Source organism: Meles meles, chromosome 14 (genome assembly GCF_922984935.1).
Source record: "Meles meles chromosome 14, mMelMel3.1 paternal haplotype, whole genome shotgun sequence".
NCBI classification, from domain to species: Eukaryota; Metazoa; Chordata; class Mammalia; order Carnivora; family Mustelidae; genus Meles; species Meles meles.
Genome location: NC_060079.1, coordinates 4,270,108 through 4,392,003, shown reverse-complemented (window position 1 = coordinate 4,392,003; position 121,896 = coordinate 4,270,108). Strand labels below are relative to the sequence as shown.

The 121,896-nt window shown below is 38.0% G+C and overlaps 3 protein-coding genes, 2 non-coding genes and 1 pseudogene across 8 annotated transcripts in view; 2 read left to right on the top strand and 4 right to left on the bottom strand.

Moving 5' to 3' along the window:
• The first annotated feature begins 8,144 nt into the window (after positions 1-8,144).
• Positions 8,145-79,528, top strand: ZDHHC20 (zinc finger DHHC-type palmitoyltransferase 20). 3 transcript variants are annotated; one of them, XM_045978568.1, is made up of 13 exons: positions 8,145-8,451; positions 35,308-35,334; positions 39,716-39,819; positions 46,913-47,033; positions 56,894-56,963; positions 58,967-58,999; positions 59,611-59,731; positions 68,809-68,941; positions 70,743-70,869; positions 73,915-74,004; positions 75,981-76,096; positions 77,393-77,470; positions 78,839-79,528. In XM_045978568.1, the coding sequence occupies exons 1-12, from the start codon at positions 8,334-8,336 to the stop codon at positions 77,428-77,430; spliced, it is 1,098 nt and encodes a 365-aa protein (XP_045834524.1). In that variant the 5' UTR covers positions 8,145-8,333; the 3' UTR covers positions 77,431-77,470; positions 78,839-79,528. The 3 variants fall into 3 exon arrangements, with proteins under 3 accessions (XP_045834524.1, XP_045834525.1, XP_045834526.1); XM_045978569.1 differs by lacking the exon at positions 77,393-77,470; XM_045978570.1 differs by lacking the exons at positions 77,393-77,470; positions 78,839-79,528 and adding an exon at positions 75,589-75,633.
• LOC123925348 lies at positions 39,255-39,361 on the bottom strand. Its single transcript, XR_006814955.1, has one exon. It is a non-coding gene; the product is annotated as a U6 spliceosomal RNA (small nuclear RNA).
• On the bottom strand, positions 50,735-50,841 carry LOC123925375. Its single transcript, XR_006814977.1, has one exon. It is a non-coding gene; the product is annotated as a U6 spliceosomal RNA (small nuclear RNA).
• A 21,011-nt stretch (positions 79,529-100,539) lies between the features above and the next one.
• LOC123925307 lies at positions 100,540-101,530 on the bottom strand (annotated as a pseudogene).
• A 7,209-nt stretch (positions 101,531-108,739) lies between these two features.
• On the bottom strand, positions 108,740-109,527 carry MRPL57 (mitochondrial ribosomal protein L57). Of its 2 annotated transcripts, none has more exons than XM_045978571.1 (2): positions 109,418-109,527; positions 108,740-109,218 (listed from the first exon to the last, which is right to left on the bottom strand). In XM_045978571.1, the coding sequence occupies exon 2, from the start codon at positions 109,208-109,210 to the stop codon at positions 108,902-108,904; it is 309 nt and encodes a 102-aa protein (XP_045834527.1). In that variant the 5' UTR covers positions 109,211-109,218; positions 109,418-109,527; the 3' UTR covers positions 108,740-108,901. The 2 variants fall into 2 exon arrangements, with proteins under 2 accessions (XP_045834527.1, XP_045834528.1); XM_045978572.1 differs by having other exon boundaries at positions 108,740-109,215; positions 109,418-109,525.
• A 108-nt stretch (positions 109,528-109,635) lies between these two features.
• SKA3 (spindle and kinetochore associated complex subunit 3) overlaps positions 109,636-121,896 on the top strand; it is a 22,300-nt gene continuing 10,039 nt past the window's right edge. Inside the window, exons 1-5 of the mRNA XM_045978566.1 lie at positions 109,636-109,774; positions 113,266-113,327; positions 113,436-113,601; positions 117,603-118,014; positions 121,862-121,896. The exon at positions 121,862-121,896 is cut by the window's right edge and continues 45 nt beyond it. Coding sequence (XP_045834522.1) covers positions 109,672-109,774; positions 113,266-113,327; positions 113,436-113,601; positions 117,603-118,014; positions 121,862-121,896 — 778 coding nt within the window. The 5' untranslated portion in view covers positions 109,636-109,671. The remainder of the gene's footprint in view (positions 109,775-113,265; positions 113,328-113,435; positions 113,602-117,602; positions 118,015-121,861) is intronic.

Sequence of the window (121,896 nt, the reverse complement as noted above, 5' to 3'; positions counted from 1 at the left end):
AATGAGGATTTTTAAATTTCCCCAACTCATTTGCTCCTAAAGCAAGACACAGTCATTCTGAAGTCCTCAAAGAATATATTTTTATTCTCAGTAGAAATAGGGAAACAAGGCTTTGTTTTTTCATGTGTTTCAGCCTATCCCCTACACTTTGATGGCCTGACATATTCAAAAGACTGTGGTAGGATTCATTCCCACTACAGTAAGAAAGCCAAGACAAAGGCCTGAGTGGGGGTCCAGGAGCCTGCCCCAAGGGCAGCCTGGGCTACTTTGGCATGATGATTATTTTGGGTTAAAAGCAATCCAAACCCAGCAGATTCAGGGGAAGTTATTTAACCTCCTCCTCAGCTGCCCGCCATCTGTACCACAAGAGAGCTATTGACATATTCCTTTTTACCTAAGAAACGTATCTGCCTAACAGAGCAAAGTTTGTTTTCCAAACATCTCCTCTCACCTCCTTAAAGGTCTTCCTTCCCTTTGTATCCTCAAACCCCTACCCTTCTCCTTAGCTCCCATAAACTTCATGTTTCCTCACTGCCTTTGGAATTTCCATGCCTGTGTGGATTCCCCTTTGTATGCTATTAAATTTTATTTTCTCCTGTTAATCTGTCTTGCGTCAATTTGATTCGCAGTCTAGCTAGGAGGACCCTCAGGGGAGGAGGAAATTATTCCTCCCCAACACCTGTCTTGACGTTTTTAATGATTATTAATTACTACTCACTCCTGTATGCCAGGGATTTTCCTCTTTTTAAAAATGATCACATATAAAAGTATGTTTTTGTAGAACTGTGAAAAATACCAAAGCAACTGCTGCTGCTAACATTTTGCTTCCAATTTTTTCCCAAGCACTTTAATGCTAAAAAAATTTAGTGTTTACTCTGTTTATATTAATTGTAGTTACTTATCTAGTTGATTTTAGCTTTCTCATTTCATATAAGCTTTCTGTTTCTAACCCTCTTTTGTCGATTTTTTCCCTCTCTTTTCCTATCTTCTTTCGGACTGAAGAACTTTTCTCTAGTTTCTCAACTGCTATTCTAATAGTTTATAAGTTAGAAATTGTATTTCTACTCTTTCAGTGAATACCCTTGTTTGAGCATACATATTTAAATTTTTTTCTAACCAAATTACTCACTATTTATCTCCAGTCTGTGACTAAAAGAAGCTTTTCCACACAAAATGAACAGGCTTTTTTGAATCTCTAAAAGTCAGAGAGAGAGTTTTATTTGATCCCAAGTTAGGCAGCTGCCAGGAAAACGTATTCTTCACAGGGAAGAACGTGCTCTGGAGAATGAACAGTTTTACAGGACTATATATTTTTTCGATCTTGTAAAAGCTCAAAAGATTATAGATTAGCATAGAGGCAGAAATCACAAGTGTAACCTCAAGAAAGGCAGAGAGTGGGAGCATTGAACAGTATCTTAAGGATAAGATGGTTTACCTTTAGGCTACTCATTTACAAAGTAGGTACACCATATATGTATGCTTGGTGGACCATAAATCAGACTATACAAAGTTTATGTACCATCATGCTGGCTTAAAAAGAAATCTAAAATGGCTTTCCTTGTATCTCACAGGCCTTTAGGGTTTTGGGGGTTTTTTGTTTTTTTTTTTTTCCCCTCTCACCAAGCTTAACATCTAATTACCTCTATGTACCATCCGCTCCCTCATCTGGTTACCACTCGCCAGAGCTTTCCTTTTACTCTTTTTTAAACACAAAAGAAGGTTGTTTTAAGCTTTTGCATTAGTTACAATTAAATTCACAAACATACTTTATTCACCACTGTTTCTTGTTTCGAATACCTTCCTTCTTTCTGATCACTATTTTATGTGCTCAAATACGTCACCTAATAGCTCTTTCAGTGAGAGTCTATAGGTGGTAAGTTTTCTTAGTTTTCATGTCTGAAAATGTCTTTCCTTTGCCTCCACTCTTTTTATTGTGACAAAATATAATACACAACACAAAATTTACCTTTTTAAGGTGCAGGTCAGGGCCACGAAGTATGTTCACTAATGTCACCACTACCCATTTCCAGAACTTTTCATCTTCTGCAGCTGAAACTCCATACCCATTAAACAATAATTCCTATTTTCCCTCCCCCGAGACCCTGGTAATCACCATTTTTCTTCTTGTCTCTATGAATTTGACCCTTCTAGATACCTTACATAAGTGGAATCACACGTTATTTGTCATTTTGTGACTGGTTTATTTCACTTAAGCATAATGTCCTTAAGATTCATTTATGTTGTAGCATGTGGCAGAATTTCCTTTCTTCTTATGGCTGGATGCTATTCCACTGTATGTATGTATACATTTGGTTTATCCATTCTTCTGACAATGGATACTTGGGTTGCTATTGCAGCCAAACTCAAGGGTCTCACTCCTTGGGGTCCATTAAATTGAACACAACCCGAGGAAGTGTTGAAAGCAAAGGACTTTGATTACTTATTACAAGTTAGGAGACAGGGAAATAGCTTTCAAGGTACTGTTTCACCATAGGGTTAGTACAGGAAGTTTCATTCAGTGTATTAGGTGGTGGGGGAAGGGAGCTTGTCCATACATTAAGGAACCTATACATATTCTATTATTTAGGCACTTTGGTTCACTTGTACATGTCTAGCATGCCGACATACATTGGATATTCAAAAAACGGTGGAAAACCCAGTCCATATGAGGAGATCTTAGTATTATAATGAGCTACAGGTAATTTTGGGACAACTCAGGGGGGCTTCTGGGTAGGTCCTCAGCTCCAAATCACCTCACACTCACTCACATAAGGGGCTATCAGGCAAAACACCTAGCTAAGCAGCTCCTTAGTGGGAACTGCAAAACAAAACACATTCCTTCCCTGTTTTTGTCCTTTCCCCTTCCTCCCTTCTGCTGATAGATTTCGGCCCCTGATCTAAATAACTCCCTCCTATCCGCCCGGCTAGCTCAGTCAGTAGAGCATGAGACTCTTAAATAACTCCCTCCTGCATCCTAACTGACAGGGGCAAGAGTCTCCTGGGAAGGTGAGTGCAGTTGATTGGAGGCCCATGAGGTCACGGGAGCAGGCATTCAGGTGCCACCTCATCAGGGTGCCTGGAGGTCTTTACCATCTCAAGAGACTTGGAATCTAAAAAATAACTTTATTCTTCATGTTAGAGATTTCATTAGGTACAGTTGGTGATGATATCTCTAATAACTACTTGTCCTACAGGTTCCTTTGAATGATAGGCAAGTTTCCTCATCCCTTGAGCCTGGGTTGTTGTGTTCCTTGGTTTGTCCAGCCATGCCTGCAGATGATAGGACCTCTAAAGTTCAGAAGTGATAAGATGAATGTTTAGATAGTGTCTTCATTGTCACCTTTCGACAACTGTGAATAATGCTGCTATGAAAATGGATATACAGGGGCACCTGGGTGGCACAGTGGGTTAAAGCCTCTGCCTTTGGCTCAGATCATGATCCCAGGGTCTTGGGATAGAGTCCCACATCAGGCTCTCTGCTCAGCAGGGAGCCTACTTCCTCCTCTCTCTCTGCCTGCCTCTCTGCCTACTTGTGATCTCTGTCAAATAAATTAATAAAATCTTTGAAAATGGGTGTACAAATATCTGCGTGAGTCACTATTTTCATTTCTGTGGACATATACCAGAAGTAGATCGTATGATAATCCTGTGGTTAATTTTTGGGGGATTGCCATATGTTTTCCACAATAGCTAAACAATTTTATATTCCCAACAGCAACACACAAGGGTTCCAAATTTCCTCATAACCTCAGAATTTGTTATTTTCTGCTTTTGTTGTTGTTGTTTGTTTTATAATAGCCATCCTAATTGGTGTAAAGTGGTATCTCATTTTTGTTTAGTTTTGCATTTTCCTAATGATTAGTTCTGTTGAGTGTCTTATCAGTTGTTTGGATGTATCTGTCTGGAAAAATAGCTGTTCAAATCCTTTGCCCACTTTTTAATGGAAATGTTTTGTTTTGCTGTTGTTGAGTTGTAGGGGTTCTTTATATATTCTTTATATCAATCTCTTATCAGATATATGATTTGCAAATATTTGCTCCTATTCCATTAATTGTTTTTTCAGTTTGTCTTTTACTTTTTTTTTAAAGATTTTATTTATTTAACAGACACAGAGCAAGCAAAAGCAGGGGGAATGGCAGGTAGAAGGAGACAGAGAAGCAGGCTCCTCACAGAGTAGGGAGCCAGATGCAGGATTCGATCCCAGGACCTTGGGATCTTGACCTGAGCCCAAGGCAGACACTTAACTGACTAAGTCATCCAGGTGCCCCAATTTGTCTTTACTCTTAAGTGATGGTATCTCTGGCTATACAATTTAAGGATATTAATTATTTTCCCTCAGCACTTTGAAAATATTATTTCATTGTCTTCTGGCATCTGTTACCACTGGTGAGAAGTCAGCTGTCTGTCTAATTAGTGTTCCTTTGGTACTTTGACTTTATTCTTGGAATTCTGTAAGAGTTTTCTCTTTATCCTAAATGTTCAACAGTTTCACCACTCTGTGTCTCGGGGGAGATTTATCATTATTTAATCTGGTTGATATTCAAGTGACCCTTTGCCATAAGGACTTAAGTCTTTCTTCAATTCTGAAATTAATTTTTTCAAAACTTGTTTCTTTAATATTCTTCTCAGTCTCTTCTGGAACTTTTAATAGAAATTTATGTTGAAGCCTGTGAATATATGTGTTTTTCCACGTGCTTTTCATATTAAAACTGTGTTGTGTTTTGCAGGAGGCACTGTCTTCCAACTTGCTAAATCCCCCTTCTCTGGTATCCAGATTGCATTATGTTATCTACTGAGTTTTTGAGAAGAATATTTTATTATTTTGAAGATTTCTAAGTGGTTATTTTTCAAATCCACCTGCTCTTTTTCCATTTTTTTAAATTATTTTGTGTATTTCACAATTTCTTGTTTTATTTAGATAGAAGTTTTTTCTTTTTTTACCTCTCTGGGCATGCCATATATTGTTTAAGAAGTCTTTTTAAGACTGCTTCATAAAATTAATTTTATTTTGAGTGAATTCAAGTTCTGATTGTTTTTGCTCTTGTTCTCTCTTATTATTAGATTTCTTTGTGTGATTTTGCATTGTTATTTGATTCTGACTTTGTGAGTTTGTGTTTTTTTCTTCTTCACTCTTTCCATATCTTTATCTACCTGGTTTCCCTAAACTCTGTTGGGTGGTTTCATAGATACTTCAAACTATCCTTATTCTTCTCCAGCTTTTAGTTCAAAACTAAAACTTAAAATGGCATTTTGAGGTTCCTGGCTGGTGGTAATAACAGAGACACCATATAGTGAGTCACAAGGGCAGCTGGCTGTTCGGTCTCCTTCCAGGTCAGGGAGCTACAGTGTGGCCTCCAGTCTCTTTTAAAAGCCTTTCCTAGCTAGGGGTTGAGCACTTTTTTCTGCCTCCTTTGTTGAGGGGTAGGAGGATAGAAGTCAGTTTGAGTCTCAGTTTGTCTGATCGATTTTCTATTTTTAGATTTATAGCTATTATTTACTATGTTTTTGGAGCGGAGTTGGGTATGTCAAAGTTGATCAGAAGTTCTAAATAGCTTTCTTATCACTTTCTTCACTGCCACACCCAATTCCATTCACATCACTACCCTGCTTAAAGTCTTTAAATGATGCTTCATTGTCAGGATCGGTAGCAGAGATGGTATAAAATCACCAGCCTAATATGGACAAGGAAAGAAGAAATTTAAGTTGCTGGCTCTTATTGATTACAGGCAAAGGAACATTAACTCATGTCTAGTCATTTAAGACAGAATCATTTTCATAAATAAAAATAAAAAAGGACTATTTTTTTAAAAGATGGAAACATTCTCAAAAGAATGAAAATGTTACTACCTTCCTAAAAATGTGCATCCTCACTGGATTGGTCTCAGGACAAGGAAATTGATCAGAAATATTCTCTAGATCCCATAAAGAATCATTATCTTCTTAGAACACATGACAATCATTTAGAAATCAGAAACTAATGTGATCTGGTTGGTGACTTTAAGAGTTAGGAAGGTTAGCTGGAACACAGCAGAAGCCTTCAAATGTCCATTCAAGATACAGTTATTGAATAGTTCTGATTTGCAAGGCACTGTAGAGAAAACAGGATATGTAAAAGACCTTCTACTTTCAAGGATCTCACAAGGTAGTAGGCAAGGTGACATTTACAATTACCATAAAAAATATGTGTGTTGGGGTGCCTGGGTGGCTCTGTTAAGTGTCTTCTTTTGGCTCAGGTCATGATTCCAGGGTCCTGGGATTGAGCCCCGCATCAGGCTCCCCACCCAACAGAAAGCCTGCTTCTCTCTCTCCCTCTGTCTGCTGCTCTGCTTACTTGTGTTCTGTCAAATAAATAAATGAAATCTTTTAAAAAAAATGTGTGTGTTGTTGTGGGTTGAATTGTGTTCCCAAAAGACATGTTGAAGTCTTAGCCTCCAGTGCTTTAGAATGGGACCTTATTTGCAAATAGGATCTTTACAGATGTAATTAGTTAAGATGAGGTAATACTGGAGCAGGGTGGACCCTTAATCCAATAGAGAAAAGACATAGAGATACAGACACAGCAAGGGAAAACATCCCGTGACAGTAGAGGCAGTGATTGGAGTGATCTAGCTGCAAGCCAAGGAAGGCTGAGGACTGGTAGCTACTACCCGAAGCTAGGAGATGGGCAAGGATTAACCCCTATAGTTTTCAGAAGGAGGATAGCCCTGCTCTCCTCTTAGGACTTCGAACCTTCAAAACTGTGAGACAATCATTTTCTGTTGTGTTAAGCCATCAGTGTGCGGTACTTCGTTATGGCAGCTCTAGGAATCGTGTACGTGTAGTATAAGCAAAATGGCACAACAGAAATGAATCATTTCCAGATTAAGAATGGCTGTTGGAAGACATGGCACTTGTGCTGACCTCTAGAAGGATGATTTCTCTACACGTAGATGGCAGGGAAGGAAAAGGCTTTACCTTAGGGTCTCCGCGTCTATCCAAATTCTAGCCTGAAGCCTAACCCTCTCAAGCATCCTCTCTGGAAAACAATCAGAATTTGATCAATCCACCGTAATGCCTTTAACCTACTGACAATTTCGCCACTAACATGACTTTGAAGACACAAAATCTGGAAGGACAAAATATTTCTTACAACTTTATTATTCCTAACACTGGTGTGTTGTGGTTAAATATTATTTGCTTTCACTACCTTTACATCACACTATAAAAGAGGGAAATCCCCTTCATGGAGGCGCGAGCAGTAGCTAATTAAAATCTCAGTCTAACTGGAAGAGACATGAGACTGGAAATGCAGCTTGGAATTACTTGTAATGCTTCTGACCTTGTATTATGATGTCTTCACAGTGATGCTTCTAGGCTGTTATGACTACAGGCATTATTTAGCAAGATTCTCCAGTTGTAAATAAACTCGAAATTTCAGTAGTCGGGGGACAGGGAGAGGGTCGTTGCTCCCCTTCTGGGTTTCAAATCAAACTGACAGACACTGCGCTCGCTTCGGCAGCACATACGCAAACTGACAGAACCCACATGGCTTTCATCCTAAATCACGAACGTCTACCATTTCCATCTTTGAAAAGTGATAGCCTCCTGGGGGTCCCCCGGGCGCCTCCTTGGCCTGGGGAGGAATGAATGCTCAGAAAGGGGTTTTCATCTGTCAGTTCCGCCTGAAACACGGAGCAAATTACTTCAAAGAATAGGGGTTCTTAACCTGAGATGCACATTCGGAATCACTCGAGGAGCTTATAACAATATACATTCCTGGCCAGCACGGATGGGGCACGGTCTGGCCCGGTTTGAAAACGGGTCCCCACTGGTCAGAGGCCGAAGGACCCCAGGAGCACAAGTTCTGTACGGAGAGGCCAAGGCCCACGAATCAGACAAGGAGACGCGATCCACAAAAGCCACTTCCTCTCCCTGTCAGCCATCGAGGACGTGTCTTTCGTGTCGTGGACCACTCCATACTCGGTTCCTCCTCTCCACCCCCATTCCGCCACGCCCCAAGAGCCGTTCCCAACGGAAGCCCCGCCCCCACGCCCGGGCCCCGCCCCCGGAGGCGCGGCGCGGGCTGCGCCGGGCGGAGGCGGGGAGGGCGTGGGCGGGGGTGGGGGAGGGTGGGGGGCGGTGGGATGCAGGGCCGGGGCGGGACCTGGCCCGGCGCGGCGAGGGGAGGAGTCGTGAGGGGGACTCCGGTCTTCTCTTCCGCGGGCTCCGTCTTGGAGGCGGGGCACCTGGGTGAGGAGCGGCCCCGAGTGCCGGAGTCGCCGCCGCCGCCGCCGCCGGGGGCCTGGCGCTCCCCTCTTCAGTGGGGCGCTGGGTGCAGCAGCCGCCAGCGGAACATGGCGCCGTGGACGTTCTGGCGCTGCTGCCAGCGCAGCGTGGGCTGGGTGCCGGTGCTCTTCATCACCTTCGTGGTCGTCTGGTCCTACTATGCGTACGTGGTGGAGCTGTGCGTGTGTGAGTACCAGGCGGGGGCCGGGGCCGGGCGGAAGGCCGGGCCTCTGCGCCTCGCGCCCCGCCGGCCTGCGCCTGCCCTTGCCGGGCCACGGGGGTCCGGCCCAGGCCCGGGGGGGAGCAGGCCGCCGCGCTCGTGGCTTTGTCACGATGGTGCGGTGCGGTGCGGCGCGGCGCGGCCTTTGGGCGTACGCGACACCCCGCGCAGAGCCGCGCTGCTCGGGCCGAGGTCCGAGCAGAGCAAGGCGGTGATAGCGTCCTGGGGTCTGCGGTCCCCCGCGGGCGTCTCGTTGTCCTGAGGTGGAATGCTTTGAGACGGGTTGTCCTCGAACGGAGGAGACAAACCTCGTAGAAGTTGTGTGTGTGTGTGTTGCATTCTTCGCTTTGTTAATGTTTTAAAATAAAGAAATCTGTTCCTCCTGGATTGCCTCAACAGCGTGAGAAGAAAAGCGTGTTACCTGAAGAGCCGGCTGGTGGGTGGGGGGAGGCAGGTGGTCTTTTCGTAGGAGCGCCCGCTTCTGAGGTTTGGTGGCACTGACCCATTTTCAAGTTCATTTCTTTCAAATCGGAATCCAGTTACTTATACAAAATGTTATGTTAACACCGAAAGAATGAGTGAGATGATCTATAGGCCGATTCTCTTTTTATCTTGGCTATTTATTATGGAGGTTTATATTTCTTTCATCCTCAGATTTTAAGGTTTTGTTTTATTTTCGTGACTGCCAGTTCAGGTTCTCACCAGGTTCTCTGGAGTAAGAAAGGAGTAACACCACAGCACACTTCAAAGATTTAAGATACTGGTTTGAATACGTAGCCGTTGAGATTGAAGGAGATTGGTTGTCCTCTAAACATTGTTTGAGGGCTCCTACTTTGTTTGTGATAGCGATCGGTTGCTCTGCCTTAAGTTAATTGTTCATAGGCTTTGAGTGTGCAGCTCTTTGAGGGTTATTCTAGCCTTCCACTTCTGTGTAGATCTGCTCTTTATACCGATTCTTCCTGTCAGTTGAGGACCAAATGGTAAGTGGTGTTTGTAAAAGCAGTCCCTTGGTATCCCAGAATGATCTAGTTTTAGTCTCCAGGCCACTGTTCTCTAAAGGACCCTTGTTATATACACTTAAAAAAAAAAGAGCCACCAGAGGTATATGGATACTGATAGTATGAAATGAAAAGTGGTTTAACACCCACTCCACTTGCAAGTGGCAGAATCTGGACTTCTCCAGTTGTGGGTGGCTCTGGATTTGTACAACTGTCAAAGACTTGGTTAAAACTGAGTTCTGCACATGAAAGAGAATGCTTTGGCTCAGAAGGTTTGAGGAGAGGTTTTCAAGTGAAAATAATCACCTTCAAGAAAATTATATGGTACCTATAGGATATTTAATTTTAAGGAAAACTATCCCAGCAAATAGGCCCAGAATAAATTAGTTGTGGAATACATTGCCACATAATAGTGGAGTGAATCTGTTGAATGTTATTGAATAGTGTTTGAATCAATGAAAATTGACTAGATTTAGGTATTTCTTGAAGCTACTTCCAAAAAATGATAGTGATCATAGGATTCTCATCAATTTATGATGGTACTTGATTTTATTTACTCTGAAGTGGGTATTTTTTCCAAAAGTTGTATCAGTCTTATTTAATTCTTACTTAAATTGGAAGACTGTTCCTATCCTATCTTAATTACACAGTGGTTTTGAAATAAAGCTTCTGAAGAAACACTAAAAATGTGTGTTTATGTTGAAATTGCACAGCCTAACCTATAGAAGGTTTTTGTCAAAAAAAAATCAAAAGTTGAGGTTAAATCTAAGGGAAATGAATATGAATACGGAAGTGCTGTGTGCTAGTGGGGATGGAGGGGACATTTTATTCATTCTTTAATCCTCATATCTCGGAGCATCGGTATCTTCTATAGATGTAGGAAATGAGACTCTGAGCAAATAGGTCCTTGTTAGGTCACACAATTATTGAGTGGCTATTGCACTGTTATCCACATCTTTACACTATATATGTAACTTGTAATGAGTCACTGGAATTGTAATTGTTTGTTTCATGATTGGAGGTGGGTAGTGGGAGGGGTTAAGTGGTTCCCCTTTTTGGAGATCAGTTAGGCGTTAGGCCCATCCTTTAGAGATCATACCCCAGGATTTCATTAAATTAAAACATTCTGCAACAAGGCCCAATGCTTGACAGAATTTTAAAATATTCAGTAGTAAAAAGTCTTATATAGGGCCTTCACTTAATACTTCTAAGTTATCTGAGGTTAACTAGGGAAAATTTGGAAGTCTGCAGTATTACTGGACTGTATGAATCAGCATAAAGGCTCATTCACTTTCTTTTCTTTTTTTTTTTTTTTAAGGTTTTATTTATTTATTTGACAGAGATGACAAGTAGTCAGAGAGGCGGTCAAACAGGGGGAAGCAGGCTCCCCGCTGAGCAGAGAGCTCAGTGCGGGTGTCAGATCCCAGGACCTTGGGATCGTGACCCAAGCCAAAGGCAGAGGCTTTAACCCACTGAGCCACCCAGGCATCCCAAGGCTCATTCACTTTCATAATAAAAATATCCTTTAAGCTACTTTTATATGGTTAGCTTTTCATAACACAGACCCTCCCACTGTGAATATATAACTTTGCTGTAAATTGAGTGAAGTGTGAGTTTAACTTAAAGTGCTGTTTTAGCATTATTTACAATAGCCAAACTGTGGAAGCAGCCCAAGTGCCTGTTGATTGACGAATGGGTAAAGAAGAGGTAGTATAGGGTGCCTGGGTGGCTCAGTTGGTTAAGCACCTGCCTTTGGCTCAGGTCATGATCCTAGGGTTCTGGGATTGAGCCCCTGGTGGGCCTCCCTTCTGGGCAGGAAGTCCACTTCTCCCTCAGTGCACATACCCTCCATATGTGTGTTCAACCATTAAAAGATGAAATCTTGCCATTTGCAACAACTTTGAGCCAGAGAGTATAAGAGTATAATCCTAAATGAAATAAGTCAGAGGAAGACAAATACCATATGATTTCACTCATATGGAATTTAAGAAATAAAACAAATGAACAAAGTGAGGGGGGGAAATGAAACACTAAAAAACTGACTCTTAATTACAGAGAACAGATAGTTCTCAGAGGGGAGGTGGGTAGGAGGATGGGTGAAATAGGTGAAGGCAATTAAAAGTACACTTGTTGGGTGATGGGTATTAAGGAGGGTGCGTATTGTGAAGAGCGCAGGGTGTTATACGCAACTAATGAATCGTTGAACACTAAATCAAAAACTAATGACGTGCTATATGTTGGCTAACTGAACATAATAAAAAAATTTTAAATGATTAAGGAAAGTTAAAAATAAATGTACTTTCAATTTTTAAAAAGTGTGCACTTGTCTTGATGAGCAATTGTTGAATCACTGTATTTTATACCCAAAATTAATATAACACTATATGTTAACTACACAAGTTGAAATAAAAAAAAGTAAAGTGCTGTTTTAATAATTTTCATAGAATTTTCTTAGCTTCTGGTTTTTTTTAATCAAACTTGATAGAAGAGGATGATTATAATTACATCTTTATTATGTGAATTTATTTAATGCACATATAATGTTCAAAAAGTTAATTTGTCCAAGGTAATACAAGTAGTAAATGCTGTGATCATCATTAGAAATCAAGTGGTTTGGCTCTAGCTATGCTTTTAAAATAAACTATTATGCAAGACTAGTGTACTTGGTTATCCAGGTCTGTGCAGTCATGGCAGATTTCAGTCTTATCTATGATCTATTTATATAAGATAATTTTCTCTTAAAAGGTAGCAGCAGAGGGTTTCTAAATAACTCAGGCAATAAAAATGCTGGTCCACAGTAGGACATTTGAAGAAATAGTTTTTAAGGGGCCCTCATTCCTTTTTCAGCCTCTATAACTTATATATAACTTATAAGTTATATATTATATATATACACATATGTACACATACATATTTATATATATATGCCATATATAACTTACAAGTATGGCATATATATAACTTAAAAGTTATAGTATATATGTTATATAAGTTATACATTATAACTATAACCATAACACATATAAAATGTATACTTCTATTACTAAAAGGAATAATAGTGAAGACAAAAATTGAGTAAGAAGTAATTACATCTCACAGGCGAGAAGTAGTGATAAAGAACTAGTAATATTGGTGCTTAACACTAAATTAAACTGAAATCCTCTTCTGATTTTCCCCCGAGATTGCTATTGAAACATACAGGTTTATGGGTGGATTGACCAACTTTTACACTTTGGTCAAGATGGTTATTTTGGAGGAAAGTGCTAAATTCAGGGGGTTTTTTGGTTTTGTTTTGTTTTGTTTTAAAGAATTTATTTAGGGGCACCTGGGTGGCTCAGTGGGTTAAGCCTCTGCCTTCGGCCCAGGTACCCTGCTTGCCTACTTCTCTGACTGCTTGTGATCTCTCTCTGTTGGATAAATAAAATCTTTATATTAAAAAATATAAAGACTTTATTTATATATTTGACAGACGGAGATCACAGGAAGGCAGAAAAACAGGCAGAGAGAGAAGAGGAAGCAGGCTCCTTACCGAGCAGAGAGCCTGATGCGGGGCTCGATCCCAGGACCTGGGCCGAAGGCAGAGGCTTAACCCACTGAGCCACCCAGGCACCCCTCAGGTTTTTATCAGGACATCTTGTTCAGGTTATTTAGAGTTGTCAGTAGTAGGTATGTACCTCTTATTTGACATGTAGAGGATCTTAGAGCCCAAAAGATTTTAGAGATGACCTAATCCATTTCTTTTACTTTTGAGAAAACTGTTGTGTGAAGGAGTTACGTGGTTTGCCTATGGATGGATATGCCTCATCTTTTCAGAGAGACGTATGTAGAGTAGAAGTATGACCACTGAGGCCATATAGCTAATATTCCTGTGTCTCCTTCATAATTTCTTCAAATTTAGAATGAGACAGGATAAATAGCTTAAATATCAACATTGAGCACAGTGTCTTGCCAGAGTTGATTCCAGTGTTTTTTATTGGTTCAAAACAACCAGCTTTTGATTTCATTGATTTTTCTTTTTCTTTTTCTTTTTTTTTTTTTAAGATTTTAAGATTTTATTTATTTGACAGAGAGAGAGAGCGAGGGAGGGAACACAAGCAGAGGGAGTGGAAGAGGGAGATGCAGGCTTTCTGCTGAGCAGGGAGCCCAATATGGGGCTGGTATTACAACTGGAGCCTAAGGCAGATGCTTAACAACTGAGCCACCCAGGTGTCCCTCATTGATTCTTCTCTATTATTTGGTTTTCCTTTGCACTGATTTCTTGTCTGATAATTATTGTTTCTTTCCTTCTTTTACTTTGGGTTTAATTTACTCTTTTTCTAGTTTCTTTTTTTTTTTAAGATTTTATTTATTTATTTGACAGATAGAGAGAGATCACAAGTAGGCAGAGAGGCAGGCAGAGTGAGAGAGGGAAGCAGGCTCCCTGCCGAGCAGAGAGCCCGATGCGGGACTCGATCCTAGGACCCTGAGATCATGACCTGAGCCGAAGGCAGCGGCTTAAACCACTGAGCCACCCAGGCGCCCCCTTTTTCTAGTTTCTTAATGTGGAAACTGAAGTCACAGATTTGAGTCCTTTCTTATGTTTAGTCCTACAAATTTACTCGTAAATACAGCTTTATTCACATCCCATCAATATTTACATGTTTTTCAGTTTCATTCAATTAAAATTATTTTCTAAATTCATTTTGGATTTCATCTTTAACCCGTGGGTTATTTTAGTAGTATGCTAATTTGCAGTTATCTGAGGATTTTCCAGATACCATTTTGGTACTGATTTTGGATTTAATTCTATGTGGTCAGATACGTGGCATGACTTGAGTCCTTTAAATGAGTAAATTTTTTGTTAAAGATTTTATTTGACAGAGACACAGCAAGAGAGAGAACACAAGTAGGGAGAGGAGGAGAGGGAGAACCAGGCCTCCTGCCAAGCATGGAGCCCAATCATGACCTGAGGCAAAGGCAGACACTTAACAACTGAGCCACCCAGGCACCCCTAAATTTTAAATGAGTACATTTGAAAGGACTTGTTTGACGGCCTGAAATGTGGTCTGTAGTAGAAGCATTTCATGTGTATTTGAGAAAAATGTATTCTGTTGTATTCAGTAGTGTATTATGCTGTTTGTTGTTGGGTAGAGTTTCTGTTATGTCATAATGTGCCATAGATGTCAAGGCAAGTTGGATGACAGTGTTGTTCAAGTTTCCTATGTTCTTGACGATTTTCTTTTCTTTTTTAGGATTTTATTTATTTATTTATTTATTTATTTATTTGGGAGAGCATGAGCAGGAGGTGGAGTGGCAGGGGGGAAGGGGCAGAGAGAGAAGGAGAAGCAGTCTCCCCCAGAGCAGGGAGCATGATGCAGGGCTCAGTCCCAGGACCCCGGGATCATGACCTGAGCCAAAGGCAGATGCTTAACTAACTTGAGCCACCCAGGCACCTTGCTGATTTTCTGTTTGTTCTATCGATCAATTTTTGAGAGAGGTATGATTATAATTTTGGAGTTGTGTCTTTCTCTTTGTAGTTCTGTCAGTTTTTGCTTCATGCATTTTGTAGCTCTGTAATTAAGTACTTATAGTGTTTAGGATTAATAGTGTTCTCTTGGTGAATTGACCCTTTGTCATTATGAAATGATTTTCTTATCCCTTGTGATATTATTTGCTTTGAAATCTAGTTTGGCAGATATTAACATGTCCACTAATCTTCCTTTTGATTACTGTTAGCATGGAAGGTCTTTCTCTGTCCTTTTATTTTAACTTGTTTATATCTTTATATCATAAAATGCATTTCTTGAGGCGCCTGGGTGGCTCAGTCAATTAAGCATCCAAATGTTGGTCTCAGCTCAGGTCTTGATCTCAGGGTTGTGAGTTCAGCCCCATATTAAGCTCAAGCTGGGCATGGAGCCTACTAAAAACAAAAGCAAAAAACAACATAAAAATTATAAAATGTTAATAACTCTATACTTAATAAAGAAATTCAGTTGGTGATTCAAAAAACATTTTTTTTGTTGTTGTCCAGGACAACAGCAGGCCCTAGTAGCTTCACAGACAGATTTTTCAAACATTTAATAGGAAAAACTCATAAGCAGTCTATAGTTAGGTCTTGCTTTTTAAATTCAATCTGAAAATCTGTGGCTTTTTTTTTCCTTTTTTTTTTTTGTTTATTGAGTTATAATTGACATATATTAGTTTCAAGTGTACAACACAGTAGTTTAATTCATAAATATACTTGGCATAATTAAATAAAATAATCACCACAATAAGTCTGGTTAACATCCATCAACCACACAGTTTCATGGTTTTTTTCCTTGTGTTGAAAACTTTGAAGATTTACTCTCAGCAACTTTCAAATATACAGCAGTATTATCAATTATAGTATAATCTCTTTTAATTGAGGTGTTTTGACCATTTACATTTAATGCAATTATTGATAAAGTTAAGTTTTATGATTCTGTTTTCTCATCTTTATTGGCTTATTAGTTGTAACTCTATTATTTTAGTGATTTACTTTAGAGTTTTTAGATTACATCTTTAATTTATCATAATCTACCTTCAAGTGAGATACTACTTCACATATAGTATCTTATAAATTCCAATTCTTCCCTCCAAGTCTTATATGCTAATTATTATGCATTTTTAATATAATAAAGCTCACTGTATTGCTATTTGTTTAAACCATTTGTTATCTTTTTAAAAGATTTAAATAATATGAAAACAAATCTTATATATTTACTTATGTTGTTACCATTTCTGGTACTTTTCTTTTTTTATAGATCCAGATGTCCTCCTCATGTCATTTCCCTCTGCCTGAGGGCTTTCTTTAACATTTATTATAAGGCATGTCAGTTGGTGATGAATTATTTCAGCTTTTGTATGTTTATAAACATTTTTATTTTACCTTTTTAAAAAAAACTTTATAATGTATAATTCGCATACCATAAAATTCTCTCATTTGAGATATATAGTGCAGTAGTTTCCAGTGAACTTACAAAGTTGTGCTGTTACAATACCATTCATTTTTAGAACATTTCAGTCACCTTTATCAGATCCCTCATGCCTAATAATGATTAATTCGTATTCCCAGCCGCAGGCAACGTCTAATCTGTGTTCTGTATCTGTATGCCTTTCTTGGACATCTCATGTAAATGGAGTCATACAGTAAATGGTCTTTCGTGTTTGGTGTCTTTTACATGTTTTTGAGGTTCTCTGTGTTGTAGCATGCATTGGTATTTCTCCCCTTATTCTCTACTTCACATCTATTTTATATTTTTATGTTTGTAAAATATATTTATAGCTTTACTTAAGGATCTTATTTCTAGGGGCTCCTGGGTAGCTAGTTATTAGGCTTCTGCCTTCAGCTCAGGTCATGATCCCAGGGTCCTGGGATCCAGCCCCACGTTGAGCTCTCTGCTCAGCAAGAAGCCTGCCTCTCCCTCTCCCACTTGTATTCCCTCTCTCACTGTCTCTCTCTGTCAAATAAATAAATAAAATCTTTTTTAAAAATCTATTATTTTTAGTAAGCCTCCACAAACCCTTTGTGCACTGAATTAGAATGTAAATAATAATTATGTACTATTTTGTTATATCACATTTAAGTATTTGAAAAATCCTGCTTCTAAGATTTCAGTATGTTTGGGTCTTGCTCATCTTTGCATCTACTAGAGAGTCTAATTCCTAAAAACATTCAATTAATATGTGTTGAATTGGATAGAATCATACAGTCATAAACTCACTTGTGAGTTTGAATATGTTAGAACAAACATCCACAATAAAAGTATTAAATTATGATTACCAGACATATATATTTCAAATGTCTTCAGGGTTAAAGACTAGATGATCTTGCTTATTGGTTATGGAGTCTTTGTTTTGGATAACGAAACAATGATTCTTTGAAATTGTACTGATACTATTTAGAAAAGAAAAATCTGGTTCCCTATATCTCATCCCCAGTGGTTGACATAATTATAGGAAAAATTAAGATGTGAATTAGGATATTGTTAAAAAACCTTATTTTGTTATTTCCTATCTGTTTTCAGATGCTGGAGTATTGTAATTTTCTATATAACTTGCCTTTGAAAGCTATAGTGCCCTGTAAACCCTTTAATTGCATTCTATAATTATCCCAGCCTTCTTTCCTTTTTTTTTTTCCCTAAAGAACAGATATTTTTTTCTTTCGACTGCTGGTGAATTAACCTGTTCTTATATTATTTCCTTTTGATACCAGAAAGCAAACTGGTCTGAGAGAGCTCTATAAATACATATCCAAAAAACCCAACCCAAGTGAACAAAAAGAGCTTTTATATTTTCTTCCATATAAATTGAACCCTCTTTGGGTCTTCACTGTTTCTTATAAGACAAAAATATATGAAGGAAAGAGGGCTGGACAAGTTAGAAACCATGGCAGACTATTTGGAAGAAGACCATTTTGTCCTAGTGATACAAATAAAGGTTTCCTTCTCCTCTGGCCTCTTCTAGTTTGTGGTGAAGATATAGCATGCTAAACTCCAGATTAAGCCTCTATTTGATATCTCTACTTCGATTTCTAATAGGCATCTCAGACTTACCTGTCCAAAATAAAAACTCCTGAATTATTTTTCTCTTTGCCCACCCCCACCACTACCTCCTACTCTAGCTCAGTAAATGAGTTTTATCCTCCTAGTTTCTTGGTTGAAAAATCTTCCCATTACCAATTAATCAAGAAATCCTGGCATTAAATCCAGCTGCTCACCACCACCACGGCAACTATATTCACTCAAGCCACTATATCTCTTTCTTGTGGCGCAGACTGAGAAACATGACCACAATAGTTTGTACTTCCTCCCATCAAGACAGGAAGTCTTTTTGCCCACCCAGTGAATCTGGGTTGGCCTTGTACTTGCTTTCATCACTGGAATGTGGTGGAAGTGATGGGCGAGATCTGGGGCCTAGGCCTTAAGATATAGCATGGAGCTTTGGTCTTAACTCTTTTGAAACCGGTTGCTGTGTAAGGGAGTCCAGATAGACATACAGAGAGAGACGCCCAGCTAAGACGAGCTAAGTGCCAAAGTCCCGTATATGTGAATGAGGCCACTTAGAGTCTCCTGCCCCAGTTGTGCTGCCAGTTGACTACAGCTAGTAGAAAACCAGTCCAGCTTATCATAGCCTGAACTGCTGACCCAGACAATTACAGGAAATAATACTTGATGGTTGTTTAAAGTCACTGAGTTGTGGGTGGTTATCACATTATATCATTGTAGTGCTATAGTCTTATATTTTGTTTCTCCTTCCTCACTCCATCCCCATCCTCACCTTGTACCCTTTCCATTCTCCATAGAGCAGCCAGAATAGTTCCCTTTAAAATCAGTACCAGATTGGTCATTCCTCTTCTGAAAACCTTGGCTGGCTTCCTCTCTTGTTCAGTGGAACACCTAAAGTGCTTACCATGGCCGCCTCCCCTCATTACTTCTCTGACATAATTTCCTCTCCAGTCTTCCTTTGTTTCTACAGTTGTCACAGTGGCCTCTTGGCTATATTTTAATACTTGTTGAATGATCTTCATAAATTATTTAACCTCTCTGAACTTGTTCCCATGCTATAAACTGAAAATAATACCTGTCTTACAAAATAAAGGTTTTAGCAGAGTAGGCTTTCAAATATTTCTGGAGATGGGAAGAAGATTTAAATGGCCACTAGCATATTTTTTCTTGCTGCCTTCTTTTTTTGTCCTTTTTTGGTAGGAGTTTTCTTTGTTTGTTTCTTTATTTTTAATTCCTAGTTTGTTTTTAAACCTCCCCTCCCCGTCTTTAGTGAGTGAAAGCACATTCTCATGCAGTCTTTTTTTTTTTAAAGTATATTCTTAATTGGCTGTATTTGGAGATCATATTGCAAAAGCATGTGCCTATTTTGCATGAGCTCTGATTCATGAGTTCAGATTATGTGTGTGGGAGAGTATGTTGTTTGAGGGAGGGAGGGCTTCACATGATGTGGGACTTTAAGAAGATTAACACCTGACACTATTCTTATAAGCGTATAAGCTACACAGATTTAGGTATTGCTGAAATATGCAGCACATCATCTTAAGCAGATGGGCACCTACACTTAACTGAAACAGTAGATCACAAATAATGGTGATTATAATTTTATGGAGAATAGATTTCTCTAAAATAGAGATCCGTATTCCTTGATGCTAAAGATTGTTTAAAATTGTTTTTATTTTTGTTTTTTATTTTTTAAAAGATATTATTTGCTTGAGAGAGAGAGTGAATGAGAGAGAGTGTGAGTGGGGGCGTGGGGAAGGTGGGTTGGGCAAAGGGAGAGGGAGAAGCAGACTCCCTGCTGTGCAGGGAGCCCCATATGGGGCTTGAGCCCAGGACCCTGAGACTATGACCCGACTGAAGGCAGATGCCTAACCAACTGAGCCACCCAGGTAGCCCTAAAATTGTTTTTAAAACATTTCTGTTTTCTGTGTTTTCTCACTCTTTCCCATGCTTCGTTATACTTATTAATGTGGACTTAGGCTCACCCAATTGGAATCATAGGAGGAGTAATTTTTATTAACATACTAATTGAACAACATGTAAAAATAAATATGAGCTTATTAACTGTGAAGTCTTCAGGGAAGCTTTTGAAACATTATTGTTTAAATTACGTGAAAAGGATGTCATCAGCACCTGATGGAAATAACAACACCAAAATGTTATTGAATTTGTTGTTTGGATATGTCACTAGTATGAATTTATACTGTTTTTTTTTCTTCTTCTTCTTCTTGTGTGGTTCTTATTTTTCTGTGGATAACTCATATACTTTTTACAAGTATTTGAAAAGGAGAAGTGGGGGTCATGGCTATGACAAATACCATGTGCACATATGCAGTAGCTTCCTAACAGTATATTGTGTCCCTCCCAAAAATGCAGCAAGAATCTTTTAAAATCCAAGACAAGATTATTACTCCTCCTACAGCACCCTCCAGTGGCTTTCCTCTTTGCTGGTAATGAAATCCATAGTTCTTTCTGCAGTCTCCAAAGCCCTAAATGCTCTGATCTGCCACTAATTTTGATTCATCTCTTCCTTTGCCAACTATGCTTCAGCCAAAAGGCCCCCTTGCTTTTCCTCTATCAGGCCATGCATGGTCCCACTCAAGGACCTCTGTACTTCCTTGTCTTTCTGCTAGGGATGGTTACTTCTCAGATTCCACATGGCTTGTTCTCTCCACCTAGATTTCTTTTAAAATGCTCAACTGTCAGAGAGGCTTTTCCAAGTATGCCATGTAAATAAAAATAAGTACTTCCTCTTTCACTTTTCTCCCTACCCTGTGTTGTGCTTTTGGTGTTCTGGGTGCTGTATTTGACACTAGGAATACAAAGTTGTATAAATGTGCATGGTCAAATGCATTTAGACTTCATATAGTAGTCCCTATTTTTAATATTATAGTGTTCATTTGCATAATACATTTTATTTTTAAGTTCCAGTGTAATTAACATATAGTGTTATATTAGTTTCAGGTGTACAATATAGTGATTCGACAGTTCCATGTATTACATCATCAAGATGAGTGTACTCTTAATCCTCTTTGCTGATTTCACCCATCCGCCCCACCCACCTCACCTCTAGTAACTATCAGTTTGTTCTCTGTAGTTAAGAGCCAGATTTTCGGTTTGTCTCCCTGCCCCGCTTTGTTCATTTGTTTTGTTTCTTAAATTCCACATACGAGTAAAACCATATGGTTGTCTTTCTCTGGCTGGCTTATTTCACTTAGCACTATAATTTGTCGATCTATTCTTGTTGTTGCAAATGGCGAGATTTCATTCTTCTTTATGCCTGAATAATATTCTGTTGTAAATATATATCACATCTTCTTTATCCATTCATCTGTTGACACTTGGGCTGCTTCTATACTTTGGCTATTGTAAATAATGCTGCAATAAACAAGAGTGCATATATCCCTTCAAATCAGTGTTCTCATGTTCTTTCAGTAAATACCCTGCAGTGTGATTCCTGGATTATAGAGTAGTTCTATTTTTAATTTTTTGAGGAACCTCCATACTGTCTTCCCTGGGGGCTGCACCAGTTTGCATTCCCACCAGCAGTGTACAAAGGTTCCTTTTCTCTGCATCCTCACCAACACTTGTTGTTTCTTGAGTTTTTTGTTTTAGCCACTCTGAAGGTGCAAGGTGATATCTCATTGTGGTTTTGATTTGCATTTCCCTGATGATGAATGATGTTAAGCATATTTTTATGTGTCTGTTGGTCTGTTCATATCTTCTTCCCATTTTTAATTGCACTATGTGTTTTTTTTGGTGTCGAGTTATAGAAGTTCTTTATATATTTTGGATACTAACTTGTTATTGGATATGTCATGCGCAAACATCTCTCATTCAGTAGGTTGTCTTTTAGTTTTGTTGGTTGTTTCCTTTGCTGTGCAGAAGCTTTTTATTTTGATGAAGTACTATTAGTTAATAGTTTATTTTTGCTTTTGTTTCCCTTGCCTCGGGAGACCTATCTCGTAAGAAGTTGCTATGGCCAATGTCAAAGAGGTTTACTGCCTGTGCTCTCTTCTAGGATTTTTACAGTTTCAGGTCTCAGCATTTAAGTCTTTAATTCAGTTCGAGTTTATTTCTGTTTATGATGAAATAAAGTGGTCCGGTTTCATTCTTTTGCATGTGGCCATCCAGTTTTTCCAATACCATTTGCTGGATGGACTATTTCCCATTGGATATTCTTCTCTGCTTTGTTAAAGATTAATTGGGCATATAATAATGAGTTTATTTCTGGACTCTGTATCTTTTTCCATTGATTGATGTGTTTGTTTTTAGGCCAGTACTATACGGTTTTGATCACTACAGCTTTGTAATGTAACTTGAAATCTGGAATTGTGATGCCTCTAGTTTTGCTTTGCTTTTTCAAGATTATTTTGGCTATTTGGGATCTTTTGTAGTTCCTTCCATACAAATTTTAGGATTGTTTGTTCTAGCTCTGTGAAAAATGCCCTTGATATTTTGATAGGGGTTGCATTAAATGTGTGGATTGCTTTGGGTAATATAGACATTTTTTAAAAGATTTTTTATTTATTTTTTCACAGAGGGAGACACATCGAGAGAGGGAACACAAGCAGGGGGAGAGGGAGAGGGAGAAGCAGGCTTCCCGATGAGCAGGGAGCCCAACAGAGAGCAGGGAGCCGGACAGGGAGCAAGGATTCCGATGCGGGGCTCAATCCCAGGACCTGGGATCATGACCTGAGCTGAAGGCAGACACTTAATGACTGAGCCACCCAGGAGTCCCTGATATAGACATTTAACAATATTTGTTCTTTTGACCCATGAGCATAGAATGTCTTCCCATTTCTCTTTGTGTCATCTTCCATTTCTTTCTTCAGTGTTTAATATGTTTAATAGTTTTCAGAGTGCAAGTCTTTAGTTAAGTGTATTCCTAAGTATTTAACACATATTACAAGTTTTAAGAAGCCCTGCTGTAAACCAAGTATCTAAATCTGCTTAACCTAGTACTTTTCTAAACTTTTTTTTTGCCATGATATTCTTTTTTTCATGAAATACCTATTTAAATCCTTTTAGATTTAGACAGTTATTGATCTTTGGGAACAAAGCTCCCAATAGTGGTGTTGGGGAGGAATGGGGAGCAGATCAGTTCTGAAGGGACTGTGCCTCTGAAAAAAAGTGATGTTACCAGTAGATATGAGGGGTAATCTGATTTCTTCTACTTACTTCTACTAACAAAATAACCTTTTGTTACTAAATTCATCATTATTTCTATAGACAGAAGAAAAATCATTATTTCTGTAGATGACAAAAAGGTACTTGAAAAATCCCAACATCTATTCCTAATTTTAAGAGTCTTAATAAAATAGGAATAAGTGGTTTTTGAACAAAATTGCACACACACAAAATACTTGATCAGTTTCCACTAAAACCAGAAACGAAAGATGCTTATTACCATGGCCATTGCTGTATTTGTACTGTATTAACAAAATCAATCACCATATTCAATCAAGAGAAAATAATTAGAAGCCTAGGAAGGAAAGGGAGGAGGAAAGCCATTTCTGTGTATAGATCATGTGATAGTATATCTCGAAAGCCAAGATGATCAATAATAAACAATATCTAAACAAAAAGGGCTGAGTAAAATTGACAGACAAAAACCAGGATACAAAATTAGCAAACAAAAACCAGTACTTTCTATATATACATAATAAAATGTTTGAAACATGGTGGAAGAAAAGTCTCTATTTCCAGTAATATCAAAAAGATAAAAATACTTAAAAATAAACTTAAGAAATATGCTATATCTGTAAGAGGAAAACATTCTTGAAAAACACAATTGTAGAGGGGCGCCTGGGTGGCTCAGTGGGTTAAGCCTCTGCCTTCGGCTCCCGTCATGATCCCAGGGTCCTGGGATCGAGCCCTGCATCAGGCTCTCTGCTCGGCAGGGAGCCTGCTTCCTCCTCTCTCTCTGCCTGCTTCTGCTTCTCTGCTTACTTGTGATCTCTGCCTGTCAAATAAATAAATAAAATCTTTAAAAAAAAAAAACAAAACACAATTGTAGACTTGAACAAGTGGAAAGACCTTGCGTATTTCATGTTCATGGATAGAATAACTCAACATTACAAAGATTTCTCTTCTCCCCAAGTATAAAGTATAAATGAATTCTATTCCCAATAAGTTTTCTTTTTTCTGGCACAAGAATTTGATGCTAAAAGTCATAGGGAAAAATAAACAGGAAAGGATCAGGAAACCTCTGAAAAAGAAGAGTCAGAAAGGGGGCAAACGTTACCCTACGACATTTTAAACCACAAAACCTGTGTAATTAAAACTGTTGGGGGCGTATGAGAACTCTCTACTTTCTGTTCAGTTTTGCTCCAAACCTAAAACTTCTCTGAAAGATAAAGTCTGTTACAAAAACAATTGTATGTTATGGTGTGTGGACAGACATATGGCCAATGGAACAGAACACAATGTCCAGAATTAGTAATTATAGAAATTTAAAACTTGGTAAAAGTAGCATCTCAGATCATAGAGGAGCAGATGGAAAAACTGAATAGATATTTGGTGAGAGATAAAATCAGGTCCATACCTCATATGATATTCTAAGAATAAACTACAAATTGATAAAATCTTATTTTTTCTTCTTTTCTTTTAAACTTTTAAAATAATTTCTGGGGCACCTGGGTGGCTCAGTGGGTTAAGCCTCCACCTTCGGCTCAGGTCATGATCTCAGGGTCCTGGGATGGAGCCCTACATCAGGCTCTCTGCTGAGCAGGGAGCCTGCTTCTCCCTCTCCCTCTGCTGCTCTGCCTGCTTGTGCTCTCTGCAGGGAGCCTGCTTCTCCCTCTCATTCTGCCTGCTTTTCTGCCTACTTGTGATCTCTCTGTCAGATAAATAAATAAAATCTTAAAAAAATAAAATAAAATAGGGGCGCCTGGGTGGCTCAGTTGGTTAAGCAGCTGCCTTCAGCTCAGGTCATGATCCCAGCGTCCTGGGATCGAGTCCCACATGGGGCTCCTTGCTTGGCAGGGAGCCTGCTTCTCCCTCTGCCTCTGCCTGCCACTCTGTCTGCCTGTGCTCACTCTCTCTCTCTCTGACAAATAAATAAATAAAATCTTTAAAAAAAAATAATTTCATACTTTTGAAAAATAGTACGAAGACTTTTCATATATCCTTCACCCTGACTCCCTAATATTATTTGTATACGTTCTTTGTCATTCATTCTCTCTCTGAAACAGTTTGAGAATAGATTGCAGATATAATGTCCCTTTACCAATAAATACCTCCGTGGTATTTCCTAAGAACAAGAATGTCTGTCAGTTCAAGCTTCTGTAAAAGAATACCACAGACCAGGTAGAAATTTATTTCTCACAGTCCTGGAATCTGGGAAGTCCCACATTAGGGCACCAGCAGATTTGTTGTCTGGTGAGGGCCCGCTTCCTGGTTCTTAGATGGCCATCTTTTCACTGTACCATCACATGGCAGAAGGGACTGGGGATCTCTCTGAGGTCTCTTAAAAGGGCACTAGTCCCATTCATGAAGGCTTCACCTTCATGATCTCATCACCTCCCAAAGGCCCCATCTTCAATACTATCACATTGGGCATTAGGATTTCACATATGAATTTTGGAAGGGGGCGTAAACATTCAGTCTATAACAAAGAACATTTTTTTATATGATCAAAGTACAATTATCACAATCAAGAAATTAGCATTGGGGGGCGCCTGGGTGGCTCAGTGGGTTAAAGCCTCTGCCTTCGGCTCAGGTCATGGTCTCAGGGTCCTGGGATCGAGCCCCGGATTGGGCTCTCTGCTCAGCGGGGAGCCTGCTTCCTCCTCTCTCTCTCTGCCTGCCTCTCCGCCTACTTGTGATCTCTCTCTGTCAAATAAAAAATTTTTTTAAAATTAAAAAAAAAAAGAAATTAGCATTGGTAAAATACTGCTCTAATCTGTAAGCCTTATTCAGACTTCACCAGTTGCCCCACTAATCCCTTCTGCTCCACAGTCCAGTCTGTGATCACACACTGCAGTTAGTTATCGTGCCTCGTTAGTGTCCTTTAATCTGAAAGAGTTCCTCATTGTTGCCTTCTCTCTTGTGACCATAACAATTTTGAAGAGTACAGGCTTCTTCTGTAAAATGTCGCTCAAATTAGTTTTGTCTGATGTTTCCTCGTGATTAGATTCAAAGTATACATTTTTAGCAAAAATACCACAAAGGTAATTCTCCATCATTGAATGTACCATTTCTAGGACTGTTAACTTTAGTCACCACTTCAGGTGGTATCCGCCAAGTTTCTCCATTCTGCAAAGGTATGATTTTTTCTTTGTAATTGTTAGGTATTTTGGTAGACTCAGATGTACCACACAGATCCTTCGAGGAAGGACTTGCTGCTCAGTTGTGGCAAGTACGGTCAGTGGACAGCTTCTAGCTGTTAGCTCTTTCAACATGACTAACTTTCCCCCAAGGTCCCACCTTCCTGTGCCAGCCTGCATTCAGTGCCTGAGTGAGAAGGGGCCTGGCTGCTTTAGAGCCCTCTGCAAGTTGGCCAAGATTTTGATAAGCCTGCACTGCAGTTAGATTTCCCCTTAGTACTAACTCATACCCCAAACTCTCTCAGCATCTGATTCCAGAGAACCCAACCTGAGACAAGTGTCTTTGTGGGGAAATACTTTGAGACTCCGTAAATCTGTTCCTGATTACTGGAACTTACTCTTTTTAGCATCTGTTGAGGATTCTTGCTTGAAACAGTTATCATTGTTTGGTTGTCAAATGGTAATTTTTCTAATTCTTTGATTTTGTCTACATTTTATAGTTAGAATTCCACTGTAAGGAAGAGCTTTCCCTCCTCTTCAGTCATTCATTTACATCTGCATGCTGTTGTGGATTCTATTTTTTAATGGATTATGATCTATCATTTATTGCTCAAATTGTCCCAGATTTGGCCAGTAGGAGCCCCTTCAGTTTGGTTTCTCTATCCTTTTGACATGTTCCTATCATTTATTGCTTCCTTACTTTCTGGTACCACCAGATTTTTCAGGCTTATCTGATACTTATCCCACACTGCAATCTGCAGTTTCAAAATGGACCACATATGCATGTAAAAAATAAAATCATTCAAATACTACGAAGAAACATGGGTGGATGATCTTATAACCAGGGAGTGAGGAAAGCTCAACAGAAAAAAAGGAAAAGTGACATAAACAATTCACAAAAACAACAAGAAAGAATGTCTCATAAAACACATGAAAAGATGCTTACTCTCATGTAGAACATGCAGAGTAAAATTACCCCAAATTTGGAATTACATTCCAAACAAAATGTTTGGAAGCACTTTATTGGATAGACGATGGAGAAACAGGCAGTCTGATGCATTGCTGTAGGAGCATAAAATGATACACCTTCTATATAGAACAGGGATTTGGAAAACCAGGCAGATTAACTTTTGGTCCAATAATTTCACATTAGGAATCTACACTGAGAATAAACTCCCACAATAAACAACACATGCATAAGGTTATTCATTGCCACATTGTTTGTAGCAGTAGAGATTGGAGACGACCCAAATGTCTATTAATAGAGGCCTGATTATATAACTGGAACACCCACACAATGGAGTACTGTGCAGTGCTTTAAAACACAGTGATTGTCTCTATGTACTAATGTGCAGTAATGTCTAAGGTATGGTGATAAAAGCAAGGTGTGGAATAGGTATATAAAGGAAGAAATTAGAAATATTTTATTTAATACATTTATTTACTTTGCAGAAAGAAATAGGATAAAGCAAACTAATAAAAATGATTACCTGGGGTGAGAAGGTAAGAAAGGAAAGCTAGGCCTTTTGAGTACCTTTTTATATAGTTTTGACTTTTAAACCATTTATACTTTTTACATATTCAAAAAATATATAAAACAGGAGGGAAAGCAAACTAAAATTTGGAATCATGAAACAAATGAACTTAATTTTATGTGAAGTTGGTACTATACACAGAGGAAAGAATTATTTCAAGTGACTTTTGAATATTGTACTCCTTAGTGGGATACAGTTTAAAGCCAAAACAAAACAGAATTTTAAAACTGCAAAGAAAACTTAAACTGGTATGCAGTGTTTAAACTATTATAGGTATACTTTAGGATAACTAAATAAGTAAATTAATTAGGAACTAAAGTTTTCATTGTATGTAAATGCAAAAAGATACAAATATAATGCCTAAGAAAGAGAAACTTTATAATGTTCTATTTGAATTGGAAGTATCAATGTGAGTATAAATAGGTATATAATACTACTTCTGTCATCCCAAAGGCCTTAAAAGCAGTGAAACTCCAGTAGCTATGAGCACCCCTGGTATTCAGTGGTTGGTTTCTAAATATCATTAAGAGGAAGCAGATGCAGGGCACCTGTTTGGCTAAGCCCGTAGAACACATGACCTTGATATTGGAGTCATGAGTTCAAGCCCCACGCTGAAGGTAGAGCCTACTTTAAAAAAAAAAAAAAAAAAAAACAATCAATGCCCCTTGCAGAAATGGCTAATTTCAGGTCTGGAAGTGGGGAAAAATATAAAGTGAGCCTGGGATATCTTGTGCTAGACAGCAGGGAAGTGCTCCAAGACTTAATGGAGTTGATTCAGGAGGATACAGGAGTCAGTTGAAAGAGCAATGACCAAAGATGAGACATTAGAAAGAATGAGCGTAGGGTGCCTGGGTGGCTCAGTCATTTAAGCATCTGCCTTCGGCTCATGTCATGATCCCAGAGTCCTGGGATCAAGTCCTACATTGGGTTCCCTGTTCATCAGGGAGTCTGCTTCTCCCTCTGACCCTCACCGCCTCATGCTCGCTCGCTCTCTGTAATAAATAAAATCTTTATTAAAAAAAAAAAAGAATGAGTGTAGTTGATAATGCACATTAGATAAATAAAAATCCATAAGTTTCCCTATTGATATTCAAAAACAAACATTTAAATTTATTTGCTAAGAGTGGAGTTGAATGTTATACCAGCATCCCATTCTGAAAATGGGTAATTAGAGGGAAATAATTAAGTTTTTGTGCCGCCTTTTTAGGGAGTAGTTGAGAGCTCTTTACAGAAGAATGCCAGCTTGAAAATGTAGAAATAAATAATAGAGGGTGTTTCATGGTGATTTTCAAATTATACAAAATAATTTATTCAGGCCGATTATCGGTGGATGCTAAAACTGTTGGGTGAAAAGTTTTGGGGGAAGAAGATATTCATATACTGCTGACATTTTACCCCACAAAAAACTTTGATTTTTTTTTTTATGATTGTTAAAGTGGAAAATGTACTTTTACAAAGGAGAGACCTGGTGGTCACCACTTTAAGTGACCCAAATGTAGCATCGCTGATAGTGACAAACCTAAATAATGTATCTCCTCATATGCTGAACAGTGCCCAGAATACTTTATACCTGAGTATTCTTATCCATTCTCTCCCTCCAACCCTCTAATTACATTCAAGCCTTTAGACTTGGAGTGGAATAATAGGAAAAGGAGTTTGGGGTAGGGGTCAGAGGATGGTCAAGGACACCAAAAAGAAACAGACATCTGGGGGCGCCTGGGTGGCTCAGGTCATGATCTCAGGGTCCTGGGATCAAGCTCCTCATCGGGCTCTCTGCTCAGTGGGGAGCCTGCATCCTCCTCTCTCCCTGCCTGCCTCTCTGACTACTTGTAATCTCTATCAAATAAATAAAGAAAATCTTTAAAAAAAAAAAAAGAAAGAAAGGAAACAGACAACTGGCCTGTTCTTTTTAAAAAGGAACTGTCCTGTAAGATTAAATATTTTTTTTTTAATTTATTTTTTTTTTTTTAAAGATTTTATTTATTTATTTGACACAGAGAGAGAGCACAAGTAGGCAGGCAGAGGGAGAGGAGGAAGCAGGCTCCCTGCGGAGAAGAGAGCCCGATGTGGGGCTCGATCCCAGAACCCTGAGATCATGACCCGAGCCGAAGGCAGCGGCTTAATCCACTGAGCCACCCAGGTGCCCCATGATTAAGAAGGAGATGGTAATGTGCATTATTTTTGAGTCTCCCCAAATCACTGCATAAAAACATTCAACAACTTGAGTATCTACAACAAAACTAGTTTGCTAGAGAATGGGAATGAGTTTTAGACAACCAGAGTGACTACAGAGATATCAACTTAACTCTGATATGAACATTAAATATGTATGTTCTTGTAGACCTTAGGCCTATGAGTAATAGTAATAAGGAAGAGAGGCTATAGTTGGTAATGGATATATGATCTAACAAAGTAGCTATACTATAGCTGTTACAAAATAGACAAAATGTAAAAAATTATTTAATCATATTTTCAGTAATCATATTGGTCTCATTATCGAGGCTGTTGGGTGGGCAATATGGGATAGAGAAAGTGAATAAAATCTGTTATTATTATTGAATCTGTTATTATATTATTGAAGCAGTAAAAACAAAAAGAAAAAAATGAATGTGATATTCTAATTCTTCATCCTTTCTGTCCTTGAGAACAGGATTCTCAATGGTAAGAAAAACAAACAAAGAAAACCATACAATTAAAAGATGAATGATATAAACTTCGCAAACTTAAATTTGAATTAATAGTATGAACTCATAAGGTGTTTTATCTTAAAAAAAAGTATGTGTTATGCACATACATAGATAGTAAAGGGATTAAAACTGTTAATTAACAGATAAATCATTTATGTAGAAAATTCCAGAGAATACACAAAAATACTACTAAAAACTAATAAGTGAATTTACTAGCAAGTTCACAGGACACAAGATCAATAAAGCTCAGTTATATTTCTAATAAGAATTAGAAACTGAAATTTTTTAAACACAATAATCATCAGAAACAACTACTTTAGGGATAAACCTAACAAAATACATACACGGTTTTGTGTATTAATGAGATAAAATCTAAAATGAAGAGATACACTGTGTTTATGGAATGGAAGACTGATTATTGTAAAGATGTCAGTTCTTTCTGAATTGATCTAGGGAGTCAACACAATTCCAGATAAAATCCCAGCAGGCATTTTTTTTTAAAGGAAATCAGTAAGATAAGCTTAGAATTTATATGGAAATATAAAAGACCTAAAATAGCCAAAACACTTTGAAAAAGAGCAAATTGGAGTACTCATGCTATCTGATTTCAAGATTTACTAAGAGCTACATGTAATCAAATCCTGTAGTATTGGGATAAGAATGGACGGAAACATCAATCAATAGGACAGAATAGAGTTCAGAAATAAACCCTTTCACATATTAGTGTAATTTTAAATTAATTTTTGTCAAAAGTCCCAAGGCAATTCAGTAGAGAAAGGAGTTTCAGCTAACAATATTGGAACTATTGGCCATCTATGTACAATAAAATTAATCTCAACCCTTTATACCATATTTTCAAAAATCAGCTTTTAAAATAGATCACATACCTAAATGTAAAACCTCTAAAACTTCTAAAAGGAAACCTGAGCAATTCTTTGTGTCTTTTGGTTGGCAAAGATTTCCCAAAAAGGACACAAAATGTGAACCATAAAAGAAAAAATTGATAAATTTGGACCTCATTAAAATTAAATTTTCTGGGCGCCTGGGTGGCTCAGTGGGTTAAGCCGCTGCCTTCGGCTCAGGTCATGATCTCAGGGTCCTGGGATCGAGTCCCGCATCGGGCTCTCTGCTCGGCAGCGAGCCTGCTTCCCTCCCTCTCTCTCTGTCTGCCTCTCTGTCTACTTGTGATCTCTCTCTGTCAAATAAATAAGTAAAATCTTTAAAAAAAAAAATTAAATTTTCTGTTCCTCAAAACTCAGTGCTAAATAAATGAAAAAACAAAATATGGACTAGAAGGAAATAGTTGCAGAATATATTTGTTAAATATATTTAGAGTGTATAAAGAGCCCACAATTCAATGATAAGGAGATAATGATTAAAAAGTAGCCAAGAATTTCAACACACAACTTCACGAAAAATTTCAACACACAACATCACGTAGGGATGGCCAATAAAGCATGTGAAACGATACTCAACATCATTGGTCATTAAGGAAACACAAAATCACAGTGAGATATCACTGTATATTTTTTAGAATAGCTAAAAATTTAAAGATCGACAGTTCCAAGTGTTGATAAGGGTGTGAAGCAACCTGTAACTCATACATTTTTGGTGGGAATGTAAAACAATACAACAACTTGTGAAAAAAGTTTGACTGTTTCTGATTAAGTTAAACATAGATACAGCAATGTTATATCTATATATTTACCCTAATAATGAAAATATATGTCCACCCAACGGCTTGTGCAGGACTATTTATAATTGGCAAAAAATGAAAGCAAATGCCTTATCAGTTGGTAGATGGCTAAACAAGTTGTGGTATAGTAGAATACTACTCAGCAGTAAAAGAACAATTTGTTAATTAGAATTTCCAGTTCCAGGACAAGTGAATACACACTCTTCCTATTTTTTCTGCTAAGTATAACTAAAACCCTTGGATATTATGCATAAAGCAAGCATAAGACAATTTTGACACATGGAGAGAGAAAGGCAGATCATCTGGGGACCTTGGTACCTGAGAAATGGTAGTGGTGGTGAATTCCCTGGGTTTTCTTTTTTGCCTCATATATCCTATCCTACGTGCTAGAGAAGCTGGCAACCTGGAAACATCAAAGAGCACAGATGAAAAGCCCCAAGAAAGGCTGGTTCTTTAGTCAAACAGGAAAGAAGCAACCTATAGCAAGACCAAACTAGACAGTGACTGCCCTACTTCAGCCAAAAACATTGGAAAAATGGCACTCTGTCCCCACTTTCTCCAGCAGAGGCTGAGTATGAGCTTAGACTTGCCCCTTGCTCAGCTGTAACAAGGCACACCTCTTGTATCTCCCCACTTTCCTACTGGAGTGAAGGCCTAGGCAGTGGGGCAGTGGGTAGACTTCCATTACCCTCCCCCCGGGCAATGATAATGCACCCTTCCCCATGTGGTATCAGTGAAGGCCTTGTGCAGAGCACTTGTGTAGATCTTGCTCAATTCTTAAGTCTGTCTCTGGAATTTTATCTTTTTAGGTGGCTTTAGAAATAAAACTTCAGCTATGATTTCTATATAGTGATTGCATGTTTACTGGAAAGCTCCTGATTTCAGTACACCACTACCACCTCTTTTTTATAATAGTTATTCTGTTGGTTTTCTTTGACGATAAAGGCATATAGTCTTATAATCTGCAAACAGTGATACATTTGTTTCTTTTCCATTTTTATACCACTAATATATTCCTCAGAATTGTGTGCCTTATATAGTGCTTCCCAATCATTTTAGAGCATGGCAATATTGAAAATTATATTTTTAGTGTATATTAGCATAAATGGGAAATGCTTTGGTAGGACCAGCCCAGGATCTAACTACTTGTGTTCTGCCACTGACCTGAGATAGATTGAGAAGAGGCCCTATGCCTCTCTAAAACAATGCTTTAAAAAAAAAAATCGTAAACTTGCTTATTTTATTTCTTAACCATTAGTGGGACTACTTCTGAGTGTTTCTCATTAAATTTTGCTGGTTTGGGGATAGAAGTAGATATATTTTAGTTTATTAAGGAAGTGTCAGGGTACTCCTCTGTTTTATCAACTGATTTTAGTCAAAAACGGTTATCAAATTAACGAACATTTCTGAAGCATTGCTACTGTATGCCAGGCTTTAGATCTAAAACAATGAATAAGGTGAGAGACACCATAGGAAAGAACACAAGTCCAGGTAGATTTGAGCTCAGATATCTGTCTGCACTGCATGTACTAGTTCTGTGACCTTAGCTAAGTCATTTAATTATTTTGAGCCTTAGCTTATCTGTCAAATAGAGGTAATAATAACTGTTCGAGTTGTTATTATTCTTTTTTAAAAATTTTTAGAAGATATTTATTTATTTATCTATTTATTTATTTGACAGAGAGATCACAGGAGGCAGAGAGAGAGGGGAAGCAGGCTCCCTGCTGAGCAGAGAGCCCAATGCGGGGCTCCATCCCAGGACCCTGAGATCATGACCTGAGCGGAAGGCAGAGGCTTAACCCACTGAGCCACCCAGGCATCCCAGAGTTGTTATTATTCTGATTCAGGATTCCACACTTGTGTAGTCCAGTAGGGTGAGACAGACATATTACCAAGTAATTGCACCAAAAAAAAAAAAAAAGAAAGAAAGCAAAAAAGAGGTGGCATGGTAGAGATGGAAGAATGAACAGTGGCGATATAAATGAGTACTTTGCCTAAAGAGAGACTCAGGACAGTTTTACAGAGGTGACTGTTTAAACTGGGCCTTGGAGGATGAGTAGGGGAGGCATAGCACCTATGAAACTGCTTGTTGCATTAAGGAAACTGCCATTTGTTCAGGATAATTAGACCACAGGTATAGGCAAATGACAGATTGGAGAAGTAGACAGATTGTGGATCATAGAGGGACTATAGTTGCTACCCTGAAGATTTTGAACTTTATTCTGTAAGCAACTGGGAGGTGTTGAACTGTATTTAGCCATCATATTTGCTATAATAAGGTGTATTAGGCTTATAGTTGAAAGTCTCCTTAAAGACCCTTAATCTCACAAAACAAACAGGGTTGCTGGGGGGTGGGGGGGGTGGGGAGAGGGTGGTTGGGTTATGGACATTGGGGAGGGTGTGTGCTATGGTGAGTGCTGTGAAGTGTGTAAGCCTGATGATTCACAGACCTATACCCCTGGGGTAAATAATACACTATATGTTAATAAAAATAAAAAAAAAAAAGAAGTCTCTTTAAGCTATTATGTTTGAGGAGAACCTGAAATAAGGCAGTGAGAAAAATTGAGAGTAGATGACAGATTTGAAGAGCATAGGTAGAATTAACCGGACCTAGAGGCCATTAGGACTATCTGGAGAGAAAGGATAAATAGCAATTCCCAGGGTCTTGGGCTAGGAATAAAAAACACTCTAAAAATTACATGGATAAGTTCTGTACTTTTTTCTATAGAAAAACACAAGTTGTCTTGAGTATAAGATTTTACAAAGTTTGGTGAGGCACATCACAGACTGATGACATGAGCACCATAGATGAAAGTCCTATTCATTCTGTAGGGCAATAAGGAAGGAGCTAAAGGAGACCTAACTATAACCATATTGATAGACTTAAAATTAACAAGGGTCTGAAAAATTTTAATGTGATTGCAATGTTGATAAAAATTATATGTTTGGCATTTTAGTGTTTTTAGGGCTTTTTAAGTGCAATCCTGGATTTGCATTGGTGTTTACATTTTATAACGAAATTTTATTTTTGTGAAAATGATATTAAGAAGAGTAGTCAATCTGAAATAAAATGTATGTACAAAATGTTCTAAAATATATTATTTATTCACTATTTTTCTTCTATTCTAGTTACCCTCACTGGAAATGGAGAAAATGGTAAGACACTTTAAGTCTCAATTTAAATAGAATACTTATGATATCCTAATTCTGACCCACATGCTTTTTATTTAGTGATGACTGTATGTGTTTTTATTTTCAGAAAGAAAATATGTTATTAAAGTTTAATTAAAAGGAGACCTAGTATTGTGTTTATTCCTATTCAATATATTTTCATTTGTGTTATTTATATAAATTAAAATAGCTGTTATTTTGTAAGGCATCTAGCATCCAAACTTCTCTAATATATTTATGTACATATGTATGCCTTGTATATTCTTCAGAATGCTTGATAGTAGTGATTCAAAGGTTTTTAATACCAGTTCTAGCTAGGGTTGAGGAGCAGATTTTGTTTCATGATGCCTAAATTTTATCGATGGTTCTCTTATTTATATATTTGTTAAAAATAGTACATTACTACTCACAGACATTTAACAAAATAACCAGACTGTAAATTTGTAAATTGTATTACTAGTTCATTTTGAAAGGGAATTCTACTTTTTATAAGGACTAGGTAATGAGATAATGCCTAGAGGGAAAAATTCATTACTCAGAATTTCACCAAGCTAAAAGAAAGTATTAAGTCTGTTGAGATCAAATTTCAAAAGTGAAATTTGACTTGAGATATGAAAATCCAGGGGATTTCTAAAACAGTTGAATAGTTAGAAATTATTAATTAATATTTATTCTTATTGGAAATAATTAGGCATTACGCATGTAAATCTCAAGTTGCCTTTGAAATCTGATTTCTCAATTCTAGCCAGGGTTGAGGAGGAATAAATATAGACTCAGTCTTGGTAGGATTGATTTTCTCCCTTTAAATCAAAACTGTTTTCTGCATGTGAAAACACATATACGGAAAGCAGAGAATTTCTGAAGTATTTATGAAGGAACATCTAGCTTGTCTCATTATTTCTTAGAGCTGTTTTCCCCATGTCTTTCAAAGAGTCTTTTGACGAGGTTGTTTGCTTTTTTGTTTGTTTTTTTAAATTCATTCACAGGTGGTTTTTTAATCAGATTTTTTGATTTGTAGATTCAGATTTTTTTTGCTTTGATTTAATTTGCTTCGTTAACTAAGCTTTTACCACTTCTTTTTTGTTGTTGTTGTTCATAGTATTTTTATTTTGTAATCTATGCTGCACTTTTAGCTATATCCACTTTATTGCTTCCTTTTTTTAAGATTTATTTACTTATTTTAGAGAGAGAGAGAGAACGCACGAGTAGGAGAGGCAGAGGGAGAGGGAGAACCTCAAGTAGATTCCGTGTTCAGCACAGAACCTGACATGGGCCTTGATCCCAGGACTGAGATAACAACCCATGCTGAAACCAAGAGTCGTCCTCCCAGCTGACTGTGCCAGGCAGGCACCCCTTTATCTATTACTTTTAACCGGTGGTTTATAGCATATATATGTGATCAGAAGTTTTCTTTTTAACATTATTTCAAATTCATGTAAAAGCAGTATTTCCTGTTATTCTTTACATTATAATTTTATATTTTCCATTGGTTAAGTACTTATTACATTCCAGACATGATGCTAAGAGATTTATCAGTTGTTTTTTTTAACTGAGGATTAAGGTTTTTTTAAAGCAGACAACCATTTGTGTTTGGACCTGTGGAGAGCAGAAATACTCTAAAAATATTTTAAATGTCTTTAAAAATATTTTTTAAGTATATTGTTTAATATGCTGGCCTTAGTTGTAAATAACTAAATGATTAAGAAGTTTAAAGTACCTCAAGGTTACCATTTATCTTGAAGCTATGCAATAAAGTACAGATGAGGATTGACGAGCTTGACTGAATATGGGGGCCAGGCAAAAATTTTAAAAAGTGAAGTGAGCTAGGTGAAGATAGTATTGCAAGCTCAGTAAATGACCTGTGTTCATGTAACAGTAGGAGACTGAGCTCCAGTATACTTTTCCAAAGGAAGACCAAATGAAGGAATGATACTGAATCCATTAAGTAGACCGTGAGGTTCAACCTGGAGGGAATGGAGACAGTAGAGAATGCAGATTTTGAGAAGCCAAACTTTTCAATGAGGGTGATAATCAGCTTTAGTGGACATGAAAAGAAAGCAAATTTGAAGATAGAAGGAAGTTTTGGTAAGGATTTTGTCTTGGTATCAGATATTGGCTCTGAAATAGGATGTGACGACTAAGATGATGAGTAAAATGGAGGAAAAGATACTTCTAGGTATGACATAATGAAAAGAACCTTGGGTTTTTATCAAGCAGATATGGGTTTGAATCCTGGCTTTATCATTTACTAAGTGACATTGGGCAGGATATTAAATTCTCTGCACCTCAGTTTTCACATTTGTAAACTGAAAGAATACCTTACAGGACTACAGTGAGGGTTAGAAATAAGGTACACATCATTATATACCTTCTAATAGGCCTTCAGTAGGTGGAAGTAGTGATTTGATTAGTTGTGGTCAAATATGGTACCAGGAAGTCAGTGTTTTATAATGTATTCATCAGTCATGAGTCATACACATGGAGTTATTTCCCAGGAATATCACAGCCAAGGTGGAGTAGAAACTATGAACAACACACTTATACTGGCCATCGAGATGGGCTGGAGGGAAGAAGACCAGTTGCCTTTGCAGTGATCAAATGAGTTAAGCAACAGTTTATGAGCTGTTAGACTCGCAGTGAAAATAATGAGAGAGGAACTAGAATTTGAGGAGTTTTGTGATGATTAGCTGTGCGATGTGAACAGTTATTGGGCCCTGGCTTCCTGTGGGACTTGTGGTTCTGTTCTCTTAGACCATATGTGCCCCAGTGTAATTGTAAAAGAAAAGGCTGGGTCCAACAAGTTGTTGATTTTTTTATCATTATTTTATTTAAAAAGAACATTTTTTAAAACCAAAAGTGAAAGGAGAAATAACCTCAGATGAAAAGAAGGATAGTACTTTGAATTGAATACATCTTAGCTTTATAAAAACTTCACTACCTTGTTCTTAGTGTCTCTCATTTCACTGTGGACCAGTCAAAACTTTTATGGTTCCTTAAACTTGGGAAACATGGTAATACGGAACATGCAAAAAGAACCAGATTTTGAGAGGAAAGGTTCTTGGATAGTTTTGAGAGGAAAGGTTCTTGGATAGTAATAATAATAGTAGCCAGTATTGAGGTGCCTGGCTGGCTCAGTCAATAGAGCGTGTGACTCTTGACCTCAGCGTTGTGAGTTTGAACCCCAGTTGTGTGTAGAGATTACTTTTTTAAAATGGCCAGTATTTATTAAGGATTAATTATGTGCCAGGCACTGTTTTAAATGTTTTGCATGTATTAGATCATCAGTATTAAACAACTAACTTTAATAAAATGAATTAAGTGCTTTAATTGAAGTCTGAGCATATTGGGGGGCAGTATAGTATAAAGAGGTAATGAATTCTAAAAGTAATGGAGAAAGGTTATGTGCAAGAAGTAATATTTGATTTGAACTTAAAAAATGAGTAGAATTTCAAACTTTGAAGCTTGTGTCTGCTTTGTTTTCTTCAGTGGATTTGTAGGTGCCTCATTCCAAACAAAAAATTTAAGTACCTGGTAGATAGCTCTTGCTTCCTATAGAAACCAGTCTTGCTTCTTTCAAAAGGAAAACTATAGAACACAACAAAAAGCTCTAAGTTGTATCAGTAATGAGTTAATATTTGGAGTTAAAGGTGTTATAATGTTTACACTAATCCACTTGTGAAACAGTTATTGCAGAAATTTTAAATGGCTAAAAATTTTTCATTAGCCTATGTTGAAAGGAGAATGAAATCTAGCATAATGTTTCTGGTTAATCCAGGAACTGAGTTTTTTAGATTACTCATTATTCACGGTGGTGGGAACTTCCTTTATTACTTTCAGTTTGTAGTTCCTTGAATTTAATGTTCATGGTGATGGAATCTGTCTTAAGTAAATTTTTTTGGTGTTGGAAAAAATAGGGAAGCCTCGTGAATTTACGTGTCATCCTTGCGCAGGGGCCATGCTGATCTTCTCTGTATCATTCCAGTTTTAGTACATATGCTGCTGAAGTGAGCACTGTCTTAAATAATTTTTAAGTCATTTAAAATACTGGTAGGAAGAGCTTGAAATTTAGTGAGTGAAGGAGGTGTTTCAACTTAAATGTTCAGCAGTTCAATTATATCAAATCCAGATTATAGTCTTTACTTATAAACCAGACTGATAACCCTTAAGTACAGGAACTGAATGTTTCTTCATATCTGTAATGGTAGGTCATTCAGATAAAGAAGTTTATAAATTTGATGTCTTCGGTAGGTTTTAATTTAGGTATTTATTGGATTAAGCCTCCTACCCTAAATATTGTGTTTTAATGTAATGCTTTTTCCTGTTTTCACCCGGATTCAATGAAATGTTATTTGTTTTTATTTACCAGGAAAGGCCGTTGTTTACCTTGTGGCTTTCCATCTGTTCTTTGTTATGTTTGTATGGTCCTATTGGATGACAATTTTCACATCTCCCGCTTCCCCCTCCAAAGAGGTAAATTTAATGTTGGTAAATTACCAAATGCTGTAGCTAATTATGGAATTATTTGCCCTGTGTTACCTTTGTTAAAACTTTACTACATAATGCATTTGTTCTGTTTCCGTTCATGACTTGAATGGTGACTCTACATTGTGAATGTGAGTCATCAGCCTGGTCTCAGATACAGTCCACTGACTTAGCACACTAAAAGACTGATCATACTTTACTTAGTACTGGTATTTTTCTGCCATGCTATATAGTTTTAAAGACATCCTTTTTTTACTTGACTAAAAAATCTTAAGGGATAGAATTGAGTTAGAAAAGTAGAGTGTATGTTTGGACACCTTAAGATATTTTCTCAGGCCTAAAGAAATATGCTGCAACTAGAGAAAGTTTTAATTGTGGGAAAAAAATTGTCTAGGCTATTGTTTGTTATACTTTCATATGACTAGTGTTTATTCTAATTTGAGGTTCTATTGGGAAAATAATGTAAATATTTATGTAGAGTAAGTTTTAAGATCAGGATGTTTCTCTTGCTTTCACATAACTGATGAAATCTGGTATAATTAGATGGCTAAGAATGTACCCTCTGGTGTTAGGGTTATCTGAGTTTGATTTTCTGCTCTAACATATTACTTAATGTCTCTGAGCTTCCATTTTCTTATTGGAAACTGGAGCTAACAGTAGTGGCTGTTTCTGTAAGATGTTTGTGAGGATTAAGTGATAATCGTTCACATAAAGCTTTTAACACAGTACCTGTCACATGGTTAGCAATCACATATTAGATGATGATAATTATTTCTACTCATACAAAATTCATCAAAATTTGTTAAAAATTATAGAACATGTTTAAAAAACATCAACTTCCATTTAACTTCTTATGAAACATATATACAGAAAAGTATATGTAAGTGTACACCTGATGGATTTTCACAAACCTAACACCCTTGAGCAACCACCACCAAGCTGAAGAAACAGAACATTACCAGCATCTCATAAGCCTCCTCATTCTCCCTTTCAGCCACACAAACCCACTTTCCTGCCTCATAATAGCATCAGTTTGTTTTGCCTGGTTTTACCCTTTACATAAATGGAATCATATACTCTGTGTGTTTGTGTCTCTGGCTTCTTTCATTAACACTCTGTTTGCATGTTCATCCATGTTGTTGCATGTGCTCGTGGAGCACTCATTCTCTTTATTGTTTGGTATTCAGTTGTAGTGAACATTAGTTTATTTAACTGGTCTGCTGTTGATGGGCAGGGGCATTTGGGTGGCTTCTAGTGTAAGGCTGTTACAAAGAGGGCTGCTATAAACATTCTGTTGCATATACCTATGTATATACTTATATATATACATCCATACATAGGTGTGTATATATATGTATATATAACTATATACACACACATATATATGTATATGTAGCTATATATATAACTATATATATACATACATAGCTATATTAACTATATATAGTTATTAATATAATTAATATAGCTATATATAGTTATTAATATAGTTAATATAGCTATATGTATTAACTATGTATATATATTAACTATATATGTACATATAGTTAATATAGCTATATATGTGTGTATGTATAGTTATATATATAGCTACATATACATATATATGTGTGTATATATAGTTATATATACACATTTATGTATGGATGTGTATATATACATCCATACATATATATGTGAGTATATATGTAACTATATATGTAATTGTATATGGCTATATATAATATATATATTATATATATATTTTATATATATATAGCTACATATACGTATATGTGTGTGTATATATAGTTATATATAATATATAATATATATATTATATATATAATATATATATAGCTACGTATACGTATATGTGTGTGTATATATAGTTATATATGCATATATACGCATTTATGTATGGATGTATATGTGTAAGTATATATGTAACTATATATATATGGCTATATATGGCCATATATATATATATATATATATATATGGCTATATATAACTATATATAGCTACATATACATATATATGTGTATAGTAGGTACCTCAGATTGGAATGCCGGATCATATGTTGTGTGTACATTCAGCATTAAGTAGAAAATGCCAAAGAGTCTTTTGCCCATTTTTTTTCTATTGGGTGCTTTTGTTTTAAGGGGTAGTGAAATTATCAATCAGACTTCGTGTTTCTTAAAATATATTCATCAGACATTTGGTAATAATTAGTCAACTCTTAAAGTTATGTTACAAACTGCCTTCCCTATCTTTTTTTATTTTTAAGATTGATTTATGTTTAGAGAGAGCACATGCATGCTAGCAGGAGAGGGCAGAGGGAGAGGGAGAGAAGCAGACTCCTCACCAAACACTGAGCTCAGCACAGGGCTCAGTCTCATGACCATGAGATCATGACCTGAGCTGAAACCAAAAAGTCGGTCGTTTAACTGACTAAGCCACCCAGGCACCCCTCAAACTGCAATCTATGTCTTAAGGTCCTAGTTGAAAAGGAACTAATTTTATTTAATTACTTACTACTAGTGATGGCTATTGAAAACATAGCATGAACAGAAGTAAATACTTCTTGTTATAGGAAATAAAAAATAGAAAAAGAGGGGTGCCTTGGTAGCTCAGTCATAAGAGAATACAGTTCTTGATCTTGGGGTCATGGATTTGAGCCCCACGTTGGGTGTAGAGGTTACTTAAATAAATAAACTTTAAAAAAGTATAATAAAAACAACTGGTAATACTTCTGAGAAGCAGTATAATATAGAGGTGAAGAACTCAGACTCTGGCGTCAGACTGCCCAGGTTCAACTCCTGCCTCTGCTACTTACTAGCCATGTGGCCTTGGAGACTTGCCTTAAATGTCTGTTCCTCAGCTCTCTCCTGTAGAATGAGGATGATAGTAATACATACCTGACGGGATTGTTGGAGGTATTGACTAAGTTAATAATATATATGGTTAAAAAATAATAATAATATATGTGGCTAGTAATATTTATAATAATGATATACACTTAATAGTATATGTATGTAAAGTGCCCAGAAGAATACATTGCACTTAGTAAGTGCCGTTTAAATGTTATTTATTTATTTTGATTGTTGTTTGTCATATTGCATCCATTCAGCATTCAGCCGAGGGCTTAAGCCTTTATATCCACTTCATCCTTCATGCTCCCCTATTCCTAGTTCAGCTGATTCCCCAGGCCTGTGTCCAGTGGCCCTGCTGTGGCATGCTCTTGCCTTCCCCATCATAGAACCTACCATCTAGTTTCTTAATTGCCTCTTGACTTGTATGCACCATCTTATTGTCAGTTTTTTTGTGGGCAGGGATCATTTTTATGGTATCCTGCACTACATCCCTCTCCCCGCTATTTAGCACATAGTGGATGTTCACTATTGAATGAGTTAATTATCAAGTCATCAAGGGCCAGCTGAGTTAAGCTGCACTGACAAGAAAGAGCAGGATTTTATGGTTCCAGTGTGCTGAGATAGCTCCTTGCAGTAATTACAAAGCTGTGAGGTAGTTCCTAAAGTAACTGTATTAAAAGGACTCTGTGAGCTGGGAGGTTAGAGCAACACCTGGGAATCAGACCTAGGGAAACTGGTTGAGTCTGAATAGCAAAAACTCTACATTTTTAGGGAAGTTAAGTTATAAATATGGGTATATTTTTCATCTTTTATCAGCAAGTACTTGGCACCTGCTGTTTGTCAGATTGTGCTAGGCTCTGGGAATAAAAAGAACAAAAAAGAATGGTCCTAAACATTTTCAAAGGAGAGACAGATGGTAATAAGTAAACAAAGTAATTATAAATTGTGATAAGTTTAGGTACTTTTAGAATAAGAACATGATGATGTCGTAAAGTATAACAATAAAAGCTATTAGGGGAAAAAACTACTTTGGTAGTATGGTCAAAGACATCTCTGAGGAAGTGGCATTATTAAACCAAGACTTTTTAAAGTATCTCTTTCACTGAAGTATTAGCTTTTTGAAGGAAGCATCTTTGTTGTTTATTGCTGTATCCGCATTGCCTAGATCCCAACTTTGTATGTAAGAGGCAATATGTGAATGAGTGAATGGTGAGAGGGAGGCAGTATGTGAAGAGCTGGCAGGCATCTTCCGTCACTAAGTATCACCTGTAAAAAGAAATTATGGCCCCATCACTTCTCTGGTAATCCTACAGAGGTTGCCAGTCAGCTCTAAGATAAAGGTCATGCTCACAAGACCCTTCATGAACTAAAATCTTACTAACTTCATTTCCACTGCTTCTTCCTGGAACTCGATAGTCAAGTAGTATTTTGCCCTGACTATACCATTATATTCACATCTTTGTGCTTTTTGTGTGCTGCTCCTTTTACCAAGATTCTTTTTCCCTCCTTGTTTTCCTGGAAGATTCCTGTTTACCTCTCAAAACCTAGCATAGGTACCACTTTCTCTAAGAGACTTTCATTGATAGTCCCTATACCCTCCTAAGGGAGCTTTTATCATACCTGGTAACACATTGTACTATGCTTATTTGTAAGTTGTATTTCTTTATTGACATAGCCAGTATTCCTACTGGACTGTAAGAAATGTGCTTTTGAAGGCAGGGCTGTATTGATTCTTCTATGGATTCCTGTCACCCAGAGCAGTGCCAAGTTCTTAATTGGTATCTAATATATATTTGAATTGAACCATCTGAACACTGAATTTAAGATGATGGCATTTCATAGTTTGAATTCTGTTTTGTAGGTTTTTAAAAGATTTTTATTTATTTATTTGACAGACAGAGATCACAAGTAGGCAGAGAGGCAGGCAGAGAGAGAGAGGAGGAAGCAGGCTGTCCGCAGAGCAGAGAGCCCGATGCGGGGCTCTATCCCAGAACCCTGGGATCATGACCCGAGCCGAAGGCAGAGGCTTTAACCCACTGAGCCACCCAGGCGCCCCATCTGTTTTGTAGTTTTTAATGAAAACTAGATGTAGAGTAATGATTTTCTAAGTCTAATCCATTTTAAATTTTGTTCCATTCCTCATCTAAAATTCTGGTGGCTCTTAAGATTTTCATTTTAAGTTTTTCATAATTTACAACATTGGTCCTTAAGGAAAAGTAATGATGTGGAGGCTGGGATACTACCACAGGCTAGAAATAGATCAGCCCTATGTGAAATCTGTTCAGATTTGACAAGGAAACTGTAAAATTTGATTGGAACATCTCCTATCCGTATATGTATTTATCATCATACCAAATGATTCTTACACTCTACTGTGAATGCTTCAGAGACACATCATGTCAGGGAAGAACTTTTAATTCAAACAAGTTAAAGTTACAATTCTCTTAAAAGAGAATAGGCCATTTTGCTAAGTAGGGAAGTGTTTCAGTCCTTGGAAGTATTCACGAGGGAGTGGATCTCAGAAACGTCTGAAGGTTCCTACCTTCCTGGGAAGTTACGTAAGTGATGTCCAAGATCTCAACTTAAGATTATGGGAAACTTTTCTGACCTCTTTCTGTTTTGTTTACCTGTGTTACTTCTCATGCCTTAGAAGTAATTTGGGGGTTTCTTTTTTTTTTTTTAAGATTTTATTTATTTATTTGACAGATAGAGATCACAAGTAGGGAGAGAGGCAGGCAGAGAGAGAGAGAGGAGGAAGCAGGCTCCCTGCCGAGCAGAGAGCCCGATGCGGGGCTCGATCCCAGGACCCTGGGATCATGACCCGAGCGAAAGGCAGAGGCTTTAACCCACTGAGCCACCCAGGCGCCCCAATTTGGGGGTTTCTTATGCCATCAAGATTTGATTGTGGGAAACAGACAAGGTAACCTAAATAGACTCTTTTACATCCGAACATCCTGTGGTGTTTGGTCAGGTTAGAATAACAGTCTGTAAAAAGCCAGAACAGTTATTTTACATTAGCAATATGGAGGGAGGCATGCTAGAGTAAAACTCACAACACTTGCATTTTAATATCAGCTCTGCCAATAATTGTGCAATCTTAGAAAATTCCCTGAGCCTCTTGGTATCACAGTTTCCTCAGCCCAGAGCTCTTTCTACTATGCCAAACTGTTGCCTTGTTTGGAATAGGATAGGTTGCACTGATAAACTAATACTGTTATTACTGATGATGAGGCATCAAGAGTATGGAAAGCTTTGGTAGTGAGTTAGCAGGCAGGACGAAATACTTGAATATAAAAACTCCATTCATGACTCTTTAGTCCTTTTCAAGCAAAACCTTGCTTTTAATTGAAAAAAATTGAGAAACAGTACAGTTAAAATATAGGACATGATCAAGAAAAATCTCAAGCCATTTTTAGTTTAAAAGGAAATTCTGTGAAGTAAAGACAAAGAAACTGAAAGCTTCTGTTTACATGAAATTAGAGACATAAAACTGAGGGTCCTTGAGATGCTAGGATGACGACAAGAGGAGCAACTGTAAACAAGTTCTTTGTAAGGAAAATGCTATTTAAGAAATGAACCGGAGGCTGGCCACACTATGGGAATAAAAACTTAAGAAATGGAAACAAGAAATAACTCCATAAAGGAATTACTCTTTGAAAAAAGGAGACTCTGCTTGCCTTGACTGTCCTTTATAATTTTACAGAAAGTACTCCTATTAGCTGGCTTTTTAAAAGCTAAAACAGAGTAGTAAAAGAATGACTTGTTGAGCTCATTGATATATTTGAGTAGAAGATAGCTGGACCCTGTGCCTATGATTTAACATCTTACTCAAACCAAGTGAATCTTGGACATCCTTCCAAAAATTAAAAATTTCTTGACACTAATGTTCAGACATCAAAATTTTTACTAATAGAAAATATATGTATTAAGAAGCCCTTTTTGGTTGGGGGGTATTTAATTTTTCTGTAAAATACAAAGGTGCAAAATTTTCTTGTGCATATTTTTTCCCATCATTAATACAGAGGGCAGATATTTTTTAATCTGTCAAAGAAAGGTATGAAGTTTTAAAATATACTCAATTTCGGCTTCTTTAATGTGAAAATAAGTTTTACCTTCATAGAAGAAAATGTTTTTGTTTTTTTTTTTCTGTTCAGGATGAAACTGTGTTTTTCTGAACATGGTAGTTTATGAGATTGAAAAGAATTAATAGTTTTCTCCTTTTATAGTTCTACTTGTCCAATTCTGAAAAGGAACGTTATGAAAAGGAATTCAGCCAAGAAAGACAACAAGAAATTTTGAGAAGAGCAGCAAGGGACTTACCTATCTACACCACATCAGCTTCAAGGAGTAAGAAAAATCAGTCTTAAGCTTTCCTTTCCAAGGAATTTTTAAAATATGGTTAATCCTTCCAAGACACATCTGCATGATTTGACAGTTAAATGGATATTGTGATTGCTACAGATAACATCTGCAAGAACAAGATTTTCCTGTGTTCTGTATCTTCTGTGGTATTTCAGATGTACACACATGTACATTTATTGATACAGATTTTTTTAAGAGGCTCACTGTGAGCCTCTTTTCTCTGCATTTTTTTCCCCAATTGAACCTCATTGTTAAAAATGTCACTTGTTATTCTTAGCAAACCATCATTTAGAAATTCTGGTCTGTGTGTCATCACAGAGTCATTTTTAAAAAAACAAGAATGTGCTAACTTAGAATGGAGAGGAGTAAAAGACACAAGGGAGAAGAATCCTGTCAAGTTTTAAGACCAGTACTCAGAGAGCCAAAATCTGAACTCAGGTTTATCTGGTTCCAAAGATGTTGGTATTTCCAGTCACCCACTGCCTACATGGACATAGGTGACTCCTGCAGCACTTGCCGTTTCTCAGGGTGACAGTCTTACAATAGGAATGAGTTTATGAGTGGCCATTGTGGTCACTTAAGTATAGGAAATTGTTTTAAGTTATATACTATGTATCTCATGAGTTTTGTTCAAATATGGGATAATATAATAGCTAATAATTATTCTGTTCTGAATGTTTTACACACACTCATTTATTTATTTGTCAGAGAGGGAGCAAGAGAGAGCACAAGCAGGCAGAGGGAGAGGCAGGGAGCCTGATGTGGGACTCGATCCCTGGACCCTGGGATCATGACCTGAGCCAAAGGCAGAAGCTTAACCCACTAAGCCACCTAGGTGTTCCATACATACTCATTTAAATTTCATAACAACCCTGTGAAGTAAATACTACTGTCTTCATTTTACAGTTGAGGAAACTGAGACACAGAGAGGTTATAACTTGTTCAAAGTCATATGTAGAAAAATGGATTTAAATCTAGGTGCTATGGAACTAGAACCCACTATGCTGCTGAACCCAAAGGGGAAATAAGAGGAGTTTTACCTTTATGTGCAAGTTGTAGCTAAGGAATGTGACTAAGTTTGTACAAGATTTTAGGAGGTGGGTATTTGACTAACTTTTATTTTCTTCATGCACTTAATACTATTCTTTTTGCATGACTAGTACATTGGTGTACATAACAAAAACATGAATTTCAAGCCAGACCCTAGCTTTTCCATTACTAGCGTAGTGAGAGTCACTAACTTTCTAAGTTCTTGTTTCCTTATTTTGTTGGTTTTGCGGGGGGGGGGGGGGGGGGGACGGCTTTTTTTGAGAAAGTGCAAGTGGTAGAGGGCAGAGGGAGAGTAAGAGAGAGAATCTTTTTTTTTTTTTTTTTAAAGATCTTATTTATTTATTCATGGAAGACACAGAGAGAGAGGCAGAGGGAAGAGCAGTCTCCCCACTGAGCAGGGAACCCAATGTGATACTCGATCCCAAGACTCCAGGATCATGACCTGAGCCAAAGGCAGACCTGAGCCAACCAGGCACCCACAGGAGAGAGAATCTTAAGCAGTCTCCATGCCTGGCATAGAACCCAATGTGGGCTTAATCTCACAACCCTGAGATCATTACCTGAGCCAAAATCAAGAGTCAGATGCCTAACTGACTGAGGTTCCTTTGTTTCCTTATTTTGAAATGGAGATAAGAATATCTGCATCTTTGGGTTAGTAGAAATATCTAATTAAACGAGATATATGCATTTAGTGTAGATCTTGATATATAATAATAAATTTTCAGTAAATGATAGCTAATATAAAAAAATCCTTTTTTATATTCAACAATGAAAAGTCTGAATTATAAGAATTATTTCTACTTACAGTTATTTAGATTAGATGTTCTTAACCCAAAATCCAAGACTGCAGAGAATTTATGAATTCGGAGATAATATGCAAAGTTGTGGGTACATGTAGTTTTTAAAATAGCCCATTCATACCAAGATAATCTGATTTTCAGAACAGTATGTGTGCCCCAAAGAGTTAATAGCCACTGATGTAAAATCTTTACTCTTAAGGCTTTATTATTTTTCATTAATTATACTGGCTTTCCTCTAATCTGAATAATACCCTACATCTATTCAGTATTATACCAGAATTATGCTGAACACTTTACTGGTGATTATTTAATCCTCAGAAAAACTCTTGAGAGAGGTGCTACATTTGTCTTCATTTTAGAGATGAAGAAATGAGGCACAAATTAAGTGTCCGAAGTCCCCAAGTGATAAGATCTGAGATTTATAGCTTACCTTTTTTTTTTAAATTTTCATTATTTATTTAAAATACAGTGTTACTAACTGTAGTCACCATGCTATATGTGGCATTCCTAGAACATCTTTTTTGGGGTTTGTTTTTTTAAGATTTTATTAAATCTTAATTTTTAATTTTTTATTGAGAGGGAGGGAGAGGGAGAAGCAGGCTTCCTGCTAAGCAAGAAGGCTGATACAGAGCCGGATCCCAAGACCCTGAGATCATAACCTAAGCCGAAGGCATATGCTTAACCAACTGAGCCACCCAGGTGCCTTCTGACTATAGGCAGAGTCCCTGCTCTTGAGCACCATTTTGTACTGCATTTCTATTGCTTAGAATTCCAAACTTTGGGAGTTTTATCTTTTTTCTTATTATAGAAATAATATCAATTCACTCTTTTAAAAAAGTTTACAGAAATACATATTATAGAAAGTAGACCTTTCATAGACCAGAGACAAATGAAAATGATGGAGCTGTCTTCACAGGGAGGAATTGGGGGCTGAGAAACAGGGATGGGGAGGCTTTTCACCTGGTTCCTTTTTGGGCTTTTTTGAACCATATGGACTAATTATTATCTATTCAGGAAACAAAATGAGTCTTTCTAGACCTTCTCCCTTTATAGTGTGGATCCAACCCATACCTCTTTCGAGCTTTGTCCCACACTGTTTCCTTCCATCAGTTCTGTGCTAAAGCACTCTTATCTTTTCCCATCTTTTTTATTATCTTTTTCTCTGTCTACAACAATTATTTTTTCCTCTCTAAATCCAGCTTAAAGTTCTAATTCAGTGTCTGCTTCTTGAGCAAAAAATGATTTTTTTTACATTTTTTAAAGAGTTTATTATTTATTTGACAGAGAGAAAGACAGCGAGAGTAAGAACACAAGCAGCAGGAGTGGGAGAGGGAAAGCAGGCTTCCCATTGAGCAGGGAGCCCAATGTGGGGCTCAATCCCTGGACCCTGGGACCATGACCTGAGCTGAAGGCAGACACTTAATGACTGAGCCACCCAGGCGACCCTGATTTTTTTTTTTTTTGAAGATTTATTTATTTTAAGGAGAGAGCTCAAGTGCTCATGTGTGTGGGAGGGTGGGGTTGGGGGTGGGCGAGGTGCAGAGGGAGGAAGGCAAGCAGATGTGCCACTGAGCAGGGAGCCCAACGCCAAAATCAAGTCAGTCACTAACTGACTGAGCCACCCAGGTGCCCCAAGAAGTGATTTTTTTTTTAAAGTCTGCTGTGACCTACAAGGTCACAAATCACTGCCTCGTAGTTATTTCTGTTTATCTCCCCTCCTCGACCTTATTCTAAGACTCTGGCAGTCAGGAATTTTTCCCATGGCCTCTAACAAAGTGTCTCATTAAATAGGCCCTCAGTAGGTGTTTGTTGAATGAATCTCTTCCTGGGTTTTCTCCATAATGGCTGTTTATACGCTTTTTGCGTGTCATTCTCAAGCAGAGGCAGTGCTAATCTTATCTGTATTGTGCTAATTTTAGTATAAGTGCTGTCAAAGCAAGCACTGTTTATGCACTTTTAAGTCTAGTTTTCTCTCCTTTACTGGTTTTCCCCATCATAGTCTGAATTTATATTTTATCAGAAATAATAACTATTATTATTATTATTATCCTAGTAACACCTGCTTTGTTCAGAATCTGGTATGTTCCAGGAGTTTTATATTTAATCTGCACAATAGTCCTTTACACTTGGTATTATGTGCACTTACCGAAGAGAAAATTGAGGCTCATGGAAAGTAAGTTACTGCCCCAAGGTCGCAAGCTAGTAAGTGGGAGGACTAGCATCCAACCTAACTGGTGACAGAGTCCCTGCTGATTCCAGGACCGTGTTGTGCCGCTGCACCTTTATAGACTGGCTCTTCCAAAGCATATCGGTTTCCTCTTGCTATCTGTGTTCTCGTCCTTTCTTTTTCGTTTCTTTTCTTTCTTTCTTTCTTTTTTTTTTTTTTTAAGATCTATTTATTTATTTGAGAGGGAAAGTGCAGTGCTCACGGGGAGAGGGAAAGAGAGAGATCAAGCACAGGGCTCCATCCCACAATCCTGAGGTCACGATCTTAGCTGAAGCCAAAATAGGTGGCTGCACCACCCAGACACCCCTGGTCCTTTCTTATATTTACATAAAGATTACTGACCTTTTTCTTCTCTTCTCCCCAGTTTTCTCCTATAACGCTTGCTTCTCCACTTAATAAATCACAACCAGTTTCTTCCCTTCGTTCTCAGATATACATCAAAGTATATGTCTCTTAAAAACAGCAGTTTGGTTCAGACTTGGTTCTAACCGCCATTATATTTTCTCTTCCCATTGAGTTAGATCCTCTTATAAGATGTCTGCACCCAAGTCCTCTTTTTCCTTCCCAACTAAATACCAGGCAACTGGTTTCTATTCTCCCTACCCAAAGTTCAGTGGCTCTTGTCTTTCTGGCTTCTTGAAAAGCTTTCTTTGTTGTGCTTTACTATTCTAGTTCTATTTCTGCATCCTTGAATGATAATTCTTCCTACTAAATTTTTTTTAATTTTTCTTTTTTTCAAGTTTTTTTAAACTATTTTTTTAAAACATTTTATTTATTTGTTTGACAGAGAGAGATACTGCAAGAGAGGCAACACAAACGGGGGGTGGGTGGTGGGAGAGAGTAAAACAAGCATCCTCCCAAGCAGGGAGCCCAATGCGGGACCTGATCCCAGGACGCTGGGATCATGACCTGAGCCGAAGGCAGACGCCTAACGACTGAGCCACCCATGTGCCCCCTTTTTAAAGATTTTTTTATTTATTTGACAGAAAGTGATATAGCTAGAGAAAGAAAACAAGCAGGGGGTGTGGGAGAGGGATAAGCAGGTTCCCCACCAAGCAAGGAGCCCAATGCAGGGCCCAGTCCCAGGACCCCAGGATCATGACCTGAGCAGAAGGCAGATACCTAATGACTGAGCCGCCTAGGCACCCCTTTTTAATTTTTCTATTTCTTTTTTTAAAGATTTTATTTATTTATTTGACAGAGAGAGATCACAAGTAGATAGAGAGGCAGGCAGAGAGAGAGGGAAGCAGGCTCCCTGCTGAGCAGAGAGCCCGATGCGGGACTCGATCCCAGGACCCTGAGATCATGACCCGAGCCGAAGGCAGCGGCTTAACCCATTGAGCCCAGGCGCCCCAATTTTTCTATTTCTTAACCTCACAAGGTTGCCTTGCCTTCATTCTTTTCATACCATTATTTCGGCTTTTGTTTTCACCTCTGGAACTCTAACACTAGGATTTTGTGATCATTAGTTTATTGTGTCTCAGTTTGTTTTCTTTGATAGTTTTTAGGAATGAGTTTCACTTTTTTGAATATGAATTAAAACAGATTCCAGGACATTGTCACACTAGCAGTTACTTGCATCCCAAACCCTTTCTTGTATGTGAGACAAAGGAGTGGAGTTGCAGCTGCACGCAGGGATCACTTGCCCACCTAGAAGCCTGCAGTCTAGCGGCAGGAGGGCCGCAGCACTCTTCCTGATGTTTCAGAGGGAAGAACCTGCAGACCTGTCCCCAGAGCACCAGTAGCCATTATTCAAGGCTTCATCACTCTTCTTGGCATGTGTCTTCCCATTCAGCATCTCAGCTGTAGTTCATTTTGTGGGATAGTTGCACTGATATATCAGTTTATTTTCTCTGTGCATCCGTGGGACTAGGTAAACTTGGAGTCCTCCTGCTCCAGCATCTTCCCCGGCTCCCACAAGAATAGCTGTCCTTGAGTGACCTATTACCCAAACCTACAAACCCAAATAAAACAGGATTCATCAATTCAAAATTTAATACCATCAAGCAATGTTTGTCACATGGTAGAAACTCTCTAAATATTTCTTGAATGAATGAATGAATGAATGAATGAGAGAATGAATAAGTGAAAAACATCCGGCCCCAATCTCCCTGCTTCTCCCAGACTGAGTTTATTTCTGCCATGAGCAGCCTTGTTCATCTCAGTGCCCGAGACTAGAAACTGAAGTTTGCTGATTACTCCTTTTTCCTTGGTTCTTCTATCTACTCAGTCATCAGAGTCCTTCAGAAGTCTTCCTCAAAAGTCTGGTCTGTTTGGTCTCATCTCATAATTTTGAGTGGAAGTAAAGAGGAAAAAGAAAATAAGGTACTCCTGATCCTCATCTTACCACTAATTCAGCTGTATATAGAATTGCGCAAATTACTTTCTCTTGATATTGGGGTGTTTTTCATCTATAGACTGGAGAGATCAACTAGGAGATTTGTACGGTCTTTTTTTTTTTTTTTTTTTTTTTAATTTTTTTTAAGATTTTATTTATTTATTTGACAGACAGAGATCACAAGTAGGCAGAGAGGCGGGGGGGGGGGGGAAGCAGGCTCCCCGCTGAGCAGAGAGCCCGATATGGGGCTCAATCCCAGGACCCTGGGATCAAGACCTGGGCTGAAGGCAGAGGCTTTAACCCACTGAGCCACCCAGGCGCCCCTTTGTACGGTCTTATATAGGTTACTTTTTCTACATTGTGTGGTTTTATCTCCCTAGTGTCCAACCCAGGTGAGGTATTATAGAACACATCCTCAGTAAATTATAGCTTATTCATTTAAGTGGCTTTATTTATATAGATTCCCTTCATCTTAAAGATATTTTTGTTGAAATTATAGGAGTAATACATGCCCATGATTAAAAAAAATTTTTTTTTAGGGCACCAAATGAAAAGTGAAGGGCACCTAGATGGCTCAGTTAAGAATCTCAGGGTCTGACTCTTGATCTCAGCTCAGGTCTTGATCTCAGGGTCATGAGTTCAAACCCTGCTTTGGGCTCCATACTGAGTATGGAACCTACAAGAAAGAAAGAAAGAAAAGTGAGTTTAACTTCACGCCCGCAGTGTTCTCCAGGGGCACCCTGCATATCTTTGTAGGAATTGTTTATACTTGTCAGAGTATTGCTTAACTTACATACAATTGATTAACATATTTTAACAACCAGAGTGAATAGATATTAACCAATACAAATTTGGTTACCTGGATAGTGTCTTTTAGCAGGTATGACTTATAACATGACTTCAAAATAATACTTTATTTCTCTTATATTGTTAATTCACATCTAGAAGGTGGATGCATCTTATTATGATATGTAAAGAGATAAAAATATGTATTCTTATTCCCCTTAGAGATGTGAAACATGCTACATATTCAGATGTTCAACAATTTGCTCTTTTTTTCCCCATGATATATTTGCACTTTTCCAACTTAGGGTACATGTGTATTTTGTATGAAAAATTCTTGTTAATGTCTACATAGCATTCCACTATATGGATGTATCAAAATGCTTAGCCATTTAGATAACTGAAGTTATTAATAGTGTTATATTATTCAAAGCAATGCTGTAGTGAACATGTCTATAGAATTTTCTCGAAGTACAAATCCTAGGTCAGAGAACACGTACATCTTAAATTTTTATCGATATTGCCAAATTTCCTTCCAAATAGATTGTAGTACATGAATCATGTCATGTACTTTTTAGAGGGTATACGTAATTTAAATTTTTATTTGAACCTATTTTCTATGCTATTATTCTGTTGTTAGGATTACAAGTAACAGGCAACAACTTAAGCTTTTTAACTCCTTTCACCCCAAAGAGCTACCAAAAAATATGAAACAGTATCAGAAATTTGTGCATTTTCCTGTATCTTAAGAGCAGGACTACAAGAAGGGACTGGAACCCAGAATTGGAAAGCTAAAACTGGGACTCTGTGCAGCTTGTTTCTTCTTGTTTCTGTATATTTGTTTCATTTTTAACACTATCTCCCAGCAGACAAGTTTTGATTTTTTTCCAATTCACCTGGCAAAATATCACCATCACATGTTATTACCCAGTTACAGCAGCATGCAGCCATAACTCATTCTCAGTCCCAGGGCTTAATCCACAGGAGAGAGAGCATCAACTAGAAGCAGGGAGGGTGGTCTGCACCCACTCACTTCCAGAGAAGGAGAGAGTGGCTTATAGATTAGGCAGATACCCTGAAAGAAGCCATTCACAATATCAAGTAGAGTATTTGCCATGTCAGTACTCTAAATCTATAAATGTTTCAACTATTTGTGAAAGACCAATAGTAATTTGCCTTGTTGCCAAGTCAGTACTGTTTGCTTTAGAGAACAATTAGTGTCTAACTATAAATATGTTGTTCTCCATTCATCTGTAATAATGGTTTTTAAGGTACTTTTTGATTTGTGAAGTTTTGGGACATTTCCCTCATGAATCTCAAAGATCTGTTTGTCACTTATTTAAATTTCAAAAACTGAAACTTAAGGTTCTGTTCAATATACAGACTCTGATGGAACTCTTATTCCAGTGGACTCCTTCTCTTGAATTTTTTTTATCAGAGTACTTGAGCTGAATTGGGAAAGCAAGTCTTAACTTGATCTGATTTCTTGTTAATCTCTGACGTCATCCCCGACGTCCTTTTCACCCTGTTCAGGTACACCAGGCCCTTCCCTATTCTTTAAACAAACTAAGCACACTCCCACCTCAAGGGCTGTCCTCTGCTTAGAATCCTCTTTTTCCCAGTGTGACTTACTAACCCCCTTCCTTTAATGTCAGTTTTCTCAAATGTCTCTGAAATTACAGTGTACAGTATACCAATTCCTCTTCCCTGCTCTATTTTTCTTATTGGCACCTATCATTAATATACTGTTTATTTTGTTAACTTATTTTTTACTCCTGATCTCCAAAAGAATGTTAGTTCCACAAAGGCAGGGATTTAAGCCTAGAACAGTATCTGGCACAAAATAGGTGCTCATGTTTTGAATGAATGAACATATAAATTGGGCAGCAGTAACATATGTTAGAATTGAGTGGGGAAAAGTTTGGGTTTGTTTTTATTTTTTTTTATTTTTAGTTTTGCTTTTAAAGATTTATTTATTTATTTATTTACTTATCTGACAGACAGAGATCACAAGTAGGCAGGGAGTAGAGGGAAGCAGGCTCCCTGCTGAGCAGAGAGCACTATGCAGGGCTTGATCTCAGGACCCTGGGATCATGACCTGAGCCAAAGGCAGAGGCTTTAACCCACTGAGCTACCGGGCGCCCCTTGGGGTTTGTTTTTGAAAATGTGGTCTCAGGTTTGCTATTTGGGATAGGGATGGGAGATAAAAGGTTATGTTTTTGTTTTTCTTGAAAAAGCTATTTTATGTTAAAAACAAAATCCCATAGGGTGCCTTGAAACGTTTAGACACCTCATTTTTATATTTTATTATAGACACTGTATTATAGTAGGAAAAAAAACTTGAATTGGGACTTCATAACTCTGACTTATGCTATCTAACTGGTGTTTGACCTTGTTGAAGTCACTTACTTGCTATAGATTCTCTTTTTTCATCTGAAAATTGCTGGGTGCTATTCTATTTCTGAGGTTCCCTTCTATCTCTTGACATTTTGATTTCAGAAGCTTTCTAATACACTTTGGTTTATTTTAAAATTATTAGTTGTAAATTCCACAGAATTATTTGTAAAAGAAATGAAAACAAATTTTACAGTCAGATTAACTAACCTTGCACTTCCTTCAACAATTTCCTTTTAATTCTTAAATGTAGCCATCAGATACTGTGAAAGATGTCAGTTGATTAAACCTGACCGGGCACATCACTGCTCAGCATGTGACGTGTAAGTATTACTTGTTTGTTTCTATTTAACCCTAGCACTAGAAGTTGGTGACAGGAGAATGGAAGGGGAAGGATTATTTTATATGCTTTATACTTAGCAAGAACATTGTATCCTTTCCCTTTATTTGCTATGTATGCTGGGCTAACAAAAATATTTATATAAGCTAGAATATACCTTGAAGTAATCTTGGTTAAGAGTTACTGTACTGGTTGATAGAATATACTTCTTATACTTACATTTAATTTAATATTGATAAGCAAATAAGTAATAACCCCCTTGAGGGAGATAACTTTATTTCCTAGATTAAAAGACTGTCATGGAAAAAAAAGACGATCATGACATTTTTCTCATTTTTTTTTAAAGATTTTATTTATTTGACAGAGAGAGATCACAAGTAGGCAGAGAGGCAGGCAGAGAGAGGGGGAAGCAGGCTTCCCACTGAGCAGAGAGCCCGATGCGAGGCACAATCCCAGGACCCTGAGATCGTGACCCGAGCTGAAGGCAGGGGCTTAACCCACTGAGCCACCCAGGTGCCCCACTTTTCTCATTTTTATTGTTAATATTAAAACCTAATAATCCGCAAAAATACCGTTTTCAGTTACTGTCTGTGACATTGTTCCCAGAAAATTCTCTCTCTCTCTCTCTCTCTTTTTTTTTTTTTTTTTTTGTGCCCTTGTCAGAAGGTAGTGTGTTGCAAGAAAGATTCATAGTTTGGGAATCTGTACTGGTCCTTGAACTTTAGTTGGACAGGCTGTTTAACATTCTGGGTAGTAGTTTATTCATTTCCTAGATTTCAGCAGTCACTTCTTATCTGCCAGGGGATCTATTCCAAGACCCCCAGTGGATGCCCAAAACTAGATAATACTAAACCCTACATATACTATACATACATAACTATGATAAAGTTTAATTTATAAATTAGGCACAGTAAGAGATTAACAATAATAGCTAATAATAAAATAGAACAGTTATAGCAATGTATTGCAATAAAAGTTATGTGAATGTGGTCTCTCTCTCAAAATGCCTTCTGCTATACTCACCCTTACTGTGATGAGACGAAGGGAGGTAAATGACGTAGGCACTGTGACACAGCATTAGGCCACTGTTTACCTTCGGAAGTATGTCCGAAGGAGGATCATCTGCCGCTGGACTATGCGTGACTGTGGGTAGCGGAAACCAGGGGAAGCGACTATGGATAAGGGGAACTGCTGTATTTGAAATGTTCTGTGGTCTAACTTCATACAAATCTAGATTACGTGTATTGGTGAAGAGGTGAATTTGGAGGGGTTTTTTTTATTATAAAAGTACAATACTGCTTATCCAGAGAATACAATTTTGTAAATTATGTGGAAAAAATAATCATCTATAAGGCTATCATTATTAATATTTTAACGTATTTGCTCCTAAAGTTTTATTTTTATGTGTTACATATTTTTAGTGTTAATGTGTTTTATGTGGTTAAAATAGCATAGGCATTTCTGTATTTCATTTTATCTTCCTCAGCTAATTTGTAAGCTGGACCTATCTATTTTACCTAGTGCTGTGTGTACTACATCATATTAAAATGTCATTTGGCGTGGTTCCAGGCATTTGGCTATGCTCAGCTGCATTCCCAATATTAAAAATCATCTAACTATAAAAGGCCTTCTGGAAATACCAGAACTTTTCTCTAACCTACTGGTTAGTTTTTCTTTACGTTTTTTAGAGAAGGAGGCAGGGGGAGAGAGAGGCAGAGGGGAGGGAGAGAGACAATCTTAAGCAGGCTCCACACCCAGCACGGAGCCTGAAGCGCAGCTCCATCTCACAACCCTGAAATCGTCACCTGAACTGAAATCAAGAGTCAGATGCTTAACCCACTGAGCCACCCAGGCACCTCTGGGTTGGTTTTTCTAAGATGATATTTGTAAAGGTAAAAATTTAAGCCAAAGAAAGAGAAAATTTTCAGAAATTAGAATTAGGGGAATTTTTGTGCAAGGATTTTCTTATGTTTATTTGTTTTTTAGATGTGTTCTTAAGATGGATCATCACTGTCCTTGGTATGTATAAAAAAAGAGGAAATTACATTGGGGGTGGAGAGGTGGGAAGGAGAAAATTGAGAGTAATTTATCTCAGCATTCCCAAATTTTGAGGGTCAGTTCAATTACTCGATTACTCAAGATTGATCTGGTCCTATTTATATGCATATTTATGTATGTACATGCTTATATTAAATGTAGTCCTTTAATTAAATATATATTCTGATGTTATTAATCCAAGTAAGTATATATTAAGAACTAACATTAAAATTCCAAATTCCCTCATGAATTTATTAAAAACACACATCCACAATTAAGATACTGCTCCCTACTTCCCAAATGACCCATTTCTAAGTAATATTTTTTATCTGCCATATGTATTATTGTTTTTATTTATTATAGTTTAAAAATAACATTAAAACTTACTGTCTTAACCATTTCTAAGTGTACAGTTCAGTAGTATTAAATATGTTCATATTGTGTAACAATCTTCAGAAATTTTTTATCTTGCAAAATAAATTTCTATACCCATCACAGCCCCCCCAGCCCTTGGCAAACATCATTTTGTTTTTTGTTTCTGATAGTTTGTGATTTATCTTATTTTTACAGTGTGATTTTCTTTATTCTTCTAGGGTGAATAACTGTGTGGGATTTTCTAATTACAAATTCTTCCTGCTGTTTTTATTGTATTCCTTGTTATATTGCCTTTTCGTGGCTGCAACAGTTTTACAGTACTTTATAAAATTTTGGACGGTAAGTCTTTTTTGTGTCTTAAAACATATGCGTAAAAATTTTTAAGATGATATATTCATAAAGAATTCATTCTTTATTATAAATAGATGTACTTTATTTCAATTTTACTAGGTAGAATTTATGATGGATCAGAAAGCAATACCTTCATATGTTTATTTGTAAATAAATGGATATCAAATAAGATATAGTAAACTTCTTTTAGTGAGTCAAACTATTTTCAGCAATATTCTAAGAATAGACCTATCAATTTTAAGGAAGTAATTGCTTTTACTTGAGTTGAAGAAACTTCCTGCAGTTTTATAGTAATAACAGTGAAATTGCAAATAGCCCAAATAACCACTAATCCGGTTCCTGCCTCTATAGATATTAATCCTTTTTCTGTCATAAGTTGTGTTTTTTTCCACATTTTTAATTTATATCTTATAACCCTGTTTTCTTTGATTTTTATCAAATCAGTTTTATATTTTTAAAGCAGTGTTTTTACAGTTTCTTTTTTTTAAAGATGTTATTTATTCATTGTAGAGAGAGTGTGTGCATTGCATGCACTTGAGCAGGGTGGGGGTTGGAGGGGGAGGAAAGGGAGAAGCAGACTCTGTGCTGAGCACCAGCCCCACAGAAGGCTCAACCTCATGACCCTGGGACCCTAAGGTCTGACCCCAGCCAAAATCAAGAGGCAGATGCTCAACCAACTGAGCCACCCAGGCACCCCTAAAGTACTGCTTTTAAATAAATAATCAGAAATCAAAGGGGCACCTGGGTGGCTCAGTTGGTTAAGTGTCTGCCTTTGGCTCAGGTCATGATCCCAAGGTCCTAGGATTAAGCCCTGTATCTGGCTCCCACCTCAGTGGGGAGCCTTCCTATGCCCCTCCCCCCGGTGAGCGCTCTCTCTCTCTCTCTCTGCACTCCCTCAAATTAATAAATAAAATCTTTTAAAAATATAAAAGCAGTACTTTTCATTTATGATTTCTGGCTTAAGTCTATTCACTGTATATTTACACAATATTCACCCAGGTTTTCCTTCGGCATTTTAGTTGTTTTTGTTTTCACATTTAAATCTTTGATATTAAAGAAGGCATTACTGTGGTCAAAAGGTACTTTGTATCCTAACAATCCTGTTCAGAAGTTTTAAAATGGGGGCGCCTGGGTGGCTCAGTGGGTTAAAGCCTCTGCCTTCGGCTGAGGTCATTTTCCAGGGTCCTGGGATTGAGCCCCACATGGGCCTCTCTGCTCAGCAGGGAGCCTGCTTCCTCCTCTCTCTCTGCCTGCCTCTCCATCTACTTGTGATCTCTATCTGTCAAATAAATAAATAAAATCTTTAAAAAAAAAAAAAAGAAGTTTTAAAATGTAGGTTTTAAAATTGAACTGTTCAGGTGTGGTGAAGCCAGCAGATCGTGAAGAGATTACTATTGAAAAGATAGTTTGTTGCTCACAGTTTCTGAGGGAAGGGTCATACCACGCCATGCAGGGCCACACAGGGAAGCACCAGGCAGGGTAACCAGATTTAGGTTAGCCAGTTTACATAGTATCTGTGGCCCCTGGGCATAATGTTGTCCCTGGTTATCTATATGTATCCTTGGAGTGGTTAGGGCAAGGAAATTTTTTTTTTTTTTTTTTTTTTTTTTTTTTTTTAGGGCAAGGAAATTTTGCCTCTAGAGTGTAATAGTCAGATAGAGGAGGTGATATGGAATATGAACTCTGGATTGGTTAGTTTTTGTATGAGAGGTTTATTCCTTGCTCTCACTTAAGGACTGGATAGCTGTGGGAAAGTCGGTCTCTCTCCAGTCAGCACGGCCTCAGATGCCAGAGCATCAAGAATACAGAAAATAAGGGGCTCAGTCAGTTAAGCATACAAGTTTTGATTTTGGCTCAGGTCATGATCTCAAGGTTATGAGATGTTGGACTCTGCACTGGGCATAGAGCCTCCTTAAGATTCTCTCTCTCCCTTTCCCTGTGCCTCTTCCTGCCTGCCCCCACTCACTCACTCACTCACTCTCTCTGTCAAAAATAAAAATAAAAAAGAATACAAAAATTAAGAAAATATAGTTAATGCAGAAAGAGCTGTTACTACCCCAATTTCCAAAGTTGAAAACTGAGGTTAGAGAAGTTAGGAAACTAGCCAGAATTTGAACATAAATATCTCTATTTCAACATCCAACTACTTTTCACTGTGAGTTACTATTCATAGTCATACTTGGGAATTACATAATTAAAGCCTTAAGTCATCAAGCACAATTATTTTTCCAAGAAATATCTAATACTTTTTAAGGACTTTTACTAACACATTGTTGAGTTTTTAAACTTTGGGTATTTAAAACCCAGGGTATGCTAGTACTTACAGTGCCTTTGTGTATATTAGAAGAGAGTACCCAGTTCCATGTGGTCTCAGCCCAGTGAATTTTGGGTTCTGCTCTTCCCCTAATTGTAAGTATCTTTTACTTACAATTTTACAACCTTCTTAATCCTACTCAGTGGCCCTATTTAAATGAAGAGGATTCAGTGCCAGATGAATAAAATCTAAACTATAGAATTTCACATTTCTTTACCAGAAACTTCAGCAGTGTTCACATATAATGATTTATTAATCAAAGAATAAATATTTTGGAGGGTGACTGGGTGGCTCAGTTGATTAAGCATCTAACTCTTGATTTCGACTCAGATCATGATCCTCAGGGTCATCACACTGAGCCCTGATTTGGGTTCCACACTGAGCATTTCCAGAACCTTCCTGGAATTCTCTGTCCCTTTCTTTCTGCCCTTCCCCCACTCATGTGCATGCTCTTTCTGTCTCTAAAAAAAGAATAAATATTTTTAAAACTTTTTTCAGGTTTATCATAATAAGGAAAGACTAATAAACTTAAATCTTTTTCTTCAGTTAACAAATATGTATTTAGTACCTACTATGTGCCAGGCAGTGTTCAAGGCACTTTGGATATATCAGTGAACAAAACAGAGTCCTGTTTTTATAGAACTTACTTTTGAGAAGAGGATGGCATATACGCATAATAAATAAGTAAATCCTATTGTGTATTAGGAAGTAAACCCTGAAAAATAGTAAAAGTAGAGCGGGGTAAGGGTTGTGGCAAGTGTGTAGGGGTGAGTATGACAGGGGCAGATAGAAGTGCTAAAGAGAGTGATAAGAATAGACCTGCCTCAGTAAGACGATCAGATTTGAGCATAGGCATGAAGGAAGTTAATGGACACATGGGAGCAGCTAGATAAATAAAGCAAATATTAACAGACCTAAAGGGAGAAATTGAGAGCAATACAATAATAGTAGGGACTTTAATACCCCACTTTCATCAATGGATAAATCATCCAGATAGAAAATCAATAAGGTAGTTGGTATTAAAATGACACATTAGGCCAAGTGGACTTACTAGACATATAGAATACTCCATCCAAAGAAACAGAAAACACAGTGGTATAAAACTAGAAATCAGTTACAAAAAAAGAAAACTAGAAAACTCACCAATAAGAATGATCTAAAGTAACCTAACTTCACATCTCAAGGAACTAGAAGAAGAACATACAAGCCAAAGTTAGTACAAGGAGGGAAATAACATACCAGAATGGTGGGTGCCTAGGTGGCTCAGTTGGTTGAGTCTTTGGCTCAGGTCATGATGCTGGAGGCCCAGGATCAAGTCCCCGGCTCCTCCTCAGCAGGGAAGACTGCTTCTTCCTTTGACCCTCCTCCTTCTCATGCTTTCTCTCTTGTTCTCTCTCTCTCAAATAAATAAATAAAATCTTTAAAAAAGAAAAACAAATCAGAATGGAAATAAGTAGACACTAAAGAGACAATAGAAAAGATCAGTGAAAGAGCTGGTTTTCTTAAAAAGATAAACAAAATAGTCAAACCTTTACTAGACTCACAAGAAAGAAAGAGGACTCAAAATCAGAAATGGAAGAGAAAACATTATATGTAATGCCACAGAAATACAAAGGATCATAAGAGACTACTATGAACAATGATACACCAGCAAAATGGACAACTTAACAGAAATGGATAATTTCCTAGAAAATACAACGGAGACTGAATCATGATGAAGTAGAAAATCTGAAGAGATTAATTGCTAGTAAGGAGAGTAAATCAGTTATCAGTAACTTCCCAATAAACAAAAGTCCAGGACCAGATGGTTTGGTAGTGAATTCTACCAAACATACATACATACATACATTTATTTATAAATAAAGATTTTTATTTATTTATTTGACAGAGAGAGACACAGCAAAAGAGGGAACATAAGCAGGGGGAGTGGGAGAGGGAGAAACAGTCTTCCCAAAGAGCAGGGGGCCCGATTCAGGGCTCCATCCCAGGACCCTGGGGTCATGACCTGAACTGAAAGATGTTTAATGACTGAGCCACCCAGGTGCCCCTCTACCAAATATTTAAAGAACTAATGCTAGTCCTCAAAATCTTCCAAGAAAATAGGAGACGGAACACTTCCAAATTCATTTTATGAGGTCAGTATTACCCTGATGCCAAAATTGGACAAGGGCACTATAAGAAAATAAAATTATAGGCTTTATATACTTGTTGGCCAAAGATGTAAAAATATTCAAAACAATATTAGCAAGCTGAATTCAGCAATTCATTGAAAGAATCATACACTGTGATCATGTGGGATTTATTCCAGGGATGCAGATATGGTTCAGCATCTTTAAATCAATCAGCATGACATACCATATTAACAAAATGAAGGAAGAAATATGATCATCTCAAGAGATACAGAAAAGCATTAGATAAAATTCAACATCTATTTTTGGTAAAAATTCTTAACAAAGTAGGTATGGAGGGAATATATCACAACACAGTACAGACCTTATATGACAATCCCATAGCTAACATCATACTCAGTGATAAAAGGCTTAAAGCTTTCCCCCTAAGATTAAGAAAAAGACCAGGATTCCCACTCTTGCTATTTATTCAACACAATATGTATTGGAAGTCCTAGCTAAAGCAATTAGGCAAGAAAAAGAAAGAATTCAAGTAGGAAAAAAGTAAAGCTGTCTCTATTTGCATAATACATAATATTATATTTAGAATACCGTGAAGTCTCCACCAAAAACTATTAAAACCAAGAAACCAATTCACTGGGTGTTGTGCAAAAAGAATGAATACTGTTACGCTGAAAAAATAAATAAAATGGGAAAAAAAAAAAAAAGAGTAGTTGCAGAGTTCAAAATCAATTGCATTTCTATACACTAGTAACAGACTATAGGAAGAGAAATGAAGAAAGATAGGTGAGAGACCTGTACACTGAGAACTATGAGAGACTGATGAAAGCAATTGAAGGCACAAATTAATGGAAAGTTAATCTGTGCTCATGAACTGGAAGAATTAACATTGTTAAACATGGAGAATTAATATTGTTAAAATGTCCATACTACCAAAAGCCATTTACAGAATCAGTGCAATCCCTAACTTTTTCACAGAAAAACTTAGACATCTTCAACACAGACATTTTTCACAGAAATAGAACAAACAGTTCTAAAATTTGTGTGGAACCGCAAAAGACCCCAAATAGCCAAGGCAGTCTTGAAAAAGAAGAACAAAGCTGGAAGTATCACACTTCTTCATTCCAAACCATATTACAAAGCTGTAGTAATCAGAACCCTGGTATTGGCGTGAAAACAGACACATAGACCAATGGAACAAAAGAGATAGGTCAGAAATAAACCGATGAATCTTTGGTCAGTTAATTTACAACAAAGGAGCCAAGAGTATACCGTGGGTAAGGGTAGTCTCTGTAATAGATAATGTTGGGGAAAATGGATAGTCACATGCAAAAGAATGAAACTGGATCTCTATCTTACATCATAACAAAAATCAATTACAAATGGATTAAACACTTGAACATAAGCTCTGAAACCATAAATCTAGATTTTAAAAACATTAGCAATAAGCTCCTTCACATTGGTCCTAGTGATGATTTTTTAGATTTAACACCAAAACCAAAATAACAAAAGCAAAAGTAAATAAGTGGGACTACATCAGTCTGAGATGTTTCTATACAGCAAAGGAAACAATAAAACAGAAGGCAGCATACTGAATGGGAGGAGATACTTGCAAGTCTTATATCTGATAAGAGCTTAATAGACAAAATATATAAAGAACTCCTACAACTCAGTAACCACCTCCCAAAAAAAAGAAATTTAAAAATTGGGCAGAGGATCTGAACAGACATTTTCCAAAGACATGAATGGCCAGCAGGTACACGAAAAATTGCTCAGTGTCTCATCAGGGAAATGCAAATCAAAACCACGGTGAGATACCAACTCATACCTCTTAGAATGGCTGTTATCAAAAGATAAGAAGTAGTATTGGCGAGGATGTGGAGAAAAAGGAACCCATGTACTGTTGGTGGGGATGTAGATTGGTTTAAGCACTATGGAAACAGTATGAAGATTCCTCCAAAAATTAGAACTTGTTGATCCAAGCAATTCTACTTCTGGATATTTATCCAAAGGAAATGAGAACACTAACTTGAAAAGATATGTGCATGCCCCATGTGCATTGCTGCTTATTTATAATAGCCAAGGCATGAAAACAACCTAAGTGTCCCATCAGTGGATGAATGGGTGAAGAAAACTCTGTGTGTGTGTGTGTGTGTGTGTGTGTGTATACATGTACGTGTACGTGTACACAAATGGAATATTACTTGGCCATAAAAACTTAGGAAATCCTGCCATTTGTGATCACATGGATTGGCCTGGAAGACATTACACTAAGTAAAATAAGTCAGAGAAAGACAACTGTTTTTGTCACTTATGTAGAATCTAAAAAAAATTTTTTTGGACTCCTAGATAACAGATTGGTGATGGTTGGGGCAGTGGGTGGGGGATGGGTAAAGTGGATGAAGGTGCTCAAAATAACATGAATAAGTTTGGGGTACATAATGAACAATATGGTGACTATAGTTAGGTATATTTGAAAGTTGCTAAGATAGTACATCTTAAAAGATCACATCACTAGAAAAAATTTTTGTAATTGTGGTATGGGTGTTAACTAGACTTATTGTGACTTTTGCAATGTGTACATATATTGAGTCATGGTTTACACCTGAAACTAATAGAATGTTATATGTTCAGTTATATCTCAATTTTTTAAAAAGAGTGTGATCAGGGTAGATTTCCGAAGGTAAGAGTTGAGCAGAGACTTAAAGGGAGTTAGTGAACATTTGAGAAAAGAACATTTTTGAAAAAACATCTGGAGTTTGGAGCAAAGGCCCCAAACTAGGAGCGTCTCCTCCATGTTTGTTTAACAGCAAGGAGGCTGAATAGTGTGGCTGGAGTAGAATGAGCAAGAATGGGATTAATGAGAAGTCCAGGCAGTGGGCCTTGGAGAGTGTTGGAGGACTGTGTCTTTCGTGCCTCAGTGAAACGGGAGCAGAGGAGTACCATGGTCTTAGGGGAATGGATCACTGTGATCACAGAGCTGAAAACCAGACTGCAGGCAAGTGACAGCACCTCTTCGGAGGCTTTTGCAGTCATAGTGAGTGAAGGCGATGAGAGATCTTCGAGTTTTCAGAAACTGCTAATCAGAAGATTTCAAATAAAAGCTATTTGCTCAAAAAATTAATTTTCTTTCCTAGATTTAAATCTCTTTAAAAAACAGAGGGAAAGTATATATTTAAAGTGTACCGTGAATGTGCTTGAGGAGCTAAATATTCTTTGTTTTGTTTGTTTGTTTGTTTTAGGAGCTAAATATTCTTGTCTGTTTTCACTTTTGTGACCTTTAGAAAACAACATCTCAGTGTTCCTTCAAAACAAAAGATTTATAAAACTAGTGTTCAGGATAATTTTGTATAAAATTTGGTTTCTTAATACATTATCTCTATTTGTACAAGCTTTGCCGCAGGAAGTCTACAGAGAGTTGTCCAAAGGTAAAATAACATTATTGCCATGCCATTCTTGTGACAGTTTATAGTAAATATGTATAATATTCATTTGCTTCACAAGATGGGAAGTTAAAAGAATTGCTTGGTATGTTTAAAAGGCACTGTGGTTACTCTGGGAGAGAAGAGTAAAAAATATATGTCAGAATAATCTAATGCTAAAAACCTTCATTTTATCCTGTAAACTATGTTTAAATCAAGCCAGGACCACCTCATGTTCTAGTAGAGTCTGTAATTTGCCCATATGGTTTTATTTTAAGAGCTAACACTTAGAGGCTTCCTCTTTCTCCTACTAATAGGTACTAAGATTTTGCTTCTGTTGAAATGAATATAGCCATAAGAAAAGGGGTAACAGCAAACCTGTTTTCATTCACTAATACCTTGTGGTAAATGTATTTACCAAAACTGCTAATTACCCCCCCCCCCCAAAAAAAAGTGTAGGAATTGAGTGAGGTTAAAAAAGGTAGGGGATTGGGGCGCCTGGGTGGCTCAGTGGGTTAAAGCCTCTGCCTTCGGCTCAGGTCATGATCCCAGGGTCCTGGGATCAAGCCCCGCATCGGGTTCTCTGCTCAGCAGGGAGCCTGCTTCCTCCTCTCTCTCTCTCTCTGCCTGCCTCTCTGCCTACTTGAAATGTCTGTCTGTCAAATAAATAAATAAAATCTTTATAAAAAAAAAAAAAGGTAGGGATTGAACAGCTGAGAGCATGGGGATATATGCTGGGATCTTCCAAAAATAGAAATTAAGTACACAAATTTTATCACAATTAGTATCTGATTAGCAGCATTTATAATTAAAATAAGCAAATACTTTAGCATAGATAAGGAAAACCCCTTGTATATCCTGGATATCAGGGAAAGCTTATGAATATATGCATAAAGTACAAAAGAAAAAATGAGTTAAAAATGCATCTTTTTTATTGAATATATTACTACATTTTTTAAATGTTTAAGAGTAATTTTTTTAAATGACTCTTTCAACCTTTCATACAAGCAAGCTCCTTTGATAATGCCAGTTTTCTGTTTTGGGAGATGTTGCTTTTGGATTTATTACCTGAATTTATTTTATATTCTTCACATCTGGCAAGATTTTTGGTACATTCAGCAGTCTTTAGGAAGAATCAAATAACAATATACTTTAAGGGCTGACTGTTCTAAAGTTAACTCTTCTTTCTTCCTTCCTCAGAATGAACTCTCTGATACACGTGCGAAGTTCCACGTACTTTTCCTCTTCTTCGTGTCTACAATGTTCTTCATCAGCGTTCTATCACTTTTCAGCTACCACTGCTGGCTAGTTGGAAAAAACAGAACAACAATAGGTAAGTAGGCTAAAAGAAATCATAATTATTTAGGAAAATGACCATAAATGACTATGAAATCATGAGGACAATACTCAGATGATAAAGAAATAGAAAATCATTCTGTATTAAGGTTTACTGTGACTAGATAAGAACAATGGGTATATAATAAATGTAGAGTTTCAATATTTTGAAGATTGAGGATGTGAGATTGGTATTTGCATGTATTTTCAGTAGTACACTGTATATAAAAGAACTATATAGATTTTATTTTTTTAAGATTTATTTATGTATGAGAACAAATAAGCAAGCAGAGGGAGAGGGAGAAGGAGAGAAGCAGGGCTCAGTCTCATGACCCTGAGGATCATGACCTGCACCAAAACCAAGAGTCAGTCGCTTAACGAACTGAGCCATCGAGGCACCCCCCCCACAGCTTATCTTCTGGCTAAAACGTATTCTTTACATTTTTCCTCACCTGTGATTACACGTGACTGGCGTGTTCCCTGATTGAGGCTAAGGAGTAGCATTTTTTTTTTAAGATTTTATTAATTTATTTGGCAGAGAGATCACAAGTAGGCAGAGAGGCAGGCAGAGAGAGAGAGAGAGGAGGAAGCAGGCTCCCTGCTGAGCAGAGAGCCCGATGTGGGACTCGATCCCAGGATCCTGAGATCATGACCTGAGCCGAAGGCAGAGGCTTAACACACTGAGCCACCCAGGCGCCCCTCACAAGTAATTTCTTATCTTCTCCCCTTTATAACCTTACACAGACATTTCTTCTTTCAAGCCCATCACTGTCACTCTGCCTCTAACTTCTGAGGATGAATGTCTTTTCTGGTATCTAAGGTTAATCTATAGAACTCTTCTAGAGGATGTCTCCTTTCCTCTAGAATTTTCTTCCATCGATTTTTACCTTACTTTTCTATATCATCAGCCTTTTCCAATTCCTCTCTCCCTGGCTTTTTATCCTTAGCTAATAAAACATGATAAAATAAATTGTATTTTTAAATAAATAAAAAAACCTTTTTCTTGTGAAATGTGTATTTTTCTCTAGTCCCCACTCAGCATCACTTAATAGCCAAACTTGAAATAATGGTCTCTGATCACCTTCTGCTTCTTTATCTTTTATTTTTTTTCAAGATCGTGCTCACATACTACTACCCCCATTCACAGATGTATATCACAGTGTAGTTTTATTAGAATTTGTTAGATTGTGGGTTCTTTGGTAAGAATTTCATCTCATTTATCTTTGTATCTCAAACACCTGGGACTGTGCCATTAGGCAAATAGTAAGAATTTCATTAAGTCATAAATGAGTGAGTTGCAAGAGCTAGCATATCTTTTTAAAACGGTGAGATAGAGTGAACACACTTCAGGAGATTTTTAGTAATATTAGATAATAGGTTTCACATTTTCATTTTATAAAGGTGATGAAATACTCAGAGGTGGTATTTTTTCCCAAATAAGTTTCAGAAATTTATCTTTTAATTATTATAATTATCTTATTTTAAATTATATAATTTTGATATCAAAAATATAAAGTGGGCGCCTGGGTGGCTCAGTGGGTTAAGCCTCTGCCTTCAGCTCAGGTCATGATCCCAGGGTCCTGGGATTGAGGCCTGCATCAGGTTTTCTGCTCAGCAGGGACCCTGCTTCCCACCCCCCCCCGCCTGCCTCTTCACTTACTTGTGATCTCTCTCTCACTGTCAAATAAATTTTAAGAGTCTTTTTTAAAAAAAGATATAAAGCAAGAAAATTGCTACTTTCCATCCTCATATATTTTTAAATAGATTAACTCTTTTTTTTATATATGTATATATAACAGAATCATTCCGCTCCGCCACATTTTCATATGGACCTGATGGAAATGGTTTTTCTCTTGGATGCAGTAAAAATTGGAGACAAGTCTTTGGTGATGAAAAGAAATACTGGCTACTTCCAATATTTTCAAGGTAATGTACAAAAAGCAGGTCTCAGAAATTACAGAATCTGTGATAGTCTGTCTCTCTGGTTAAATGGCTGAAGAATCAGAGAATATAGTATGTAATGACATCTTATGAGCCTTGAGAATGAAAACTCAGAACATCTTGATTATATAAAGTATTTTTCATGTTTTTTATTAAACTCTCCCCAAAAAGAGTTTGGGCATATATTTGAATGGAAAGTAGAAAAAAAGATGATTCCTAAAAATAACAATCACTCTTTTTCCTTCAAGATGAAAATAAGTTGTTTGAAATAGAGAATCATAAGACTTTATACTTATTAGCTATATCTTCAAAGATTCTATCACAGATTATGTATTCTGTTGTGTCTTAAAAGAAGACCTAACACATAATGCAATTTTTAACTTCAAATTTAAATGAAAGTATATCCTTGAGATGATTCAGTTCCCTTTTCTCCCAAATTCCCAGCCATCTTAGGCCATCTATATCCAAAGTCATTACAGGAAAGTAAAAAATATTTGAAATTCAAGTGACATATTTATAAATGTTATAGGATTTTTCCCTCTTGTTTAGCTGTATTTCCTATATTTTTGTCTGAAAATAACATTTGCTTTCACTTTTGAAAGACATTTTTGCTTAGCATATAATTCTAGATACTGCTTCACTGTCTTCTGGGTTACATTTTTTCTCACATGAAGTTTGCAGTCATTCTTTTTTCACTCCATATGTATTGTGTCTTATTTTTCACTTGGTGCTTTTAAGATGTGCTTTTTAGCACGAGTTTCATGCAGTTTGATTATGATGTGCCTTGCTATATAGTTTTCTTTATGTTTCTTATGCTTGGAATTGGTTGAGCTTCTTGGAACTACGATTTTATAACTTTCATCAAATTTGGAAAATATTTTAACCATTATTTCTTTAAATACTTATTCTGTCATCCCCACCCCCCCTTCCCCATTACTGTAGAGACTCCAGTTACATGTATATTAGTACACTTGAAGTTCTACCACAGCTCTCTGGTACACTGTCCAATTTTTTGTTCAGTCTTTTTTCTGTGTTTCATTTGATAGATCCTATTGTTGTACATTTAAGCGCATCAGTCTCTTTTGTGTACTTTATCATCTCCTGTATTACAAGGTTTTTCCACACTGACTAGATAGAACACAGACTAGAATTTTTTAAAATTATTTTCTCTAAGCCAAGATTTCAATATTGACTGGTTTGGTTTTGGTTTTTTTCCTCTTTCTTTAAAGATGTTGTTCCATTAACTTCTGGCTTGCATTGTTTTTGACAAGACTCAGACTCACTCTTATCTGTATTCCACTGTTTGTAAATTAATTTGTCCTTTTTTTTTGCGCTTTGGTTACTTTTAAGATTTTATCTTTATCACCGATATTAAACCATTTGATAACCATCATTATCAAATGGCTTCTTGATACCATTGGTATGGTTTGTGTTTATCCTCTCTGGAGTTCATTAGGCTTCTTGGATCTGTTAATTTATAATTTTCATCACATTTGAATAATTTTCATGCTCTCCCTCCACTGGTTTTCTCGTTATCTCTCTCTGTCATAAATAAATTTTAAAAATAAATAAATAAATAAATTTTGCTCCCTCCCTTTGGGAGTTACTTGTGTTTTAGCTTGGTCCTTTTGAGGCTGTTTTAAGCCTAGATTCACAGGTGTAGCTTAACATTCATCAAAATGCTCCAGTAAAATGTTGTGCACTTGTTGTGGCCCTTTCTTTGCATATCTCCCTCTTCCTCAGCTCTGTCCAGTAGATTCAAGCTACCGCAACTTCTTGAAACACCCATCTCTGTCACCTCAGTTGATTGAGACTACCTTACTCTACTTTTTTTTCCTAGTGGTACTCAAGTCCTGGCAGAAACCTGGGACTTGGTTGGTTTCTCTTTTTTCAGAGACCACAGTTCTGTGTTGTTTGTTTGGAAAACAGTTATTGTATATACTGTTCAGTTTTCTGGTTGTTCATGACAGAAGGTCACATTTCCCTGTTATACATAATTTTAATAATTTTAAAATGTGAAATTAAGATATGTCCATACTTTTTTTTAGATTGTAAACTTCTTGAGGGCAGAGGTTTTCTTCTCTTTTGTTCACTGCTATATCCCTAGTCCTGATAATAGTACCCAGGCATCATAGGCATTTAATAAAATATTTGTCAAATGAATAAATATTTGGAACTTACATCTTGCATTTCAATTTGAGCTTCTTCAGTGTCTTAAATGATTGTGATGAGTAGGTCAGTTACCCAAACATTTGATTACCTGTGTTTGAGATATCATAATCTTAATAGGGAATCATAATCTTAATAAGCATTATAATGTCAATTACCCAAATATTTAATTAGCCAACTTCCCAGATATTTAAATGTCTGTGTTTGAGGTATCATAACTTTAATAGGCATCATAATCTTTTTTTTTAAGAGTTTTATTTATTCATTTGAGAGAGAGAGAGAGCAAATGAGAAAGCACAGGCAGGGACTATGGCAGAGGGAGAGGGAGAAGCAGGCTCCCTGATGAGCAGGGAACCCGATGCAGGACTCAATCCCCAGGACCCTGGGACCATGACATGAGCCAAAGGCAGCTGCTTAACTGACTGAGCCACTCAGATGCACCAGGCATTATAATCTTAATAGTCATGAAAGATATCTTTTAAGCCGCTGCCTTCAGCTCAGGTCATGATCTCGGGATCCTGGGATCGAGTCCCGCATCGGGCTCTCTGCTCAGCGGAGAGCCTGCTTCCCTTCCTCTCTCTCTGCCTGCCTCTCTTGTGATTTCTCTCTGTCAAAGAAATAAATAAATAATCTTTTAAAAAAAAAAAAAAAATATATATATATATATGTAAATTATAAGAGAAGACAGCTTATTTCTTCAGTAAGGCTAGTAACCCTAGAGAATTTTAAGAATTATTCTCTGAAATGACGGATTATAATTTCTTTATACTATGTTTTTGAAGAAGAATGGTTGTTGAATTTGATCACCTTGATTTAAGTTAATATGATTTAAATTTATTACTGATATTTTTCATTTTGCAGCTTGGGTGATGGTTGCAGTTTTCCAACTCGCCTTGTGGGGATGGATCCAGAACAAGCTTCTGTTACAAATCAAAATGAATATCCTAGAAGGTGTACTTCTTATCATTAAGTTGTTCATTATTCATTATAAAACAAACTGTGTGTATGTGCTGTACATACATATCTGGTAAATACAGTAGTAATTTGTAAGTCAACATAGATAGGGAAAGAGAAATTCTATGTAAAATTTTTTTTAACTGAGAGCTAATATGTGTGGGTACCTAATATGCTTAGTATAACCATATTTATTATCTTCCAAACCAGAACATTTGGAGAATAAGAAAGAGAATGCTTGCTTTTTAATAGTTGAACCAGGACAAACACATGTAACTGGAAATGTCTGGGCAAGCCAGGAAACACGGCTATCCTAAATATGCTACATCTTTCTAGAAACTAAGACATTCTTTCAAGATATGATTCTTGGTTTATATCAGCTATATTTTTTCAAAGAAATTAGTCATACTATCTACCATTATATCTTGATAAACAAATTTAAACTGCAGTGTAAAAATAATAGGGAGAATTTTAAAAATATTAATGTAAAATTTTTTCTCATTCATTCATCTTAGAGGATACTTTTTCAGTATTTGCATGGTAAGCAAACCAATTCAAAAATTCAAAGAAATAGTTCATTTTTTTTATATTTAATTAATTTATTTTTTTCAGCGTAACAGTATTCATTGTTTTTGCACAACACCCAGTGCTCCATGCAATACGTGCCCTCCCTATTACCCACCACCTCTTCCCCCAGCCTCCCACCCCCGCCCCTTCAAAACCCTCAGGTTGTTTTTCAGAGTCCATAGTCTCTTATGGTTCGCCTCCCCTTCCAATTTCCCTCAACTTCCTTCTCCTCTCCATCTCCCCATGTCCTCCATGTCATTTGTTATGCTCCACAAATAAGTGAAACCATATGATACTTGACTCTCTCTGCTTGACTTATTTCACTCAGCATAATCACTTCCAGGCCCATCCATGTTGCTACAAAAGTTGGGTATTCATCCTTTCTTTTTTTTTTCTTTTTTTTTCTTTTTTTTAATAAATATATAATGTATTTTTATCCCCAGGGAAACAGGTCTGTGAATCACCAGGTTTACACACTTCACAGCACTCACGATAGCACATACCCTCCCCAATGTCCATGTGGGGTTGGGAGAGGGGGAAGGGGTTATGGACATTGGGGAGAAATAGTTCATTTTAAATGAGATTTTAAAGAAGTCAAATAGATAAAAGTGAAATAGTCAAAATTTATTTAGGACAGAAATAAATTGTGGGGCATGAGGGGTTATAAATTCCAAGACAGTCTATTAGTATCAGAACATAGACCTTCAAACCTACAGTCTTAGGATCTTAAAACTCTTAACATTTATTGTGCATCTGAACAAGTCACTTAAACTGTGTGAGACTCGGTTTCACTCGGTTTCCAGCTCTATAAAATGAGGATAACCATACCTACCTCCAAGGGTTATTGTGTTGACATAATGTGTTTAAAGCACCTAACACAGTATCTGGCCTGTAGTAAGTACACAGGAAATACTAGTTCCCTTTTCCTTCTGTTCCTCCATTCCTTCCCTCCCTGGATCTCTTAGCAAGAAAAGTAAGTCTACGCTAAGTCACTAAATCATTTTTTCCCCTTAGATCTAAACTGCAGAGGTAGAAAGCAGAAAACTTGGGAAATGACAGGTAATTTTTTTGTCCTGGCCACAGACATAGATCCTCACCTTGTGCTACCTTACAGCTCTTGATTAACATGTTTTAAAAGTTTCAAACCGGCCTCTGAAGCTTTTTTCTTTTGTCTAATTGTTTTTATTGGCACTGCTGGAATATAGATTCTTGGGTTTAGAGAGCCATTCAGTCGGGGGGGGGAGGGCGCATATTTTTCTTTTGAAGATAGAGTTTTTCTAGAGTGCTGAGATCTCATGAGTTGCCCTCACATATTTAGGAGAAGGAATACTAACTTGCTGCTTATTAATTAAGTATCCTTGATTGAGCATTAAACTGTTTACTAAATTATTTCTTCCTCTTTTCAGTATTGGCTCAAATCAACCCTTTCCTATCAAACCACTTAGTGAATCAAAAAACCGATTGTTGGACAGTGAATCTCAATGGATAGAGAATGGATCTGAAGAAGGCACTGTCAGATCAGGTAATACTTGTCATTTGAAAACAGTGCTTTTTCTGGTTAAAATGAAGATCAACCAGATTTAACAAGTATGTAAAAATCAAAATAACATATTTTAAAATACTAAGATTTGGGGCACCTGGGTGGCTCAGTGGGTTAAAGCCTCTGCCTTCGGCTCAGGTCATGATCCCAGGGTCCTGGGATCGAGCCCCGCATCGGGCTCTCTGCTCAGTGGGGAGCCTGCTTCCTCCTCTCTCTCTCTCTCTCTCTCTCTGCCTGCCTGTCTGCCTACTTGTAATCTCTGTCTGTCAAATAAATAAATTAAATCTTTAAAAAAATACTAAGATATGTGACACTTTTTGATAAAATACCTTACAAATGGGGTGTCAGTGTTTATTGGTACCTTTTATGGAACAGGAGGTTTGAGTGAGGAAGTTATAGTGGCTCTTGCTGTGTTTTGTTCTGTTCAGAGCTGGGATTTTCTTTTGTTACCTAGCCGCATACTTCTTTACCTCAGATATAGAAAGTTCTTTTGGCATTCTCTGTTCTGAATAACATTTGAACAAGATTATTCCTTAGTGTCTTAACTTTTACGTTTTTGAAAATAATTTTTGAAATGTATTGTAGTCTTTGCTGCTTCAATATAAAAAGAGTGTACCAAATATATTTTAACCTTTTCTTGATGACTCAATCTTTTCAGGAATTGTGGATGCATTATAGAACAGTTGATAAGTCAGAGATGGTCTTTCAAACCAGATCGTGTTTATAACATAGCCTGGCCACCGAACAAGCATTATAGCCTAAAATATATGCATGGTGGTTTTCACAGTACTAGTAATAACATTGCCATCATCTTGTACTGTGGGAAAGTGTTTGGACATTCAGATCATTTGGTGCCAACTCGAGGAAATACCTTAAAACTTTAAAACTTACTGTGGGAATTTCTGATTTTTTTTTCTTTTTTGACTTTTAGCAGCACTTAAATTATTCTCTTGAATTGGTATCATTAGGATCTTCATTAGAATCATTAGAACCCTTGTAGGTCAAGGGAAAAATTCATTTCATGGGCTTTGTAATTATTGCTGCTGAACATCTTTAAAAGCCAATGGACATTTCTACAGATATAAGCATAAAACCAGACTTTCAGCTCTTAGCACTGCTTTACTTCTGGGTTCTCCAAGAGGATAAATGCTTGACACCATAAACCTATTTAGTGCTTACATAAAAGTTGCTTTTACTGTAATCATCAATTTTACCAATTAGCCAGAAACTTAATACTTCTTTTTTTTTGTCCTGTCATATATAATTATGTGCTTACAGGGACAAATAACCATGTTACAGTGGCAATAGAAAATTGAGTACCACTTGTTCATAACTAACCATTTGAATAAGAGCAAGGTAAGACAGTATAAAGGTAATTTTCCTTGAACAAATGCAGTTATTTGCATATTTTGTCATCTCAGAACAATTCGCAAGTCAATTTTTTTTACTCTTTTAATTATATCAGCAAAATTGGGTAGTTCGGAAGATATTGGAAGGTAATATAGCTACTTAAATCCCATTTTTCTAACCACTCCTAGTGCAATCTTTGTAAATATGTATTAAATATGTATTGGTAGATTAATGAGGAAACTAAAAGCTGATTTGGGTTGATATGTGGACAGCTAATCTTTTCAGTAAACAGTATCCTGTTAATTAGTTTAAGAAAGAAGAGTGATGAATTAGGCTGCAGAAAAGACTGACGAGGTGCATCTGTAGGACGTAGTTGGGAAAGACACAACAAAAGATAAGTTTACTGTACCCAGCCACACTGAGGAGCTGTTCTCAATCTGGGTAGCCCTGAGACAATAGCCAGAGGAAATTAATTTAAATAGCAATCGAGGACATTCCAGACAGAGTGAACATAATCTGTAGTATCATCAGTGAGAGTAATGTAACTAAGTTGAATTTTGAGGGATGTAGTGAATTCTGTCTCTCCTGATGCTTAGCTCAGTGACTCAGTAGCATTTTAGGCAGCTTTAAGATTTTTTGAAATCTTTATAATGTGTATTGGTTACCTTTTGTTCCATAACAAATTACCACAATCTTAGCAACTTAAGACAACATCCATTTAGTACCTCAGTTTCTCTGTGTCAGGAGTTCATTTTGGTCAGAGTTCTCATCTGGAGTCTCTATTAGAGAAACATCTGCTTCCCTGCTCAGCATTTTTCATTAGTGTTCAGTTCCCTACAGAGGACCCAGAGCCAATGTCCAAAGTGATAGCCAGAGGCTAAAACCCAGACTGAATCAGAACTCTCAGTGGGGGCTTGTGTCAGGCTGGACTCCGAAGATGAGTGGTGATTTATCGTGTGGTGATCACGTCAGCCAGAACTGTGGCTGCGGTATAGCCCTGGTTCTAGGATAATGTCTGATGCTCCACAACCTGTAAGTACTGCTGTGGGTAATTCCCCATATCCTATAGCAGTCTTACAAAGAGGTAAATAAGGTATCTCCTCAGCTTATGTCCAAGTTAACATTAAGGGAGAACTGTAAGAATCTACCTCTTTTAAAATGCTCTCTTGATTGCTTCAGAGGAAGAAAGAGATATCACTCACTGTTCATAAAAATCTTTGTTATTATTACAGTATTAGTAGTTTTAAAATATTTATTCCATCTCGTTATTTTAGTAGCTTTGTACCTTAGCGCACGGAACTATTTAATATACCTTTATTTTCAGGAATATAAAATAAATTTTAACCAATAACTCAATTATTTCTGGTTTTATAGGTTTATAAAAACATATTATGGACTGATATTTTCAGTTTTATTTGCAAGAAATGATCAATGGAATGAAATAACTGAAGTATAAGAGAAGATATATTTTTTAAAAAGGAAGCCTTTGTACAGATCGCCGGATCCACAGAAGCACTACCCCAGCGCAGAAAGATGCCTTAAATACACCCATTTGTGCTACATCAACTTACTGCTACAAAAGTGACTTAATTTTACTCTGGAAATAACACCCACCTGTTATGAGATGCTACACTATGAGCTATCAAGTCACATGTTAACAGAGTATATGTATTTTTTTGACATCTGAGTTACATAATTAAGAGTTGTTTCTTAGTATCCATATAGAGTTTCACTCTTGAAACACAAGCTGAAAAGTCATCTTAAGTACATGTAGGGCAGTATAGTGGCTGAAGGTGAATAATAATATCTATTTACTGTTGCTTATACTGTGTAAGGAAAAGAAAATAACTTTTTTTTTATTGGGTGTTGCTGATTTATAATTACTATTTTATACTTTTCAACATTTATAATAAAATTTTTTATTGTTGGCTATAACACTCAGAAAGATTCAGATATCTAAATATAATTATTTAAAACATGGAGCACATTTGTATGATTCATTGATGGCTTAGTTCTAAGCATTAATATAACCATGTAATGTAGTGTTGTGCCCGAGGCTTAAAGGAAACTTGACAGTAAAGGAACCATTTTTGGTTCTCACTGCATTTAAATTACTTTTTTGTTAAACTTTCATGGGTATTTTTATGGTCAGGGAGTCACAAAGGCACATGTGCTATAGAAATATTGGACACAGAAAGTGGCAGTGGCTAGAAGAAAAGTAAAGAGGAAGATAGGCAGGTATTATAAGCTGTTAAAAATTATTTATGGCCCCAAGGTATTGGCCCCAACATGCTATTGACTTTCAAATGACAATTTAGGTGATTACTAGAAATTACTTTGAAACTTTTTACAGTATTCTAGTACAGCTTAAACAGTGATGAAAGGCAGTTTGAACTAGGGTAAAACTGCTTAGTGTAATTCTGCTTTCTGGAAAGAAATTCTAACCTAAGCAGTCATTTAAGACTTCCAGTCTGAGCGGTGGCTTCCAGTCTTACACACAAAATTTTAAATCTGACTTTCTAAACACCAGCCCCTTTCTGCCTGGTAGATCTAGATCTCCTTTTTCTTTTGAAATGCAATCTAAGTGACGGGAATTGTTACATTAATTTTAAAGGCAAATACTGTATTCTATAAAGGAGAAACCAGGTAGAAATATTACTCCTCATGTATCCTGTTTGGTCAAATATACACAAACCAAAATGATTCATTGCTTCCAGCATCGGGTAGGGATAAATCTTAACCAGCATCTGTAAATACCAACTGTTACAGTTTCCCTATCTGTAAAATGGAATTGGGGGGAAAGCGTGTTATGCATGAGTTGGACTAGATGACCTCTCACATTCTTTGATTCCTAATTTTGTAAAATTAACCTTACATTTCATTCATCCAACAAATATTTTTGGAGTATCTTCTGTATGCCAAACATATGCTAGGGATAGTGCTATACATTATGCTAATGTAGCATATATTTTATACTCAGCTTTTCTAGTTATTAGTTCAGAGGATTTGTCTAATTCTGTTGGCCGTACTAATACTAGATTTTAAAAGGAAGTTATGTGTTTTTTTTTCCTTTTGAATCAAAGGAATGAGTTAGCTTTGAAAATATAGTTTGGAATACTATTATTATGATTCTTCTATTTTTATTTCAACTTTGTCGTCCCAATAATCTTGACTCTAGAACTGAGATTAGTTAAGGGATAACAAAATATCACTTCATTTTGGCATTTTGTGTATTATAAGGAAATTGTGAATGTTTAAACCTACTTGACTACTTTCAGAATTATTCTCCTGGTACTTTTTGTGAGCATTTCTACATTTAGATCAAAGGATTTTCATGCGTTTTCATGATTAACAATTGAGGAGACATAAATTTCCCCTTTAACCTATCCAGGCACTTTTGTGGTGGTGTATCTTTCTCTTTTAAGTTGTATTTCACCGTCATCTTTAATAGCATAGCAATTTTCACTTGAAATTTTGAAATTTGAAAATTTTACAGAAATTTTCATTTGAAGCCTTTTGCTTTAGTTACCTTCGCTTTAATTTATAGCCAACATTTTGCCACATTCTAAATATTTGGCTGATTTATTCATACATATTACTGGTTGTTCAGCAAGGGCTTACAAGCTGCATGGGAGTCAGGGCAAGGCTGCCTCTTTGGTATTTGAACTGATATTGATTAGTTCTATCAACTCTTTGGGGGGGGGGATGGTCAAAATGAAAGCCTTCAAAATGTATTAGTGCTATCTCTGGTCCGTCAAACACTTGAATAGTTGTGGTGTGATATTTAAGGAAAATAAAGTTGAATTTCAGGTCTTGCCATTGCCATTAAAGACAAAGTCGACAGGAGTCTTGGTTTTACCTGGGTACAGATTTACTTAAATATTCAGTACCTAGGGCATCTGACCAATATCACTTTGCCAAACCAAAGAGCAGCAGCAGTACAGTAGTTATTAAACATAAACATGTTTACAGAGTTTAATTCCATCTTTACATGTGGATGATTTTAAAAACCTTTTTACATATTGAATGGTTTTGATCCAATGTGTCATAGGTGAATTTAATTGTAAGGTTAGTTTAAATCAAATATGCAATGTTTACTTGAATTTTAATTCCTTTAGAACGACTTTGACTATGTTTACAGGATTGTTCAAGTTAAAGATTATCAGACACATGAGATGTCCATTCAGTAATCTTTAAAGCAAATGTGTAGTAAGGGCTTAGTGTTAGGATCTGTGTATTTGGGGCACCGAATAGACAGTGATTTACAAATATGTTTTATGTTTTGTTCTAGGACTAGCACTGCTATCAATGGAAACTATTTTTCAAATAACTAATCTGTTATTAAGAAATTAATCATATTTTTGCATTTCAGCCAAAATAAAGAACCATATCTGATCATTTGTAAGACATAGGTAATATGTAAGCCTGAAATCCATGTGTTTCATATGATCTGAACTGTATTTTCCAATCTAAATTAAAAATGCAATATAGATTCAGAAAGGTCCATATTTTTCTAATGACTTCACTTTATATTATTTTGTTGGGTTGCATAAAGGCAAGGAATCGTATTTGTATTAAAAGATTAAGAAAGCTGTTAGTCAAGTTTATTATATTTGTACATGACTGCAGATGAGGCTATGCCCATTTAAAAGAAAAGATGGACACTATTTTAAAGTAATCTTTAATATGTTTTTATAGCAACAAATTTGAAATACAGTTTATTTTGGTTGTCTTTACTTATCAAGTACTGTAAGTCCTGTATTTGTTTCTCATAAGTATAATCCTGGACCATGACTTAATGTTAACTTTTTGCTTTGCCTTTTGGATGGCCTAATCTACATTAACATGAAGGCTGAACATTTTTTAACTTTTTTTTCAAAAATCATAATAATGATTTACTTTATTAATAAACAAAATAAAGTCCTGAAAGAACAGGGTTTTTGTTGTTGTTGTTGTTGTTGTTATAAAGTGGTATTTACCAAATGAGAGAATAACTATTATTTCGGTCATGTTGCAAATTTGGTAAAATAGTGTTTAGAGAATTAGCTAATAATTTGGGAGTAACCACATCTAAGACAGGTACTATTTGAGTGCAGCAGTGTTTTAGTTTACATAGGCCTGAGGTATAGATTGCTTTATTCAAAAGGTTTTAAATTTGCTTTTACTGAACAGAAGTTGATTTTCAATTCAAAAGTCACTTTAGGATTGTAAGTACCTTTGAAACCCTATAAGCATTGTTGAATTGTGGCTGTCAAAATGCTGAAGAATGGGTTTTATCTTGTGTAGAATTCTTTTCGACATTTATGTTATAATTCCCTTCCCAGTCAACAAAGTTTTTTTTTGACAAAGTTTTTATTTGAGGCTGCTGAATAAAACAGGAAGGCTCTGAGAGCTAGGATTCCCAGTTTTTAGACTAGCAAAATTTCAAAACACTCGCAGGAACCAGTAGAGATGAAGCAACCTTTATGTTTTTTTGTGTGGGGGGGGTGGGAAGCGGAGGGGAATTTAGAGCGATATGTTTGGGGTAGGAAGGAAAATAGACCATTAACTGGCCAAATGGCCATTTTGACACCCAAAGCACTAATGACATCCTGCTAGCTTTACTTTTCTCACTTCTCATAAGCTAACTTTTCAGAAGCCTCTTTTATCTTTCTTACAGTCATGCACCCCAGAATGTAGAGGGATGAGAACTAACAGTTTTTTCTGTGTAACAGGTTTTAATGAATGTTTTAAAACTCCTGGGAAGTTAACCTCATTTTCTTTAACCCTTCCATATCAGTGCCTTCCATCTGATAGAGAGGATTTAAGTGCCATTTCCACTCCTTAATCTACCATCTGTCGTTCTTCAAGCAAGAATGTTACCTCTCAGCCCATTCACCAGTAAGGTAATTCTTTTCATCCAGGATTTTCAGTCCAGTAGCGTGCTTTCATCACACTTCCCCATGACTCCAGACCAAGTTCTTAGGGCTCTGTGCTGCCCGAAGGACTGCACTACCATTACTAATTTAGCCATATATTGGTCACACATGCTTTCAAGACAGCTCTAGATTATAAATCCTTGAGGACTTTATTTTGATACTGCCTACCCACAAAATGAACACTGGAGTTCAGAAAAGAATTGTAAGGAATTTCATGTTCATTACTCTGTCATGTCCCAAGTTCTCAAAGAAAAGTGATCATCATAGCCTACAAAATTATTCCAAACTTGAAAACGATTAGTCAAACAATCCTTGACACATTTTAGTGGAAGTATACATTTGTGGTGCTGCATCATTGCAGAGCAGTTTGGCAATACCAAGTTTTCAAATGCCCATGTTCTCTGACCTATCAGTTCTACTTTGGGGAATTTTGTAGATTTACTTCTTCATTGTGAGCAGTACCTAAGGATATTAGTTGCAGAACTGTTTGAACCAGCACCTAAGGCTGGGTGTTTGAGAGGATTTTGGAAAAGCAGCACATGTTCATTTATAGGGAATCAGCTAAATTATGTTACTCTTTTCCAGAGACTACAGTGAGGCCATTTGAAGAAGTTTTTGGATAGCTATATACATAAAAATTGAAGTATCTCCATGGGAAAGATCTCGAAGACATTACTCTACCTACACGGTATGATCCCATCTAGAGCTTTCAAAGTACATACTGTGTACCTGTGTGCTCAAACTCAGCCAATTTGTTGAGCATCTGCTCCAGAGGATGGGTGAGTGCGGGGACCAGAGAGAACGCATAGGCACAGCCTGCCCTGCCTTCCAGGGCTGACTTGGGGTGGGGGGCAGCTGCTCCTACCCTCCTGGCTGCTGGGGGAATATGGGCACCCAGGACCTCCACACTGGGATGGTAAAGGAAGCTCCCAGTCCTGAATCCGCCAGGGCCCAAGCAGGCAGTGCGAAGGCCCAGGACATCAGCAGGCCTCTGGGCATTCTGGTACAGGGGATGAAAAATGGCCGCTTATGAGGTGCCTCCTTTGGCTGCTTGGAAGTGATGACCACCTGTTTGGAAGATTTACCAACTATAAACCTGTGCGTATAGTGTAGATAAGCTTCTGTAAGCCTTTCCCACAGCCTTTTAAACTTGAAGCCCTTGTCGGCAACCTTTCTAGATGCAGAGAAGCTGTCAACGTATGCTAAAAGGACAATTAGAGAAAAGACTTGTGATCTTTTTGTTAAAATTCACTCAAGAGACACTTCATCTGGAATAGCAGCCTCTACATCACGTTTTGGATTCACATCCACATATTTTGTCCAGGGTTGGAGGGAAGGAGAGAAGACAATGAGAGGCGGGGAAAGGTTTCCCCAGAACGGGTGTGTTGGAGCCATTTCCCTGGATGTGTGCTATCACTCAGCACTCCTGTACATAGTGTATATAGTGATTAAACTTCAGTCCTTAATTAAAGTATGTTGCTTTTCTAGGTATTTAGAGGTGCTCATCCCGTTTAACAGTAGATATAGAAAGAGTTAATATTTTGCTCTTCTTAGATTGTCTTTCTAATAGAAACACTGAACCACTCTGAAAAATAATTTATCTATACTTTTCACTGAGTAGATGGAGGAGACTGGGAAGGGAATTATACACATTTCCTATAATGTTGCTGTATACATGGTGTATACAATAGAAAAGGGTGTGCTCTGATTTCATATGACAGAGGATTGATAAATATTTTGTATACTTTCTTGGTTAAATTTGTAAGAAGACTTTTAAACAGTACTTTTAGAAATGAAATTCTTAACCTACCTCTGGAGTACAACGTGCCTGTATTTTGTCCTTTAGTTAGGTTGGGAAGACAAAAAATACGGAGAGATTTTGCCCAAATGTCATATTATGGAGACACTTTCAGATTATAACCATTCCTCCCCATGTGCATTTTATTCCAAACGCTATACACAGAGTGAACATTGTAGGTCCATATTTTAAATCTAGTCTTTCTAGATGCTTTGAAGTGAAGATGTTTGTTACACATAGTAAAATATTGTGCTTTTGGTACTTTTTTTTTGTTATTAAATTCAAAACCTAATATCATGTGGTGGAGTTTATTTTAAAAGAAAAAAAGGGGGGCGCCTGGGTGGCCCAGTGGGTTAAAGCCTCTGCCTTCAGCTCAGGTCATGATCTCAGGGTCCTGGGATCGAGCCCTGCATTGGGCTCTCTGCTCCGCAGGGAGCCTGCTTCCTCCTCTCTCTCTGCCTGCCTCTCTGCCTAGTTGTGATTTCTCTCTGTCAAATAAATAAAATATTAAAAAAAAAAAAAGAAAACAAGGACTGTCTTCTGAAACTGATGTCGTTTCCATCCTTTGAGCTGTATCACATTGAAGAACTCTTTCCCGGACAAATTACAAAAGAATGTGTGAAAGGAAACGTCCTATGCCATCTGTTCATTTTTAGAAAACACTCCAAATTATACTTGATTCCATACATGCAGGGGGTTTGGGGGTTTGGTTTTGGTTTGGGCTGGTAAATGACCCATTATTGCAATGGTCTTAGCGGTTCCTAACGAGCGGGCGTTCCATTGCGCCATCCTCGATGTCATCGGGGATGTCATTGAGGGCGGCGACCATCAGCATTGCAGCCCAGACTGGGCAGTGCCCAGGACCCCTCGAATGGTTTCAGACAGTTCTCTGGCTAAAGATTCGTGCCACATCTGTCGGGCATGGCCGACAATCTCATCAAAAGTGATATTTCCACTGTGCTTAATGTTTTCCTGCTTCTTTCTGTCTCTTGGCAGTTCCTTGAGGGCTTTGCTAATCAGGGCAGAGGCAGAAGGTAGCCCTTCAGTCTGCGCCTGCCTGTTCCAAATGGTCGATCTCATAGTCATCCTCAAACCCTTCCAGTCACCAGTTGCCTTAGTGATGTCATCACCAGCCGTTTTTTTTTTTGGAGACAGACCAGGGGGCTGATTGTACCAGAGCACCCCGGTGCATGAGTGTGATCTCACTGGGCTCGAACTTAGGGGTCGTGGTGGAGGTGGCTGACTGAAGAGAACACTCCTCAGAAGCCAAAACCAAAAGGTCCACATGTGTTTGTAGTGGATGCAGTTAAATTTCTTGAGGTGCCTGGGTGGCTCAGTCCACTAAGCATCTGCCTTCAGCTCAGGTCATGGTTTCAGGGTCCTGGGATCAAGTCCCACATCAGGCTCCGTGCTCAGTGGGGAGCCTGCTTCTCTCTCTCCCTCTGCCACTCCCCCTGCTTGTACTCTCTCTCTCTCTCAAATAAATAAATAAATAAATAAAAGAAATTAAGTTTCTTGTTTTGAAACAACCTAGATGTCTTGGGTGATGACGCATGATATAGAGCTAGTGGAATAACATTTTATAAATATCTTTCTGTTTAATTTTACGTAAAACTGGAGAACTATTTTATAGGTAGAATTGTTAAACCACTTTGGGAAGTACGCATTTGGTGCTTGTTCATTGGTTTGTGAGTGAGATAAAAGGCAGTACAAGGTTGAGGTTCTACAGATGCGTTTCTATGTAGATTATAGCTGCAGACTGATCTGTATCAATCAGCATTTGATATAGCTATACTCTATAGATACATTGTTAAACAGTTAAATGGAAAACATGCTTTCTTGCTAATACTCTAGTAGTATAGGTCAAGTATTGATTAGAAACATTCAATTATATATTCTGTGCTTTCTTGTTTAATGCCTTATTTTATTCTGATTATTAGAAGAGACTCTTCTAATTGAAATATTTATAGGGGCCTGATGTTCTTTCCTGCTTCTAAGATGAAACATTTTATTCTCCTACCAAGGACTAGACTAGCTTTCTTTATTAACTGAGTTGGTGATGTTCACTCATACTGATTAAAACAACCTAGTGCTTCCAAACTTTGATACAGGACATTTAAGTGAATTTGTTTTGGGACTCCTGGGTGGTTCAGTCGCTTAAGTGTCTGACTCAGTTTCAGCTCACGTAATGATCTCATGGGTGGTGGGATCGAACCCCCAGTCAGGCTCCAGGTTCAGCAGGGAGTCTGCTTAAAGATTCTCCCCACCCGGGCTCACACGCTCTTCCTCTCTTAAAAATAAATAAATCTTTAAAAAAATAAGTGGATTTATTATTTAATTACTTTTCAGTTTTCTGTGATAAACACATTGCTAGTAAATCTGTGGAGAAAAACATACATAGAAACACTGAAGGAGACTAGAAGGAAACACCAAAACAGTTGGGAAAAGGGGGAGGGGTCAGCAGGGCAGTAGTGAAGAGATCTTCTGTGTTTTGCTTTATATGTTCTATACTACAGGAATCTTTTCTTTTTTAAAGATTTATTAAGAGAGAGAGAATGGGGGAGAGGGGGAGAGAGATGATCCCAAGCAGATTCCCCATTGAGCATGGAAGCCGTCACGGGACTGGATCCCACAATCCTCAGATGGTGACCTGAGCCAAAATCGAGAGTCAGATGCTTAACTGAGCCACCCAGGCATCCCTATGTAAATCTTTCAATGTATGTATATTAAAACCAGATGAGAAAGTGAAAAAAAGGTTTTTGTGCGAAAAATTTGTAATGCTATCTTATTTATCGCTATTCTCCCAGTACCTAAAAATAGTGCCAGTCACATAGTAGTCACTCAGTAGTTTCTCAGTGTAACTCCCTACAAAGAAAACAACAACTGTGCAGACATGGAGACCTGGACGGACATCATTTTTGTAATCAGGAAAAACGTTCAGTCCTACCTCCTGACTGGAAGATTATCTTCCAGTCCCAGGGCCAGGCATTGATACGGGAGTTCCAGTTGGTGGGACCTGTGCCTGGGAAGTGCAGCTATGTGAGTTTGCCTCACACAGATACACATGACAGCATCATTTGAGATTGGAAGAAATTAGAAATAACTAATTATCCATAATGAAAGATATGAAATACTTAATGGATGGATCCATTCTCTACAATACTGTGCATTTTTTTTTTTTTTTATTAAAAAGAAGTATCTTCATAGACTGACAGGGAAGGCCCATGAGACATTGTTGAGTGAAGAACAAGCAAGTTCAGGCTATCAGTGACTGCAACAACGCCAGTGGCTCTCAAGGAATTACGCTGAGTGAAACAAGCCAACATAATCCCATTTATGTAATACTCTTGAAATAAAAACCTTCTGGAAGTGAAGAATAGATGACTGGTTGACAGGGGTTGGGAAGTGGAGACTGGAGTTGTAAATGGAGAGTGTGAGAAGCCCTGTGGTGATAGCACAGTTCCGTACCTTGATTGTGGTGGTTACACAATTCCACACGTGACAAAATTTCATAGGAAACTATACACACTAACAAGTGAGTGCACGTAAAACCATGAAATTGAAGTAAACCCTAGGTTGTACCAATGTCACTTTCCTGGTTTGGTACTGTACTATAGTTAAGTAAGATACTACCACTGAGGGAAACAGAGTGAAGGATACACAGGTCCCCTTAGTACTTTTTGCAACTTTCTGTGAATCTCTAATTCCAAATAAGTTGGAAAAAGCAAGTTGCAGAACAAAGTATATAGTATGATTCCTTTTTTAAAGTATGTTATGGGTCAGTTGTCTTGATTCCAGCTCATGTCATGATCTCAGGGTCGTGGCTTCAAGCCCTGTGTCAAGCTCCACGCTCAGCGGGGAGTCTTCTTGAGGATCTTCTCTCCCTCTGCTCTCCCCAGCTTGCCTTCTCTCTCTCAAAACTAAATAAATCTATAAAAAGATAAACATATGTTATACCCACACATGCACATGTGTTAGCATGTCAATTTTATATGCATAGGAAAACACCTAAAGGGTAGACAGCAAATTGTTCCTACTACTGAGCCCTGGGGATGAGAAGGGCAAGCAAGAGTGGGCTGACACAGGAGGGAAGACTTCACTGCTTCCTCCACATGTTTGCACACTGTTTAGACTTTTTTCTCAATGGATGTTTATATTATGCTTTTATGTTATTTTAGTAACCAATAAGCAATGTTTTGAGTGGTGCCTTTAAAACAGGGGGACTAAGGCTGTATGAATGGCCAAGAAGTTGTCACATCCCTTCTTAAATAATGAAATCTAAACACCACCGGAATCAGCTCAGTAAAATTCCTGCAGCATCAAAATAAATACAAAGTAACATCTGCTTCTTAGAAATTTCAAGGAGGCAAGGGAAGCAAGGGCAAAAATGAACTATTGAGACTTCATCAAGATCAAAAGCTTTTGCACAGCAAAGGAAACAGTTAACAAAACCAAAAGACAACTGACAGAATGGGAGAAGATATTTGCAAACGACACATCAGATAAAGGGCTAGTATCCAAAATCTATAAAGAACTTATCAAACTCAACACCCAAAGAACAAACAATCCAATCAAGAAATGGGCAGGGGACATGAACAGACATTTCTGCAAAGACATCCAGATGGCCAACAGACACATGAAAAAGTGCTCCACGTCACTCGGCATCGGGGAAATACAAATCAAAACCACAATGAGATACCACCTCACACCAGTCAGAATGGCTAAAATTAACAAGTCAAGAAATGACTGATGCTGGTGAGGATGCAGAGAAAGGGGAACCGTCCTACACTGTTGGTGGGAGTGCAAGCTGGTGCAACCACTCTGGAAAACAGCATGGAGGTTCCTCAAAAAGTTGAAAATAGAACTACCCTACGACCCAGCAATCGCACTACTGGGTATTTACCCTAAAGATACAAATGTAGTGATTCGAAAGGGCATGTGCACCTGAATGTTTATAGCAGCAATGTCCACAATAGCCAAACTATGGAAAGAACCTAGATGTCCATCAATAGATGAATGGATAAAGAAGAGGTGGTATATATATACAATGGAATCCTATGCAGCCATCAGAAGAAATGAAATCTTGCCATTTGCGACCACGTGGATGGAACTAGAGGGTATTATGCTTAGTGAAATAAGTCAATCGGAGAAAGAACTATCATATGATCTCCCTCACATGAGGAAGTCAAGAAGCAACATGGGGGGTTTGGGGGGTAGGAAAAGAATAAATGAAACAAGATGGGATCGGGAGGGAGACAAACCATAAGAGACTCTTAATCTCACAAAACAAACAGGGTTACTGGCGGGGAGGGGGTTAGGGAGAAGGTGGTTGGGTTATGGACATTGGGGAGGGTATGTGCTATGGTGAGTGCTGTGACGTGCGTAACCTGGGGATTCACAGACCTGTACCCCTGGGGCTAATAAACATTATATGTTAATTTAAAAAAAAAAAGGAAAAATTTCAACGAACCTTAGTTGTCATCATAAACAAAGAGCACAGTCAACAGAAACAACCTTGACTGTGGAGATAAAGCTACCTGGCTAGAATCAGACTCCTGTACCCTAAGGCTTTCAGGATCTACACTGACACCACAAATAACTCTCTTGATTTCAGTTAGGGGCAATTTATTGAACATAGTATAAGAGGAATTTAGAATTGTGGCTAGAAGTAAAGTTAGTGTGAAACAATATATATGATCTTTATTGTGCTGCTCATGCGGCTCACTCATGTGGGCAAATTATTCATGTTCAAGTTAAGGTACAAAGATGGAAGAAAAATGGCTGGAATAGAAAGACTTCCTTTTTTTTTTTTTTTAAAGATTTTATTTATTTATTTGACAGAGAGAGAGAGATCACAAGTAGGCAGAGAGGCAGGTAGAGAAACAGGAGGAAGTAGGCTCCCTGCTGAGCAGAGAGCCCCATGCAGGGGCTCGATCCCAGGACCCTGAGACCATGACCCGAGCTGAAGGTAGAGGCTTAACCCGCTGAGCCACCCAGGCGCCCCGAAAGACTTCCTTTTTAACACCCTCTTTAAAGAAAAACAAAAAGGGCAGCAAGTAAGAAAAATAAAATGAGGAATCAATGCTTTGAAGTTTCTGGCTTCTGATATGAGAAAATGTGAGTTTCCATAATAGAGAAGGCTAGTAATAAAGTAGATGCTTTGAGGTGGAAGAGAGAGTTTGGTTTTGTACATCTTAACGTTGAGATAACATGTAGGTAAAGACGTCAAATAATGGGATGTTTCAATCGAGCTTAGAAGAGATAGTACAAATTTTGTGCATCAGATCTATAGCCTGGAAATGATCACCAGTAATGGCAAATTCATAGATAAGTATGTAAAATTATATTTTGTTAATTTCTATAAAAGCTGTTCTTCTTTAAAACAAAAATTATAAGAGAATACTTTTTTTTAATTTTATTTATTTATTTGACAGAGATCACAAGTAGGGAGAGAGGCAGGCATAGAGAGAGAGAGAGAGAGAGGAGGAAGCAGGCTCCCTGCCAAGCAGAGAGCCCAATGCGGGGCTCGATCCCAGCACCCTGGGATCATGACCTGAGCGAAAGGCAGAGGCTTTAGCCCACTGAGCCACCCAGGCACTCCTAAAACAAAAATTATAATGCTATATTGTGAGATTTGTAACATTAAAAGCACAAAAAATTGGGTTGGTAAATGAAACTATACAGTTGTAATGAAAATGGTGTAATATTCTAAGTAGACTGATAAAGATGTAGTTCCTAATTCCTGGAGATGCCACTAAAAATTACTGCAGAGCAATATAGCCTAAAAGTCGACAGAGTAGCCAAAATGGAATAATAAAAGATGTTAACCCAAAAGAAGTCAAGAGAGGAACTGACACAAAAACCAAATGAGAGTAATAGAAAACAAATAGCAAAAAGCAGACCTTAATCATAACTTAAATATAAATATACTAAATATTACAATTCAAAGATAGTAATTGTCAAACTGGATTTTTTTTTTTTTTTAAGCAAGTCCCTAGGGACATCTGGATGGCTCAGTCGGTTGGACATCTAACTCTTGATTTCAATTCAGGTCATGATCTCAGGGTCATGAGTTCCAGCCCCGCATCAGGCTCTGTGCTGGGCATGCAGCCTGCTTAAGGTTCTCTCTCTCCCTCTCTCTCTGCCCCTCGCTCCACACTTATACACGCACTCTCTCACCCTCTCTTTAAAAAAAAAAAAGTAAGACCAAATTATATGGTTATATGCTGTCTCTAAGAACTGCATTTTAAACACACACAAAAAACCTTGAAAGTATGGGGCGCCTGGGTGGCTCAGTGGGTTAAGCCTCTGCCTTGGGCTCAGGTCATGATCCCAGGGTCCTGGGATCGAGCCCCGTGTCGGGCCCTCTGCTCAGCGAGGAGCCTGCTTCCTCCTCTCTCTCTCTGCCTACCTCAAATAAATAAATAAAATCTTAAAAACACACACACACACACACACACACAAAAACCCTTGAAAGTAAAAGAATGAAATAAATAATACATGTCATGCAAACATTAGTCATCAGATAAAATATGCTTTCATAATGATAAAAGATCAATACTTCAGGAAGGCATAATACAGATTTATATGTGCCTAATTACAAAGCTTCAAAATACATGAAGTAAAAACAACTAAAGGGAGAAACAGACAAACCTGGAGGCATAATTGCAATATTTTAAATCACTTTCTTTATAATTGAGTAAATGCCTATACCAAAAGTCAGAATATAAAAATATAAAGAGTTGAGTGACACTATCACCCACCTTGACCTGGCATTTACAGAACAGTACATCCATTATCCATAGAATGCACTTATCTTCATTAACACATGGGATGTTCACAAAGGCCACATGGTGAACTTAAAAAAAATTTCCAAATTTTGAAAGATTGGGGCACCTGGGTGGCTCAGTTGGCTAAGCGCCTACCTTTGGCTCAGGTCATGATCCCAGAGTGCTGGGATCAAGCCCCACATCAGGCTCCGGGCTCAGCAGGGAGCCTGCTTCTCTCTCCCCTCTCCACTCATGCTCTCTATTGCTATCTCTGTCTCTCTCTCTCAAATAAACAAAATAAAATTTTAAAAAAATTTTTGAAAGACTGAAATATTTTTCAAAGTCTTATTACCATGACAGAATAAAATTAGGAATTAATAGCAATAACACATCTACAAAAGACTGAAGTAAGGCCCAAGGTCACGTAATACCTAAAATGTGCAAGATACAAGAAAAAAATCAATCATACCAAGAACATGAAAAGCCTCAACTTGAGAGAAAATATAAAGACACTGACACTGAGATGTTGGAGTTATCTGATAAGAATTTTAAAGCAGCCATCATAAAAATGTTTCAGTGAACAATTATAAATATTCTTGAAATAAATGAAAAATAGAAAGTGCCAGCAAAGAAATAGAAGATACAAAGAAGAAACAGATGGAAGTTACAGTTGAACTGAAAAATACAATAACCAAAATAGAAAACATAATGGATGGGCTTAGCAGTAGAATGGAGGAAACAGAAGAAAAATATAGTGAAGTTGAAAATAGAATTATAGAAATTACCCAAACTGAACAACAGAAAATCAACTCAGGGTCGGGGAAGAAGGGGGAGAACAGAGCCTCAAGGACCTGTGGGACTATGACAAAATATCTAACATTCCTATTATTGGAGGTCAAGAAGAACAGGAAAAAGAGTGTGGGGCTGAAAAAGTATTTGTAGAAGTATGATTGAAAATGCCCCCAAATTTGACAAAATACATAAATCTACAGATTTAAGAAGTTGCGTGAACCCCAAACGATAAAAAAAAATCCAAGCCAACACCCATAATAATCAAACTTCTGGAAACTAAAGACAAAGGAAACAATTCTTGGGAACAGCAAGAGAAATGACACCTTTACCTAGAGGGGAAACAAGTTGAATGGCACTGGACTTGGATTTCTTATCGGAAAATAAGAAGCAGGAAGGAAGTGACACGTTTTTCAAGCACTGAAAGATAGAACCACCACTGCGGAATCCTACGTCTGGTGAAAATACTGGTCAGGAATAAAATTCACTTTCTACGTGAACTCATGGTGACAGATCATAGCTGCACTTGTGAGCGCAGCATAACAAATAGATTAGATATTGAATCACTATGTTGTGCACCTGAAACTAATGTAATATAGTGTGTCAACTATACTTCAATTGTATTTTTTTTTTTTGAGATTTTATTTATTTGACAGAGAGAGGGAGCACAAGCAGGGGGAGTGGGGGAGGAAGAAGCAGGCTTCCCTCTGAGCAGGGTGCCCGATGTGGGGCTCGACCCCAGGATACCTGGGAAAGCTTGGTGCTTAATGACTGCGCCACCCAGGCACCCCTATACTTCAATTTTTAAAAAGTAAGTGGGGGCGCCTGGGTGGCTCAGTGGGTTAAAGCCTCTGCCTTCAGCTCAGGTCATGGTCCCAGGGTCCTGGGATCGAGCCCCGCATGGGGCTCTCTGCTTGGCAGGGAGCCTGCTTCCTCCTCTCTCTCTGCCTGCCTCTCTGCCTAGTTGTGATTTCTCTCTGTCAAAGAAATAAAAATTAAAAAAAAAAAAAAAGTAAGTGAATTCATTGCCAGCAGACCTACCCCGAAAGAATGCCTAAGCAGAAAAGAAATGATAAAATAAGGATTCTTGCAACATCAGAAAGAAAGATGGAAGGAGCAACAACTCAGAGTTGGCTCCATGTCACATGTGATGGAAAAACTGGCTGCGGTGGCCATAACTACTAATCTTTGGAGGTTCGTACCCAATAGGAATATGAAGGATATTTATCCCAGCACTCCAAGAGAAAGCATCATTGCACCCCATGGATCTCAGTGGATCACATAACATTCCCTGAACCAGCCACAACTACAGGTGTACAATGTGCTCACTGGACCCATTCTTGAGATGAAGGAAGACCCCACCTGCATTGAAAGACTCAGAAAAGTGATAATTCCCTACTGGAAAATCAGAGACTTGTTATCAGGGAAAAATATAAGTGTTCTGGGAGGAATTAATAGCGTTTCACTGTAATGAATAAAGATGAAAAGCAAATGGGAAAAAAAAAAAGCCCCAAAACAAAAAACGCTTCACCACAAAGAAAACACCAGACTCGGGGCACCTGGGTGGCTCAGTGGGTTAAAGCCTCTGCCTTCGGCTCAGGTCATGATCTCAGGGTCCTGGGATCGAGCCCCACATCAGTCTCTCTGCTCAGCAGGGAGCCTGCTTCCCCCTCTCTCTCTACTTGCCTCTCTATCTACTTGTGATCTCTCTATATATATCAAATAAATAAAATCTTAAAAAAAAAAGAAAACAACAGACTCAGATTGTTTCATTGGTGAACTCTATCAAACAGCTAAAGAAGTAATAATACCAATGTTACATAAATCTTTCAGAAGATAAAGGAGGAAGCTCCCAGCTTATTTTAGATATGGTGTAACCCTAATACCAAAACTAACAAAGGCATTACAAAAAATTAAGATCCTACGTAAACATAGGCAAAATAATCCTTAACCAAACAAAGCAAATCAAATCCAGCAATATATAAAAGAATAATATATATCATAACCAAGTGAGTTTTATCTCAGAAGCCCTAGATTGGTTAGACATCTCAAAATCAACCAATATAATCTAGCATATTACCTGAATAATAGAGAAAAACCAAATGATTAAATCAGTGGATTCAGGAAAAGCATTTTACAAAATTCAGCATCATTAATGATAAAAAAAATGCTCAGGAAAGCAGGAATACAAGGAAACAAGGCAAAATGTCCACTCTCATCACTTCTGTTCACTCTAAAACTGGAGGTTCCTATCCCATTCTGGAGGTTCTGTCCCATCTGGCAAGGCAAAAAGAATAAATGAAATGCATAAGCAACATAAAATAAGCAAAACTGTCCCTATTTGGGGGTAACAATTCCTTAAAAAAATTCCAAGAAGGGGCGCCTGGGTGGCTCAGTGGATTAAGCTGCTGCCTTCGGCTTAGGTCATGATCTCAGGGTCCTGGGATCGAGCCCCGCATCGGGCTCTCTGCTCTGCAGGGAGCCTGCTTCCTCCTCTCTCTCTGCCTGCCTCTCTGCCTACTTGTGATCTCTCTCTGTCAAATAAATAAATAAAATCTTTAAAAAAAAAAAAATTCCAAGAAATTGGTAACAATGAAAAAAAAACCTGCTATAACAAATAAGATTAGCAAGGGCTCAGGATACAAGGTCAATATAAAAAATCAATTGTATTCCTATATATATGAGTATCAAAGGCATATAATAGTTATAATAATAAATTAAGGGAAATGAAAGTTTTCTACACTGAAAACTGCAAACATTGCTGAGACAAAGAAGATTAAATAAATGGAGAGAGAACACATTTGTGGAGGGGAAGACTCAATATTTTCAAGATGTTAAAAAAATATATTTTCAAGATGTTAGTTCTCCTCCAGATCTATTTGTAGATTCAATAAAATCCTAGCTTGTGATCACAACAGGCATTTTTAATGTTTAAGAAACTGAGAAGCTGAGGGGCACCTGGGTGGCTCAGTTGGTTGAACGACTGCCTTCAGCTCAGGTCATGATCCTGGAGTCCCAGGATCGAGTCCCACATGGGGCTCCCAGCTCACTGGGAGTCTGCTTCCCCCTCTGACCTTCTCGCTCATGCTCTCTCTCACTGTCTCTCTCTCTCAAATAAATAAATAAAATATTAAAAAAAAAAAAGAAACTGAGAAGCTGATTCTAAAATGAATATAGAAACATATAGGGACTTAAAAGAACCAAGACAACTTTGAAAAAGAACAAAATTGTAGCAGTTACACTTCAAAATTTACCCTGAAGCAAAAATAATTGAGCCAGTGTGATATGGACATAATTACAAAACAAATGGATAGAACAGAATGAGCCCAGAAATATATGCACATTCATATAGTTGATGTATTTTCAGTAAAAATGCAATACAAATTTAATGGGGAAGTATTTGAACAAACAGTACTGAACCAACAGTGTCCAAATGTAAAACAAATGTGAACTTTGATTCATATCTGATATTGTACACAAAAGAATAGGAGAGAGAGCATCAAGTTAAACATACAAGGTAAAACTAAAACTCTTTCAGAGGGAAAAATAGAAGAAAATCTTCATTATTTGGTCACAGATAAAGATTTAGAATCTAAGGGGTGTCTGGCTGGGTCAGTCAGTAGAGCATGTGACTCTTGATCTCAGAGTCAGGAGTTCAAGCCCCACATTAGGTATAGAGCTTACTTTAAAAAGACGACGACGAAGAAGAAGAACCCAAAGCAATAACCAAAAAATTGATGTTAAGGGGCAGCTGGGTGGCTCAGTGGGTTAAGCCTCTGCCTTCGGCTCAGGTCATGATCCCAGGGTCCTGGGATCGAGCCCCACATCTGGCTCTCTGGTGGGGAGCCTGCTTCCCTTCCTCTCTCTCTTGCCTGCCTCTCTGCCTGCTTGTGATCTCTGTCTGCCAAATAAATAAATAAAATCTTTTAAAAAAATTGATGTTAAACTTTGAGAAAATCGACAAATTCTAACTGAAAAATTGTCAAGAAAATGAGTTAGATAAGTCTCAGATCATGAAGCTGATGACATTTGTGAAATGTTCACAAAACATTTCTGACAAAGGACTTGTATCCAGAATATATATTAAGAAAACAACTACAAGGGGTGCCTGGGTGGTTCAGTTGGTTAAGCCTCTGCCTTAGGCTCAGGTCATGATTCCAGAGTCCTGGGATTGAGCCCTGCATCGGGTTCCCTGCTGAGCAGAGTCTGCTTCTTTCTCTCCCTCTGCCTGCTGCTCTGCTTATTTGTGCTCTCTATCTCTCTGCCAAATAAACAAATAAAAATCTTTAAAAAAAAAGAAAACAACTACAATTCATTAAGAAGAATCTAAACATGTGCAAAACACTTGAATAGGGTCTTCAGAAAAGAAGCTACACAGATAGCCAAGATGTATGTTAAAATGTGCCAATCATTATTAGTCATCAGACAAGTACAAAATAAAACCACTCTGATACATTGCTGGTAGGACTGTAAACTGCTTTAAAACCACTTTGGAAAATACTTGACAATTTTTAAAACAGCTTTATTAAAGAATAGTTAATATAGAATAAAATGTACATATATAAAATATGCGTTTTGCTAAGATTTTACATATATACAGCCATAAAATCATCACCACAATTAAGATAAAAATATCCATCAAGCACAAAACTTCCTTATGCCAGGTTGTAATCCCTTCTTCCTGCCTTTCTTTCCCTGCCTACCCACTCTAAACCCAGGCAAGCACTGATCTGTCACTACAGCCTAGCTTGCATTTTCTAGAATTTTATATAAATGGAATGTACTTTACGGGGTCATCTAGCTTTTTTCATTCAGCCTAATTGTTTTGAGATTCACTCATATTATTGTGTTTATCAGATCATTCATTTGTATTCATTTGTACAAGGATATACCACAAACTGTTTGCCCATTCATCAATTGAAAGTTGTTTCTAGTTTTGTTTTTTTTTTTAGTAAAACAATAGAGCTGATATGAACATTTAGGTACAGGCCTTTCTATGGACACATGCTTTCATTTGTCTTAGGTAAATACCCAGGAGTAGAGCGGCTGAGTTATGAATAATGAATGTTTAACTTTTTAAGGAACCTCCAAACTTCGCTGCAACATTTTACATTCTTACCAGTATATAAATATTCCAGGAGCGCCATATCCTTCATGATACTTGGTATTGTCAATGTTTTTGTTTTTTTTTAAAGATTTTATTTATTTATTTGAGAGACAGAGGTCACAAGTAGGCAGAGAGGCAGGCAGAGAGACAGGAGGAAGCAGGCTCCCCGCTGAGCAGAGAGCCCGATGCGGGGCTCGATCCCAGGACCCTGAGATCATGACCTGAGCCGAAGGCAGAGGCTTAACCCACTGAGCCACCCAGGCGCCCCCTTTTTTTTTTTTTTAAGATTTTTATTTATTTATTTGACAGAGAGAGATCACAAGTAGGCAGAGAGGCAGGCAGAGAGAGAGAGGGGGAAGCAGGCTCCCTGCTGAGCGGAAAGCCCGATGCGGGGCTGGATCCCACGACCCTGAGAGCATGACCTGAGCTGAAGGCAGAGTCTTAACCCACTGAGCCACCCAGGTGCCCCTTGTTACTGAGTTTTAAGAATGATTTACATATTCTAGATATGAGTCCTTCATCATGTATTTTTCTTCCAGTCTTTGGCTTTTCTTTTCATTCTCTTAACAGAGTCTTTCGAAGAACAGAAGTTCTTAATTTTGATGAATTCTAATTTATCAAATTTGGATTTTACAAATCATGATCTTCATATATATTTAAGAAATCTTTGCCTACGGGGGCGCCTCGGTGGCTCAGTGGGTTAAGCCTCTGCCTTCAGCTCAGGTCATGATCTCAGGGTTCTGGGATCAAGCCCCGCATCGGGCTCTCTGCTCAGCAGGGAGCCTGCTTCCCCTCTCTCTCTCTGCCTGCCTCTCTGCCTACTTGTGATCTCTCTCTGTCAAATAAATAAATAAAATCTTAGAAAAAAAAAAAATCTTTGCCTAATCCAAGGTCACAAAAAGTTTTCCCCATGTTTTCTGTGGGAAGTTTTTTTTGTTTTTGTTTATTTTTTGTTTTTTTAAGATTTTATTTATTTATTTGACAGAGAGAGACACAGTGAGAGAGGCAACACAAGCAAGGGGAGTGGGGGAGGGAGAAGCAGGCCTCCCGCAGAGCAGGGAGCCCAATGCAGGGCTCTATCCCAGGACCTTGGAATCATGACCTGAGCCAAAGACAGATGCTTAACAACTGAGCCACCTAGGTGCCCCATGTGGGAAGTTTTATACCAATTTTAGGTTTTATATTTAGTCCATGATCCATTTTGAAGTAATTTTTGGATATGGCATGAAAGCAATTTTTTGCACATGAATATTCATTTGTTTCAGTACCATGTTTTGGAAAAGGTTATCCTTTCTTCACTGAGTTTCCTGTGTGTATCTGTTAAAAATTAATAGACTATACACATGTGGTCTGTTTATGGACCTTCCATTTTATTTATTTATTTATTTATTTATTTATTTATTTATTTATTTATTTTAAGTAGGCTCTACTTACATTCCCCAGCATGGAATCCAGTGCATGGCTTGAACTCACAGCCCTGAGATCAAGACCTGAGAGGAGATCGAGAGTCAGATGCTTGACCAACTGAGCCACCCAGGTGCCCCTATTTATCTTTTTCTTTTTTCTTTTTTCTTTTTTTTGGCTGGGTACAGTATACTTTATTGATGGTACATGACAAGTTAGGGCTCCCCAAGCCCCTCCCCTTCTTCAGGGGGTCTGGGATGGAAATAGTGGAGGTTGGAAGATTCTCAGTGTTTGGGGGGATAAGTTGGGGCAGGGATTCCCCAGCAGCTGAGGGCCTCTCTCTTTCCTCTTGCTCTGGCTGGGGCTGGTCGTCTAGGGGGCTCTTATTCCTTGGAGGCCATGTGGACCATAAGGTCCACCACCTGATTGCTGTAGCCAAATTCATTGTCATACCAGGAAATGAGCTTGACAAAGTGGTCATTGAGAGCAATGCCAGCCCCAGCATCGAAGGTAGGGAGTGGGTGTCACTGCTGAAGTCGCAAGAGACAACCTGGTCCTCAGTGTACCCCAGGATGCCCTTGAGGGGGCCCTCTGATGCCTGCTTCACCACCTTCTTGATGTCATCATATTTGGCAGTTTTCTCCAGGCGGCAGGTCAGATCCACGACAGACACGTTGGGGGTGGGGACACGGAAGGCCATGCCAGTGAGCTTCCCATTCAGCTCAGGGATGACCTTGCCTACAGCCTTGGCTGCACCAGTGGAAGCAGGGATGATGTTCTGGGCAGCCCCTCGGCTGTCACACCAGAGCTTCCCAGAGGGGCCATCCACAGTCTTCTGGGTGGCGGTGATGGCATGGACGGTGGTCATGAGTCCCTCCACGATGCCAAAGTTGTCATGGATGACCTTGGCCAGAGGAGCCAAGCAGTTGGTTGGACAGGAGGCATTGCTGACAATCTTGAGGGAGTTGTCATACTTCTCATGGTTCACACCCATCACGAACACGGGGGCATCAGCAGAAGGAGCGGAGATGATGACCCTCTTGGCCCCGCCCTTCAAGTGAGCCCCAGCCTTTTCCATGGTGGTGAAGACCCCAGTGGACTCCACAATATACTCAGCACCAGCATCGCCCCATTTGATGTTGGCAGGATCTCGCTCCTGGAAGATGGAGATGGACTTCCCATTGATGACAAGCTTCCCGTTCTCAGCCTTGACTGTGCCGTGGAATTTGCCATGGGTAGAATCATACTGGAACATGTGGACCATGTAGTTGAGATCAATGGCTCTCTGCTCTTCCCCGTTCAACAGACAGCCGCATCTTCAGGTGCAGTGCCAGCTGCGTGCCCGAGACACGATGGTGATGGTCGGAGTGAACAGATTTGGCCATATTGGGCACCTGGTCACCAGGGCTGCTTTTAACTCTGGTAAAGTGGATATTGTCGCCATCAATGAGCCTTTCATTGAGCCCCTATTTATCTTTATGCCAACATTATACCCTCTTAATTACTGAAGCTCTATAGTAAGACTTGAAATAATGTAGTATTAAGTCCTCCAACTTTGTTTTTCTATTTCAAAATTGTTTTGGCTATTCTCGTCCATTGAATTTCCATATGAATTTTAGAATTACCCAGTAAATTTCTAAAAATAAGAAAAAAATCCATCCTACTGGGACTTGAAATGGGATTGTATTGATACTATAGTTTTGGCAAAATCAGCAGTTACCTTATTGGCTCTTCTGACCAATGTGCATAGAATATCTCTTCATTTCTTTAGGATTTATTTGATTTCCCTCGAACACTTTATAATTTTCACTGTGTGGTGGTGTACATTTTTTTCTATCTTATTCTAAGTATTTCATATATTTTTTAAAGATTTTGTTTATTTATTTATGTATTCGAGAGAGAGCAAGAGAGAGAGCCTGGGGGTGGGGAGAAGGGGCAGGGGAGAGGGAGAAGCAGGCTGCTTGCTGAACAGGGAGCTCAATGGCAGACGCTTAACCAATTGAGTCACCTAGGTGCCCTAGTATTTCATATATATATATATATATATATATTTTTTTTTTTTAGTTATAGTTTCATGATTCTTTTTTTTTTAATTTCTTATCTTTTATAAACATATAATGTATTTTTATCCCCAGGGGTACAGGTCTGTGAATCGCCAGGTTTACACACTTCACAGCACTCACCATAGCACATGTGAGTGTCCATATGTCCATATGTGAGTGTCACCAATGTCCATAACCCCAAAACAGCATGGAGGTTCCTCAAAATGTTGAAAATAGAACTACCCTATGACCCAGCAATTGCACTACTGGGTATTTACCCTAAAGATACAAACGTATTTAAGTCTCTACACCCATCATGGGGCTTGAATTGTCAACCCTGAGATCAAGAGTCAAGCAACTGAGTCGGACAGACACCCTGTATTTCATACTTTTTAGTACTACCAGAATGGGATTTTAAAGATATATTTATTTTTTTTAAAGATTTTATTTATTTATTTGACAGAGAGACAGAGATCAGAAGAGAGGGAGCAAGCATGAATTGGAGGGACAGAGGGAGAAGGAGAGAGAATCCCAAGCAGAGTCTGCACTGAACATGGAACCCAACATGGGGCTCTATCTCATAACCCTGAGCCGAAACCAAGCATCGGGCACTTAACCCACTGTGCAACACAGGCACCCCTGGAAATAGCATATAAAAATTTAATTTGCTTATTGAGAGCATATAAAAATACAGTTAATGTTTGAATAGTGTTCTCTTTCCTGCAACCTTACAAAATTCACTTGGTTCTTGTAGCATTTTTGTCATTTTCTAGGTAGACAAACTTGTCATTTGTTAAGAACTGTTTTATTTCTTACTTTCAATCTGGATGGATTTTATTTCTTCTTACTGCTTTATTACACTTTATTACACTGACTGTATCATCCAGTACAATACTGAATAGAGCTTGTGAGACAAGTCGTCTTAACATTGCTCCTGATCTTAGGGGGAAATAATCAGTTCATTCACAAGTAATTGTGCTGTTAGCACATTAGAAATCCTTTGTTAGGTTAAGGTAGTTTCCTTCTAATCATAATTTTCTGAGTTTTTTTTTTATCAGGATTGGATGTTGATTTTGTCAAATGCTTTTGTCTTTATCTAAAGATATGATGATTTGTGTGTGTTAATATGGTAACTATAATGATTTGCACATCCTAAACGAACCTTGCATTCAAGAGCTAACTTCACTTGGTCATGATGTATTAGTGTTTTCACACCCTATAGGGTTTGATTTATTAAAATTTTGTCTAGAGGTTTTTCTTTAATCTATGTAAATGGGGATATATATGTCAATTTCTTAACATATAAAGTCTTTATGGTTTTGATATCAGGGTAATACTGGCTTCATACAATGAGTCAGGAAGTAGTCCCTCCTCTTCAATTCCTTTACAAGGTTGTGTAAAATTGTTATTTCTTCTAGCGATGTTTGGTAAAATTTACCAGTGAAATATCTGGGTCTGGATTTTTCTTTGTGGGAAGGTTTTTACCTACATATTCAATTATCTAACAGATATAAGGCCATTAAGGTTATCTCTTTCTTCGTAAGTGAGCTTAATAGTTTGCATCTTTTAAAGATTTGTACATTTCATCTACTAGCCCAGTTTGTTGGCTCGTATTTCTGCCACATGTCCATCAGTAATACTCTCCATAGTCAAACACATCATTCTTGTACTTTCCTGGAAACTACCCTTCCTGAGTCTTCCAACTTCCTGATCCAATCTGGACCTATTGACTTTTAGACAACTCCCAAACAGTTGTTTGTACTTTCCTTTCCTGCTCTACTGTGTCATTTCCATGCTTTTTTCATTCTTGTTTTACTCTCTAGTTTTCCTGGAGTTCATCATCCAGCTGCTTTCCACTTGAGCTTCTTAGAAGGCCCTTTGCCTCTCTCCCAAGATGTTTAGATTACAACTTTCTTCCCTGTTATGTCAACATCCCAGACATCCTTATTTCTTCCAAAATATTCATTGAAATAGCTCCTATTGGTTTCTCTCCCTTTCTTCTCATGGGTTAATAATTTAAAAAATGTTTTTACTGTCACCTCACCAACGTATTGGGAGAGAAACCTGTGTGTTCGATTAATCATCATAAAATTGGAACCCTGGCATTGCATTTGGAACAAGGGATATATCTTTGATTTTAACAAAGGAGAGAAAATTTGGTGCTGTGAAGATGAAGGGATTCACATCCATGGGCTTTAGTTTTATCAGTAAAATATGAGTCCCCAGCTGAGAGTGATGATGGAGGAAGGTCTGTAGGAAATAAGGCTTTTGGACAGAAAAAAGTCATCTCACTGAATAGGAATTACAGCAATCAGAGAAACATGTTATGGGCTTATTTGTGACCCCCAAATACATATGTTGGAGTCCTAACACCCAGTACCTCAGAATGTTATCATATTTGGAGATAAGGTCTTTAAAGAGGTGATTAAAACGAGGCTATGAAGGTGGGCCCTAATCTAAAATGGCTTGTGTCCTTATATGAAGAGGAAATTTAGACACACAGATTGGTATCAGACACATGTAAGCACAGCATGACAAATGTGAAGACACAGCATAGTCATTTGCAAGCAAAGGAGAGAGGACTGGAACAGGTCCTTCCTATGGCCCTGAGAAAACCAACTTGCCAACACCTTGATCTCAGACATCCAGCTTCCAAGTATTATGAAAAAATAAATGTTCAAGCCACTGTGAATTTTCTTCTGGCAACTCTAGCAAACTAATTCACATGGTCAAGTTCCTGGGCAGTGTTCAGTTCCAATCTAAAGTTTGTGATCATTTAAGAGAGTTTTAAACAGAAACTAATAATCCTAATTAAGTGATTTCTCTCTAGCAATATTCGGCAGTTCGGTGGGTTCCCAACAAAAGGCATATGATCCAGTTCATCCAGGGGATTTTTCAGGGAATATGCTGGAGAGGCAAAGACACCGAAGGTGTAAGGATTATCCAAATTAAATCATAAAGTACCCTCCACTTAGGGACCCAAGGCAGAAAATTAGCAGTTATACAAATGGTCACAAACTTGTGTTCTCTTAACCTCTTTCCACCACCATTACCCAAATATCAATACGTAATTGGATTATTTTAATAGCTACCAGGTCTTTCTATTCCTAGTCATTTCTTCTTTCAAGCCACTTTTCACAATGCTTCCCATTATTTAACTAAACATTTTTGATGGCTCCCCATTACTTACAGGACAAAAGCCAAACTACTTAAAGTGTCATACAAGAACTTTCACGTTCCTGTGCCTGCTTACATCTTCAGCCTCATTGTCTATCACTTCTGTTCCCCATTCAGAGACCCTATACTGCAACTAAACTACTGGCAATTCCATGACTAATCATTAGACTGTTCCTTCTACCTTTACTTCCTGTTCAAAGATCTCTTCTTCTGAAGTTTTTCCTGACTCTTCAGGTAAGGTTGACAAAATGGTCCTTTCCCTGGACTCTTATTATACCTTATACTTATATCCATGAAGCCAATCATCACGCTTATTATTTACATTGTGCATTTTATCCAGTGAGATAGTAGAGTCCTTGAGCTTAATGATCAATAGCACCAGAATGAGTCATTATAGATCTTCCATAACTATTTGCAAAGTGAACAACTGGATGACACACAGAGCCTTAGGAGCTGTATTACAGATAGAAAGGAGTGACTGTTCCTCATGTACAGGTTGGCATGGATGTATTTTATTACAATGTAATTATAATCAGCTGTGTGGCAATGAACTCTGTTGATAAAAAAAAGATTAACTTTATGACTGTGGAAGTAATAACTGTGAAGTTTCAAGGAGAAAATTCAACTGTTTCAATAGTATTGCTTTGACCAAGAACTGATTAAAACAAAGCTACACTTTTTTTTTTTAGATTATTTATTTGACAGAGATCACAAGCAGGCAGAGAAGCAGGCAGAGAGAGAGGGAAGCTCCCCGCTGAGCAGAGAGCCCGATTCGGGGCTCAATCCCAAGACCCTGAGATCATGACCTAAGCTGAAGGCAGAGGCTTTAACCCACTGAGCCACCCAAGCACCCCTAAAGCTACAATCTTTTTATTTCTAACAGCTAGTGTACTATATTAAAATGAATATGGTCTTTTGAAAAATCTTATCCTGAATTCTACCTTTATTAGCTGTGTGAACATGGGAATGTTGCTGACATTCCTGAGCTTCATTTTCTAACCTACATAATGGGGATGAAATACCTCTCTTCTCATGAATGCCTTCTGTTTCTTCAGACTCAAGATTTTAGCATCTTTTTCCTTCTCCAAGATTCAAGTTAACCATTACTTTTTCAAACTCCAAAGTCAAAGAAAGTTTCTGAGTTACATGAATATCAAAGCAATATAATAATGGTTTTAAGCAAATCCCCTGAGCCTACTTCAACTTTCTCCTAAACAGCATCAGCTGTCACCATTTCCAGATGTGAAAATAAAAGGTCACAGGTACTAAATTGCTCACATGAACCAGAGACATTTCTGTAAACTACAAAAAGCATTCAAAAGGTATTTATACACCACCAAGAATATGACATATTAATAAGGGCTCAGTCTGGTTAAACATTCAGCTACCACGTGGCAGGTACTTTTTAGGCGCAATGACTTAAAAAAAACACTATGTGCACCAAAGCCTATACATCCCAATGGCAGACATTTAAATATAAATCACAATCATGTATTAATGAAGATAACAGTCAATGTTGGCAAATGAGATTGGCACACTTTATACATGATCTTGCTGTTCTACAGTCTTTCTGGAAAGCCACTGGCAATATGCATCACGATCTTTATTTTTTTTTTTTAAGATTTTATTTATTTATTTGACAGAGATCACAAGTAGGTAGAGAGGCAGGCAGAGAGAGGGGGAAGCAGGCTCCCTGCCGAGCAAAGAGGCCCACGCAGGGCTCGATCCCAGGACCCCCGAGACCATGACCGAGCCAAAGGCAGAGGCTCTAACCTACTGAGCCACCCAGGTGCCCCGCATCACGATCTTTAAATGTTAAGAGTTTTTAGCTCTAAATTCTGTTTATGCATGTAAATTCAATATTTCATCTCTGGGTAATGGGGCCGAGTTATTTTTCTTTTGTGTTTTGAAAATGTTCTATTAAATATATACCTAGCAGTTACTATTTCTAGACTACACAGAAACTGAAATACAAGTCACAGTCCTTATTGGGTATGATTTTGGACAAGTTTCTTAAATATGTCCTCACATGTAAAATAGCCCCAGGTGATAGGATTGTTGAATTTGGTAACACCTATGTTCTTTAAAATTCTTTAAAAGGTAATTTGAAACAATAAACATCTTCAACTGGTGGACTGTAAGGTTTATTAATTACATCCCAGAAAGGTTTGTGTTTTGTTTTTTTTTCTTTCTTTAAAGATTTTATTTATTTATTTGACAGAGAGAGATCACAAGTAGGCAGAGAGGCAGGCAGAGAGAGAGGAGGAAGCAGGCTCCCTGCTGAGCAGAGAGCCCGATGCGGGGCTCGATCTCAGGACCCTGAGATCATGACCTGAGCCGAAGGCAGCGGCTTAATCCACTGAGCCACCCAGGCGCCCCCCCAGAAAGGTTTTTTTTAAATTTTTAAAAAATTTTTAAGTATTTATTTGAGGTAGGGGGAGGGGCAGAGAGAGAGAATCGTAAGAAGCGCTGGCTCCCACCCCCTGCCGCCCAGCATGAAGCCCTATGCAGGGCTGGATCTCACCACCGCAGGGGAAACCACAAGTTAGAGGGGCTTAACTGATTGTGACACCCAGGTACCTCAGAAGAGATTTTTTTTTTTAAAGATTTTATCCATTTATTTGACAGAGAGAGATCACAAGTAGGCAGAGAGAGAGGGAAGCAGGCACCCTGCCGAGCAGAGAGCCCGACGCGGGACTCGATCCCAGGACTCTGAGACCACGACCCGAGCCGAAGGCAGCGGCCCAAACCACCGAGCCACCCAGGCGCCCCAGAAGAGATTTTTATATTTTATTATTTTTTAAAGGTTTTATTTGACAGAGAAAAAGAGAGAGCACAAGCAGGGAGCTTGATCCAGGGCTCAATCCCAGGATGCTGGGATCATGACGGGAGCTGAAGGTAAACGCTTAGGGACTGGGCCACCCAGGCGCCACAAAATGTTTTTAAAATACAACTTCATGTAGCAATTCTGGTGAGTTCCTTTTACTTCATTTAAGTATCTTTTAGTAGCAATCCCAGAAGAAAATGCTATTTTGAGGAGTATGTTTAACCAAAAAAACCTTTTTTCCCACTTATGTTTAGGCAATTATTCTTCGTAAGAAAGGTAAGGCCCCATCAAGGACCTCATACTTAAACATAGATTCCAAACCATAGTTTTTTGTTTTTTGTTTTTTTTGGAAGCTTCCATCCAGAATACATTCTATACCCTCTGTGACTTAGGACATCTATCTTCCCATCAGGGTGACGGAGAAGGAAACACTGTCACAGAGACTGAACTGTGAAGTTTTATTAAAGAGTGTGGAGCCCCAGATATCCTATATGCAGACCACTATACTCATGCTTGCTGTTCAGTAAGACGGGTCCAAAGATCATTTTCCCCCTTCTTCGGTTCCAGAATCAGTCGGGAGGTGGCAGCCCTGTGACTGCCTCCGGGTCAGGACCACTTCTTGCAGACATTGAGATGGTCGAGCTGGTCTACCACAAATCTGTGTGGGGGGAACTTGGACATGCTGGCCGCCTTGATGGCCTCGAAGGCCGCCGCCCTGCGCTCCGCGGCGTGGCCGTACTCCTGCTCCGCGGTGAGGTAGGGCATGCTCAGCCAGTAATGGTTCTCCGCCTCTATCTCCAGGCGACGGATCATGTTCTGCTTCGCCTGGGAAGACACGGTCCGCGGCCGCCGGTGCTTCCCAATCCACTGTCTGCCAGGAATGCGGTTGCGGCGGAGGAGGGCGGTCAGGAACATGGTACCTGCTGAGACGGCAGGAGCCGCACAAACGCTGACGACGCGTTTGGCCGCGGGAAGAAGCAAGGCGAGCGCAAAACCGGCTCTGTTGCCACTCGGCCAACCCCGACAACCACACCGCACCCCATACAAAGCGGGGACCCCAGCTAGGCGCGACAGGGAAAAGAAGGGGACTCGTGAAAGAACCAAATACGCCAGCCAACTCACCGGTTGCGACCCTCAGAAGGCCACACGGGACCTCCCGTCCTCCGCACGCTGGCGGACACGACCCCGGAAGCGCGCCCGTCCCTCGGAACGGCCTTGCCCCCTTCTCGCGAGACTTCAGCTCTCGCGAGAGAGGACTTGAGCGACTCCGCGGACACAGGGACGCTTCCGGCGCAAAGAGATTCAAACTAGTGGCGGGCGCAAGCGGAGTGGTGGCATCTCCCGGCGTCTAGTGTACCGCGGAGGAGTCCTTACCCATGGATCCGATCCGAAGCTTCCACGCGAAGCTACGGTCCCTGGCCATCACCCTAGACAGCGAGACGGCTCGGCTGCAGCGAGCACTGGACGGAGAGGAGAGCGGTGAGTGAAGTGGGCGGGCCTCGGGGAGATCGCAGCTACTACGACCCGCTCGGCCGCCCCAGCCGTCCAGGAGTGCGGCATTTGAAAAGGACCTTAAGGGGCGCCTGGGTGGCTCAGTGGGTTAAGCCGCTGCCTTCGGCTCAGGTCATGATCTCAGGGTCCTGGGAGCGAGTCCCGCATCGGGCTCTCTGCTCAGCAGGGAGCCTGCTTCCCTTCCTCTCTCTCTGCCTGCCTCTCTGCCTACTTGTGATCTCTATCAAATAAATAAACAAAATCTTTAAAAGAAAAAAAAAAAGAAAAGGACCTTAACAAGTGAAAACGCACACTCTTGCAGAAAGAGATACGGAATGGGGGGGTACACTTATAAAAATGCTCAATGTTTGTCGTTAGCAGAGTTCCGAGGTGACAAGTGTCACCTTTTCATTATTTATTCTTATGCGCCCCTCAAGTATGTTGTGGCTGTTTCCACTTTTATGTACGACTACGTTTGCTCTCCTCAAATAATGAAATAGCGCTATTACTGTATTGCGAAGAGAAACAGCATAGACTAAGAATGTAAATTGACAGATTGAGCTCATAATGCATACATGATGTGCTTTCAAGTCACATATAATGGGTATTTATCAATAAAAATACAATATAATAAAACAAAATGCATTTATTTAGCAGGGTCCTTTACATGCACAGTGACTTTGTCTCACCCAAATTGTCCACAGTTGCAGGAAATGCCCGTGTTTTTCCAGCAAGCAGTATTGCCAACGCAAACACTAGGACTGCTTTTTCCTTTCTCCCTCCCTTCCTCTACACCCAATGTGGGGCTCGAATTCAAGACCCAGAGATTGAGAGTCACATGCTCATGAGACTTAGCCAGCCAGGCACCCCTGATACTGATAAAGAATACTGCTCTTTAAAAAAATAAATACAGCAGAATTCTTCACCACTAATCTTTATGCTAGAAGTTTTAAAATTGTTTCATTCAGATTTTGAGATTATTTTATAAATGTCATAATTGTTATTTGCCTTAAAATATTGCACTCTGGGAGCGCCTGGGTGGCTCAGTGGGTTAAAGCCTCTGCCTTCCGCTCAGGTCATGATCCCAGGGTTCTGGGATTGAGCCCCGCATCAGGCTCTCTGCTCAGCGGGGAGCCTGCTTCCTCCTCTCTCTCTCTGCCTGCCTCTCTGCCTACTTGTAATCTCTGTCTGTCAAATAAATAAATATTTAAAAAAATATATTGGGGCACCTGGGTGGCTCAGTGGTTTAAGCTGCTGCCTTCGGCTCAGGTCATGATCTCAGGGTCCTGGGATCGAGTCCCATGTCCGGCTCTCTGCTCTGAAGGGAGCCTGCTTCCCTCTCACTCTCTCTGCCTGCCTCTCTGCCTACTTGTGATCTCTCTCTGTCAAATAAATAAATAAAATCTTTAAAAAAAAAAATAAAAAAAATATTGCACTCTGTAGACACAGACTCCTTTTACTTTAGTTATATTATGAATAGTGTTCCAGCTATTTAAAAATATTTGTTCTTTTGACTATAAAACAATACACGTACATGGCAAAAAATTTGAGATATATATGCAAAAGTAGAAAGAGGAAAATAAATATTTCCTATAATTCAACCACTTAAAGACACCACTATTAGTATTTTATTATTTTTTGTTTTCTCTCTCCTCTCTCTCTCTTTTTGTTGTTGTTGTTATTGTTATTGTTGTTGAGCTCTATGCCTGATGTGGGGCTTGAACTCATGACCCTGAGATCAAGAGTCACATACTCAAGGGTCTTGAGCCAGCTAGGTGACTTTTTGGATTCTTGAGATATAGCTGAATTGCTTTCCACAAAGCTTGTGCCAATTTACCCTCTTACCAGCATATTAACTGTGTACAGACATTTTGCATTTTCGTCTGGTTTTATAAGAAAAAGTTGGAATGATTTTTCTATTTGCAGCCAGCATGTATTACAGAAAATATGGAATTGTGATAGAGAAAATGATCACCAAAAACTCTCACCTATTATGATCACAGTGATGAGTCAGCATGGAGTCTGCTAGGGATTCTCTCTCACTCTGCTCCTTCCCTCTGCGCATGCTCTCTCTCTAAAATAAATCTTTAAAGAAATAAAAGGTACAATTCAATGGTATATACTCCCAGAGTTGTGCAACCATTATAGTAAGTTTAGATTTTCATCACCCTCAAAAGAAACTCTCTTGCTTGTTAATATCCACTCCCCATAGTCCCACGTCCACCTACCACACTAGCTTTATGCAAAAACTAATCTGTTTTCTGTCTGTATAAATTTGCCTATTCTGGATATTTCAGATAAAACAAATCATACAATTTGTGGGCTTTTGTGATTGACTTATTTTAGCATAATGTTGTAAGGTTTATTCATGTCATAAGCATGTATCAGTACCTCATTCCATTTTATTGCTGAATAATATTCCATTGTATGGCTATACCATCCCACTGTGTTTATTTATCAGTTCATGGACATTTGGGTTGTTTCCACTTTGTAGCTATTATGAATGTATGTAAACATCTATGAGTGAGTTTTTGGGTGAACACAATGTTTTCAGTTCTCTTTGCTATGTGATTCAAAGTAGAATTGCTGGGTCATATGATAACCCTATATTTATCTTTTTGAAGAGCTGCCAAATTGTTTTCCAAAGTGGATACATGATTGTACATTTCCACCAGAATGAAGGTTGCAGTTTCTCCACATCCTCATTTATTATTATTGGTCTTTTTGAATATAGTCATTCTAGTGGGTATGAAGTATTACCATTGTGTTGACTTGCACTTCTGAAATGAAAATTGGTCAGCTTTTAGCAATAAAGGGAGATCTTCAAAGGAGGTGTGTTTTAGAAAGAAAAATATAATTATTTTAAAAACTGCTTTTACATGATGTATATTATACATACTGCAACTGATTACTAAGGTGACAGTACTGGGTGAAGGATGTCTTTTCAGTAAATGGTGTCAGGCTAGTTGGACACTCATATGGAAAATAAGAATGGATCTTGATCCTTACCTCTTGCTATATAAAAAAATCAATTAGATTGTATTGTAGCTTGTAGCTACAGGTAGATTGTAGCTCTGAATGCAAAAGGCAAACAATAAAGTACTTAGAAGAAAATGTAAGTGTTGTCATTGGCAAAGATTTTAAAACTAGGAACCAGAAGGTTCTCACCATAGAAAAATTGCTAAGTCAGATTACATTTTCTCCTTCTCCCTCCCTTCTTCCCTTCTTCCTTCTTGATCTGAGTACTGATTATGTAGGGTATGTTTGCTTTCAAAATTCATGAAGCTATATACTTATGATTTTTGTACTTTATGTACGTTATAATTTCATAAATTTTAAAAGAAAGGCCTTAACATTTTTTTGGGGTAATTGACAGATAAATTATGAGTAAATATTGACAAGGATTTTATGATTCTGGGAAACAACACTAAATTATATTTTCTATTTTGCGCTTTTTCCTTTCTCGATTCATATTGAAGACTGTGAAGATTATCCAATGAGAATTTTATATGACCTTCATTCAGAAGTCCAGACTCTAAAGGTATAAATTCTGCAATATTAATGTATCATCTTTGTGTCATAATTTTAAAAATCTAAATAGACTTAGTCAAAAGACAGAAATTATCATGTACTTTTTTCCTTATAAAAGGATGATGTCAGTATTCTTCTTGATCAAGCAAGTTTGGAAAGTCAAGAAAGCATTGGTTTCATAAAGGCAACAAAAGTACTGATGAAAAAAAATTCAGTGGATATCATGAAAATAAGAGAGTTTTTCCAGAAGTATGGATATAATCCACGTGCCAAGAAAGATTCAGGTGTGGACAACTTGTATTTTACGGTATTTGTTTACTATTAAAGAAGGAAGCCTGCACGATTAAATATGACTACTCTGGGCTTGGCCATGCTTTCTGGTTCTAGTTCTGCCATTATGACCATCATGTATGATCATCATTTATTCATCACCGTGGTGGATGCAGTGCTGATTGGTGGTGTAAGACAAAGACAGTCCTTGCTCTCCTTCCCAAAGTCTAGGTAAAAGAAGAGTACAAGATATAAATCTACATGATTTTAGGATAGTTGGTTTCTAGTCAGCTTTGCCAGTAAATAGCTGAGAGACTAATCTTAAAGCATGCTATTTCCTTTTTCTTCTCAATTTTCTCTTCTGTAGAATGAGAAATTTGGGGCATTATAAATTGAAAAGGCCTTTTTAAGTTCTACAGTTTTAATGAAGGTTAGTATAGCATGGTGGTTTAGAATTTCACCCACAATCTGAATGCAAATCTCTATTTCCGTCATTTATTAGCTGTATTGTCTTTGACCAGTTACTGAGCGTCTCATCTGTAAAGTGGAGATGTTTAATAGTATCTACCTCTGAGGTTGTATAAGGATTGAATGAGATAAAATTTGTTTAGAACAGTACCTGGCGTGTTCATCACCCAGTGTTAAGTACTGTTAGGCCCATACCTATGAATGACAATTTCAGTATGCTTCATTGTCTTTGTTTCTGTGAAGAGAATGATCTTTGTACATAAGTAAACCATTAATTAAGTTCAGCGAATGTATACTGAGGATATGTGTGGAGGGTAAATCGAACAGTCTGCGTGGTACAGTGGAAGAAGTTAGTTGACTTACTTGTGAACGAGCTCTGGATTGAAGTACGGGCTCCACCAGTGACTACATGTGTGTGACCCTGGATAGTTTCTCTGAGTTGCTTTTTCCTTGCTTGCGAAGTGGGAATGATAATACCTCCCAAAAGGCACTGATATGGTGATGATTTTATTAATCTCATCAGTGATAACCTTGTGATAAATATAAGAATAGGTTTTTGGTAGCTTTTATAACATTTCTCCAAATTAACAGAAAGCACAATGCCTAAACAGAAAGTAAATCAGCAGCTCTTCAGGGGCCAAAAGTCAAGAAACCAAAGTCTGTAACTTTTTTTTTTTGCGGGGGGGGGGGGGGGGGGGGGCATGGTACATACTCCATATTTAACACATCCTTGTTTATCATGCATACAAAAATAGTACCCTATCCTAGTTCATTTCCTATTACCAGTCAAAACAAAGAAAATCCTATCTTTTTAAAGAAAAAAATGTGCTCCTCTTCACTTCCTCCAGTCTGTTGGATCTCTTAGCTGGACCAGGAAATGTATAGCCTAAATTTATCCCTTTTCTATTCCTTTGGATCCAAAGAATTCTGGGACGGATCTGTACCAATGTCTGAAAGACGCTGTTTTATTTTTATTTTTTTTAAGATTTTATTTATTTATTTGATAGGCAGAGATCACAAGTAGGCAGAGAGGCAGGCAGAGAGGGAGGGAGGAAGCAGGCTCCCTGCTGAGCAGAGAGCCTGATGCGGTGCTTGATCCCAGGACCCTGAGATCATGACCTGAGCCGAATGCAGAGGCTTTAAACCCACTGAGCCATCCAGGTGCCCCTGAAAGACCCCACTTTAACTACAGACATTCCTTTAAAAGATGAAGTGAAGAAAAACAAAAAGGTCATTATCAGATTTGCAAAAATATGTTCCAATTCATAACAAGAAAAGTACGAATACTTTATTCTTAAAAAGAATGCAACAGGGGTGCCTGGATAGCTCAGTTGGTTGAGCGGCTGCCTTTGGTTCAGATCATGATCCCAGGTCTGGGAACGAGCCCCGTATCGGTCTCCCTACTCCGAGGGAAGCCTGCTTCTCCCTCTCCCTGCTGCTCTGCCTACTTGTGCTGTCTATCTCTCTGTCAAATAAATAAATAAAATCTTTAAAAAAAAAATAAAAAGAATGCAACAAATTATGGAGAAACTTTTTCCCATTTCTTTCAATTTGTGCAGTTGTTACAATTCATATTTCCAATTTGGCAACCAAATGTTATCTATTCAAGGTCATCTAAAATAGATCTTTGTATGAACTCCCTACCTCCTTGTTCTTAAACAAATGGTAGTGTTTGGAATCAAAAGATGTGGGTTCAGGTCTTGCTCTTTAAATTTTTTTTTTTTTAAAGATTTATTTGACAGAGAGAGATCACGAGTAAGCAGAGAGGCAGGCAGAGACAAAGGAGGAAGCAGGCTCCCTGCTGAGCAGAGAGCCTGATGTGGGGCTCGATCCCAGGACCCTGAGATCATGACCTGAGCTCAAGGCAGAGGCTTAACCCACTGAGCCACCCAGGTGCCCCCTTGCTCTTTAAATTTTAATCAGCTGAGTGTTTTCCAGAATGTTGTGTTTTCCAGAACCTTTACCTATAAAAGCAAGGAAAAAGATCCTAAGATATTTCATGCTTGAAACAATTAATAAAAAAATTAAATGAAGGGGTGCCTGGGTGGCTCAGTGGGTTAAAGCCTCTGCCTTTGGCTCAGGTCATGATCCCAGGGTCCTGGGATCGAGCCCCACATTGGGCTCTCTGCTCAGCGGGGAGCCTGCTTCCCCTCCTCTCTCTCTGCCTGCCTCTCTGCCTACTTGTGATCTCTGTCAAATAAATAAATAAAATCTTTTAAATAAAAAAATTAAATGGAGTGAAACATTCAAACTTCAAACTCTTGTCCCGGCGGGGGTTGGGGGGATGTCTGAACACATTTTTATTTGTCTTCCTTCTTCTCAACTCCTCCATTTTTCTTCCTTTCTGGTACCCTTTCTAATTACTGGTTCATTTTCTTCTCCACTGCATGCTACACATTTTACATCTGTCCTGCCTTTTCTTACACCTGTCCCATTCTCCATACCTTGTTATCTCACTGAAGCCCTGTCCTTTTTTAAGTTAATCTCTGCCCAGATCCTGGCCAAATCCAGTTATCTTCTTTCTGGTTATCCTCTTTGACTTTCTGTTGTCTTGCCCTAAAACCTGTTATTTCTCCTTCTTAATCTTTCTTGGCATCATAGTGCTATCTCAGACCTTTTAACTGCCACTTGGGTCCCACACCAAATTCATTAACCATTAATGTGCGTGGGGCACCTGGGTGGCTCAGTGGGTTAAAGCCTCTGCCTTCGGTTCGGGTCATGATCTCGGGGTCCTGGGATCGAGCCCCGCATCGGGCTCCCTGCTCAGAGGGGAGCCTGCTTCCTCCCTCTCTCTCTGCCTGTCTCTCTGCCTACTTGTGATCTCTGTCTGTCAAGTAAATAAATAAAATCTTAAAAAAAAAACCAAAACCATTAATGTATGCAAGGAATTGCAAAGGACTGGGGAAAGGCGGAGTTGTTATTCGGTTCTTTAGTCTGAAATGCTCAGTATGGTGGTTAAGCATATGGGGTCTGGAGCCAGATATAACCTACTCAGGGTTGAGAAACTATATGTCTTTCTAATGCTCTCCTGTCTTTTTCCTCAACCAGACTTTTGTTACATGTGTTCCAGACTGAGGATAAAAATTTACCTTGGTGTAATAGTCTTTCCTTTTTAAGTTAGGCATCTATAAATGAAAAATCTAAAATAATACTATACTTCATGTTAAATCTAGATCACCGTTAATTCCACCATGTGCTTAATGTCATAAAATGGTAAAATGATTCTACAATCTATTAAGAGAGATGGGTAAATCACAGTAACTGAGAAAGTAAGGATATTGGACTTTTATTTGCATTGATTTTTCATCTTTTAACATTTTAGTTTACTTCTTAAATGTCCTCAAAATGGGATATGGCTACACAAGAGGTACATGTCAGAAATTTCCTAAAGGGACAATTGAAATAAAACTTTAGAGACTAAGGAGGGAATCAGGACCTTTGCTGATTTGGGACATTTCAAATAGAGCTGTTTTATATGGTTTTAGTACATGGAATTTTGTGGTTTGATGTTTGACCAAAATATGACCTCCTTGGTTCTTCCTCACAGTGGATGAACAAGAAATCATTGACTCTGAATCAGAGTCCACTAAGCATGAAAATTTTCAAATGCCTGATATGAAGGACAATCTATCTGATCCTGCTATTCCGAGAACTTCTGGTTCTGAGAAGTCTCCACGGAGTCCACAGCTTTCCGATTTTGGACTTGAACGGTACATGATATCCCAAGTTCCACCAAACCCTCCACGGGCAGTAAATGACCATGAGGAAGAGCCAAAAAATTTAACTCCATCTTCTAAACAGTCGCTAGTTAAGGTACTAAAAACTCCAAAATGTGCTCTGAAGATGGATGATTTTGAGTGTGTGACTCCTAAATTAGAACACTTTGGTATCTCTGACTGTACTGCCTGTTTAAATGAAGATTACACAATGGGACTTAAAAATGTGAAGGAGAATAAAAGGTAAGCCACTTTCCTAAGAGGCACATTTTATCTAACTTTCTAAAGCATTCGTATGATTGATTTTTCCTAGAAGAGATACGACATTTCCGACAGTAACTTTCCTTCAAATGCTTCTCAGAAACTTTACATTTCAAACTTCCCTGAATCACCAGTTCCGTGAGTAAAGTGTGAGCTCTTGGATTTCCAGTTAGATGCTATAGGAGTGATTGATAGGGTTTGGCATTTGGAGGGATAGAGATGAGGTAGAGTCAGTAAGAACCTGTGAATGATTTTGCATGGAGATGTGGGGAAAGACTTGGGGATCCAGGATAAATCACAGACTTTGGTTTTGTTACCTGTGATGATCTTGGGAAAACAATGAAGACAGGAAGAAAACCTGCAGCCTCGGTTAAAGGTGGATGTGTTTCCATGTTGATTTAGAGGTCCCTGTAGAGGTGTTCTTGAGTGTAGGTATTTTAATATGAATTGGAAGCTCAGTGACCCATTTTTGTGGAGTGAATAGTGTGGAAGTGGTACTTAAAGAGTTACAATGAAAATGGAAATGCCCCGTATTAAAGCAGCCAAGCAAGAGCTAAAGATAAATCCGGATCACTCGGAACAACGGTAATTATCACTCGGAGCGGTAATTATCACTCGGAACGGTAATTATCACTCGGAAAGGTAATTATCACTCGGAACGGTAATTATTAAAGAAGGCAAGTAAACGTTCAACCTAAGGAGTTAAATGAAAACCTCAAAAAACTTTGTTGTGGGACAAAGAGAAGGGAGTAAACACCAAAGATAAAATGTGATTATAAAAGATTTTTAGAAGAGTAGCATTGATAAATCTAAGAACTGGTTCATACTTAAATGTAAATGCAAATAGCAGAATTAGGAAGGAAGGGCTATATTTATTATTTTTTAATCTATTGGAAATACTATAGGGGATAGTATTGGGAAATTTGGAAAGTTCAGATAATTGAAAATTTTTTAAATACACAGTTATCAAAATCAGCTTGAAATAGAAAACCTGTACAGACCAAAAGAAAAGAAAACCAAAAAAGCTATCAGAGAACTCACTCCAAAAATCTCTGAGCACAGATGGTTTTCTGGATGAATCCTTTCATAATTTCATAGAATATATACATTTCATCTTACATAAAAAGTTACTTTCCTGAGGAGGGGATATACATTGTATTGTGGGTCCCAGCACCTCACCTGGACTCTCCAGATTCATAAAACCTCCATTTTCCATTTCCTCACTAGTAAAATGTATATAACCATGCCCATTGCTGCTTACCACACTGAGTCAGTGGAATAGAGTGGATAACAAAGTTATAAATTGCCTTAAGAATGAGATGCTATAAAAATAATTACCTTTAAGAGGAACTCATTATCAGAGGTCTACAAACTACTGCTGCAGGCCAAATCCAGCCTGCTGCCCATTTTTTGGTAAATAAAGTTTTATTGGAGCATAGACTAAAAAAAATTCTTTTTCTAAAAGTAGAATAAGACAGAAAAATGCTGCAGTTTAGTTTATGAGATTGACATACCCTTGATACTAACCCTGACAAAACACACAAAAGGAAAACATAGCCAATCTAATTTAGAATATGGATGTAAAATCCCAATTAAAATACTCACAAATTGATTTTAGCAGAATATTAGAAATGTAGTGAACAGCTTTCAAATTAAGCTTATCCTAGGAATGCAAAGATAGTTTAATACTTGGAAACTCATAAAATACATTATTTTAACGACTTTATAGAGAACGGATAATCTTAATAGATACCAATAAGGACTTTGACAAAATCTGACACTCATTCCTCATTTAAAATGCTTGGTCAAACTCAAAATAGAATACTTCATTAACATGATAGACTATGAGTATCTCAATAATGAAACTATCTGTCACCATCATTTAATGCCATTCTTGATATCTGGCCAGTAAGAAGTATGTTTAGGCCATGTTTTGTACCTGGGCTACTCAAGAAACTCATCTAAAATTTCAAGAAAGAGACTGATATATTTTATACAGTTATAACCGTGTAAAATAATGTGCTTTCCTTTATTTTATTAAAACATAATTTTGGGGGCACCTGGGTGGCTCAGTCTGTTAAGAGTCTGCCTTCAGCTCAGGTCATGATTCCAGAGTCCCTGGATTGAGCCCTACATCAGGACCCCTGCTCAGTGGGGAGTGTGTTTCTCCCTCTCTCTCTGCTTCTCCCCTGGGTCTTGCTCTCTCTCTCAAATAAATAAATAAAATCTTAAAAAAATTTCTAAACAAGGTGGAAAAACAAAATAAAATACCAACATCAGTGATAGGTAAAAAGGTCTATGTGATAAAAACTGTAAGACATTTCTGAATTATATAAAGGGGAAATTAGGGAATGTAGTGTTTTTCTTCATCTGAATAGATGGACTGAATATTGCTAAGATGTTTAATCACAACAAATTAACTTACTGATGTCATGCATTTACAACAAAGCCTCAATAGGATTTTTTAAGGAGAAAGGGATATTTGATAAAATGATTCTAAAATTTATGTGGAAGAATAGGGGCACCTGGGTGGCTCAGTTGTTAAGCAACTGCCTTCAGCTCAGGTCATGATCCCAGGGTCCTGGGATGGAGACCCACATTGGGCTCCCTACTTGGCGGGAGGCCTGCTTCTCCCTCTCCCACTCCTCCTGCTTGTGTTCCCTCTCTCACTCTCTCTAGCTCTGTCAAATAAATAAATAAAATCTTTTTAAAAAATTATTTGGAAGAATAGAAAGTAGGAGTAGCTTAAAAAAATAAAGAAAAATAAAAATAATGAGGGAATTTGACCTCCTAATATGAAAATATATAAAGCTATAATAAGTAAAACAGTATAAAACTGTCCCAGAATAGATATGTAACTAGAATAGAACAGCCCAGAAACCAACTCTAAATTTATGTAATTTATATAAGAAGGTGTTTTTGAATAAGAATGTTCAGTAAATTATGCTAGGACAGGGATGCCTGGGTGACTCAGTTAATTAAGTGTCTACCTTTGGCTGGTGGGGGAGTGTCGAGCCCTGCATTGGGCTCCTTGCTCAGTGGGGAACTTGCTTCTCCCTCTGACTGCTGCTTCCCAGCTTATTCTCTCTTTCTCTCTCTCTGACAAATAAAATCTTTAAAAAAAATTTTTGCTAGGACAATTGGTTAAGTGAACCAGCTTGTAATACTTGATGACACTCCTCTTTATAACTATACTTCAGACATCTGGGTAATTGACCGGAATACCCTTAGTAATACCTTAGTAACTAGATGACAGGATAAGTCTTTTTAGTCCAAAAAAATGAAAAGTTCTTAATCTATGTGTGGTTATGATTGCAAAATTCCACTTCATGGTTTTGAAACCATGAGCTATATAATTCCTATGTTTGAACTAATGAGTTAAACTTGTGGCTTGCCCTTAAGTCAGAGTTTCTTTTCTTTTTTTTTTAGATTTTATTTATTTATTTGACAGAGAGAAAGCACAAGTAGGCAGAGGGAGAAAGAGAACCAGGCACCTCACTGAGCAGGGAGTCTGATGCGGGACTCGATCATGACCTGGGATTATGATCTGAGCCCCTTAACCGACTGAGCCACCCAGGCATCCCAGGTCAGAGTTTCTTAACCTGCTTCTAAGTCACACCTGTCAATACAAAATGGTGTATAACCTTTTTTGACCCACGGGTATACATTAATTTAAAAAAAAAAAGATTAGTTCCATGGGACTTCTGTTCCGTAAAACAGAACTGAATGTTTGTCCATACTTGATGATATATAGTAAGATTGATTTTTTTCCCCAGAGGCTCAATATTAACTTTTTTTAAACTTATAATTTCCCTATGATTCACACCAGGGAAGAGGCCACAGAACCAGAACCAATGACCAGTG

What these genes read in the sequence shown, in the direction of transcription:
- MRPL57 (XM_045978571.1), bottom strand. Translation starts at nt 109,210, where the DNA reads ATGTTCCTGACCGCCCTCCTCCGCCGCAACCGCATTCCTGGCAGACAG.
- ZDHHC20 (XM_045978568.1), top strand. Translation starts at nt 8,334, where the DNA reads ATGGCGCCGTGGACGTTCTGGCGCTGCTGCCAGCGCAGCGTGGGCTGG. An exon ending in CTACTTCCAATATTTTCAAG is followed by an intron (nt 70,870 to 73,914) that starts GTAATGTACAAA and finishes TTCATTTTGCAG; the next exon opens with CTTGGGTGATGGTTGCAGTT. An exon ending in AGAAGGCACTGTCAGATCAG is followed by an intron (nt 76,097 to 77,392) that starts GTAATACTTGTC and finishes ATGTGCTTACAG; the next exon opens with GGACAAATAACCATGTTACA.